Source organism: Rhinopithecus roxellana, chromosome 8 (assembly GCF_007565055.1).
Source record: "Rhinopithecus roxellana isolate Shanxi Qingling chromosome 8, ASM756505v1, whole genome shotgun sequence".
In the NCBI taxonomy this organism is placed as follows: domain Eukaryota; kingdom Metazoa; phylum Chordata; class Mammalia; order Primates; family Cercopithecidae; genus Rhinopithecus; species Rhinopithecus roxellana.
Window position 1 is genome coordinate 100,835,375 of NC_044556.1, and position 144,179 is coordinate 100,979,553.

The following is a 144,179-nucleotide window of genomic DNA, read 5'->3' on the forward strand; positions in this document are numbered from 1 at the left end:
GAAGATGAGAACTTTGAGGTCCCTAACAAAACAAACAATAAGCAGCAAGCCATTCCAAGTGGCTGACATGACTTTGTTTCAAACTTTATTTATATTTCTGGCTGGTGTGTTTACAGCCAATAGGTCAAACTATCAGTGTAGAGCCCTGAGAAGCTGGGTATTTACGGAGCATTTAATACGCACAGAATTGTGCTCCATACTGCTTAAACTGTTCCCTATGTGTCCCATTTGGAGAAAACACCCACGCGCAGGGTAACCAGCGAGTGACATGGAGTGGCTGCGAGTCCACGTTATCACTAACAGATGGGGCGCTTTGGGCTGGGCACAGTCCAGCGTACTGAACCCTTCCCCCACCGTTTCACCTATATCCAGAGGTGTGTACTGTCAAAAAGTAGCGCCTTCAGGTCTCTTCTGGCACCGTCTGGACTCTGATCCGAGGCAGATGAGGAAGCTGAGAAAACCCTGGCGTTGACCCCGTGGACCTGGGCGCCCCGGGAAGGCCAGCGCTGGGTCCAGGCAGGCGGGGCCTGTGCGGTGATCACCCTGGTCCCGGAAAGTCCCAGCCCTGAGCGCCCTCCTAGACCTGGAGGCCTGGAACAGCCAAGTGGACGTCGGCCCACTTGCTGTGGAAGAGAAAGCCTTTCTCTTCTTTCCTTCCCATTTTCCTACCACCTTCCACACCACTCAGCCTTCGGGGCAAAGGCAGCCATATCCACCCAGGACACATTCTTTGTCCTTATCCTCTGTGCTCTCCCACGGCAAGCCAGTCACGGTCCAAGGCCCCAGAGGCTGTGCAGGAGGCCGAGCTGGGTGGCGATCAGCGGCGGGTCCCTGTCCAAAATTCAGCAGAGCCGCCAGGGACGCTCCATACACAGAAGGCGCGGCGCGGGGAGGGTGGGGAGACCGCAGCGGGAGGGCGCGCGAGCCGGGAAGTGAACGAGGACTGACTCCTGTGGCTTTCCGTAGCCGCCCACGGAAGCCCGAGCCGGGAACCGGACGGCACCTGGCGGCTGACAAACAACCTGCTCCGTGGAGCGCCTGAAACACCAGTCCTTGGGTGAGTAGCGCGACCCCCGGCCACCAGGACAGTCGCTAGGGGCGTGGCTGCTCTGAGGGTCTCGCCAGTGGAGGATGGCATTCGGATGTCACGGCTCCTAAATCACAGTTTGATGGGTGGGACAGTGTCCAGTCCACCCCAACCCGCAGGTTCTCACCGCGGCAGAGCCGGGGCTGGGTGGCGGGGACGCTGCCTCTGCAAGCGAGGCTGCTCCGGGGCATAAGGGATTATCAGGAGTCGCTGCCTTTCTTGTACATCCCTGGCTGGAGTCAGGTTATTTGTCCTGGGGTGTCACCTCGCTGCAAATCCACCCCACCTGTGCTGCTTTCTACCCTGTTCCCTCCTAACCTGAGGCCTAGAGCCACTGACACGACACGCTCTTTAGGATGCCGAGTCATTTGACTGCAGTATTAAACATTACAAAGGGCAAGTCATGTGAATTCCTTTGACCGTACGTGAAACTTAAGTGATGACTTCTTGTGATGCATACGAAGTGTTCATGCTGGCGGGACCTGTCCCTGGGGATACTTCGGGGGTTGCGTGATTTAATGCAAGCCGATGGCTTAAATTGGGTCACTTGCTGGTTATCACACATGTGTATGGCAACTCGGCGTCCATTCTTTTTGCTCTTGTTCTTGCTTCCTGTATTGAGTCACGGAGCCAGAGTTTTGAGGTTTTGACTAACAAATTAAGTTAATGACATAGACTGGGGTTATATTTAGGTGGTAAACCAAGAGGGATACAGTTTTTTTCTTAATAAAGAAAAAGTAATAGATTTGATCGGTGTGTATTGTTGGTGCGTGGTATAATGACAACTGCTGGAAGTAAAATACAGGAAGCTCTAGTTTCGTTTCCCCTTTAGTTTTGCTTAAAGTCATCGAGTTTTTCCTGGAGTTATTAAATGTAGTGTCCATGGGTGCTTTTTTCTTAAAAAATGTGGCTGATGCTTTCCAACACTCCCCTGCCCTGTGATTTTTTTTTTAAAGCAGCAGAGAAAACTGTATCTTAATAGTATTAAAATTATTGGATTTCCCCACTTTGATTTGTTTAAATTAGAGGAGGAAGAGCAATTCTTTTTATTCACAATAATAAGAGCTAACATAGCACTTACTCTTTCACTATTTTATTAACTCAATCCTCAGAACAAACCAATGATGTGAATACTGTGATTATTGTCCTTTTATGGAAATGAAAAGTGAAATGAATACCTCTGATAATTGTATAGGACTGTTTGATTAGTAATTGCCATTAATTAATTAATTTGTTTTTTTGAGATGGAGTCTCGTTCTGTTGCCCAGGCTGGCGTGCAGTAGCATGATCTTGACTCACTTCAACCTCCGCCTCCTGGGTTCAAGCAATTCTCCTGTCTCAGCCTCCTGAGTAGCTGGGACTGCAGGTGCATGCCACCTCATCTGGCTAATTTTTGTATTTTTAGTAGAGATGGGATTTCACCATATTGTTCAGGCTGGTCTCGAACTCCTGACCTCAGGTGATCCACCCGCCTTGGCCTCCCAAAGTGCTGGGATTACAGGCGTGAGCCACCATGCCTGGTCTCTTTTAGTATTTTTAATAATAAATTCCATGTTAGAAATTTTCTACTGATGTATTTTTTAAGTCAGTATTTCCTACACTCACAATCCAAAATTGTTTAGTATATGAGCACACTGGTAAGAATGGGAGGCAGATCTTTGCTTGTAATAACATTCTATCATTTGGTAAATATCAGTAACATAATATATAATTTAAATTTTAAAACAGGATATGAAGAAAAATGCTACATGCTTACTTTTCTTTTCCTCTATTTTTACTTTACACAGGGCCAGTGCCTCAGTTTCAATCCAGGTAACCTTTAAATGAAACTGGCCTAAAATCTCAGGTCATACACAGAAGAGACTCCAACAAGAAGCTGGAAAAGAATGATGTTGTCATTAAACAACCTACAGAATATCATCTATAACCCGGTAACTGATTTCTAGAAAATAACGTTTTACCTATGCCAGGATTGAGAGCAGATCCAATAGAATATTAATTATCCATTGGGAGACAGGGCAAGAATAAAAGCCAGTGAACATATTTAAAGCACCTACTATGTAATAGGGATGGTGGTGGGCGCTGACTACAAAACAGCTGTTGTCCTCTAGTGGAGGAAGAAGTCACAATGACAATATGACGTGACGAAACAGTGTTATGAACAGGGAACATTTGGGTAGAGTGGAGGGAATGCCAACTTTTGGTAATGGGAGGAGGCTCAGCTAATCATAAATTGTAGTTTTTAAAGGCAAATGGATTTCTTACTCTACAAATTTTTCATTTTCTTTTTTAATTAGAGCTGTCCTTGAGAATTAAATGTCTCGATCTTTCCCTCAGCCTTTTAAATACTGCTTGGCACTTGAGCAGGGAAAATGTCAAAAGCCAATGGGGAGACGGAGAGTGAGAAGTAGTAAAGGGTCTCGTGCAGTTCAGGCTGGACCTAGAACCCCTGAATGACTGTAATTGCTGGAAATTGCCCTGTAATCCTCAGCAGTAAAGAGCTTGTTTTAGTTTTATGTGGTGGTAAGAATCTTTAGGAATGTCTAGTTTCCACTTATCTGAAGCTGAATCCTGAATTGAGGTCTGGGAAAGGACAGCCACTTTTTTAGTAAACCCCCTAGAAGATTCTTGGGCAAAAGGAAGGCTGAGAATCCTTGAAATAAGGCCCGAAACCAGTTTTGTGAGTGTGTGTGGGTTCAAGTTTTTGTCATTTACTTTATAGCTGTAATTCCTTTTTCCCTAAGTTTTAATGTCATTGTATAAGAATGAGGTAACACTGCTGTATCAAGCAAAGTCAGTTTTAGGAGAAACAGCCGTTCAGTGGTAGTAAGTTTAAAAAAGATGACTTCTTGAAGTGGAAGCTAGTGAGACATTTAAGATGACTTTGTGCATGTTAGAGTGAAAAACATCTCAAGGTTGTAAACTGATTTCCTGCAAAGATCTTAAAAAACAACAACAAACCAGGCTGCCTGCCAGGGGTATCTGAAGTTTCATTTTGGCTCAACCTGGGAGAGTGGATGAAGGTTACACTGTTCAGCTCTGCTCTTCACACAGAAAAGAAGATACTTTTATAGATACAATTTTTATAGATTTTATACAAATTTTATAGATACACTTTTATAGATACACTTTATAGATACACTTTTATAGATACAATTCCTGCGTATCTTGATTCTCTTATACTGATGATTCCTGTAGTTTCTGGGGTCAGTACTCTCAACTATTGAGGTGGAACAAAAATAAGTAGACCTCATTTCCTGAGGAAGGGGATCTGGAGATGTCGTTCTGCTCCAGAGCAGAAAATGCCTTCACTCCTGTGGCATGGCCTGGATGCTGTTCTGAGGATAATGCATTTCCAAGGGAGATCTTTTTGGCAAATAGCTTTTTTTCTTTCTTTTTAAATTTCTCTGTTATTAGTTCTCACAAAAGAGTAGGAAAGGTTAGAGGTAGAAAGACGGAACTGAATGGCAAAAACATTTTGCTCTGTCTTTAAATTTCACTACTGTAAAATATTTATAGTATTAAGGGCCCATATTGCACTGAATTTCTTTCATTTGTAGCTAGTTGCCCTTTCAGTGTTCCAAAAACAAAAGGCTGTAAATAACTTATTTTATTTATTCAATGAATTAAAAAAAATTTTTTTTGAGACATAGTTTCCCTCTGGTTGCCCAGGCTGGAGTGAAATGACGGAATCTCGGTTCACTGCAATTTCTGCTTCCCAGGTTCAAGCAATTCTAGTGCCTGAGCCTCCTGAGTAGCTGGGACTATAGGCACATGCTACCATGCCCAGATAATTTTTGTGTTTTTAGTAGATACAGGGTTTCACCATGTTGGCCAGGCTGGTCTCAAACTCCTGACCTCAGGTGATCTGCCCATCTTGGCCTCCAAAAGTGCTGGGATTATAGGCATGAGGCACCGTGCCTGGCCAACTTAGTTGTTTAAAGTTAATCAATTAGTATATTTTATAAGCTAGACTTAGGAAAACTGTTTTCGGCCAGGCATGGTGGCTCACGCCTGTAATCCCAACACTTTGGGAGGCTGAGGCAGGTGGATCACGAGGTCAGGAGTTCAAGACCAGCCTGGCCAAAATGGTGAAAATAAAAAATACAAAATTATTTTTTTGTATCTCTACTAAAAAATACAAAAATTAGCCAGGCGTGGTGGTGGCCTCCTGTAGTCCCAGCTACTCGGGAGGCTGAGGCAGGAGAATTGCTTGAACCTGGGAGGCGGAGGTTGCAGTGAGCCAAGATGGTGCCACTGCACTCCAGCCTGGGTGACAGAGCGAGACTCCATCTCAAAACAAACAAACAAACAAACAAAAACACACACACACACAAAACCTGTTTTCTTGAATCATGGTTATTTTGTTACTGATAGGTTTAATGAGTAAATATTTATTGAGTGTCAGTTGTATTCTTTATTAGGCATTATAAACACATCGCCACTTTTTAATTTTTATTTCATTAATGTTTCCAATTTTTTTTTTTTTTTTTTAAGACAGAGGCTCGCTCTGTCACCCACGCTGGAGTGGAGTGGTGCAATCTTACCCCACTGCAACCTCCACCTCCTGGGCTCAGCCTCGCAAATAGCTGGGACTACAGGCATGCACCACCATGCCTGGCTAATTTTTGTATTTTTTTTTTGGTAGAGACAGAGTTTTGCCATGTTTCTCAGTCTGGTCAAGCACTCCTCCTGCCTTGGCCTCCCAAAATGTTGGTATTACAGGCGTGAGCCACCATGCCTGGCCTATTTCTAATATTTTGGTCCACATTGGCTGTTAGACCAACTGTCCACATTAAGTTTTCTTGGAAAAGATGAAGTAAATATTATGACTGGCCTATGTATTTTTTTCCCTATTTAGTATATTTCTTTGACTAGTTCAACTGATAGAATTCCAAGACTTAGTCAGGCTCTAAGGCTGGGTCCAGAGGCTCACGCCTGTAATTCCACTACTGTGGGAGGCCAAGGCTAGTGGATCACTTGAGCCCAGGAGTTCAAGACCAGTTTGAGCAACATAGTGAGACCTTGTCTCTCTATAAAAATACAAAAATTAGCTGGGCATTGTGGTGCACGACTGTAGTCCCAGCTACGAGGAAGGCTGAGGTGGGAGGATTGCTTGAGCCCAGGAGGTTGAGGCTGTAGTGAGCAGTGAGTGTGACTCTGTGCTCCAGTCTGGGTGACAGAGCAAGAACCAAGCTCAAAAATAAAAATAAAAAGTCAGAGGCTGGGCGCGGTGACTCATGCCTGTAATCCCAGCACTTTGGGAAGCTGAGGCGGGAGGATCACTTGAGGTCAGGAGTTCGAGACCAGCCTGACTAACATAGTGAAACCCCGTCTCTACTAAAAATACAAAAATTAGCCAGGCGTGGTGGGGGCCTGTGATTCCAGCTACATGGGAGGTTGAGGCAGGAGAATTGCTTGAACCTGGGAGGTGGAGGTTGCAGTGAGCCAAGATTACACAAGTACACTGCAGCCTGGGCGACAGAGTGATACTTCATCAGAAAGAAAGAGAGAGAGAAGAGAGAGAGAGAGAAAGAAAAGAAAGAAAGAAAGGAAGAAAAGGAAGGAAGGAAGAAAGAAAGGAAGAAAGAAAGAGAAAGGAGGAGGAGGGGAGGGAGGGAAGGAAGGAGGGAGGAAGGAAGGAAGGAAAGAAGGAAGGAAGGCAGGCAGGCAGGCAGGAAGGCTTCCTTTTCTGTTTTTTTTTTTTTTTTTTTCTTTTCTTTTCTTTTCTTTTATTTACTTATCTTATTTTAGAGAGGGAGGCTTGCTCTGTTGCCCAGGCTGGAGTGCAGTGGTGCGATCTCATCTCACTGCCACCTCTGCCTCTTGGGTTCTAGCAATTCTCCTGCCTCAGCCTCCCGAGTAACTGGGACTACAGGTGCACACCGCCATGCCCAGCTAATTTGTTATTTTGTATTTTAGTAGAGACAGGATTTCATCATGTTGCCCAGGCTGGTCTCGAACTCCTGAGCTCATCTTGGCCTCCCAAAGTGCTAGGATTAGAGGCGTGAGCCACAGCACCTGGCTGCTTCCTTTTCTTTCTATTCAATTTGAATGAATAATTTGGAAGATAGTATCTTTACTTCATACCAGGAATGCTGTCAGTGAAATTTCTTGTTTGGCGGTTCATTATCTACCTATATATTTTTATTTTTCTTGTTGTTTATAGAGTTCTTAAGGTATGATTAAATGCTAGCTGGTTAAGAAATTATTTAGAAATGAAACAGAATTGGTTGTTACTCTAAGTTAATAAGCCGCTTGTCAACATGAATCCTATCTGGTACTGAAAAGCAGATCATTCCGGTTTTCTTAGGAACCTTGTTTCCATGTTTATCCTTTTGTCCTTAGTATTCTAAGTACCTCCCTTTTTACCTTATAATTTAGTCTTAAAACACAACACAGGCAAGTCTTTCTTTTGTAACCTGTGAGGTCCCGCCAGCCTTTGTGCTGGTTCTCTTCGTTTTTTGCTGCCTGCCTTCCTGAGTGGATTTCCTTGCTAAGGCTCTGCCCACTGATTTTTCACTCTCTTAATTTCTTTCTTGGTTTTACTAGTGAAATTCTGTCTTTAATGTCTCTTTCTTTTTTTTTTTATTTTTTTTTTGAGACGGAGTCTCGCTCTGTCGCCCAAGCTGGAGTGCAGTGGCCGGATCTCAGCTCACTGCAAGCTCCGCCTTTCGGGTTCACGCCATTCTCCTGCCTCAGCCTCCCGAGTAGCTGGGACTATAGGCGCCCGCCACCTCGCCCGGCTAGTTTTTTTTATTTTTTAGTAGAGACGGGGTTTCACCGGGTTAGCCAGGATGGTGTCGATCTCCTGACCTTGTGATCCGCCCGTCTCGGCCTCCCAAAGTGCTGGGATTACAGGCTTGAGCCACCGCGCCCGGCTAATGTCTCTTTCTTTTATGTCTTTACCGATCACTCATAGATTTTTTTTTCCATATGTATCCAGTTCCAGCCTTTCACCTAATGTGAACCTCCAACTCTCAGTTGCTCAGCCAGACCTTCAAGACGAGGAGTTCAAAACCAAACTTGCGTCTTCCTTCCCAAACCAGCTTTCCTCTTGCAGTTTTCTATTTCTGTCAGTATCCTTCTACTGTTTAACTTTTGCCTCCACCCTTGTTTCCTAGTACCCAATAGTTGGAAGATAGTCTGTCTTCAAAATTTGAAGCTATATTTATGTCCAAACCAGTGGCTTTTCCTTTTTTTAAAAAAATTTTCATTAAAAAAATTTAAAGATAATATGTGCATCATTTTTTAAAAATTCAAACAGTATTTAAGAGTTTCAGTGGAACATGCATTTTCCTTTTACCCTGGCATTTAGTTTTACTCCCCGAGGGCAATCACTTTTTACTGGTTTTTAAAAATATATCCTTCCTGAGATAGTTATGCATATCCAAAAGTGTGTGTGTTGTGTATGTCACTTTTTATGTATCACTGTCTCTTTACATGCATGCATTTTACTATATATACTGTTTTCTACCCTGCTTTTTCTATTTGACCTATTTTGGAAATGTCAGTTTATTTAGAACCTGCTCATTTATTTTAACAGCTGCATAATTAGTAGTAAAACTTACGTAAGCAGTCCCTTGTTAAGGTCTGTGTCTTTTTGCGATGATATCCGGTGCTATAGTGAACATCCTTGTGTATGCATCTTGGTGCACCTGTGCTAAGTATTTCTGTAGGATAAATCTGTAAAAGTGGAATCACTAGGTCAAAAGGTATGATCCATTTTATTTACTTATTTATTTTATTTATTTATTTATTTTTGAGATGGAGTCTTGCTCTGTCGCCCAGGCTGGAGTGCAGTGGCGCGATCTCGGCTCACTGCAAGCTCCACCTCCCGGGTTCACACCATTCTCCTGCCTCAGCCTCCTGAGTAGCTGGGACTACAGGTGCCCGCCACCACGACTGGCTAATTTTTTTTTGTATTTTTAGTAGAGATGGGGTTTCAGCGTGTTAGCCAGGATGGTCTTGATCTCCTGACCTCAAGATCCACCCATTTCAGCCTCCCAAAGTGCTGGGATTACAGGCATGAACCACCGTGCCCAGCCCCATTTTATTATCTTTATTTGCTTGGATCCTTCTTAGCTTTTTCCATGTTAAAGATGTTGACAGTTGTCCTCTTATTGAAATTTATGAATCCATTGACTCCCTTGATATTATCGCACTGGACTGACTGATTCTTCTCTCTCCGTTCTCTTCTCACCCCATGTTGAGGTCCCCAAGGTCACACCCAGTTTTGATGACTCACCAGCACAGAGTTGTACCTGTGGCTATGATTTATTGCAGTGAAAGAATATAGAGCCGGGCGCGGTGGCTCAAGTCTGTAATCCCAGCACTTTGGGAGGCTGAGACGGGTGGATCACGAGGTCAGGAGATCGAGACCATCCTGGCTGACATGGTGAAACCCCGTCTCTACTAAAAAATAAAAAAAAATAGCCGGGCGAGGTGGCGGGTGCCTGTAGTCCCAGCTACTCGGGAGGCTGAGGCAGGAGAATGGCCTAAACCCGGGAGGCGGAGCTTGCAGTGAGCTGAGATCCGGCAACTGCACTCCAACGTGGGCGACAGAGCGAGACTCCGTCTCAAAAAAAAAAAAAGAAAAGAAAAGAAAAGAAAGGATATAGAGCAAAATTGCAAAGGGAAAGGCACCGAGGGTGCAGTCCAGGGAAAACTCAGTGCAAGTTCCAAGGTCTCCTCCCACCGGGGCCACATAGGATGTGCTTACATCCTCCAGCAATAATTTGTGACAACACTTGTGAAATGTTGTCTGCCAGGGAAGCTCATTAGAGACTCAGTCCCTAGGGTTTTTATTGGAGGCTGGTCACATAAGCACCCTCACACATAATCAAAAAATTCTAGTCTCCCAGAAGGAAAGCAGGTGTTTAGCATAACCATATTATTTGCATAAACAATTCAGGTACAGGAAATCCCCATTATCAGGTTGGTGGGTGCCCTTCTAAAATCTCAAGTTCCTAGACACCAGCCAGGGGCCTGCCTTGTAAGGAGGCCTTTCAAGGACAGCAGTCAGGCCTGCCAGTGTTAACTCTTTCCTGCAAACCTCCTAATTTCAGAAACCACTGAGCCTTTGCTGCCTGACCTGTCCTGCTTTTCAATTTCTTTATCTGCTTTGGTATCTTTACAAAGGATCTTTACCCTGACTTTTAAATGTGTGCTCTGGCTATTCACCCAGAGTGTGGTTCTGAGTCTCCAAGTCTTCTCAGCAGATTTGCTCTTAGATGTTCTGCCAACGCTTCACACCAAGTGTCACAAACTAAACTCGTCATCTTCCTTCTGCAACCTGTCTCCCAGGCCAGGTGCGGTGGCTCATGCCTGTAATCCCAGTACTTTGGGAGGCCAAGGTGGGTGGATCACCTGAGGTCAGGAGTTCGAGACCAGCCTGGCCAACGTGGTAAAACCCATCTGTACTAAAAATACAAAAAAAATTAGCTGGATGTGGTGGCGGGCACCTGTAATCCCGGCTATTCAGGAGGCTGAGGCGGGAGAATCTCTTGAACCCAGAAGGCGGAGGTTGCAGTGAGCCGAGATGGCGCCATTGCACTCCAGCCTGGGCAACAAAAGTGAAACTCTGTCTCAAGAAAAAAAAAAAAAAGAAACCTGTTTCCCCCTTCAGCTTTGTCATTTATTTAGTGGCCCTATGTAGACAATTTCCTTTGAAACATCTCTTGGACTTCTCTGCTCTTCCAGGGCCATTGCTACCAACGTGGATTGTGTCCTTACGGCTTCACGGCAGGTTTACGGCAGCAGTCAGTCACCTAGATGACCTCCTGACCTCTGGCTTATTTCACCCCACTGGACTGTTGTTCCTAAGCACTTCTTTCGTATGCCCCTCTCAAATCTGACCCTGGCTGTACCTTTCTTTACTCCCTGACTACTCACTGAGAGCAGATGGGTCTTGTCTTTTCCTGCCTCTCTGCTTTTGTAAAATGCCATTTCTACCTGAAATGGCAACTGAAATCGTACCTTCTTCATAAACTGTCTTTGGCTACCTCAGTTAGAATTCCTTATCCCATTTTCCTGAAGCATTTCTTTGACTCTTCTTTACGGCACCCCCCCCCCCGCCTTTTTTTTTTTTTTTTTTGCAGAGTTTTTTTTCTGGGGCAGAGTTTCGCTCTTGTTGCCCAGGTTGGAGTGCAATGGCCTGATCTCAGTTCACTGCAGCCTCTGCCTCCCGGGTTCAAGTGATTCTCTTGCCTCAGTCTCCTGAGTAGCTGCGATTACAGTCATGGGCCACCACACCCAGCTAATTTTGTATTTTTAGTAGAGATGGGGTTTCTCCATGTTGGTCAGGCTGGTCTTCAACTCCCAACCTCAAGTGATCGGCCCACCTCGACCTCCCAAAATGCTGGGATTACAGGTGTGAGCCACCGTGCCTGGACCCCATTTTTTTTTTTTAAAGATGTTGAATTGGTCAGAGTTTGTAGTTACAAGCAACAGAAGCCAACTCTTTAAGCAGAAAAGGAATTTGCTAAATGATAGTGCCGCTGGGAGAATAGGTAGCCACAGATACACAAGCATGCTGTAGGACCGTTCCCATGAAGAGGCATCTGTTGTCACCACTGGACACAGATGGTACTGTGTCTCTGCTACTTTATCAATGCCACTGCTGTCTCTGACCCCAGATGTAGCTCCCTCTGACCCTGGATATAGCTCCCTCTGGCCCCAGATATAGCCCCCTCTGACCCTGGATATAGCTGCCTCTGACCCCGGATGTAGCCCCCTCTGACCCTGGATATAGCTGCCTCTGACCCCGGATGTAACTTTCTCCAACCCCAGATACCGCTGCTGCCCCCTTGCCAGAGTGAATACTGCATCATTGTGGCTGCTTCTTGTCACTGGTTCTTTCTTAAAATCTGAGCTGGAAATTCTAATTGGCAGTTTTGTCCCCTGCTTTTACCTTGTTGCAGTCTAGATGAGGTCTAATGTTCATAGGGTAGGGGATTTTCCAGATATGGAAGGGGATACCAATTTTCAACAGCCAAACAGAGTATCACATTTTCGCTCTAATTATGTTTCCTGGGTGTCTGACTCTTACGCTTCTTTCTAGCTGCAGTCTGCCTAATAGAGAGCCTTGCATTTAATAAGTAATCATCAAAAAGGCAAAGCGACATGAATCAGCAAGGGTGTTTTGGCAAATAACACCAAACCTGACTGTGGCATAAGCTTGCGGTATCGTCTCCAGTGTGATCAGATCATATTTTAATTTTTTTAATGTAAATTAATAATGATCTGTGAATCACCAAAGTAGCTTGGAGTAGCCTAGAAAACAATGAATATCCTCCATTTTCACAGGAGCCATACAGTCGTGGGTTAAATGAGTCAGCAGCAGCGCACTGTGTCTCATAGTTAAAAAAAAAAAAAATTACTGAAGTAATGCAGGATCTTTTCTGAAGTAGAAAGCATGACCCCAGAAAACTAAAGCAGCAAGTGGCCACCATTCTTAGCATAGTTGTTTCTCAAACTGGAATAACCTATTAACAGTTGTGAACAAGGTATTAAAAGTGATGGGACCGGGTATGGTGGCTCATCCAGAAGCTCATTACCTCCCAAAGCAACCGCAGCACTTTGGGAGAATCACTTTGAGCCCGGGAGTTCGAGACCAGCCCGGCCAACATGGCAAAACCCCATCTCTACTAAAAATACAAAAAATTAGCTGGGCATCCCAGCTACTTGGAAGGCTGAGGCAGGAGAATGTTGAACCCGGGAGGTGGAGGTTGCAGTGAGCTGAGATCATGCCACTGCACTCTAGCCTGGGGGATAGAGTGAGACTCTGTCTTTAAAAAAAAAAAAAAAAAAGTGATGGGAATAGATTGTTTTGTCTCAAAAAGCTCTTTCCAGCTCTAAAATTAAGCATATAATTAAAAATACTTTTGTGGTTATAAAAATATCGATGCTTATTATAGACATCTGCAAAGTAAGAAAGTAGATGAAGAAAAAAATTAAAATCCCATCATCCCCCATGAAAACTATTGTTATCATTTTTGGCTGACTTCTTTAGTGTTTTTCTTTTTTTAGTTTTGAATTTTTTTGAGTATGTAGTAGGTATATCTATTTATGGGGTATATGGGATATTTTGATGCAGGATACGATGTGATTAATTAGCATGGTTTTCTTTTTAATGCTTGTATTTATTTAGTTGAAATCATACTATATATGCCTTTATAGATTACTTTCTCACTTATATTACTAAAATTTGTGTTATTAAATATTTTGCATAAATATCATTTTATTTTATTTTATTTTATTTTATTTTATTTATTTATTTTTTTGAGACGGAGTCTTGCTCTGTCGCCCGGGCTGGAGTGCAGTGGCCGGATCTCAGCTCACTGCAAGCTCCGCCTCCCGGGTTTACGTCATTCTCCTGCCTCAGCCTCCCGAGTAGCTGGGACTACAGGCGCCCGCCACCTCGCCCGGCTAGTTTTTTGTATTTTTAGTAGAGACGGGGTTTCACCGTGTTAGCCAGGATGGTCTCGATCTCCTGACCTCGTGATCCGCCCGTCTCAGCCTCCCAAAGTGCTGGGATTACAGGCTTGAGCCACCACGCCCGGCCATAAATATCATTTCAACATGAAATTTGAAGTTATAAAAACCTCTCATTTTATTAAGAGGTTAACGCTATGAAACATGCTGCTATATATTCTTGGAACCAGCTGTGACCCAAAAGATCAAGGTAGGGATGTAGGTCCTTCCCCATTCTCTACACACAAAATCAGCTACTCTGATGTGCAGCTGTAGCCCCAGTGTACACTCTCTGTTATATTTTTTGTTCTCTGATGTCATGGGCCTTCTACCCTACTCCTAGCAATTGCTATGACAGCAAATAGATAACTGGCTTCCATAATTTCCCATCTTACTGCCTAAGGCAACAGGGAGCTTGTGGGCTCAGCTTGCAGTTCAGCAGCTGCTTTGTTGCCTCTCCTCTATAGGTATGAGGCCTGCCAGAGCCCACTTTTCAGACAGGTGAGAGTTCGTTCATTCACCATGCAATTACCGATTGTCTCTTGACCTCTCTCCTGGGGAGGTAAAGGTGATGAGCCAATCCTGTCCCCTGTAGCTCACAGTCTAGGCAAACTGACATGCAAACAAACAGAATCCAAAGTGCTATCATTGAAGCCTCTGAGAGGGGCTGACTCAGTCAGCCTAGGGAGCTTGAAGAAGGCTCCACAGAGGAGGCTGTGCCTGAAGTCGATTTCAGTTTAGGAGCCACCAATTGATAATCACTTTTCTGTGGCCCGTCTTATTTTATTTCTTATTTCTTGACAATCAGAAGTACCTTGGGTAGGTTTTACCATGCACATCGTAATTTGGGTGAGCTTGGTGTGAGGCTTAATGGTGTGTGGGCTGCACATCCTGGTCAGATGCTCCAGATGGAGGCAGATGGTTGTGATGCAGGAGAGGCAGCCACACAGCACAGGTCCCCAGCCAGTGGACTGAGAGGACAGTGTAGTCATCTCTGGGGAAGGGGAATGACAAGATCTGGTAGTGTGGCAGGTCCCAGAAAAAAGGGCTGGGTTCTGGGCAGTGAGGGTGCAGGTTGAGACCTGAATACTGGGTGGGGCCAACTGTAAGAGCCCACGCCTGCAGACTGGACTGGTCCAAGGCAGGTGGATGCCGTGTCTTGAAGGCCCACAGGCACCCACTCATCCTCATGATCATGCAGTTCTCTGGTTTCTCACAGTGCAGTCTGGGTTGCAGTCTGGGAGTCCAACAGAGAAGAGCAGGCCCTGGAATCCCAGGTGTGGGGGTCTGGCTTAACTTGGAGTTTCCTTCAGAGGCAGTGAGTGCTTGTCATCGTCTTCATCAGCATTGGCTTTTGGGCCTAGTATGGCCTTGAACTTTCTGTCGGGATCAGCAGTGGAACAGTGGGAAAAGGAATGAGTAGACATGGCATTGCAACAACTGTGTTTTTTTTTTTTTTTTTCTATTAGAATTATCATATTAAGCAGAAGTTTTGCTTCACAAACTCTCAGCCAAATACAAACTACTGTGAATAGTATTTTGTGTCTTGTGTCTCTTTCCAAAGAGACATAGTGGTTTGCAGCTATTGCAAATATCCTGGCCATGCGGTTCCTTTATTTTTTATTTTTATTTTTATTTTTTTTTGAGACGGAGTCTCGCTCTGTCGCCCAAGCTGGAGTGCAGTGGCCAGATCTCAGCTCACTGCAATCTCCGCCTCCCGGGTTCACGCCATTCTCCTGCCTCAGCCCCCCGAGTAGCTGGGACTACAGGCATCCGCCACCTCGCCTGGCTAGGTTTTTGTACTTTTTAGTAGAGACGGGGTTTCACCGTGTTAGCCAGGATGGTCTCGATCTCCTGACCTTGTGATCCGCCCGCCTCGGCCTCCCAAAGTGCTGGGATTACAGGCTTGAGCCACCGCGCCCTGGCGCGGTTCCTTTTTATAGCTGTTTGAATAGGAAAGATGACTTGGAAAATGCTGGATTCTGAGCAGATTTATGTGCAGTCTTAAAAAACATAGTTTTTCTCTATCAATAATGAGTTTGGATTGTAATTGCTTAGAAAGTAATGTTGTTTATGTAAACGTGCATTTGTTCACATTTTTTTTCTTAGGTAATCCCGTATGTTGGCACCATTCCTGATCAGTTGGATCCTGGAACTTTGATTGTAATACGTGGGCATGTTCCTAGTGACGCGGACAGGTAAGATCATTGTGCTGAAGGAAGGAGCATGAATAAGCTGTCTTTCTGTGATTGTGGAATGATAACAAAGAGTAATGTGGGAGAGACCATTTGATACTTTGAGGCCTAATTTGCTTTCATCAGCAGCCCTGGCCAAGGTGCTGAGGAGCGGGGAATGAATGACTAAATAAAGGTTATTGGGATTTATTTCATTGCTGTAAGTCTGATTTCAGTATAAAAAATTAAACTATCAGCTGGATGTGGTGACTTACACATGCTTTTCCAGCACTTTGGGAGGCCAAGGCGGGAGGACTGTTAGAGGCCAGAAGTTCGAGACCAGCCTGGGCAACATAGTGAGACCCCCCCATCTGTAAAAAAAAAAATATATAAAAATTAACTGGGCATAGTGGTGTGCGCCTGTAGTTCCAGCTACTCAGGGGGCTGAGGTAGGAGGATCACTTGAGCCCAGGAGTTTGAGGTTGCAGTGAGCTGTGATCAAGCCACTGCACTCCAGACTGGGTGACAAAAATAAAAAAAAAAGAAAAAGAGAAAAAGAATTAGGTATGTCATTAAAGAAAGGAATTGTGGTCAGATGACAGGGACAGTCTAGTTGTAGTCTGACATTCCCACAGCATCACAGATCTAGTTCAGATGGTTTTACTGAAACTTGCTTTGGATGCAAGCTGTGGTATCGTTAGTGTTGGGCTTGGCTCTGTGTACCTAACACCTGAAGAGCAGTGGTTTAAGTGAGATGTGAAAATTAAGTCTCAAGGAGACAGGCCTTTCAGTCAACTCCTTCAAGTTGTTAGAGAAGTAGACTCCTTCCAGCTCACCACTCTGCTATCTTGAGGGTGAGGTGAGGTCCCTTTTCCCGTTATCCTTGGCAGCTAGATTTCCAGCCCTCACCTCTGTGCTTTGGGTAGCTGGATGGGTGCACACGGTGTTTTCGGGGAAGCAGAGATGGACAAAAGGCAAGTGCTTGCTGACTTTGAAGGCAGTTTCCAGTAGTCTTCCCCGAGCCCTTCACTTCCATCTTATCAGCAGAGCTTTAGCTGCACAGGCAGGCCTGGCTGCAAGGAAGGCTGGGAAAGGTAGGTTTTTATTCTGGGCAGATTCAGACCCATTTCAAACTCAGGGGCTGTGTTACTGAGGAAGACAGAAAAGAAGATTAGGCAGCCAGCTCCTTCGGCCTCAGTGAATGAACGAGGAGGGATCCGTCAGCCCCGTCACTGGGCCTGGAGTGTAGTGCCTGCTGGGCCTTTCCCGGGAGCTTTCCTTTCTGAGTGCTCTTGGGGCCCCTGTGTCTTCCCTCATACAGATTCCAGGTGGATCTGCAGTACGGCAGCAGCGTCCAACCTCGAGCCGACGTGGCCTTTCATTTCAATCCTCGTTTCAAAAGGGCCGGCTGCATTGTTTGCAATACTTTGATAAAAGAAAAATGGGGACGGGAAGAGATCACCTATGACACGCCTTTCAAAAGAGAAAAGTCTTTTGAGATCGTGATTATGGTGCTGAAGGACAAATTCCAGGTAGGTTTTGGAGAGGGACAGGTTGAGTCCTCATGAGCGAGCAGGACTGCACAGGGGCGCTTTTCACGTTTGTGAGCCCGGCCTTATATTTCCTACACCTGAGACATTGTTTGGCTTTGTGGTTTTTCTCCATAAAAGGACCAGGAAGGCACCTAAATGTGAGGTGTGGCACCACTACTCTCCAGCCAGTTGTTGCCGTGCAGAACTATGGTCCATTGTGACCAGATCTTTTTATTAGATCCTATTTCTCCTAGCAGGACTGAGTTCTGAATTGACACAGTATTATGTTAGTGATGGGGGGGTAAGTTATAATATAACCGCCACCATCCAAAGAGCTAACAAGGGCAATCCTAGCATAGAAATCAGAAGGGTTTTAGAAATTCAAGTCTTGCCACAAGATACTTCTGTAGGATCGAGATTTTAGATCCAGAGGAGATCCTAGAAATCCTTGATGTCACTTCCATCTCTGGCTTCATGGAGTGTCTTATACCTAGCGCATATGTTTACGGTTGAATTTGGTCCTAGAGGCTCTTACACCTGCTGGCCCTCCGGCCTGTGGAGCTTTCCCAGAGTAGAGGTTTGTACCAATGTGAGAGCAGACCCGCATGTCTCTGGCGCAGATCCTTTCTGCTCTTCAGGATACCGCTCCCGCCCGAAAATCTTTCTGAATCTCCCAAACTCCATTCCCCTCTCCCTTCTCTGGCCTTTCCAGCCCGTGTCTGTATCATTCTTTTTAACAGTTTTTTTTTTTACCAGTTGTGCTTTGGCTTTATGTGTTTATTTTGCCCCCCACAATGGGATTTTAAGTTCCTTAAGTCAGAGACTGTATTGTATGCTGCTTGCGTGTTCTGCCTATAACCTAACCTGGTACCTGGCATTTGAGAGGGAGGGAGGAGGAGCGACGTAGAGTGCTGAGGACCTGCGGAAGCCACTTTCTTGTCATCTCGCTACTGTAGTCTGTTGAGGTAGAGATTGTTCCTACTTCAGAATATGAAAACCGAATCTTAAATATGTTGAGTAACTTGTCCATATTAGTTTTATTTAGCAAAGTCAACAGATTTTGATCTTTAACCTGGGTTCACAACCTCCAGGGCACCTGTGCCTGGGCTTCCAGGAGACCTTCGAACCCAGATGTCTCACATGTATGCAGAGGCGCACACAAGCACACGCACCTGTATTTGTGACTGCGTGTTTGTCTGGGGAGAGAGTTCCTGGTGCTTAATCAGATCAGGAACTCAAAAGAAGTTCGGAAGCACTGCTAGTGTTTTGGGTGCTTTCGGTTACAGTTTGGTCAGATGTGTGTGGAGACCTGTGGGAAAGGGTGTACAATTGGATGCAAGGAAACATTTAAATTTGGATAATAAGTTAATTTATTAACTATTTTGGGGGGGGGGTTGTCTTCTGTATCTTTCTAGGTGGCTGTAAATGGAAAACATACTCTGCTCTATGGCCACAGGATCGGCACAGAGAAAATAGACACTCTGGGCATTTATGGCAAAGTGAATATTCACTCAATCGGTTTTAGCTTCAGCTCGGTGAGTGACCTTCCACAGCTTGGGGTCTTTTATGAGGATGGTTTTTGGTGAGATGGTAGAAAAAGTCTTCAAGTAATACTTCTATTGACATAAAAAGGACGGATCTCCCTGATTGTAGCATTAATTTTTTGGAAGTGAACTATTCACACTAGCAGAAGGGTTTTTATCAGCCAGGGCTTGTCTGTAGGATCTCAAATCTAGTGTGGTTTTAGCAAAACACACATTGTTTTTAGCTGGGTAGTGGATTTCCTTTGCATGGGTGTAAAATGGACTATTTCCATAAGAGAGTTTCCTAGGCTGGGAGTGTCTGAGTCAAAGAGCACAGTCATGTGTTGCATAAGGACAGTTCAATGATGAACCGCATATACAACAGTGGTCCCATAAGCTTGTCATACTGTATTTTTACTGTACCTTTTCTATGTTTAGATAAGTTTATATGCACAAATACCATCCCGCTCTGGTTTCCTACAGAATTCAGTACAGTGCATGCTGTACAGATTCACTGTCCAGGAGCAACAGGCCATACCCTACAGCCTAGGTGTGTAGTAGGCAGTACCATCTAAGGTTGTTAAGTAATATTCTGTGATGTTTGCACAATGACAAAAATCACCTGAGGACACATTTCTCAGAACTACCCCCTTCGGCCAGGCACAGTGGCTCACACCTGTAATCCCAGCACTTTGGAAGGCCGAGGCGGGCGGATCACGAGGTCAGGAGATGGAGACCATCCTGGCTAACACGGTGAAACCCCGTCTCTATGAAAAATACTAAAATTTAGCTGGGCGCAGTGGGGGGCGCCTGTAGTCCCAGCTACTCAGGAGGCTGAGGCAGGAGAATGGCATGAGCCCGGGAGGCGGAGCTTGCAGTGAGCCAAGATCGTGCCACTGTACTCCAGCCTGGGCGACAGACTCCGTCTAAAAAAAAAAAAAAAGTACCCCCTTTGTTAAGCAACATGTGACTGTATTTGCATTGAACATTTTGACATACTAACTCACCCTTCACAAGGATAAAAACAATTTGCATCGTCAGCCGCCATCTTCCCACCTTCTTGTTGACATTACCTCTTATTCTGTGTGATGTTTGCCAATCTGATGGGGGCCGGAAAGGACCCCAGTGTTAAGTGTATTTTTGGATCATAGTTTTCAAGCGTATTTTTAGTACCGTTTATAATTTTTTGATATGTCAAACAGGTTATATATAGAAAATATTTTCTACTGGATGTTACAAATTAATCTTTATTTTCTCAGGATTTACAGAGTACCCAAGCATCTGGTCTGGAACTGACAGAGATAAGTAGAGAAAAGGTAAATACTAAATCTTTTAATGAGCCACTGGTTCAAAAATGTTTTAGCTCTCATGTAAATGAAGTGGCAAGAAGGCTGGGTTTTTGAAAATTACGCTTTAGAACGCAAGTAATCATTTGAAAATTGAGATACATACTTGTGGTGCCAGGCACTCAATAAGTTTTTGCTGATGCTTCACCTGTCAGTTTATGTAACTGCCACTCACTGTTCTTATGTAAAAAGAACTCTCTCACTCGTAACTGCTGAATAGTACTGTTCTGGGGTATTTCTGAATATTGAACATCAGCCAGTGCACTGGCAAATGAACTTCCATGTGCATCTTCAACCCCTGGGAGAATAATTGCAATGTAAAAACACGCCGTGATTAATGGAGAAAGTGAGGTCTTACTGACTGGCACGTTCACAACTCACAGAATAGAATCTCAGCATTCTGGGGGCACCCTGGAAAGGACAACTAAGACACGTTTGAAGTTCATGTAGTCCTGGGCGAACGTGGCCTGTAATCCCAGCACTTTGGGAGGCTAAGGTGGGAGGACTGCTTGAGCCTAGGAGTTTGAGATCAGCCTGGGCCACATAGGGAGAACCCCATCTCTACAAAAAATTAAATTATCCGGGCATGGTGGCGCATGGCAGTGATCCCAGCTTTGGGAGGCTGAGGTAGGAGGATGACTTGAGCCCAGGAAGTTGAGGCTGCAGTGAGCCATGATTGAGCCACTGCACCCCAGTGTGGGTGACAGAGTAAGACCCTATCTCTTAAAAATAATGTCATATAGTTCTATGAAAAATTATTAATTTATGGTGGAGGATAAAGGACTCAGGTGAACAGGGATATCAGACTGTCTTCTCAACCTGTGTAGCCCTTGACAACGCCATCCCATCCCATCCTAAAGCACCAGCTGCCTGGAGGTCACACCAGACTGGAGCAGGAACGTCCCAGGCTCCGGCCAGGCTCAGCTCAGCACAACCAAGGCTTCATATTATAAACTACATTTCTTCCCCTTCTAACGTTCTTGTGTTTTGTTTCTTTTCCAATAGGTTCCAAAGTCTGGCACGCCCCAGCTTGTGAGTATTTTTGCCTGGGTTATTTCATGTGGAACATTTTATAAAATTGCATAGAAAATGAACAGTTTAAACCTTGGAGGGCAGCTTCATTCATTCCATTCCTTACTGTAGAACTGTTTCCCTACAGCCTAGTAATAGAGGAGACATTTCTAAAATCGTACCCAGAACTGTCTACACCAAGAGCAAAGATTCGACTGTCAATCACACTTTGACTTGCACCAAAATACCACCTATGAACTATGTGTCAAAGGTTTGAAGAGCCCCCAATTTTCTTAACTCTATTATATAAAGATTAAGTTGTAATGAGCTGTTACAAGTAACCTGTATCGACAGTAGAAGCCCAAAGCAGCCCCCTCTCCATTTGTGTTCTGTCCCTGGATAGATGCGAGCGTCAACCAGGCCTGCCTCTGAGCCATTCCTGTGTATTTCCTCAGCGCCTCCCAGCTTGGCTGCTTCCCCTGCGAGCAGAACACAGTGCTGCCTCAGTCCCCAGGCACAGGGGGCCTTCCTGGGGTGTTTCACTCATACAGAGGGCATCGGGTCCCACCCTGTCACTCATTTCATCATCTAAAATAAATCAGTGAGTGTTTGCCTCCAGCCAGGGACAGTGCTGCTGCAGGGGACCCAGCTGGGACCAAGGCAGACTGTCTCCCCTCCTGGGATTTACAGGGTCATGGCTTGGAAACATTCTCTAGTGTTCTTTGGACACGAGTTTTCTCTGGAGATCACTTTCTGCAGACCTCTTGGTCCTAACTGTGGCTTCTTTTCAGAGCCTGCCATTTGCTGCAAGGTTGAACACCCCCATGGGCCCTGGACGAACTGTCGTCGTTAAAGGAGAAGTGAATACAAATGCCAAGAGGTCAGTATCCTTGGGTAGCAGTCACAGTGCAGATACTTCTGTGCCTGTTATGGCCTTCCACCCGTGAGCGGTCTTATGAGCTAGAATTAGGGCTAGTGTCAGAATCTTCATTTCCAAGGTGAGATGATTCAAGCAGGAGGAGGTTAGATTGCTAACAGCTAGTTGGCGGCAGAGCCAAGACTAAAGCCCAGTGTTCTGACGTCAGCTTTTTCTGGCCAGACAAGAGAGTAGCATTTTTGTCCACGAGGCCTACCTTTGCCTTGGAGAACTCCATGGCAGCCCCGTAAGATCAGGCAACATTGTTTTTTTCTTTTTTTTTTGAGATCGAGCCTCACTGTGTCATCCAGACTGGAGTGCAGTGTCGCAATCCCAGCACACCACAACCTCCACCCCCTGGGTGTTCAAGCGATTCTCCTACCTCAGCCTCTGGAGTAGCTGGGATTACAGGCGCACCACCACGCCCAGCTAATTTTTGAATTTTTGTATTTTTAGTAGAGACAGGGTTTCACGAACACCTGACCTCAAGTGATCCGCCCACTTTGGCCTCCCAAAGTGCTGGGATTACAGGTGTGAGCCACCGCGCCCGGTCCAGGCAACATTTTTTAGGGCCCCTCTTGTCATGTGATTTAGAAAATTTCTCCTTTAACAACTTTTTCCAGAGATGTGCAGCCTTCTGAAAGCTTGAAATTAGAGCTATTTCCTAGAAAGTGGCATACTTTCAAGAAGGAAGGAACACGGGTAGATGATGAAAAGAGAATACCTGCTTGACAGGATCCCAGGCTCCTGTGGCCTGAAGTAGTCATTTGGTTTAACTGGCGTTAAACCATCAATTTCTGTCCAACCACATCTCAGCCTCAACGCTCATTTTAAACAGTTTTTAATTTTTTTTTTTATTTTACAAGTAACAAATCAGTGGAATGCTGAGTTTAAAATTTCAACTTCATCTGCATTCCCATGTCCATGTGGATACATGTTTCAGAGTTAAGAGTCATAGTTCAGGCCTGGCCATTAACATTGCTGAAACTGCCACTACTCTGTCCTACTTGGTTAATTAAGGTGCTTTTTTTTTTTTTTCCCCTTTCTCAAAAGCTTTAATGTTGACCTACTAGCAGGAAAATCAAAGGATATCGCTCTACACTTGAACCCACGCCTGAATATTAAAGCGTTTATAAGAAATTCTTTTCTTCAGGAGTCCTGGGGAGAAGAAGAGAGAAATATTACCTCTTTCCCATTTAGTCCTGGGATGTACTTTGAGGTGAGGTTACAGTTTTTGAAAATGGGACAGCAGGAGTGGGAGCTCCTGGGAGCAGGAGTGGGATAAGTGGTCCATTTAAATCAAGTCCTAACTCAGTATGTGGAGGTCGTGTATGTTTTTTGTTTACCTGGAGATTGTAATTTGCCCCTTTTTATAATGCGGGCAATCAGTATAAATAGCAAAGCCAGTAGAGTGTCAAATTATGTGCACTGGAATTGGCATTTGTCATCATATTAAAATTCCTGTGTAGCCCCATATTGATAGGAATGTAACCAGGAAGCTTGTCTCAGGACTGGAGTCACACATTTAATCACAGAAGCGGACATGAGGGTGTGGAGACCCTAAAACTTCTTGCTTGCACTGGCCATCACCTCCCATCAGGGTAGATGGTTTCAGGTGGCAGTCCTTTCTCCTGAGGAGTTTGTCTTGTTTGTATGTATTCAAGGAAAAATACATCAGTCCTTTGGAACTAAAAGGCATGTAGTCCTGAGTCCCCAAATAGGTGAATATTGTAACACATACCTTTCCCAAAATATGTTTTTGGGATGCTGAGCAGAGAATCGTCTCCTTGTGATGCGGATGCCGGGTGGTTGGCCAGCCTCGCTCACCAGCTCAGGTGCCACTGCCTCACACAGGCACTTAGGGTCACTGGTTTAGGTTATAATTCTACAGCATTTTAAACTGCCACATCCTCTGGACCATGTGGGTTCTTGAGGACTCATCAAAACCCGTTACTAAAAGCATGAATATCAGGCGGAATAGATGGCAATGTGACATGCGTATTTATTCCTAAGTTCCAGTCTAATGCAGCGCCCTGGTATGTGGAGTGTAGACAGATGGGGGCTAATCATGGAGGATTCCCTGGAAGTTGTGGATATTGGTTTGGAATTCAGAAAGCTGGGAAGGATGTGGAAGGCTGAAGGTTGGCTTTTCTAGATTTAGGGCTTGATCTGAACAAGTCCTTAGAGGTGGGAAGGGCAGCACAGGGTTGCTGGCTTGGCAAGAGTCAAGGCATAAAGGGTGACGTGGGGTTCGCTGGAGGGAAACAGAGGTGAGCGCTCTAGAAGGAAGTTGAGCCTTGTGGTGGGTGACAGGAAACCAATGATGTAACTTGTTTTGGACCTATCTGGGCCCCAAGTTTGGATTTACTATATTAATATAAAAAAGGACAATAATGATACATTCAAGTAATGCTGAAAAATACTAAGATGAAAATATCTCCAACTTCATAATTCAGATCGTACCATTAGGATTAGATGAACCATATTCCAGGCAATTTTTTTTGCAGAGACAGTGAAAAGCATGGCTGGCTGAAGGAATGAATAGATGGATGTTGTATGCTTTTGAACAATCATCTTTTCCATTTAATTTTCTAATTCAGGAACAGTAATTATCCTCATGTTGATCACTGTTGACGATTTTCTGTACTGATAGGTCCTTTCCAGGGGCTTCCATCTCTTGCCTTTTAACGATGCTTGCACTGAGATTATCTCAGGTCTTTCCATTATGCCATTACTTTCATTTTAAATCTTCTTGCTGTTTCAAACACACTTTAGTTGTATCTAGTGTTTTAAAAACAATCTCATTCAGTATTGTAATTTCATCCGTGGGCTCTTCCTCTGGATGGAATCCATGTTCTTCCCAGCTGTTCGGCAGCATCAGATGGTTGTGAGGGATTCTGTTGTTCTGTTTTCTTCTAGGCTGAGGGTCTTGCAAAGGATGTGCCTTCTTTTCATTTGCAGTAGTCTGCTCATCCAGAGGCATGTCGTTTCTTTGCCACTTGCTTGTGATTCACTGGCTTTGCACTTGCTCTGATACAGTACAGGTGACTAATGGACTCCCTCTGCTGCCAACTTGGTTTTCCTTCTGAGCTATAGCATGAGGCTGTGTGTTTTGTGTTTCCTGAGATTTTGTGATATATATCCAGGGTCCCTTCTACCTGGTGGAACTGGGATCTCCACCATTCTTGTGGGTAGAATCTCAGGTCACACCTATTTCCCCAATCCTCTGGAGCCACAGAAGCTTCATTTTGGCCAGCTCTGTCATCAGAGTGCAGGCTTGAGCTGAAACTTCCTCCCCTTCCTGATTTCCCTTGGCAGCCCTTTCCACGGCTCCTGTCAAAAGAACGAAAACCCTCAACTTGCCGCTTTGCAGATCCAGGTTTTGTGCTTCATTCTGGCCTCTGGGGGTGGGGCCGGGTTGGCAGCAAGGCTGAGCTGCCCCTCCTTCTTCTGAAGCCTTCACGGGGGGCCAGGAGCACAGGGAGAGCTCAGTGCAGGGCCTCCCAGTGGCCTTCTCGGTGTGCGTGGAAACCCAGCCTGGCATTGGGAGTGCGGCGCCAGAAGTATAAAGTTTAGGTGTAAAGGTGATGTAAAAGGCTAGTTGTTGTTTTGGTTTTACATTGTTTGAGTTTTGTGCACAGATGACTGAAGGGCAGACACTGCTGATGAATCTGAATGAATCTGCCAGAATGCACAGCACTTCCCACTCATGGGGTACCCAGCTTTGATGGCTGTGGACAAACACACTGAGGCTAAGATGTGTTGAGCTTACGGAATCAGGATCACCAAGCAGCTGTAAAAACCCTAGCAAGTGCCTTAAGCTGCTGAAATTTCGTATTAATTGTCTGGCTTGTTGACGATGCTAGCGTTTGAGGCAGAAAAGACAGGATCCAAGTCCCTTGGTTCCAGGCTACTAGCTGGAAACAGCATCTCAGTGAACTAGAGCGACCACATTAGGAGTTTTCCTGCTTTAGGAGAGTCCCCAGTATCAGCGAGGAGGGGCAGCACTCCAGCTTTCCAGGAGCAAGGGGCAGGATGCGGCCGAGGGAGAGGGGCTGTTGAGGAAAGGAAGGCCGCAGGCCCTGGGGACGGTGTGAGGCTCCAAACACGTCCAGGTCACTTCCCTGGGTGGATGAGGCAGACAGTGCCACCACCAGGGACACTTTAGTTATATTAGGGTCTTGGAAGTCACAGAAGGAAGTCGGCAGCAGCAGGCTAGGACTTTTCTACGTATAAAGAAATCAAATGGTTTATTCTGACACCCTGTTAGTGTGTAACAAACACAAAATGTTAAACTAAGGGGAACCACTAATGGCATGTTTCCTTTCCTTTCAGATGATAATTTATTGTGATGTTAGAGAATTCAAGGTTGCAGTAAATGGCGTACACAGCCTGGAGTACAAACACAGATTTAAAGAGCTCAGCAGCATTGACACGCTGGAAATTAATGGAGACATCCACTTAGTGGAAGTAAGGAGCTGGTAGCCTACCTACACAGCTGCTACAAAAACCGAAATACAGAATGGCTTCTGTGATACTGGCCTTGCCAAATCGCATCTCACTGTCATTCTCTTGTTTATATTGTTAAAATGAGCTTGTGTGCCCTTAAGTCCTGCTGGGTGTTCTCAGTCCTTGCCATGAAGTATGGCCGTGTCCAGCACTGAATGGGGACATTGGGGGCAGCAACACAACCAGTTAAAGCCACTCTGCCCGCTCTCCTACTCTGGCTGACTCTTCAAGAATCCCATTCAACAAGTATGTAGGGAGTACCTACTATAATACAGTCGCTAACATGTATTGAGCACAGATTTTTTTTTTTTTTGGTAAAACTGTGCAAGGAGCTGGAATATATACTTAGTGGTCAAACAGACCAGTATGTTCCCTGTTCTCTTGAGCTTCGACTCTTCTGTGCTCTATCGCTGTGCACTGCTTTTCCTACAGGCATTACATCAACTCTAAGGGGTCCTCTGGGATTAGTTATGCAGCTATTAAATCAGCTGAAGACACTAATTTATTGAAGACACAACTCCTTCCCCGGTGATCACTCTCATAACCAGTGCGCTATCATATCCCATCATTGGGAGGACTGATGTTGACTTACATCATTTTCATTATCACAATAAACACGTGGCTCTATTAGCTGCAAGCTTTACCAAATAATTAGCACAACATCTGAGCACAGCACAGAAATTAAGGCAAAAAAACCAAAGCAGAAGAAGGAAATGGTGCTGAAATTAACCTGATGCCAAGCCCAAGACAGCTGATTTCTGCGTATTTGAACTTAGGGCGAATCCAAGTCTACACAGACTCCTACAGAAAGCTTAAGGAAGAGGCAAGATGCATTCAATTTGAGAGGTATTTATGGGCAACAAAGTAAGGTCAGGATTAGACTAGAGGGAGTCATAAGGCAGGCAGTATCAGAAAGTGTACACCAACCAAGAGACAACGCAGGCAGAGGTAATGCAAACATCTGTTTTGTTCCCATGCAAATCACCACTCAAGGCCTCTGTTCTTCTTAAGGTTAGTCCTCCATCATTAGCAACTGAGATCAAAGCGCTCTTCTGCTTTAAGTGATTAAAATCAAACCTGTATCAGCAAGTTAAATTGTTGCATTTCTGTAATTTTTCTACTATTTGAGGGGAGTTGGCAGAAGTTCCATGTATATGGGCTCTTTACAGGTCAGATCTTGTTACAGGAAATTTCAAAGGTTTGGGAGTCGGGAGGGAAAAAAGCTCGCTCAGTGAGGATCATTTTATCACATTAAACTGGGGCGGAACGCTGCCAGGATTTAGGAATATTTTCAGAACAGATTTCAGTTAGATATTATTTCTATCCATATATTGAAAAGAATACCATTGTCAATCTTACTTTTTAAAAAGTACTCAGTGTAGAAATTGCTAGCCCTTAATTCTTTTCCAGCTTTTCATGTTAATTTATGCAGAGTCTCACCAAGCTCAAAGACACTGGTTGGGGGTGGGGTGCCACAGGGAAAGCTGTAGAAAGCAAGAAGACTCCAGAATCCTCCAGTTATTTTTCTTCATAAAGCCCATCAGAGTGCTTAACCGAGCTGTTGGAGACTGTGAGGCATTTAGGAAAAAAACAGCCCACTCACATCCTTCCTTATAAGTCTTAAGTTCATTTTCATTTTATGTGGAGTAAAAAAATTTAAAAAGCTATGAGTATTTATTATGAATTTTATTGAGACATTTCTTAGAAATATGCAATTCTATACGAGCAAGCTGTGTCTCTAAACTGCAAGTTGACCTTTTGCTTGCCACATTTCTGCATTAAACTTCTGTATTAGTTTCAAAGGCTTTTAAACTCAATGTGAACATTCTATGGGATTGTTCTTGATGCCTTTAAAAAGGGGGCAGATTTAATTTTATTTGAGCCTTCACTTTCCAGCTTCACCATGACCCAGTACTAGAGATTAGGGCACTTGAAAGCACTGAAAAAAATCTGATACTTACTGTCTTAGACAAGTAATTCTTAGTTAACCACCAATGGAAGTGGGTTCATTCTTAATCCGGGAGGAGCTTCCTCGTGCCACCCAGTGTTTCTGGGCCCTCTGTGTGAGCAGCCAGGTGTGAGCTGCTTTAGAAGCAGCGTATTGCCTCCATCTCCCCTGTTTTCCAGAAGAATAAAGGATAAAGGTGACAGTCATGCTCCTGGGTTAAAAAAAAAGCATTCCAGAACCACTTCTCTTGATAGGCACAAGAAATGAAGGCTGAAGTTCGCCTACCCAAAATGAAAAGCAGGCTTTACGGGCAAAAGTATTTCTGTTGATTGCTAAATAACTTCATTTTCTTGAAGTAGAGAGCAACTCGGAGTGAAGTCTGCAACACAGATACCATGTATATAAGACACTGCTATATAGAAGAGTTAGGGCTTCAAGTGCAAGCGAGGCATCAGCTTTGGGTGCTAAAAGTAAACAGGTCTGATACTATTACCATCAATCAGGAAGAGAATAATAAATGTTTAAACAAACACATCAGTCTGTATAAAAATACCATGTATCATTTACTCTTTCTGTAGCTCTATACAATAGGCAGGAGAGGCTTATGCGGTAGCATAAACCAGGTGAGAATTTTGTAAAGAAGTGATAAAACATTTGTTAAGTACCACATAGGTGTATTAAGGCACCAAAAGTAACATGGCACCCAACACCCAAAAATAAAAATAAGAAAAATCAGAACGCTGAGTAAAGTATGAAACACCACAGAAAGTCTTAGAAATAGCTCTGGAGCGGCTCTCCCAGGACACTTTCCAGTTGCTGAATAGTCTTTTGGCACTGATGTTCTACTTCTTCACATTCATCTAAAAAAAATAGTAATAATCAAAATTAAAATCTGAGTCCGTCCGCCTGCCTCAGTTCTCATTAGTTGAATCTTAATATCTTGCATTCTCTGGCAATCGTTCAATCAAGAGTGAAATGAAGCACATCATTAACAAAGCAGGGGGTGCCACGGACCGCCTCCCTCCACACTGCTCCTTCCGCCTTCATTCCCTGCCCACAGGCTTGCACTGGAAGCTGAATAAGAACCCCAAAAACTCAAACTTCCTAGGGATGCCACCCTTTAGTAGCTCACACTTCCCCCCTCCAGGAGCTAAGAAACAAAGGAGAATGCACTTTTTTAGCTTAGATAAGCAGTGAATCAGTTAAGTACTGATCTACTTGCTCCACCACCTCTCCCTTAATAACATTTACTGTTATTTCCTGGGCCTAAGACTCTATGTTCCAGAACTGTCACAGCTCCCCATGTCACACTCACGAGCTTGTGATCTTTGTCAAATAATTGAAACCTTTTAAGCCTCTAGTTTCTTCCTTTGTAAAACAGAGATAAAATGTTGTGATTTTTAAGTGAAATAATCCATGTAAAGCACCTAACATGGAGTAGTGAAGGAAAGTCGCTTGCTACTAAAAGTGGACATCCTACTGCGTCCTTAATGCCACTAGGCCTTTCCATTAAATAACCTCCCATATGGGGACCAGAACTTCAATCATATAAATGTACGAGGTTAATTAAAAACACTACTGTAATCTGCTTGTATGATCCAAAACACCACAAAAGTAAAGACAGTGAAGATTACACTGTAAACGGACTCTCAAATGATCACGAGGCGGTCATTTCGCAACTCGCTCCCTCCACCCAACTCAAAACAGGAGCTCGAGCCTGCCTGGATTTGAGACTGGAGCCGCCTGTATGAGGACTGGATCAACTGCTAGTCATGTTATATCCAAATCTGCATTATCATTGGGCACATTTTCACAGAATTTTACTGAATTATTCCTTAATTGTTTAATAGTTGGGAATAGTTTGGGAATTACCTTCCATCAACTCTGCTAAGAAAGGAATGGATTCTGGTAGCAAGACAATATAATTCTCCTTTAGTTTTTCAGCCAGTGCTAACACAGTAATCAAAGCAGCAAATCGAACCTGAAAGGGATAAAAGAGCAAAGAAATAAAAAGTAGTGTTACTGTATTATCTTAAGAGCAGTACTGACTGGAGACAAACTCTAACTTTTTAAACTAAACATTAGTTCATATGCATTTATTCACCTCATTCAGCTTTCATCTTAGAATACCAGTTTAACCATTTGGGAGCTGTCTGTAATATGCATAACCTTATAAATCAGTGTTTTCCAAACTGTGTCCCACGACTGCAAATCTTTAATGTGAAATGTCTTTTTATAATCTCTTCCTTTGAAGAAAAAAACCAATAAAATAAAATACCTCACGCAAACTCAAGTGTGTTGCCAAATTTTATTTCACTGGAGCTTGCCAGCCCACCAGGCTGGCAATACAGTGCCTCTGGCCTCCTCTGGCGGGTCTCCCCACCCAGAGCCCCTGACTGTCGTCACCACCATAGTTGTATGAGGGGCCAGGACACTCGCTTGGGGAAAGTGCCCATCTCAGCACTGAATAAAAAACATTCTGTGTCACAATATCCTAGTTTTGGGGCTTTAAAAATGTCTGGGTGTTCCTCACATGCCTTGTCTATGATAAGGAAAGTAAGCAGTAGTTGGGTATTGTTAGCTTTTGAAACAAAAGCCTTACTGGTCTTCTAATTTTGGGTATTTTAAAGAATATCTGGATAGTACAAAGTGAATTATTAAAAAACCATTTGTAATTACCTAGATTCAATCAGGACTTCCTTGATTTGTGCAATCAAAGTAAAATATTACAATAAATTTGACGCTGGTACTTGTATAAAAACCTATGGTTTAAAATGTGGGGGTTCATGAAAATAGTCTCATGGTTAGCATATCCTAATAAAGAATTTGAACTAATAAATCCTCTTAATAAAATTCTGCTTTGGGCTGTTATATCCAGTAAGGTTCTAATACAGTCATTAGTTTGAGAAATGGCGACTCATTGCTAAAACAGTTTGAAATTTGTGACACTTGGGTGTGCAATTTTGACTTACACTCAACCTACCCATGTTTTATTTCCACTGCCACCACTTACTCAACAAGATCATAAGCCTAGTATCTATAAACAACAGAATGTATTGCTCTAACTCAAAAGACTATTCTGTGGACAAATTCAATGCATCTCTCTCTGGAGCACAATGACATTTCAATGGCACTTAAAAAACAAGGAATTACTTCAAGTCTTTGTTATTTAAAAGTATTTAGAAAGTATTTTAGTACTTCTGCCCAATGCACCATTGGGGTGGGGATAAGGGCATAGCTATTCTTTACAAATAGCCTATAAGTAAAAACCAAAATTTTCTTAGGCACAAATTTCTGCCTAATACAAAAGACCGGACCTCTAGTACTGGACGACAAATAGCAATGTTCTTCCCTGCCAGTTTACCAGTGGCCTGCATCTGTGACCACATGCAGGCTGTTTAGGCCATGCAGTGAAAAGATGCGGTGTCAGTACTTGTCACCCAGTTCCTAACCTTAGGCGAGGCATCTCTGGTCTTTAGCAGAATCTGGTAGTTCAGCGGTTTCCAAAGAGAGTCATCCGCCATGGCCACCGAAAACTGCGCGATGCACGGTATCAGCTGCTTTGTCACCCGTTCCTGGAATTTCTCTTCTCCCCCAAGCCTGTTTTCCAGCTATGAAGACACAAAGACTTTGAACAACAGGTCTCATTTCTTTCTTCTGTTTGAAAAAATACCCAACATATAGATATTTTACTATCTTTCATGATATAGCAGGTTCAAAAACCAGGTATTATTCTAATACTGTCTAGGGCAAATGTATTGCCTTCTGGAACTCAAATGGAATTTCATACCCTTTACCATCACCCCTTTCTCTCCAGCAGAACATCTTGGAGGAGCTCTTTCCTCCAGAGGGCAGCCATGCTGTGACGTGTTCTCAGTGAGGCCCAGTTAAAACAAATGAATACATTAACCATGACACCTTATATCATGTCTTTCTTTTGAGCAGTTAACCCAAAAAACAACTCAGGGCCAGGCACGGTGGTTCACGCCTGTAATCCCAGCACTCTGGGAGGCCAAGGTGAGCAGATCACTTGAGGTCAGGAGTTCGAGACCAGCCTGGCCAACACGGCAAAACCCCATCCCTACTAAAAATACAAAAATTAGCCAGGTATGGAGGCAGGCGCCTGTAATCTCAGCCATTCAGGAGGCTGAAGCACAAGAATTGCTTGAACCCGGGAGGTGGAGGTTGCAGTGAGGTGAGATTGCATACTGCACTCCAGCCTGGGTGACAGAGCAATACCCTGTCCTATCTCAAAAAAACAAAACAACAAAACAAAAAACTCAAATTCCACAATGAAGTTGTATCTTTGAAAAAACAATTTTCAAATAAAAAATTTCATTTAATAAGACCAAAAAAACAAAAAAATCTTACAAGGGAAAAGCCTAACAAGCTGTCATTTGAGCAGATCTAAAACCTGCCAAGCTCGAACAGTGATGGCTTCCTCAGTAACGAAAGATGATTCTGTTTGGTTACCTGATCCACCAGAGGCATCATCAAAGCTTCTGCTCTCTCTTTACTTATAAACTGCTGGGTATCAAAAAGGAAGATTTTGTATAAACAGTTCAAAATAAACTGCAACAGCAAGCAGCACTTTTCAGGGTCATTTTCAGAGTCAAAAAATGCTTCATCTGTAGATGTGGGAAGAGTAAAAATGAAAAAACACTGAACTTAACCATTTAACCTCCAATGTTTACACTGAAATCACTATTAAAATAACTATAATCAGAAGAGGCTAAAATGATCTAGAAATCATAATCAGGATGAAGGCAGAACACAAAAAGGATGGTCTCTCAAAGAATGATTCCTTCTTTTAGAGTTAAGATTCTAACACTCGGTTTGGCAAGTTAAATTCCCTCAGCTGTCAAGTGGGTCATTTATTAGCATCAGAGAATAAACGAATCTTAATTTTTATGTTTTAAAGTTACTTCCAGTAACTGACAGTAATGGCCATTTACTTGATCCTTTCTCCCAAGTGAATTGACATATAACATTTGTTCATCATGCTAAAACAACACTTCACTGTCTGACAACAATGAAGTAAAAAATGCACCCTCCTTAGCTTAGAACTTAAGAACTTTTAAAATCTTGTCTCCGAGCACTAGGTTGTATCTTACTGGTACCTTGTATAAGGCACACAGAGCGACAACTGAACTGAAGCAACTACCCACCTGTTTTGGAGATGTTCACCTGGTTCAAGGTGTCAGCCAAAGGCTTCACTAAGTGGCCGGCAAACAGCGTAAAAAGCCCTTTCAGCTTTTCAGCAATGCAATCGGCCAAGTTGTAGAATGTCAACAACCTGTCCTTTGGGGCATCTTCTGTTTTAGCCCAATCAAACAGCTAAAAGGATAAGATAGTATTAGTTTCTTCAACATCTTGTCACTTAAATCTGAGCACAAAAGAGAGGAAGAGGAAGAAAGAATCACCTTGAAGAACAGCGGTCGGAATGTGACCTCGGAAAGCTTGACAACCATGGCTACTAGACAGTCAATGATACAACTTTCTGTTTTTCCAACTTCCTCCAGATCGTTCTGAAAACAGAAGAGCCCGTTTATTGCAGTGCTGATATCTGTCAATTATGTTGGCAAGTACCACTGTTACACAGCTAGACAGACTGTCCTTGGACTCTTCAATAAGTGGGTAACAACTTTAGGATTTGGAGGAGTGAACCTGAGCTTACCTCAGAGTGCTGGGCTCGGAAGTCCAGGGCCTCCAGGAAAAAGGTGGTTAGCTGAGACTGATGGGAGGTGAGCTCTTCCTTCTTCATCACCCCAATATGCTCTTGCAAGATGCTCATAAACGGACCCATGTGATTCTACCAATAACACAGCAAAGAGATGTGCCATTTTCAAATGATTCCTAGAGTTCAGCAATGTGCATTTTTCAAAATTAAATACACATATTCTTCTTTAAGTCAAAGTTTACACATTTCAGTACCACCTTTCCCTTCTCCAAAGTCTTAATACCCAATATGATCTAACCTTCCAGTTCTTCTCAATCTGCTTGTAAGTTTTTCTGATGGCGGGCAACAGGACTCGGGGTGTGAGTGTGGTAGCCAGTGTCTTTTTCAGAGATGTGAGACGGATATTAGCCTGTGAGGAGGCCGAACCCATTTCACTAGTGATTTTCTCCAAGTGAATCACCTACAGGAATATAAAAAAAGTGATCAGGGCCATTGCAGATCCTCACTGACAAACACACACTTAGAGAAAGGCTTCATGATGATGTACTAGTGTTTGGAAAATGCTTAGCACCTTTTAACTACACTCAGTGTTCCTTTTAAAGCCAGCCCTAAACGTCAGTGGATAAAACTGGGCAGACACCTCTTGCCCAACTTGCGATCAGGGACGAAGGCCAGTGGTAGAGGCAGATGCACAGAGCACCCAGACAGATGATTTTCTTAGAGCACAGGAATGCAAGGGACCATGGCAAGAGTCAAGTTGCTAAAAAACCGAGAAAGCTCCTCAGAGCACAGGCTGAGAGGGTTACTTGTAAGCCCTGGCTGTGGTGTGTGTGAACCGGTTTAATCATTTGCCCATGGTAATGAAGGCTCCTAACCTTGTAAATGGCAAACGATCAACACAATGGAATAGCCAGGGCTCAACATTCTGAGCATTTTCAATCAGAAATACCACTGGCCCCTAGCGTGTTGACAGGAAACTGCTGACCTGCAATACAAAAATTCTGCTTTGCAAGATGTCTTTGGATTAAACCTCTCACAGTAGAAACAGGGCCCACCAATTTCCACAAATAATAAAAGGCGGCTCTATCAGCCCAACTCCAAATATCTCACAGAAGAAAAACAAAACCAGAATACATTCCGCACAATTAAAGAAGAGAAGCGCCTCACTAAAAAGTGACCCCCATATCAATTTCAAGATTAAGCGGCAAGGAGGATGGAAGAGAAAAAAATCCACATTTAATAAAAGCAAGCACATCTCTTCAGAAATAAGACTCCTTTCGGTCAAACAGAAACTAACCCTTAAAGAAAAAACAATCACGAAATTTGTGATCTTTTACTTGCTCCAGGCACCCTGCATAGCGTGTCACGGTCATCGTGGCTCACCTGGGAGAGAATGCCTTCCAGGTAGGGGCTGATGAAGTGCGGGAGAGTCTCCACAACCTTCTGCAGGGCAGCCAAGGCACTGAGCAGGTAGACCTCGCTGGAGACCAGCTCGCTGGTGTTCTTCATTGTTGTCAGCAACGATGGCATCAGGCTAGAAACGGAGTAAGAGCTTTAGAGGAACTGAAAGCAGAAACGGAGGCTAGGGAATGCAGCAGAGGCATTATGAAAAAAACAACAAACTTTGCCTATCCCCTCATATCGCTAGCTACCTCATAGCCTAAAAACCGCTGTCTACACATTTTATGTGGCTAAGCACTAGAAATCTCCCAGTGCCAACAGTACGGACACAACAGTAATTTAAAAATTAACAATGGCTTTCATTAACTGAACACTTACTATGTTTCAGGCACTATGCAAAACTTGCAAGCACTGCCCTACAGAAATCCTATGAGGTAGATACTGTCTCTGTTTTACAGACAGTAAAGCTCTAACAGGTTAAGGAACATACTGGCTGTGTACAGTAAGGAACTACCACAGCCAGCAGCTTCTAACTTCCAAATTTGGCAACAGGAGGCAGCTTTGGCCTTGCCTAACTGGGTGGGCCCCTCTGCCGAGAACCTTCACCCACTGCTTTTTGACTATGCTAGACAAAAGGAAGGAAGAATGGGGGACGATTAACATCACAAAGCAGTGCATCTGAAGATAAATGGGAAAGCTGTTGTTTCATTTGAAGATTATTTTTATTATTTTTTTAAGAGACAGGGTCTCATTCTGTTGCCCAGGCTACAGTGCAGTGGTGCAGTCATAGCTTACTATAGCATCACACTCCTGGGCTCAAACGATCTCCCTGTCTTGGCCTCCCAAAGTGCTGGGATCACAGCCGTGAGCCACCACACCCTGCAAGATCAATTCTTTAACAAATCCAATTTTATGCAACGTCTACTCAGAGGAAAAAGAAAAGTCACCAAGGTGTTATTTTTCAATGTGTGCCAGGCGGTAACAGCTCTTGTTTAAGTCTCCGGCCGCATACCTGGGAAGCTGGGGGATGGCCAGCGCCTCCAGGGTGGAGGTCACCTCTGCTACACACAGCAGCGCGCTTCCCAAGACATTCTTCTCCTCCTTTCTCTCTGGAGCAATCAGTTTCACAGCAGTGTTCAGCACTGGGACAAAAGGATCTGGATTTTCTGCACCAAAATTCTTGCATAAAAGCTTTAAGGTATACAATGCTGTCTGTCTGTTGATTGCTTGTTCTTCTTCCCCTTCCTTTTTCTTACGCTGCACAATGGCCAAAAGGTCTGGAACCAGTTTTAGGAAACGGGTAACCTGAAGGGGACAGCCAGAATCCCCAAATCATTAAAGCTGCAAAAACTGTTTGTCCATTTTTCCCGTTGTCACAGCTTGAGACTGTCTAAATGGAAATCAGACTCGGGGGTCCTGAGTCACACAATCATGCTAGGCAAAATGCATGTTCTAACCAGTTTTTCACATATACAATTTGGAGTAAAAGGGACTTAGAATTATGCTAAGGCTAAAGCCACATAAGCTGTGTAGTAAGAATTCCACTAGGCTGAAATTTCATTCTAAGAGCTCTTACAACACACATATATTCCCATTAGAATTAACATCACATTTTAAAACATGTCATGGTATTATATTCAGATAATAATATACTTCAATTTGAACTTGTACCACTAGAGAAACTGAAGGGAGTTAAATGCAGCTCCTTGATAAAGCAAAGTAAATGGGTGTGTCCTGGGTCTTCACTCACTATTGTCTTCTTCCAGGATATATTCTGCTGTAGCTTGTTATTCAAAAGGTCCAGCGCTTTCCGCCGAACAGATGGCAGGCGATTGCCCACCAGCCCTCTGATCACAGGAATGAATGTCTCTGTGGGCAGCAAGGCATTGACCTAAAGAGAAGTTTTATATTTAACATGATAAGAAAAAAAAAATTTAAAAAAAGATAAACTTCAATTAAGACACACTGCTGTCCATCGCACACCTCCAGGCACCAGGCACTTTCACACACATTTTCTTATTTAATTCTTAAAATAACCTTTCAGGTAGGCATTACTAACCACACATTATCAAACAAAACAAAAGCTTGATGTCAGGATGAAGTGTCAAAGGCATGAAGCTAAATCATCTAGCTAGATTTGAATTAGCAATCCTAATTTCAAGGCCAGTGATATGTATGTAACATACTTCATATTTTTATTGTATTCCACTTGAATAAAGTAGAACATTATGTATTACATGACTTAATTTTTAAAATATATGACATACATATTCTCATAACTGGTAGGGAAACAATTTTTTCCAGACAAATTTATTTCTAGTCATCAAGAGATTATTTTCTAAGAAAAATCTGAGCTTCGTTATATTCATAAAGGGAATTGCTAAGTTTTTTCTTAAAAACTTTAAATGATTTCACAATAATATAAAAAACAGCAACAAAACAATTAATTCCAGGGAGAAATGAAAACCTACCTTGTCTAACAGGTCGTAAGCTTTACTAAGGAGTGCACGCCAGAACTTCACAGTGAGTTTGTCTGCGTTCCTTTCCATGGACTGTGCAACAGCATTGATATAGCCGAGAACAGTCTCCAGCAACCTGAAACACGGAGCCTCGCTCAGCAAACAGCAGCTGAAGGCACTCAGAGAACTCGCTCATGTCTATCTCATGCTAAATGTTTCAAGTAGAAAGACCAATTAAATAATTCTGTACTAAATTATTTCAAAAACTACTCGGAAAGAAAGGAAATGAGGGATTACTGCCATAGATAGAGATCATCAAGAAGTAACTAGGCACTTCTGTGCAGAAGCATCGTCCTCGCTCAGACTCTGTGAGGTGAGGAATAAACAACAGATGCTGAAGATGTTTAAGGAACTCACTCATATCTAGCTCATGCTCAGTGGGTCTCACTGTGCTGTCCAAGTGGGGTGTTCAGGGAATTATGGCCCTAGGTTAATGGTAGGTGTGTGCACACACACACATGCACACACACGTACACACCATTTGTATAAAGAGAAATATCAATACAAATGAACATATAACCCACTTCTTTCACATTATTAGGAGACCAAAAAAAAAAAAAGACTATAAACTTCAAATAACCTGTAATTAGAAAAGCACACATCAAATTCCAACACAACTACCACTGGAAATCCCCCCACTGCTGCCAGCCTGAGGTGGGAGCTAGAGGGAAGAGTGGAGACAGAAGTTGACACAGCACAGCAGAGGAGAGGAGAAGGGGGCTCAGACAAAATCAGCTCCAAACACAAAAGTCCTACACATAGCGCTAAAAGTCGGCCCACAGGACTGGAGCTCAGCAGCTCACAATCCTGGCTACAGGGCAGGCACTCTCCAGTGGACAGGGCAGGACAGTGGCCCTGGGAACGCCCTGCATCTGAAAAGGAGGTATACAGCAAGGCTAGGAGGCACCCCCTCCGAGGACATGAGAGTGAAAGGAAAATTCCTGCACCCAAATATATAATGGCAACATATGGATTATAATCCATGGAATAAAGAATTCATGAGCCCACAGAAATCAGGGCCAGATGAAAAGACACTAAACAGATATGGCAACTCAATACGAGACCGAAACTTGACATGGATTGTGAAGCAGAAACACATGCGGTGTAAAGGACAGTGCTGGGATAATTCGGGAGACTGGAATAGGAACTGTAGATTACATCACTGGATTGGACCAATGTTAAATTTTCTGAATTTGATCAATGTACTGTGGTTTTATAAGAATATCTCTTATTCTTAGAGACATAATATATATGACTTACTTTCACATGGCTCAGAGAAAAAAACCCTACGTAGCGAGAACGCTAAGGTAAATGTGGCAAAAGTGAACCTGGTTGTAAAGAGTATATGAATTTTCTGTACGATTTTTCCAGGTTTTCTATAAGTTTGAAGTCATTTCCAAATAAAAAGTAAAAAAAGAAAAGTAAACATACCTCTCTTCAAGGCCTTTTAAAATCTCAGGACCACCACTCTCAACTACCTAATTTTTAAAGAAGATGTCATTGAATATAAAAGTTGATAATAAAAGTCATTTCAAGTCAGTTCAATGAAACTTGGACCATTCACTCAAACTTTCCATAGTAACTTTTTCTGACATTATAATTTAATCAGGTTCATATCATCCTCATTATACTGTAGTAACTCTATTTATCTTAATATAATTACATTCTAGTGTTAGTATCTAAAAAGTACTACAATGGTTCAGAAAAAGACAGCAATCAACACTGAATTACCGCTACCGAATTCTATGACATGCTGATCTGGTGAGCGTACATATCATCGGTTGAGAAGTTAAACATTACAGATTTCAGCTGGAATCCCCCAAGTACTGCTCCTTGGTTCTATTCTCCCATTACCCAAGTCCCACAAACACAACCATCATCCCAAATCTGCTATTAAATGTTTCAAACAGTACATATCATGGAACATGTTTTCCTGGAAACATATTTTTGAGATCTATGCATGGTGACTTATGTTCTAGTTCATTCATTTTAACTGCATATGATATTCCTCTATAAATATAACTTATCTATCCATTTGCCTCTGTTGCCAGATGTTCAGTTTATGTCCATTTTTTTCCCCTTTTATTAGTAATGCTAGAGAAGAACATTTTTATGTCCCTTTGAGCATCTAGGCAAGTTTTTACAGCATATATGCCTAAGGAAGGGAATGACCAGATCATAGGAATTACCAGAACTTTCAACCTCATGGGATCCTGCCAACTGCTTTCCAAAGTGGTTGGAACAATCACGCTGTCTGCCACTACCTACCCACTCCCTGGGATTAACAACTTCAACAGTTTTGCCAATTTGATGGGTATCACATTTAATCACATTTCCTGCTTATTGGAGAGGCTAAATGACACTGTACATTAATTGGCCATTTGTGATCCCTCTTCAGTGAATTCATATTCTTTGCCAGTTGTTCTAATGGAAACTGATGTTTTTTGATTTATGCAGAGCAATAATCTTCTCTTAGGCTGTGGCTTTCTAATGAATCAAAATTTTAAAGAAATTCTTTTCTATCCTCCAGTCACGATCACGTTCTCCTTGATTTTCTTCTAAACATTTGAACTGTTGTTTTTCACAATGAAGTTTTACTCTGACTAAAGTTGTCTTTTCTGTAAGGTGTGACATCGGACTTTTCCCCAAATGGAAAACAAATCATGCCAGGGCCAGCACTTGAACCATTCTCTCCCCTAACTGCTTTGTAAAACCACCTACTGCACTTCTTACCTACGCCTGCATGTGTTTCTGGGCCTACTCTTCAGTCGCATTGGCCCATCATCCGATGGTATGGTATGGTATCAGATGGTATAGTATGGTATCAGATGTATGGCAGGGTATCAGATGGTATAGTATGGTATCAGATGGTATAGTATGGTATCAGATGTATGGCATGGTATCAGATGTATGGCATGGTATCAGATGGTATAGTATGGTATCAGATGTATGGCATGGTATCAGATGGTATAGTATGGTATCAGATGTATGGCATGGTATCAGATGGTATAGTATGGTATCAGATGTATGGCAGGGTATCAGATGGTATAGTATGGTATCAGATGTATGGCATGGTATCAGATGGTATAGTATGGTATCAGATGGTATAGTATGGTATCAGATGTATGGCATGGTATCAGATGGTATAGTATGGTATCAGATGTATGGCATGGTATCAGATGGTATAGTATGGTATCAGATGTATGGCATGGTATCAGGTGGTATAGTATGGTATCAGATATATGGCATGGTATCAGATGGTATAGTATGGTATCAGACGTATGGCATGGTATCAGATGGTATAGTATGGTATCAGACGTATGGCATGGTATCAGATGGTATAGTATGGTATCAGATGGTATAGTATGGTATCAGATGTATGGCATGGTATCAGATGGTATAGTATGGTATCAGATGTATGGCATGGTATCAGATGGTATAGTATGGTATCAGATGTATGGCATGGTATCAGGTGGTATAGTATGGTATCAGATGGTATAGTATGGTATCAGATGTATGGCATGGTATCAGATGGTATAGTATGGTATCAGATGTATGGCATGGTATCAGATGGTATAGTATGGTATCAGACGTATGGCATGGTATCAGATGGTATAGTATGGTATCAGATGGTATAGTATGGTATCAGATGGTATGGCATGGTATCAGATGGTATAGTATGGTATCAGATGATATGATATGGTATCAGATGGTATAGTATGGTATCAGATGTATGGCATGGTATCAGACGGTATAGTATGGTATCAGATGGTATAGTATGGTATCAGATGTATGGCATGGTATCAGATGGTATAGTATGGTATCAGATGTATGGCATGGTATCAGATGGTATAGTATGGTATCAGATGGTATAGTATGGTATCAGATGGTATGGCATGGTATCAGATGGTATAGTATGGTATCAGATGATATGGTATGGTATCAGATGGCATAGTATGGTATCAGATGTATGGCAGGGTATCAGATGGTATAGTATGGTATCAGATGTATGGCATGGTATCAGATGGTATAGTATGGTATCAGACGTATGGCATGGTATCAGACGGTATAGTATGGTATCAGATGGTATAGTATGGTATCAGATGTATGGCATGGTATCAGATGGTATAGTATGGTATCAGATGTATGGCATGGTATCAGATGGTATAGTATGGTATCAGATGTATGGTATGGTATCAGATGGTATAGTATGGTATCAGATGGTATGGCATGGTATCAGATGGTATAGTATGGTATCAGATGATATGGTATGGTATCAGATGGCATAGTATGGTATCAGATGTATGGCAGGGTATCAGATGGTATAGTATGGTATCAGATGTATGGCATGGTATCAGATGGTATAGTATGGTATCAGATGTATGGCATGGTATCAGATGGTATAGTATGGTATCAGATGGTATGGCATGGTATCAGATGGTATAGTATGGTATCAGATGTATGGTATGGTATCAGATGGTATAGTATGGTATCAGATGGTATGGTATGGTATCAGATGGTATAGTATGGTATCAGATGTATGGCATGGTATCAGATGGTATAGTATGGTATCAGATGTATGGCAGGGTATCAGATGGTACTCCTGCACCATACCCCTGTCCTTGGCCCCTTACAGTTTGGTATCAATGTATCAATATAATTTCTTACAATGATATAATTGAAAAAGCACATTAAGTTTCTAGACTAATCTGGGCAGATCTGCCATCTTTAAATAGCGAGGCTTCTTATGCGTAAACAGCGTCTCTCTTTCCATTTCTTCCAAGTTTTCTTCTGTGTCCCTTCATATCTTGGACATTCCTCCATAATATTTGTGCACATATTTTTGTCAGGCTTGTTCTTGATACCTTGTAAGTTTATGTTTTTTTAAGTTTATGTTTTCATTATACAGGAAATCTTTTTTATCTACTCTGTTTTCTAATTTGAGGAATAATATTAGTAACAGTGTGTGAGACTAATTAGTTCAGCCAGCTTACTTGATACATATCATGACCTACACTTACCTCTAGATAGTGTCTACACTGATCTCTCTCAAGCAAGCTTACTGAACTCATTATTAGTTCTAATTGCTGATTCTCTTCTTTCCTGTTTCTTACACTTCATTTCTTTTCCTGAATAGAAACAATGACAGAGGGCATTCTTGTCCCTGACTGCAGCAGGCACACCATTAATATTTCATCATTAGGTATGATATAAACCACAAGCTTCAGACTGTCACCTTTATTAGGCCAAAGTAATTCCCATCTATCCTGCACTGCCGAGAGGATTTTCTTTTCTTAAGTTGTGAATGCGTACTGAATCTGCTGTATTTCACTGTAAAATGTAAAATGATCGTATGTTTTCCCTTCTTCATATGTTAATGCATTATAGAACTGAACGTACTTTACAGTACTCTAATGTCAAACTGTTTTTATATTCCTGGTCATGATATTCCTTTCTTTCCTTCCTTTTCTCTCATTGTTTAAACAAGTTTAATACACAAACAGAGATGTACACAAATCATACATGCAGAACTCACTATATCCAGGTAAAGAAAGGCTGGGCATGGTGGCTCATGCCTGTAATCCTAGCACTATGGGAGTTTGAGGTAGGAGGATCGCTTGGGGCCAGGAATTTGACATCAGCCCGGACAATATAGCGAGAACCCGTCTCTACAAAAAAAAGTTTTAAAATTAGCCAGACGTAGGTGGCACACGCCTATAGTCTCAGCTACTTGGGAGGCTGAGGCAAGAGGACTGCTTGAGCCCAGGAGTTCCAGGTTGCAGTGAGCCATGATGACTCTGCTGCACTTCAGCCTGGGACACAGAGTGAGACCTGTCTCAAAAAATAAAATAAAGCACAGGCAATTTATCTACTCTGCTGGCAGACATCTGAGTTGTTACCAGCTTTGTGCTACCACGAAGAATGTTACGAATATTATAAACATTCTTGTAGTTTTTGGTGTACATGTTCAAATACTTCTGGTGGGTAGACAACACTTAAGAATGAAACCACTGAACATAGAGTTTACATTATGTTCAATCTCAGTAGATCATGACAAATAGTTTTTCAGGGTGAAATGTACTTTTTTTCTATTATCTGTAAAGGCATGCCTCACATTTTCATAAGCCATTTACCAAGCTACTTCTACTAACTGAAAACACAGTTCCCTTGGAAACAGCAGAATGACCTTTTTATAAACACATTTAAAGAACACATTACCTTTTTCAGAAAGTTATTGGAAGACAGGAGCTGAGACATGAAGGACACTGACAAAAATTTAAAATGCCGCAGTTGCTTGCTAGTGTGAGTCTCTACATTAAAAATCTGTAGCATTTCTTCTTGTGATTCACTCTTATTAGACACTGCTTTGGAAATGGTTTCTGAAACAGCAACAAAACAAGTGACCCTACTCACTTTCACCCGAATCCTTCATACAGAATTAATAGATATGACCTTTCAAGTAAAGGATGGTTAATGGGATAACATTTTCACAGAGAAATTTGTTCATCTATTACATCCAGTTTCTCCTCTTCTAAATTAGTGAAAAACCTGAGTGTATTTGCCAAGAAAGTAACCAATGGCCCTGAGAAGCGAGTGTTTAATACAAAAACCAAAACAGGGAAAGCGGACAATCAAATGGAAGAAGACCATATCACAGAAGGAGTCTTTGAACTTCCAACTGCAGATGTAGATTTCTTTATCAAATGTATCTAATGTAAATGGGGTTGGCAGTGCAGTGTTAAAAACCACTATCCTACAGAATGACTTACTGCTAAGACACTTCCTTACCCACATCACCACATACTCTCCAGGGACCTCCCGTGTCTGTCCCTGCCAAACCTGAGCTGACTGCAGGGTGGGACAAGTCACTGCCCAGCCAAAGAGGGATGACAGGGCCAATGGCTGGCCATGCAGAAAGGAGTTTCCGCGGAGCTCTTAGAGTACCTTCTTTCTAACGTGCCTTGTTGTTCTGCTTCAAAGAGTAGAAAACTAAGAACTTTCAACATGTCAACCCTTTCTTAACGAAAAAAAATTTTTAGAGATGGGGTCTTACTATGTTGCTAAGGCTGGTCTTGAACTGGGCTAAAGTAATCCTCCTGTCTCACTCTCCTGGGTAGCTGGGACCACAGGCTGATACCATCACACCTGGCTTCATCAACCCTTTCCTAAGCCAGCCTCAGTGGTGCTGCGGTTAGTGGGATTTTCTTCAAGGCTCTGCTGTATGGTACAATTTTAATATTTTGCTGCCACTCCTGTGGTACCACTCCTGTGGTACTTACTTTTTCATGTAAATGTCTTCAGATATTTTAATGAGAAGCTGAGAGACAGCTAACGAGGTGCTGATCATTTACTGTCATTTGAACCTAACTCATCCTGGATACCAGTAACATTCCACAGCCAAGATGTCAGCACAGGGCACAGAGGTATAAAAGACAATGTGTGAGGAATGGCAAATGGAATTCCGACTACTTTCCATAAGGATTCAAGAAAGTACACAATCAAATTAAAATGATTAACTTACTTTAAAAATCCTTCTGAAGATGTACTAAGGATAACCTATATTCTCTTCTGTTTCTCCTTAGCTTTCAGATTGAACGGTAAGTGACACCCGATCTACACTTACCTTCTTTTTCCTCTGGCAGCTTTAGTAAGTACTGGAGGATATTCATCAAGCTTTGTATCTGATGCTGGACACTAAACTCACAACAGACTGAAAACCAAAATTCAGTGTCTGCTTCTAAAATAGCATCCTGTGTAGAAAGAGAAAAAAGTAATAAATCTGTACTTAGGAATTGTGAAGGCATAATTTCAGGATATTGTGCGTTAGGATTTCTAGCAGAAAAGAGTATACTACTTTATTTAGAGTAGGTCGAGATCTACTCCCAAATCCCATGTCTAAGAAGTCATTTAAAAATGGTCCTTGACTTATCCAAACAGGGCTTTTCCAAACAATCACCCATGTTTGTGTCTTACTAACTTCAGGGACACGGAGCTCCTCTATTTCCCCACAAACTGCCTTCAAAACCACTTTGAAGAGACACTGTTTCATTACTCATCAGCCATACTCTCCTGGGCTTAAAACAGAACCACCTGCATGGCACCAGATCTGTTTCTCAGAAAAGTTAATTCACCCTCAGATGTTTTGCTGCAACTGAGGATATTCAGAGTGCTATGGGCTCTGAATGAAATTTTTTCAAATGCCAAAAACCTTTTTGAAAAAGGTTCTGAGCAAAAAGGTTCTAAATAACACACATTAGGCATCACCAGCCCCATGTTTAAACTGGACAATAACATAAAATCTGTGTAAATCACCATTTTCCTTATCTTCTCACCCTAGGTTCTGACCTTTTCTCCATAGGCAGCCGCCAGCACTGTTTTTGTGACATACTGTTCAAAAAGCAAGATGAGGAGAACCCAGAGGAATTTCTCTGCACCCAGTGTATCAACAAGCTGAACAAGGATGGGCAGGCGCCTGTGCTCCGGGACGTGTGGCAGTGCATCCACAAATACACTAATGATTTTTACCACAATCTCTTCAACGTTTCTTGAAACTTCTATAGAATCTCCACTATCAGACTGCAAAACAGCAAGCAGAGACAATAAGTAGGTGCAAGTAATCTTCCACAAAACAAGCTTTAGGTGGACAAGATAAGGCTTTTAGATGGGCCCCAAGAAGTTACCAGAATAATTTTATTTATTTTTTTAGAGACAGGGTCTTTCTCCGTGGCCCAAGCTGAAGTGCAGTGGCATGACCATATCTCACCGTAGCCTAGATCTCCTAAGCTCAAAGCGATCCTCCTACCCCAGCCTCCCAAGAAGCTGGGACATCCCAGAACCCCCACCACCACTTTTTAAAAATTTTTGTAGAGACGGGCTTTTGCTATGTTGACCAGGCTGGTCTCAAACTCCTGGCCTCAAATAATCCCACCTCAGCCCCCAACGTGCTGGTGTTACAGGGGCATGTCACCACACTCAGTCAGCCACAAGAGTTTTAATAATCAAAGCCCTAATAATAAATATTCAGTAAGTACCTGTCATGTCCCAGGTGCTATTTAGCCCTGAGGGGAATACAAAGTGTATAATATGAGCCCTGCCCCAAAGGAGGTTTATTTTCTGTATGAAACAGGATATATGGCCAAGCGCAGTGGCTCACGCCTATAATCCCAACACTTTGGGAGGCCCAGGTGGGCAGATCACCTAAGGTCAGGAGTTCAAGACCAGCCAGGCCAACATGGTGAAACCCATCTCTACTAAAAATACAAAATTGCTGGGTGTGGTGGTTCGTGCCTGTAGTCCCAGCTACTCGGGAGGCTGAGGCAGGAGAATCACTTGAAACCAGGAGGCGGAGGTTGCAGTGACCTGAGATCATGCCATTGCACTCTAGCCTGGGCAACAAGAGCAAAACTCAGTCTCAAAAAACAAACAAAAGAAACAGAATACATATGTGAAAAGATAACAGGAGGCAGTAACGGCAGATGCCAAATACATGACACTGATAGCGAGTCCGCTTAGGCTGCCTGGGAACACTGCACAAATCACGCAGGATTTGGGTTGTGGCTCAAGAAGAATGAAGATAAGCAGAGCACAGAAAAGGCCAACAACTTCTTGCTGCTTTCGGAATAAAGTTTGAACCATTTTATTCCAGGTATTGGCGATCAAAATATAGTTGTTGAATAAATGACAGAAAACACTTGAATGAATGACTAAACCAACGTCTACCTGTCTCAACCTTCTGCTCTCCATTAATCGATCACCATTACATTCTTCAAACATGCTGTGAACATTCCTAGATCATGCCTTTTCCCATATTATTGGCTCTGCCATCACTGAACAAATCCTATCTTCTTTCACACCAGTTCAAATTTTCTTACAGAACTTTCTGGTCATCCTGTCCCATATGGACTATCTCCTATTCTGAACTCTTTAGCATTTACTTGACTGGCACTGACCATATGAATGCATATTATTATTTTTCTTTTTAGGTATATATCCTATACTTGCCAATTTGGTGGACACAGAATACCAATCTAATACTAAGGTTAAAAGAAGGTGCTGAATATGGTGATCCCTGGGATGGTCAATAGCATGAGAAAAGACATTAATTAACAAGTGAGGGTACATAGAAAACTCAAGCAGATGACCAAGCTCTTTTATTCTTGAGGCTACTTTTTACTTTTGAATTGTTCATTCCTTACTGGGAGAGAGAACATCTCACCTCTCTCTCTGAGTTTAATGCTTGGTAAACATCTGCTAAACTGCATGTTAACAAATTTGTCACTGTAGCTCTAAAAGTTCCTATCCTCATCAACATGTAAGAAGGTACTATCAAACTGATGCAGTGTCCTGAAACAGACGGTGGATGTAAATTTACCTCATCCAAATGATGTTAAGACACAGTTACACACACACAGCACAGCAGAACCAGGTATAACATGTTTGTTTAGATTATTGGGAAAGACATTGCCCAGACTGCTTCTTAGCTTCAGCATTCTAAACTTAAGGGCAATGTATCTGAGCATTTCAGAAAGGCTTTTATACAATTGTTGAGGATAAAAAAAAAAAACCACAAAAAAAAAAAAAAAAAAGAAAAGGCTTTTAATGTCATTTATATGCAAAATTCTTAAATTAAAAAAAGAAACCCCAGGATGGTAAAAAGAGAGCTTACCTGAATAAGTGCGGGAATAACCATTTTCACTGTCTTGTTAATAACCTGAAAACTGTAAGTATCATCCAGGCGCATGACATTGGCTCCCATAAATGTAAAAATAGACATGATATTGTGTAGAACTTTATCCTGAAAGAAAACATAACTATCAACATTTTCTATTTCTACTAATTTTTTTTTAAGAGATAGGGTCTCGCTCTGTCATTCAGGCTGGGGTGCAGTTGTGTGATCATGGTTCACTGTAACCTTGGACTCCTGAGCTGAAGCAATCCTTCCACCTCAGCCTCCTGAGTGGCTAGGACTACAGGTGCACGATACCATGCCCAGCTAATTTTTTTTCTTTTTTCTTTTTATAAGGATGGGGTCTTGCTATGTTACCCAGGCTGGTCTTGAACTCCTGGCCACAAGTGATATTCCTGCCCAGGCTAACATTTTCCATTTCGCTGATTCATTACAACTCACCAATAAAAAGAGAAATAACCTGATTAAAAAACAGGCAAAGGATTTGAAAAGACATTTCTCCAAAGAAAAAATTCATATGAAAAGAATATAAGCACAAACACTACTTCACACCCACTAGGATGGTGATAAAAAAGACAATAGCAAGTACTGGCAAGGATGTGAAGAAATTGGGATCTTTACAGGCTGGAAGCAAAATGGTGTGGCCACTATAGAAAACAGTCTCGCAAGTTACTCAAAAGTTAAACATAAAATTCCGTTTGACCCAATAATTCCACTCTTAGTTATATATACCCAGGAGATATGAAAACATGTCCACACAAAACCTGGTCTAGAATATTCATAGCAACATAATTTATAATAGCCCCAAAGTAGAAACAACCCAAATGCCCATCAACCGATGAACAGATAAACAAAATATGGCATACACATACAACAATATTATTCAGTCATAAAAGGAATACGGATTCAAGCTTCAACATGAATGAACCTCAAAAACGTTATGCTAAGCAAAAGAAACCAGACACAGAGGGCCACATATTGTATGACTCAATTTACATGACACGTCCAGCATAGGCATCGATAGAGACAGAAAATCAATTACTAGTGGCCAGGAGCAGGGTGGGGGTGGTGGTTGTGGCAGGGAGGAGGGGGAGGAAGAGTGACTGTTAATGGGTGTAAAGTTTCTTTCCTGGGGTGATGAAAATGCTCTTAAAGTAGATCGTGCTGGTGATTACACAAACTTTGTGAATAGATTAAAATCAACTGTATACTTATTAAATGGGTGAATTTTATGGCATCTGAACTATATTTCAATAAAAACAGAAAAAATATTAATGATTCTCAACTATTTCTGGATTATCAACCCCTTTGAGAAGCACAGACTCTCTTACAAGAAAAAAAAAAACCCCATAGACATAAAACCTTGCATATGATTTCAGTACATTAAGACCCCCTAAAGCTCACAGAGAACCCCAGGTTAAAAACTTCTGACCTAAATCCGCAATATGAAAATAGTTTCAATCTCTTTACAAATGTTTAAATGATGTTTTTCATAAAAGGGACATGATTTCTTTAAATCATATAGTTTGTGATCAAATTAATTTTCTTAAGTCACTGGTTAAAGGTTATTTTGGGGACTACTTGAGGATAAATGAGATATTAACTTTTCCCAAATAACACTAATGCCCACTGTTTTATTAGATAGATAGTGTGCCAGGTGTCGTGCTAAGTACTAACCATAAATTATCCAACTGAATTAATTCCCCCAACAATCCAGTGAAGAAGGTTATTATTCCCACTTGATAAAAATGGAAACCAAAGCTTCGCAAGATCAACTGGCTCAGACAGTCCCAGCTATGAAGAGGCAGGGCTGAGTCTCATCAGTGCTGGAAGATTCCAAAGCCTAATTGATTAAATTTAAAATCAATAGGTGCCAGTGCACTTCTGTGGAAGAAAAATCTCTGAAATATCTGCTAAAATCTTGTATCATTAACACTTACCGGAAATATTCCAGCCACAGTGCCCAAAAGTAAAAGGGCGTGGTGATGGGTCTGCGGCATCTCCGAAAGGCGGACGCACTGAACTATCAACTCCACATTGAACTTCTCCTCATCTAAAACATCTACAGTGGTGAGAAAGGCAAAAACTCTTAAGTGGCAGGTGCACTCACACTCAAAGCAGGTAATTTTTCTAACCTTTCCTTCCCAAAAGTACCTACCTTTGGGTATTTTGCCACCATCCGGAGAGAGTTTCTGGCAGATATTGAGCAGACAACTAAGAATTAACTGTTTGGTGTATTCCATATTTCCCTGCTCTTGTGGCAAGGGCTCTAAACACCTTCAGGACACCCAAAAGAGAAATGATGGGAAATGTAAAAGTTGTACAACTCATGGCGGCATTAATGACCGTTGTCCAGAACTCATATTCAATAAGGAATAACTAAAATACTACCATTAAGCATGAAGTCTAGAAATAAGATATAAGATTTCTAACTTTAATTTTCTCTCATATAGACAGGTGCTATGTCAAATTCCACTTCCTCTCTATTGCACTTTCTATTAACCTATTTGGAATCTTACAGGATAACCTTCAGAATTACTTTGCCTTTCATATGAAAGCACACTCTACAATTCATACTCAATTTACACACACACACACACAAAAATCTATATATAGATACACATCTATATATATGAAAACATAGATAGCAAATACTATATATACACACATATATATCTATATAAATTCAACATTATATCTTGAAATACAAATAATGATGCCCCAGGCATGTTACTGAAAAGTTCAGAGGAAAGTAGGCTGTAAAGTGAGTGGTCACTTACTACGTGACACAGGACACTAAGGTCAGTTTGGGGTACTGGCAATGGATACTTAAAACCAATCTTTTAATTTCAAGTATAGTACTTGCTTTATTTTACAGACTATCTAAACAAGAGAAGAGTATGTTGAAAAGAGAATGTTAGATAAGATGGGCAAGAATTAGAGTCCTGTTCTCTCACAGATCAAAGCCAAGTGTCACTACCTTGATAGCAAGTTAAAAAGAGTTGGCACCAATATCTGAGGACTTTTGAGCTTCTTTTTGTGCTGCAGTAATTCCAGGATGAGAGTTACTCTTTGCCAGTAGGAACCTCCAACTTCCTGGACAGATTCTAGATCTTGCGATTTTCTGGAAAATGGAGAAGACAAAAAGGTGGGAAAGCAAACCCTATGATGTGCTAAGTAAAAACCACTGTGCCTGATTATAGCAAATTGATGGGTATCAAAAAGTTCCAAGGTTTCATAACATTCCGAGTCAGGGGAACAACAGCAAGCGCTCAATGCATTTGTAGCTCTTACTTCTGCTGCATTTTTTGCCTTCTTTTTTGCTGAACTGTGCCCAAGGGTTTAGCTTTATCTGGTGGCTCCAGTTCTATTCTGACTTGTTCAGCATTAACGGAAATCTGAAATATTGAAGGAAGAACAGTTGATGATATAATCCATTGGGATAAAATTAGAGCAATAAATGTTAGATTAAGACATACAATGAAAGCATTTACGTCCATTTTTATGAATTTATGCCACTCCATACCCCAGCCCAATCACCAAAGGCAGACATCACTGACAATTTCTTAAGCATCCTTTTAAAAACTTTCCATATACCAATGGCTAAATAAAGATTCTATTAAAAAACATAAATAGAAACATACTATACACATTGCTCTGTACCTTGGTATGTTTCACTTAGTGTACCTTGCATACCTATACTCTCACCAGTATATACTTATCATATGGTATATATTTATTGTCACAGACCACGAGAGTGTTTCATATAATCGAGTGTATTTTGGTAACCAAAATAATTTTTGTAGTCAAAGTACAACTGGCCTGACATTTAAGGCCAATCTTATTTCTGGCTGATACGGCATGTCTAGTTAAGTATCTCATATGCTCTCTAGCCCACTGTCAAATAGAAGAGGGAGGAATTTGGGCTAACACTTTCCTTCTAATAATCCTTTAAATTCTTTAAGATGTTCTTCTCATTTGGACTAGATTTTAGCTCAATTCAATTAGCACTTAATTAGTACTATATTTGAAGCCTCCTAAAAATGTGTTTTTTTGTGATTCCAATTTTTCCAACATTTCCTTAAAAATATTAAGACTAAAATCAGACATTAACCCCTAGGAAGGATTTATTCAATTAAGAGAGAAGAATGACTTACTGGACATACATCTGCACCCACCCAGCATTGGATGCTACTACCTTGTTACAGACCTCTTGAAAAACCAGAATGAGAAGAAAGCAAAGTAGGGAAGGGTATAAACCAAAAGCAATAGCCAACATAAATTCATCTTCAGATTTTCATTTTAACTAAGCTCTCCTACTACCACGCACTTGCTTTCTATATAATTTGTCTTGGGAGTCTCAAGTTACAGCCCTGCACTTGCCATGATTATGATATGGTATCACTTCTCCACTCCAGAGTCACTCAATTTCACGTTCATCCCTTAGAGTGGAAAACCAGTAACGCAACATAGAATCATCCATACCAATTGTTTCCAAGTGCCGGATCAGATACGTATATTCTAATCAGCTGGGCAGGAATAAGACATATACACACACACACACAAAAACAGATTCATAGCCCCAGAGATTCTTTAGATAATGGGGTGGGATCCAGATATCTCCTTTTATAAGGTTCTAACATCACAACTAAAGCTTTGGATTCTGATGAAGAGAACAACTACAAAAAATACTTTTGAGATAACCATGGAAATATGATTATGAACTAGGTATTAGATAATATCAAGGAATTATTAATTTTTTAAAAATTCTAATGCCATTGTAGTCGTATCCACTTTTCAAAAGATGCACACTGAAGCACAGAGGGATGAAAGTGCATGAAATTTTGAGATTTTCTTTAAAATACTTCAGCAAAGAAAAAGAAGGAAAAAAGATTAAGTAAATACGATAAAATTCTGAGAACTGCTGAATCTAGATACTAGAACTTTATATTACCCTATATTCAAAAAACAGAATAACCAGGTGGCTATTCTGATAATAGCTAGGTTTCAATATACATGTAAAACCAACAAGCAGAATTTCAATTCCATAATAAGTCATTAAACAACTAAATTAAGTAGAATTAAATTAAAACATAACATTTAAACTAAAACAATTAAATTAAGTAGAATAATGTTACCCCGTTCAATATTGAGCCACTCACTCATTCCTATTCCTTGCATAAAGGAATAGGTAGTTTCCATGTAATACGAGTAAGACCACACACACACATATTCCTACACACTCTATCAACAAATATTTCATAAAATAAAATAATGGTAAAGACTTAAAATTTTTATTTTATGCCTCTCTATGACTCACTTTTCCATGATTTTTGTTAACGGTAACATCTGACCTCTTACAAGCACTATAAAATGCAGGACAAGATCTTAAACATGGTGTCCTTCGGAAGACACTAAACATTAATAAAAAAATTACAGGAAGTTTGCAGCTTACCCCTTTAAAAACACTGCTGACAGTCTGAGCACAATGTGAGTTTTTACAGTTCACCAATAAATCAAACAACATTCTTAAAAGCTTCTGCTGAACTTTTTCATCTGATATGGCTGCAAAAAATGGTTTTGTAATCTAGAGGGGGTAGAAAAAAGGCAACTGAGTTCGGTGAACAAGTTTAAACTCCAGAAATAATTTTTATATCAACCTCTCTCAAAATATAAAATTGTTTCCCATTTAATTGTGTCGGTTAAAATGCAATTCGTTTTAATGACCCATGTACAACATTCAGTTTTCAAAAATGGGTCAAATACATCATATTCCTTTAAAACATGTCTAGTCCACCTGTAACTATCTTCTCCAAATAAATTAAAGTTGTTTTTTTTTTTTTTTTTTAACGCTGTTCCTGTTGCTGTCTACCTTTAAATGCTTGAACATGCTATGCCTTAGTTTCTGAAAGAAATCACTGACCTTTTCAAGGGCTGTGATCTGAATGGTCGGCATTCCTGCGTAAAGTTCCTTTGTTGCGTGCACAGCTTTTATAAATATATCTAGACTCTTTGGATCCTTATTTAAAAGGGAAGCTGAAAATTCATTATACTTTCCCAGAGCGAGATACAAAACAATGGCCTCATCTTTCAGCACAGCTGTGGGCTCCTTCTGGATCTTTTCTAGCAGTTGTTCAGCCATAGGCAATAGCTGAGAAAGCACCATCTAAAGATCGAAAGACTTATAAGTAAATAGTTACGTATACTGATACGTTTTTGCTCACCCTATAGAGACACTCAAAGCCTGTCGGAAGATGGGAGTTTAGCCTGGAGGAAAAAACCCAATGATGACTTCTTAGACATGGAGACAGCTATTAACTCACACTGAGGCACTCAGATCCTTTATGATAGAGTTCATGTGTAATGCTCAAGTTCTAAACCCTTCAGAGATGAGCAGAAAGATAACCTGTGAGCATCCCTCAAGATTTGAGAAAAGAAAACACAAACTAAAACTTTAGAGAATAAAAATAAAGTTTAACATCCCCTAAAAACACTGTATGTAGCCTTCAATGCTTCCAACTTGGTATAATTAGTATTACTTCAAATTATGTATGTGAATCTTTAACTGCTAAACTAGGGGCCAACAAATTATGGCTTGCAGGTCAAATTCAACAGACCACCTGTTTTTGTAAATTTTATTTACTGATACACAGCCATGCTCATTTGTTTACACCCTGTCTGTGGCTGCTTTCCTGATACAACTGCAGAGATGAGTAGCTGCAACGGAGACTGTGTGGCCCCGAAAGCATAAAATATTTCCTATCTGGTCCTTTACACAAGAAATTTGTCAATTCCTAATTTAAACTATACCAGGGACAACTAGGGGCTGAATGCAACCTGTTTGTTCCTACCAAAAAATGTAATCAAATGGTCTTCAATCCATTTGACTCATTTTAGTTCTCTAAGCCCACAGTCAGTCCAGGACTGAAGCACACAGGCGTTTCTGGAACACTGGGATGACAGAATCTTTTTTTTGTTGGTCAGCACATGCCATCACATCGAGTGTTTCACAACTGCTTTCTTTTGTAACACAAGCTTCTTTGAGAACATAATGAAAGCTCTAATTATATATAACAAACGAGCAAATGATTTTGGAATTTTCACAGACTCGTGTCCAAATAGATTCCTTTGTATAGAATTTTCACTTGAAAAACAGAGATAAACCAACAGCTTCTTTTAGCAGTGCAGCCCCAGGAGACACAAGACTGTGAAGTTCATTTCAAATAAACTAAATGATTAGACGGGGACAACACATCTAATTTTAAAATTAAAAGAAACTCACCAGTACTTGTTTTTGTATCTTGTATCTTTTTTTCTCTACCTCAATTCATCCACCTCTCAAATTAATATTACATTTATCTCTTCTGAGCGCACACATGCAACTCTTACAATGGACTTTGTCACCCACAAGCAGTTACAGCTATTCTTTAGTAACATCACAGGAATGTACGATCCACTTAAACGGCACATACCTCACCGTTGACTCCCTGAAGTACTTTCATCAAATCTTTTGCTATGTAAGATGGGCAACTATATACACAACTAAGTAAGTTTTTCAAAGTTTCAGACAACTTCTGATGAGACTTCAGTTTCTTTTCTCTCTGTAGTTCCTCAAATAAAGTAGCCAAATCCTAAGATACCAAAAAGGAAATTGGATAAAAAAGGGTTAAGAAACTACAAAGGCTAAATATATTAATTATGGAAGATTCTTACTGTTCCATTTCTCCTTAAAACCTTAATAAGAAAGGTTATTGAAAACAGAGTTGGCTTACTATGAAAAGCTATACCCTAGTCCTTTATCCAATGAAAAGAGCAAAACTGAAATATGACATTGCTATCTTTTAAAAAGTAGGGGGAGACAGATGTACAGATAATGACCTATCAGTTTCTAAATTCAGTGACTTAGTCCATCAAAACCCCTACACAGTGAAATGTCAAGAATGGAGAAAATTGCTCATGAGTACACACAGGCATGAACGCACTCAATCTTCTTTGCTAACGAGCTTACCTGAATAACATAGGCAGCATCTGAAGTGATCTCCTCTGCTTTAGGAATCAAATGATCTATTATCAGATGAAAGGGGGACGCCACTCCACTGAAGGCCTGGAGACACTGAATGGCAGCCCTGCGAACTTCTTTTATGGAGCTTCCCAGGTTAATGAGTAAAGATGTCACCACTAAAACCAAAGGGGAAAAAAATTTAAGAAACAATTTTAAAAACTGAAACAGCACAAAATTCACATAGTACCAAAGGTACTTGATAAAAAGATAAAAAGAATCCCTTCGAATTCAAACCCCGTCTGAAGACTGCTCACTGTTTGAATATTTAATATTCCAGAGAAAGATTAGGCATGTTACCAGGTGCATTCTTTTGAAAATACACAAATAAGATCAAACTATAAACCCTGTTCTACACCAACTACTCTCATATCTGAGTTGGACGTTGTACAATGGTGCAATCTCGGCTCACTGCAACCTCCGCCTCCTGGATTCAAGCAATTCTCCTGCCTCAGCCTCTCGAGCAGCTGGGATTACAGGTGCACGCCACACGCCTGGCTAATTTTGGTATTGTTGGCAGAGACTGGGTTTCACCATGTTGGCCAGGCTGGTCTCCAACTACTGACCTCAAGTGATCCACCCACCTCGGCCTCCGAAAGTGCTGGGATTACAGACACATCTGAACTCTTCAGACTGTTTTCCATAAGTACATACATATCCAAATTCAATCATTCTTTTTTTTTTTTGAGATGGAGTTTTGCTCTTGTTGCCCAGGCTGGAGCTTGTAACACAACCTTCTTTGAGAACATAATGAAAGCTCCGCCTCCCAGGTTCAAGCGATTCTCCTGCCTCAGCCTCCTGAGTAGCTGGGACTACAGGCATGCGCCACCACGTCCAGCTAATTTTGTATTTTTGGTAGAGATGTGGTTTCTCCATGTTGGTCAGGCTGGTCTAGAACTCCCAACCTCAGGTGATCCGCCCACCTCGGCTTCCCAAAGTGATGGGATTATAGGCGTGAGTCACTGTGCCTGGCCAAATCATTCTTTTTAATTGTAAAGTATACTCCAATGTATTTTCCATATTTTAAAAACCGGTACCTTACTGGTAAAGTTTAAGTTGTTTCTATTCTTCTGTCATCAAAACAATGCTGCCACAAACACCCCTGTGCATACAGCCTTGTACAAGCGTGCACAGAAAATTACCCACCTGTGCATTGTTCTCTGTAAATACTTGGTCCCAGACTGCTGTGTTTTGATTTTACTTTTTGATAGAGAAATGTTAGAGTCAAATTTTTCTTCTACTTTTTTCTGTTGCTTAAAAAGGCCCTCCCCACTCTGTGTGAATTTAGAAAGTATCTATCTCTATATTTAGAGGGAGAGATCATATGTACCTCATGCTTTCGTCGAATGCCAGAGCTAAGTTTATATTAAATCTTTAGTTCACATGAAATTTTTATCTAAAGAATGAGGTTGCAGTCAAACTTTCTAATGTTTCCAAATGGATAGTCGGATGTCCCATTTAACAATCCACATAACCATCTCACAGATCTTTGATTTCAACTTTATTATATTCATACATTCCATAAGTATTTGAAACTTGTCTATTTCTGCCAGCTAGTATTTCTAGAATCACGTTCAATAAGAGTGATGATTTTAACAGGAAAGCCTTTGTTTTCCCAATTATGAAGTGAAAATGCTAGCTTTTAATTTGAGGAATTTTTTGATCATGTAAGTTACTCCTATTCTGCTGTCAATTAGGAATAATTACTATTTTTGGCTAATGCCTTTTCAAATCTTTGGACATTTTATGGGTTTTGTCCTTCACTGACATAGTCAATTATATATGAACATAGTTCCTTTTACTGAACCAATTTTATATTCTGGGCATGAACTCTAACTATGTAAATGATTTTTATAAATATGCTGCTAAAGCCTATTTGCAAATATTTTATTTACGATTTTTACATAACATTATTCAAAGCAACATGGCCTATAGTCTTTTGTCTGTAGGCTTTCTCAATTTTCAATGTTATGCCAGTTTTAAACGAAGAATCTGGAAGCCTCCCTTCTCTATGCCCTGCCCAGTTCAACAACATTGAAAAAATCTGCTTCAAAGATTTAGTAAGAATGCATCTGTGAGACCAACTGCGCTAGGGTTTTTAAAAAGATGTCTTTGGAACAAAGAGGTATCTAAGTTCCTTTTACAGTAATTAGTTATTTAAGCTTTATTTCATATCTACTGCAGCAAACTACAGTCATTTATATTTTGCTAGAAATTATCAATTATACTTTCCATTTCTGAAATAGTAAGATAAAGCTTGACAAGCTTTCAAACCTGCCTAAGAAGTCCACACAGGCTGAGCAACGTTGATCCAAAAATCCAAAATCTCAAATTTTCAGAGCACCAATGACATATGACAATATGAAAATTCCACACCTGATCTCGCGACAGGCTGCAGTGAAAATGCAGGCATACAACTGTTTATTCAGTGTCCCCACAGAAAAAAAGACAGAGCCAGCCCCCTGCAGCTGCAATATATCTTTTTCACAAAACCGAAATTCTTCCACACAAGCATGCCCACAAAGGATAGTAAAATGGGTCAATGTACCCAAACTTTGTTTCAAGCACAAATTAAAAATATTGTATAAAACTGGATGGGCAGAGGCTCATGCCTATAATCCCAGCCCTTTGGGACGCTGAGGCAGGAGGATCACTTGAGGCCAGGAGTTCAAGACTAGTTTGGGCAACATCACCAAGACTCCGTCTCTACAAAAAATTTAACAAGAAAATTAGTAAGGCATGGTGGCACAGGCCTATAGTCCTAGCTATGAGGGAGGCTGAGATGGCAGGATGACTTGAGCCGAGGAATTCAGGCTGCAATTAAAAACTGAAACAGGGCTGGGTATGGTGCCTCACACCTATAATCCCAGCACTTGGGAGGCCAAGGCAGGTGGATCACTTGAGCTCAGGAGCTCAGCCTAGACAATATAGCGAAACCCTGTCTCTACCGAAAATAAAAAACTTAGATGGGCACGGTGGCACGTGGTGGCACGTGGTGGCACGTGTACTTGCAAGGCTAAGGTAGGAGGACTGCTTGGGCCTGGATGGAGGGGGTGGGGAGAGGTTGCAATGAGCTGAGATTGCGCCACTGCACTATACCCTGGGCAACAAAGTGAGACGCTGTCTCCTAAAATAAAATTTTAAAAATTGCATAAAATTACCTTCAGGCTATGTGCAAAAGGGGTATATAAAACATAAATGTATTGTGTTCAGACCCGGGTCCCAATGCCAAGATATTACGTTATGTAGATGCAAATATTCTAAAATCTAAAAAAATCTGAAGTCCCAAACACTTTTGGTCCCAAGCACGCTGGATAAGAGACACTCAACCTGTATCATCTATGAAAGCTGGAAATCCTTTCTGGTTTTCACGTGGTTAATTTACAAAACAAAGTCAGGGACAAAGAGCTGGAACGTTTAATTCACACAAGGGGCAGGCTTGGGCCAAAATATCTATTTGGTAATATTCCCTGAAGAGTGAAGGGCAGCTTCTACAACAGCCAAATTCAAGGACAAATTCAAAGTACCAACTACCAAAGTTATCATGTTCAAGTAAGATACTAGAACCCAACAAAAATTACAGCTACTTACTTAAATGATCAGCTTATAGAATTTTTGTTCTTTCATTTAAAAGTCTATGTGATTTCATTCTTTCAACTAATTTTATCTAGATCTACACTAGCATGTTTCTATGTAAAAATAAAAAATACTTGAGTTTGCTTTTAAACATAAAAATAGATTTAATACATTGATTTGACATAAAAAATAAATGAAAGGCAGCCCCCATCTTGAGGCAGAGATTTAAAAATAAATATGCATTCATTCATTCCAACAAAAGTGACAGGCTAGGCAAGGGTTAAAAACAAAAGAAACAAATTTTCTTCTGCTTAGCAGCTCACTTCAAGGACAGTTATAAGACGATGCTGTCTGAAAGACCAAGGCCAAAGGAATGGGCTCCGGACACCCCCGCAGCCCTCTACAGCAAGGTTGAAGGGAAAAAAAAAGAAAGACAAATTCCTTTACTGTTACTCCTTTCCCTGGCCTCTGAAGCATGACTGTTGTACAAATGTCTGTGTTTAGCCAGTTCTTGTTTTTCTTTTGCTGCAGCTACAAGGCCACCAGGTATGCAAGGCCCCAAGTTATGCACTGTATGATTAACGGCCTTTGCTTTGCTTCTCTGCTTATAAAAAGCCCCACTCCGTCTTTGTTCAAGGCTCAGCTTTTTGGATGTGAAACCGCTAAGCTGGTGCGTACCCTAAAATAAATTCTTCCTGTTCTCCCATATCTCTCTCTGTTCCTCAGTTTACTGCAACAATCTCACAAATGACAGGAGGAATAGATTTGTATTGGCTGGGCGCAGAGGCTCATGCCTGTCATTCCAGAACTTTGGGAGGCCAAGGCGGGTGGATCACCTGAGGTCAGGAGTTCAAGACAAGCCTGACCACCATGGTGAAACCCCGTCTCTACTAAAAATATAAAAATTAGCCGGGTGTGGTGGTGCGTGCCTGTAATCCCAGCTACTCGGGAGGATGGGGCAAGAGAATTGCTTGAACCTGGGCGGGGGAGGTTGCAGTGAGCTGAGATCACACCACTGCACTCCAGCCTAGGCAACAAAGTGAGACTATGTCTCTTTAAAAAACAAAAAGGCGGGGAGTGGGGAGGGATTGCATTAGGAGTTATAGCTGATATAAATGATGAATTGATGGGTGCTGACGAGTTGATGGGTGCAGCACACCAACATGGCACAAGTATACGTATGTAACAAACCTGCACGTTATGCACATGTACCCTAGAACTTAAAGTATAATAATTAAAAAAAAATTAAAAAAAAAAAAAGTTCAGTTATTTGCATTCTTGCTCCAATGTACCCTGAACATAATGAATTAATATATAGAAACACTATCAATATAAAAGTGTAACATCAAAGAACAGTAATTGATTTCCTAAAATAACATTGTCTATATAATCTCCAAACCAGATTTTTAGGTAAGCAATCGTGTCATTAGTAAATAAACTTGTGATTTGAAATCTAAAAAAAAAAAAAAAAAAAAAAAGAAATAGATTGTTATTTATTCATTTAACAAAGACTTGCTATATGCAAGACTTTTTATAATACCTGCATAGAAAATAATAAATGGTGGTTAGATTACCAAGCCACTGACAAAAACTCATATAATATTGTGTTATATTACTATGTCATATTGTATAATTGTAGTATCATATAACATTGTATTGCCTTTTACTTCTGAACACAAAAATTTAATAATATAAACATATTTATGTATCATTAATGTCATATTACATGATATCATGTTTTACTTATGAACACTACATTTTTGTAAACATATTAAAACAGATGCCAACCAATAATTCCTAGACTCTTCACAGATAAGGTGGGGCTAGAAACTCACTGCAGCCCTAAAGTGGAGAGCCCTCAGGGCATGTACAAAAGCGGCCTTCCACTTGAGGCGCTCTGCGACTTGAGTGTCTGGTCTTTGAACTTCCAAGTAGAACAAGGTGCATCTCTCCTGTGTTCAGGAGTACTGCAACAGGTGTACACAGCATAAATGCAAAGTACGTCAGGCAGGCAGGAGGAGATGGATGATAGGGCAGCAGTGGGAGGCAGGGAGCCTGTCTAGCAGCAATACCAGTGGAAAAGTGAAGTTCTTCCATCTTGCTACTTATAGTCAAAATGACATATATTACTCAGAGGCCACTGTCAAAGGACAGTAAACATTTAATACCAAATTGGAAAACCGAAATAGTTATCTCTAAATAAAATATACGTACCTTTTTGAAAACCCACAAGTTTAGGAGAAAATAACTATTTTAATAAATTGCTATCTCCGTACAATGGAATACTCTGCAGGCAGTTATAAAAAGATAAATTTTTCCATTTATTAATATGGAAAGATGTCCCTAATGTATTAATTGAAAAATTAAAGTTAAAAAATGTATAGGGAGTTGTTCTTATCCAAATATAACCAGAAAAACCTTAACAGTAAACTCACCTAAAATAAAGACCGAAATTTTGTAAGTCAATAAAAAAATTATTTTTATGGAATTTTATTTTAGAAATAAAACTTGAAATTACATATCTACTTTACTTTATATGCAACAAAATTTGGTTATAAATGTAATTATGTGCTCTTTCAAAAAACTAATAAAAAATAAACACTGAGAAATTGTTCAGGGAAAAGTATACGATCATCTACCTTGCTTTCACAGAATATTTACAAAGAGTAATTTTGGAATTAAAAAAAAAAAAACAACCAAGGACATCTTCAAATTTCCTCAGGGCCACTCTTAAGCCTCTGATATTAATAACATTCAGTTTGAAGCATCAATCATGTCATTATTCTAATCAACTTTTTCATCTTCAACCATTCTTCTTTGATCTAATTTTGCCACATCCCCTCATGTCAATAGCTCTGAGTCAACCCACTTTTCAATATCACAGTCATTGTTTCATGAAATTCTGCATCTTTTGCAAAATTTGCAATTCCACGTTATAAAAAAACTTAACTTTCAGATATTTCATTAGAGAAGGCCGAACCTGAATATGACTTTTGCTTGATAAAAGAGATAAATGCAGGAGGGTTTTGTTTTTATTAGTTCATTATTAAATTGTATTATGATGATCTGACTTCCATATCTAACCCTACTGCTGCTACAGCTCAGAAAATGAATAGCTGATTATTAAGAACTCATATAATCACCTGCCATTTCTATTGTTAAACTCTTCTGTTTGGTGAGATTTTGCAAGTGACACTAATAACTTAAAAGCAACACTTAGAAGTAACCAGAAATATGTATAGATGTACAATTTATTTTGTTTTTTAGAGACAGGGTCTCGCTCTATTGCCTAGTCTGGAGTGTGGTGGTGCACTCACAGCTCACTGCAGCCTTGACCTCCCAGGCACAAGCTATCCTCCTACCTCAGGCACCTGAGTAGCTGAGACTACAGGTGCGCACCATCACGCCCACCTAATTTTTGTATTTTTTGTAGAGGCAGGATCTCATTACGTTGTCCAAGCTGGTCTTGAACTCCTGGCCTCAAGTGATCCTCCTGCCTTAGCCTCCCAAAGTGCTAAGACTATAGGCGTGAGCCACCTCGCCTGGGCTTTATAGATTTTTTTTTTCGAGATGGAGTCTCGCTCTGTCGCCAAGCTGGAGTGCAGTGGCATGATCTCAGCTCACTGCAACCTCCGACTCCCTGGTTCAAGCGATTCTCCTGCCTCAGCCTCCCGAGTAGCTGGGATTACAGGTATGTGCCACCACGCCCAGATAATTTTTGTATTTTTAGTACAGACAGGGCTTCACCACGTTGGCCAGGATGATCTCGATCTCCTGATCTCATGATGCACCTGCCTCGGCCTCCCAAAGTGCTGGGATTACAGACATGAGCCACTACGCCCACTCTCTGCTATTTTTTAAGTTACAATTTTCCAAACTACATAAACCATATAAAGAAAGCATGAACAGTTGGTCATGACAAAACACAACAATGCTACTTTTAATACCTGGAGAAGATATGGATGCCAGTTGGTGTTTACACTGTGTCTTCTGAGAAGAGAGCACTGCAGAGCCCACATAAAGAGCTTGAGTCTGCAGCACTGTTTTCACATTGCAGTTAAGTGGATTTGAAAGGCTAGAACCATAGGTCCATAAAACAGAACAGAACTTGAATAACTGAAAAACATCTTCTAGATGTACCTAATCACAAAAAAAAAGAGCGAACTTTTAATTCTTACTCAAATAAGTTGGTTCCAAATCCTCTTTTCACTAGTGTACAATTATAAAGAAACAAGTAATTTAAGGCAATGTTTTGCTTTGTCTAATAATTTCAAATTATTCTACACTCTATGTTTTAATGAACTGGGAAGATGTCAGTGAAGAGTGATATTCAGAAGCTTCACTATAACTCTGCACTTAAAAACACTGAGAACCAAGACAAGAGCAGTATCTGGGATGCCTAATTAAGAAAATACTTCAACAATGTGGTGAGCAATGCCAACTCAATGTCAAATGCTGTATAGAGAACAAGTCAGGCAAGAACAGGAACTGACCACTGGGCCTGGCAACACGGAGATCACTGGTGCTGCGGATGAAATTTCCTGAGTAACTTCACATCTGCTAAATAACCTCTCGAACATCAGTATTCACATTTCTACATGGTATTAACCAATCAAAAAGACTGGGCTGTTGTTATTTTTAAATATAGTAACAGGCCTAACATATTAGTAGGAGTGTAGCAATGTTAGTTTCTATTCAACCTACCCATTAGTATCGTGATCGTACTCTTTTACAGGGCGTGTGCTTACTATTATATACTCTTCACTGTTTACAAGTCTACTTTCATTTACATTATAAACTGACATAACCAAAATAACCCACAATATCTTTTTTTTTTTTTTTGAGACAGAGTCTCACTGTCTGTCGCCCAGGCTAGAGTGCGGTGGTGTGATCTCGGTTCACTGCAAGCTCCGCCTCCCCGGGTTCAAGCGAATTCTCCTGCTTCCGCCTTCCAAGTAGCTGGGATTATAGGCCCCGCCATCACGCCCGGCTAATTTTTGTATTTTCAGTAGAAATGAGGTTTCATAATGTTGGCCAGGCTAGTCTCGAACTCCTGACCTCAAGTGATCCACTGGCCTCGGCCTCCCAAAGTGCTGGGATTACAGGAATGAGCCACTGCACTCAGCCAGCCATATCTTCTTTAAGGGTAGAGTATGCCTGAAAAGGATGAGCCTTGTACCTTTATGAAAAGTTTCATCAGAACTCTGAAATGAACAGCATCAGCACCATTGAGCATCATCTCAAAGAGCCCAATGAGCAAGTGCAGATAGTCCCTGCTGTCTTCTTTCAGTTGTTCAGGATTCCACCATATGTCACCTACATGGACATGGAAAGAGAAATGATGCACAGCCCTGCATGAACATGCCGGGAGCTTTTTATTCAAGACAAGCAGTCATTGTGGAGTCAGTCAATCATTCAGTTTTGCAGAATAGCACATTTAAAAGATTCACAGCTTGTATCTTACCTTTACGAAAAGATTTAGGAGCTTTCAGTGCATAAATAAAATTTTTCAGGGAAAATACAAGAAAAACCGAGTCCTCCACGGCCATCCTCTGAGTGCTGTTGAGCTCTTCTACATAATGTGCCCACAGCTCCGCTGGTATCCCTCTGTCTAACATCAGTTCAATGTGCCATTCTGAGGGGATTTCCTGAAATGTTAAAGGAAACAAAAACTAGTACAAACTAAGGGTTCTGAACATGGGTCAATGAATTCCTCTGCAAAATATGCAAGTTTTGTTTATGTGTATATTTTTGTGGGGAAAGGATTAATAGACCTGTTTTCGTCAGATTTTTAAAGAGGTCTAACTATCACCATTCACAAGGAAAGACAAAGTTAAGTTAAATTTTATCTATGTCTTACCTTAAAACATTAAACAAACTTTACTCATATAAACTGTTTATCCAATAAAGGGTAGGAATAAATAGGCATATTTCTTTTTTTTTTTTTTTGAGACGGAGTCTGGCTCTGTTTGTTGCCCAGGCTGGAGTGCAGTGGCACAATCTCAGCTCACTGCAACCTCCGCTTCCCAGGTTCAAGCGATTCTCCTGCTTCAGCCTCCCGAGTAGGTAGGATTACAGGCATCCACCATCAGGCCTGGCTAATTTTTGTATCTTTAGTAGAGATGAGGTTTCACCATGTTGGCCAGGTTGGTCTCGAACTCTTGTCCTCAAGTGATCCACCCACCTCAGCCTCCCAAAGTGCTGGGATTATAGGCGTGAGCTACCGTGCCTGGCCAAAATAGGCCTATTTAAAAACAGGAAGATAAAGAGTTGGATTGCCAAGACATAGTTAAAGGGACTTCTTTCATTTCACTGTTTTACCACTCATCTGAATAAGGTAAACACAGTAAAATTTCCAAACCTGCAGATGATTTTAAACAAGTAGCAAAATGTCAGGTGTTTAGAAATTATACTATAAATGCCAAAAGAATGCAGAAGAACAGGTGTAAGAAAATGACAAATGTGACTCTGTACAACCAGAGCAGAGTAATAACTTAGAAGGAAAATAATCCAAAGCCAGATTTACAATGTAACCTCTCCAGTAAGGGATTTGATTAACTCAATGTGCTGCTACAGGCAAAAATATGCTCATGATACCGAGAAAGGGTATTAAAACTAAAGCAATATAAAATAACCTGTTATCTACATATGTATAATAAAACAATCAATTTATCCATACTTTTAACACTGAGAACCAGTACAGTTCAGCTCATCACACTTCACAAAAGACACCAAGAAATTAGAAGTTAAGAAGGGACTATCTGGGCTATTTTTCAAAATATGAAGATTTTACTCTTTTTAAAGTTTACAAATTTTAGCTAACAATGGCCATGATCAGAACTTACAAAATCCCAGGTAAATGTGAAAAAGATGTAATTCATTTAGTAAATCCTATAATGAGAAGCCCTCTAAAATTTGGAGGACAAATAAAAACAAAATACTTACATATAGCAGATATTAAAAAAAAACAGTCTTGCTACCTCAGAATGTGTCATGAAGTAAAAATATAAACAGCTAAAACATGTCCCTCAGTAACACTATCAAAGACAGTAGTAGGCTGGAGGGATACACATCTATGTAATATTAAAATTGTTTACAGCCTAAAAGATCTATTTTTAGTAAACAATGGAATGAAATAGTATTTTGTTCAAGCACTAACACGCCAAGTGAATTCTTCATCACTAGAGGTACTTAGGTGTAGCTTGGGTAATTATCCAATAAAGACAATAAAAGAGAGGAGAGTCAGGCATCAGATACAAAATATTGCAACCCTGAAATTTTATAATTCAACGAAACTTTCTGCAAAAGCAAGGGAGTGCCTCGTTGACTATCTCACTGCTACCCAAGACTGCTTCACATTTCATCCAGCCAGTATCCACAGACTCAACATCTCGCCTCTGATTTCCAGTTTTGCTGTGACTAACAGGTCAGGCTGTTGCTTTACTCAACATCCCACTTTCTGGAGATTCTGCTTTTCTTACCACTGCAGTAATGACACTTTCAAGCTTCTTTATTTTTTTCTGCAACAAACTGAAGACTCTTATCGCAAATGGAAAGTAGGTTTCTTTTAAAGATGAACAACAAGAGACGAGCACAGACATGACCACGTGAAACGTTACTTTCTGCTTCTGGTTAAGGGACTCCTCCTCACCCAGGCTTATTAAATCCTCCACCTTGAAAAATAAACACACTCTATCACTAGTTGCTCCTGACTTTCATAAAACAATTTTTCCAACTCAGGTCTATCTAGGTATTGTGTTTTACATTTAAAGTGAGAAGTGAGATGACAAATAGAAAGCCTTTATAAAGTACTAAGCACTGATTTCTAAGTAATTATAAGAATATGTCAGAAATTGTAATGAACATAATTGCACTTGCCAACTGGTTAATGTATTTAAATCACACATCTAATACCTTTACAAAGGTTTATTTACTGAGGCAAAGATAATTTTCTCCTCTTTGGGATTATATTTTGCTACTTTAACAACAACAACAAAAATACTAATATTTTAAATGGGAATGAGAGAAAATGATGGTAAAAAGGATATATTCTTATGGGTGTGATATGGATCCACATTGAACAAATATATAAAATGTTTTTAAAGATTTCAAACATTGCACAGAATTTATTAAACAACACTGTAATGTTTAAAGTAAAACCAAGTACTCAAGAATAAAAAAAAAATTTAGAAGAAAAATCTAGTAAAGCAAAAGCTGAGAATTTAATAAGCATATGAGAAAGAAATCCAGGGGTTGGACTTTCACAGCATACTTACCATCTTTAACATTAAAGAAGGATCTCCTAAATTTATATTATCAGCTAACAACTCAATCATCTTCTGATTTGCTACACCAGTTAGTTTTCCTGGCTTTGGGCTTTTAATCACATTTTCAAGAGCTGTAAAGTAAAATTGAATGCAGAGAGCTCTTATGTCACCAACACCAAAGAATCATACGAAGAATTCAGGCAAACAGTTTACTATTTTTTATGAAGGTTTGCTTTTCATTTTTCCTTATATCCAATTCTGAATTTGTCTATCTATGAATTGGCTTCCTTCTCACTGTATACTTTTTATCTTGGCAAAACTTTTAAAAGACCTTACTGGCATATAACATGACAAACAATAAATTTTAAATTTTCCTTGTTTTCTTTTGTACTGTTTACTTTTTCTAAAAAATAACTAAATTTTTTACCTTCTTCCCAGCCTCTTAATAGAGGGTGCAGAGAGCAGATTCCTGATTTTGATAAATATATAGCAATTTTCATCTCAGCAGATTCCATGTCATCATTATTGATAACCATAAATGGCAGCAAACATACAACCACCTGATTTGACAACCGATCATTTTCACTTAGTATCTCTTCTTTAATTAATATGTCAGCTGCTATCTTAAGTACCTTGTACCTAAAAGACATGCAAGCATATTTGGTTGGAAGACACATTGGAAGGCTTCAACTGGGCAAAAGTTCATCATTACATTACTCCAGCTTAACTGACAATATCCTGGTCTCCTGACCAAAACTATTATTCAGACACACTAAGACACCACTTAAAATCCATGTCAATAACAGAGTTATCTGTGACAATATTTTTATTTATTTATTTCTTGTACAAGCACTGGGATTATAGGCATGAGCCACTGTGCCTGGCCAACAATACTTTTAATCTGCTCATCCTGTCTAATCTTAAAAAAAATAATAATTTTTCTTAGAGAAATCACTAGAGGTTAACTATAACATAAGACGTATCACACTAGATGTCTCAATTCTACTGGAAATCAGATTCACTCAGGCATTCAAAGAAAATGAACCAAGCACGTCCTACATGATAGATATCTACCCATATGATAGACACAAAAACACATAAGACACACTGTCATCCTCTACGGAGCTTACTTACTTTTTCTTGCAAAAAGCTTTGGTGCCAAAAATGAAATAAACAGAGCTCATTAAAAACTTACCACAGATGGTATCGTGTCTCTGAACTTATTTTTTAATTTGTTTAATACATTGGTATTTGTTTTTAATTATAAAGTAAAAATCACATAAAGTAGAAAATTAGAAAGTCCTTCCCATCTTACTTCCCAGAATTCAGTCTCATCCATTATGTATTTCCTTTTGCATTTTATTAAGAGAAATTCCAAACACAAGAATAGTATAATGAACACACACAAACACAAATTAATTAACTGTATAATGAAAGAAAGTATTACATTAAGATCTGTTCTACTACCACAACAAAGGGGTCATGTAATCAAAGCCTTAAAGAAAAAAAAAAGAAGAAATAGAAAGAACTTGATATAAAAACTTCATCAATTCAAAATAGTGTAAGGAGAAATGAATACATACCATTCTCTATTCTTTGAAAGTTCCGCTCTTTGAAAGAGATTCAGAAGATTTGAAATCGTCACTTCTGCAGTGAAATGTTCTTCGAAAATCTAAAGGGAAAAAATATCCATGAGTAGATTTGTACTTGCTTCAAACATATATGGTGCTTTTTAAATGCAAATTTTAAAAAGAATGAATTATAAGGAATTTCTCCCAGGAATCCTAGTACAACTTAAAAGTTTTAAGATGTATTTCTCAAAAGTGGCATTCATAAGACAATGGTCCCAAGGTATTTGCTATTGATGAGAATATGTTAAAAGCAATATAAAAATTCACAAACCATTTCCTGTTTGAACAACTTCCATATATATTTAATGTATTACATTGTGAATTCCCATGAGTTTCTCCTAACCAGACTTAAGTCTGTGCTCTCCAGAGAACAAATTTCCCATGGAAAAATAATTTCCAAAAATATTCTAGTCTCAAGCAGAGAATCATGTGAGAAGGGCAAGAAAATTTACAAAATTGTATATCTCAACAAATGACAAATTCACTCACCTCAAAAGCACTTATAGCCGACAAAACAACATCCATATTATCATCATCTAATCGGGCTAAAACAGCTTCTTTTATGAAAGACTCATCAACACCCTCCTGAGCAATAAAAGAAAAAAATTAATTTAGCTGTTGCTAAAAATCTCTTAAGGCTTTGCGCTGGAAAGGAAGTAGGGTTTTGTGAAACACACTCCAGAACAACAGTCTAACACAGGTTCTGCTCAGGCTGAGGACTGAAACACACTAGAACTAGGTAATCGCTAAGGCCTTTCGAGATTAATAATTGTTTGGTAAAATCTTTTTCGAGTTTTCAGTGAAAATACAGTAAACAGAGTAAATATGGTATACTCCAAATACAGTTTTTGTAATTAAGGAGTTCATCTTATTAAAGTGAGAGCCCAGATACTGACAGGGTATAGACTAAAGAGTATGAATGTCTAATTTAAATTCGAGCTCTACCACTTACTAGCTGTGTGACTTTAGTCAAGTCACTTAACCTTTCTGGATCTCACTATTCTCACCTATAAAACAGGTTTGTTAATAATAATACCTACCTCCAAGGGTTGTTAAAAGATTAAAAAGTATATGTCAGTCTGTAGCACAGTGCTTTACACGTAAGTACTATTAAAAGTTAGCTAGTATTATCTAAATTTTTACAAGGATAAGGACATGTACTACAAGGCCAGTCTGCCAAAAATAGAGATCATTTTTTAAACATAACAAATAAAAGAAAACAATGTCTATTCATTCACAGAGAAAAAAAACTAGGTCTGCTAACCAACCTGAATACATCCTATCAGTATGTGGCAGGCAACTAAATAATATAAAAAACATAGGTCACTCTGTTGGGAGAAAAATGAAAATTCATAGAATTCACAAAGATTAAGTTAGTCAGGCACAGTGGTGCATGTCTATAATCCCAGCTACTCTGGAGGCTAAGGTGGGAGGATTGCTTAAGCCCAGGAGTTTGAGGCCAGCCTGGATAACAAAGCAAGACCCCATCACTTAAAAAAATCCTCAAGAGCTAATAAGCAGCCATATATCTGAACCTGGAGTTTAGAATAAAACCTATGTCCTGTCATGGATGGAGAAAAGCAAATGAAACATGGTATGCAAAGGAAGACATCAACTGCAATTACAATACTCAAGCCTGTAAGCTGAATGTATGCAGCTAACCAAACCCAGAGAACGGGAGAGAAAGGCAGTAAGAGTAAAAGGAAGGATGAGAACAACTTCAGAAACAGAAGATTCCAGGACTCCCCCTTTATTCCAGAAGAATTTCTCATCACTAAAATCCTCCTATCACAACAAAGACTATTATTCAATGAAATTATTTAACACATCAACAAAATAAACCTATTGGCAGTTTATAAAAGCAGAATTCACGCCAGATCAAATAAAGCAACATTTCTCAAACCTGAATATTACATCAGCCACTTTTAAATAAACTTTCTCAAAGATCTAAATGTTGTTTAAATTGTTTATTGTTTATATATCAACTTAAAATTAAGTATAACTTCTTAAAATATAGATGACATAAAACAAAAATTTTTTTTTAATCTGCAAGGGAAATACTAAAAACTATAAAACCAATGCAATTCAAATGAAGATGAATTTAGTGTGATTAACTGTAATTAGCTGAAATTAAATTTTACCGATCATATGATTTTACTTGTAATACGAATCTGGCTATAATTGCTGTGACACAAGTTCGAGAGGTCGGCATGTTTACACTGCCATGTGCTACACGGAAACTCAACTCTGTTACCGCTTTACCCTATTCCAGAAATTTCTCAAATATGCAAATCATAGTGCATAATTTTAGATATGACACAGATGGAGCATTCCTATTTTAATTATAGTAACTGTAGTAAAATGTATATACAATTAGCACCTCACACCCACAATCTGAAGGCTATGTAAAAAAATAATGAGTCCATCTGAAATAAAGAAAAATTTTGAGAAAACAATACTACTATCAGTGGCAATTTATAATTTAGCAAAAATTGTAAAAGGACTGCTTGAATGACTAAAGTTTGGAAACTACTATTCTATTTGTATCACTACCAAGTCTTCATACCAATGCCTTTTGGCATAAATGCAAATTAGACCAAATTATTTACAAATAAAGTCAGCCTCAATACATATTTGAAGCCACTTACATTTTAAAGACAAATGAAACTGCAGGTACCCAAATCACAGAACACTGTTCAAAAGTTAACACCCAAATGTCCCAAAATACGCCTTCATCTAAAATTAAGACTACCAAAACCAAATTTCTTGGCTTTTCTTTAAACAGGGTCTTGCCCTGTCACCCAGGTTGGAGAGCAGTGGCACGATCGTGGCTTACTGCAGCCTCAACCTCATGCCCCAGAGACCCTCCTACCTCAGCCTCTCAAGTAGCTGCGACCACAAGCGTGTGCCACCAAACTTGGCTAATTTTTTATTTTTTTTTATTTTCCTATAGAGAAGGGGGTATCCCTATGTTGCCCAGGTTGGTCTCAAACGTTTGGGCTCAAGTGATCCTTCTCACAGAGTGTTGGGATTATAGGCATGAGCTGCTGTGACCAGCCCAAAATCAAATTTCAAAACTAAAAACATTCTTAGATAATTAATGAACCTATGTGAATTAATCTACAAATTCCAGTTGGAAAAACACTAAAGATAAACAAATAACCATCAATGTGGAAACATAAAAGCAGTTATTAGGTTATTGTTAAAATGGGGACCACTGGCACACACAGTCCTAAATATTAGTCTAAAGTAAGTACTCTCATGAGGTTTATTCAGTTCATCTGTACAATTATCCACTATCAATTCTAGGTGGTAACTCCAATTTCTTATTCAGAATTACACTGCTCATCATTAAGAAAAAAAAAAAAATCATACACAAAAGCAATCCGAAACAAACCTTTGATGTTTGCATGATCTTTTTCAAATGATTAATGGCCAGAAGTCTCACAGGAGCAAGTGGATGATTCAGGCTGAGCATCAAAGAAGTATCAGAATCTGCTAAAAACTACAGGGTTCAACGCAATTATCAAATTATTTCACTTAATCTGAACAGTCTACGATCAAGAATAAAACCCAAAGAAAACCAACCCAAATTGCCCAACATTTTCAGTAACAACCATCTAACTACAGAAAACAAACGAAAAAACGCAAAATCTTTGTTTCTAGAACATTATTACATGAGTTGCAACCGATGAAAAAAATTTGTATTGTTGGTGGTATGATTTCACATGTATTTGTGTCTATGTGTAGGTTTAATTTGGTGAAGTAATTCTACAAAGTAATTTTGTATTTTGTATGCATATCTGATTCCAAAGGAAAGAGCACCTAAGATAAATCACTGTTTCAGCACCTCCCAGAAAACAGAATGCAACTCATCTACATGAGATAACAAATAGTGACACTCAAATTAGTGACACCTTAGTTCACTTATGCAATTAGACAAAAAAGGAAGTCTACCCATCAACCTAAGATTCGGAAATGCAACACCATCAAAGATGAAAGTCTAGAAAGTCTAATTATGGAAGAGAAATACTAAAACAATCATATTTCTCTTCATAATTATCTGTTTTTAAGGCTAATTAAAGAACTTCTGCTTAAATGTCTAACCTCTAGTAAAACGCTTTAGTCTTGAATCACCAGAAAATTTCTCGTTTTAATGTGATCATGAAATAGAACCCATCTCCCCCTTGCTAATCAGTACTATAAATAGCCATTTGTGTCTGGTACACTGCAAAGCACAGACCTAGCTAAAAGACAGAATGCCAGAAACCTACGTGAGGCCATCCTTTGATGATTCTTAATAAATATCCTGTACAAAATTCTCCAACAATACTTTTCCTGAAATAAGTATCATGTTCATGGTTATGTACAAATTATTGTACCTTTCTCCAATTAGTCTATTCCTGCCTCAGAGCCGTACTTCCGGCAACTAGGCAAACTATAAGGTCATCTCTGTAAAATTTTCCACACGATGGAAAAAACTGGCAAATTTCCTTCTGGATCTCTTCACATAACGATACAAATGTACCCCAAATTGTCATAATTCCTTTGGAGAACAACATACCTGATACTTTCCTCCACTTGTAGAAAGAGAAACGAACTGATGAAAAAGCTCTTGTTTCTTCAAATCTGCAATTTCCTTTAAGTGTTCCTCTAATACAACATCTAACGTTCTGGGGTATCTGGGAAGCAATTAAAGAGTGAATTCATTATTCTTAATAAATTTATTCATCTCATACACCATATGTATATAAAGGAAAGACATAAAATTTTAAAAATTACTGAGACTATGACTTGAATTTTAACAAATGTTGTATGCAAAACCAAATGATATTGGTCAAATTTGTTACTATAACTACTCCAGTAACCAAACAGTCTCTCTATAAAAAATTATACTCTCCATAGCCCCCCCACAGTCACTATTTCCTCTTATATTTCAAATATTTTTAATTCCGATACTCGACCCTCCTTGAAGAAAAAATTTAAAAAAGGACAGTCTCTGTACAATTCAGTATATTAAGATGTGACTTGTGAATCATATCTTTATAGAACAGGAAGTACTTTAGAAGAGCATAAACATACATGCATAACTTACTTGCTTTCTAAAAGCCTAATGAGTGGAAGAAATTGTTCATTAAGCAAAGACACTTTATTAGAATCCATTTCTTCCTGTGAACTATATGAAATATACTCTTCAAATAGAAGGCTGTAAAAAAAAAAACCACAGAAATATCAGCATACGTAAGAGTTACTATTTATTGAGTACCTACTATATTCTAAGTGCTTTAGAAATATTATCTCTAATTGTCATACTTATAAAAGGTATAATTTAACACTTATTTTACAGATAAAGAAACTAGGGGCTTGGTGTAGTGGTTCACACCACTGGCATTACAATCCCTGCACTTTCAGAGGCCAGGGCAGGAGGACTGTTTAAGTTCAGGAGTTCGAGACCTGTCTGGACAACACAGCAAGACTACATTGCTATTTAAAACTGTGGTGGCTCACGCCTGTAATCCCAGTACTTTGGGAGGCCGAGGCAGGCGGATCACCTGAGGTCAGGAGTTTGAGATCAGCCTGACCAACAAGGAGAAACCTCGTCTCTACTAAAAACACAAAATTAGTCGGGCGTGGTGGCACATGCCTGTAATCCCAGCTACTAGGGAGGCTGAGGCAGGCAAATTGCTTGAACCTGGGAGGCAAAGGTTGCAGTGAGCTGAGATCGTGCCACTGCACTCCAGCCCGGGCAATAAGAGCAAAACTCCATCTCAAAAGAAAAAAAAAAAAAAAAGGAAAAGAAACTAGGGCAAAAGTCTTCCAATTTGCTCATGAGTACAGCAACAAAAGGCAACACTCAGTGAGCCCTTCTGTGCCACAGAGTGGGGTTTCACACTTTAAGCCCCAGTCTGATTCTAGAGCCTATGCTCTCAACATTACTACATGTATATACTCTCCTTTAATTCACAAACCAACCCTCTGAGCAAAGGGGCATGAATGATGCACACCAACACATAGGCACCCTCTTGATGCCACAAAATGGCAAAGCCACATCCACTCGCACCTCCAAAACTTACTATAGTCCTGGAAGTGGTAAGGGCAGAATTACACCTATGTCTGACTGCAGCGCCTACATCTTTTCACTGCATCAAGTTGCCCATTAAGAAAAAAAAAAAAAAAAGACTGAATTATCTTTAGAGCAATGAAATAATCCTTACTCTACGCCTACCTTCAATATTGTTTCTAAATGACATTTACGGCGTTCTAATTGTGATGTGTTATTTCAGATATTATGGTCCATTTACTAATATAAAACTTCAAATGGCCAAAACCTGTGTTTAGTTATTACCCAAATTTAGCTTAACCACTAACTTTCCATTTTCATCTAGAAGCACTAAAGACATGCAAGAAAAATTGCTTTTGCTTTTAATGCTGCCAGTTACTGGATTAAGTACTTAATAGTTAACGAAATGATACAGACAAAACAAGATATACATTAAAAAGGAATACTGGGAAATTTCTAACCAATCTTGAAAATAATACTGAGTCACAAAAATGGAAATCAAAAGCATGTCAAAAATAATAGCTTACCTAGCCAACAAATGGTCTAAGTTGTTCTTCAGTGATATTTTTGTAAGTATAGCTTCTAAGTGTCTCTTGTAGATTTGACCATCCATTCCTTCAGTTTCTTCTCCTTAATACGTAAAAATTAAAATTGTGTCGGGAAAAATTTATTTTGCAAGCTAACATTATTAAATTCACTTATAGCAGAAAATCTTTCTCAGAATAAAACACACTGATATCCAGCTTTTTATCTATTTCCAGAAGTGCATTCCACTTATTTAGTCATTTATACTTTTCAAAGCTTTTCTGTATAGATCACCTTCATTTTTCTTTTATCTGAAATTCTCTATTTTTAACAAGTACTATCATGCTTATAACGATACTAAAACAAAAGTCCAAAATTAGTCTTTCCCCAGGTAACATTACAAATTAGTTGTGATGGTCCCAAACAACTATCTCTAAAAACAGGCTAGACTTTCATCTCAGTACCTACCCCCTTACTGAACCAAGAGCGGTCATCTATTTCAGATTTATAATAAACGTATGAATCTGATCTTAGCCCTTGCTTTCAAGAATGGGACATTACTCATTACCTTCAGAATAGGAAGAATACATTTTCATTTTGCTAGTCACTTTTCTAAAATGCGTGTTTAAACCAAGATTTGGTTATGAAAACCTCATTTTCCAGTAGACCAACATAAGTTTAGAGAAGTCTTTCTTAGGATTCTCCAAGTAGCAACAGAACCTAGTGTTTCTTCCTAGTCTTTTTGTATTTATTAAAAGACGTAACGCAAACAATCAATTTCTAATTATTATTATTATTATTTTTGAGATAGAGTCTCGCTCTGTCGCCCAGGCTGAACTGCAGTGGCGCAAACACAGCTCCCTGTAGCCTTGAACTCCCTGGGCTCAGGTGATCTCCCACCTCAGTCTCCCGAGCAGCTGGGACCACAGTTGCATGTCACCATGCCCGGCTAATTTTTGTACATTTTTGTAGAGACAGGGTTTTGCCATGATCTGCCCATCTCAGTTTCTCAAAGTGCTAGGATTACAGGTTTGAGCCACCTGGCCCTCTAATTATTATTTTTTGCTTTGTTTCATAATTTGGATTTTTATGTATAAAAATTTTCTTGGTCTTATATTTTTAATTACTATAGGGAAAAGACTTTTTTGGCAACTGGATGAGATATTCATTGTAAATGAATCACTATTCATTAAATATCTAAATGAGAAGGCAAAGGTTTACTCAGTAATGAATTTTAAAATTATTCTAGTCTTTTTCATGTAGAGACTATCTAAGTATTTAAGAACACAGATCTGAAAAAAAAAGTAGAATTCTAAGAAATCACTCATTTAATAAGGATCTCTCTTCAACCAACCTGCTCCCCATCCCAAATGTTTCTCACTTAAGAAATAGACAAGTTACACAAGAACAACTGGAAAACAGAAATTTTAAATATTTTAAAGCTGTTAACCAGGATATGGTTACTATTTTAAGATCAAATCTTAGAAATTTTCTGGACAACAAATACAAAACCACATACCTGTAACATGATGAATGATGGAGACAACCAGATGGGGAAGCATGTAACGTAGAAGAGGACTGACATCATAAGTTTCAGAAATCCCATGAAGTATTGTAGTAAGATCGGGAACACTACATAAGTGAGGGAATGGCCTTTAAAGAAGCAAAAGTACATATCGTGTTGACTTTACAAGTCAGACAGCGAGTGACAATATAAACAAATATACATAATCACTTATCTTACAAAAAATATTATTCAAAATAATTTTATTCACCTCTGACTACCACCATTTCTCAATTCAATGGTACATACTTTTTCCCAAGGCTCTCTGGCTTCTGTCTCTGCAGGAGCACTATCAGGCAACTTAATCCATCCTTGATCAAAGAGGGAATCTTGGTCAATGTTTTGATGATCTGTGACGCCAATGAATTCACAAAGGTATCTTCCATGGTCACTTTCACAGAAATTTGACATATTATCATGTATGTTGCAGCTCTGTAATCTGGTAAAGATGATTTCAATCCCTAAATATTTTTTAAATATAAGGAAAAATGATAAACCGTATTATTTTCTGCTACTTTAAATGTTAATCTGACAAATTAGAAATGTCGTAAGAGATTAATACAACCTAATGCATAGTCAATCACTCTTCAGACGTAAACAATAAAGGAGCTGACCCCTTTTTCAGAGTGGATACAGAGATGAGACAAGTCTGTTGGACAAGAAAAAGGATCTCAGAAAATTTCCCAACTCAAACATCTACCGTATGTCCTAACAGGAGCCGGTAAGCTCTTCTTTTATACATAAAATACTACTTATGAGAGGGAGACCTCAATCAGATCACTAATGGAAGAAACAAATCTGATGAAAGATAACAAGTTGGGACACTGTGGGAAGTGAAAGCAGTACCTCCCTCCATGAGGCACCTGGGAAGGTAGCAGGTAACAAGGCATTTGGGAAGGAGAAACGCTGAGAGGCAGGAGCCAGTGCACAAAGAATGCTGAGCGGCTGCTTACGCCCCGAAGAGACTGTCTGCTCCATCCGTCTTCCAGTGAGGTACAAAGACTGCTATGGAAATCAATCTAGGAGATAGCGGCAGGGCCAGACAGCCAATGTTTATTCTTAAGAGTCCTGATTAAGGTCCCAGTCTGGTGAGTTTCCAATAAAAAAGTGTCATATTTTCAACCTAAAGGCTAAATCTCATCAACCATCTGAAATAAACTGTCCATTTAAAAACACTTAAATCTAAAAAAACTTTCGAAAGCAAGAAAATTCCTTTAAGTACAAAATAATCTACTTAACACATCAGCAGTGCCAACCTTTTGGATATAGGGGAATAGTTTGGCGATGATATTGTCTGATACATCCTCTGCAGCGACCAGTGCCGACACTATGGTGGAAGCATAGAAAGCCAAGAGCACCCTCAACTGAGCTGAGCTGCCCGGGGACTCAGCAAAAACCTGAAACAAGGAACACAAACAAAACACATTTAACAGTGAAAGGGAGGTAGAAGGATTGCTTGAGGCCAGGAGTTCGAGGCTGAACTATGATGGCACCACTGTACTCTAGCCTGGGCGACAGAGCAAGACCATGTCTCCAGAAAAAAGTGAAAGGCCAAATAAATATTTACAGTTCTCCTGAACTACCATATGCGACAATGAATAAATACACAATGTGACAAGAATTAACTGCCTAATGATATTCCTAACATTTTAATTTAAAAAAAATTTTTTTTGAGAAGGAGTCTTGCTATGTCACCCAGGTTGCAGTACAGTGGCACAATCTTGGCTCACTGCAACCTCCACCTCCCAGGTTCAAGCAATTCTCCTGCCTCAGCCTCCTGAATAGCCGGGATTACAGGCATGCGTCACCATGCCCAGTTTATTTTCGTATTTTTAGTAGAGACGGTGTTTCACCATGTTGGTTGGCCAGGCTGGTCTCAAACTCCTGACGTCAAGGGATCTGCCTGCCTCAGCCTCCCAAAGTGCTGGGATTACAGGCGTGAGCCACCGCGCCTGGCCTTATAATTTTTTTTTTTTTTTTTTTTTTTTAAGACAGAGTCTCGCTCTGCCGCCCAGGCTGGAGTGCAGTGGCCGGATCTCAGCTCACTGCAAGCTCCGCCTCCCGGGTTTACGTCATTCTCCTGCCTCAGCCTCCGGAGTAGATGTGACTACAGGCGCCCGCCACCTCGCCCGGCTAGTTTTTTGTATTTTTTTTCAGTAGAGACGGGGTTTCACCGTGTTAGCCAGGATGGTCTCGATCTCCTGACCTCGTGATCCGCCCGTCTCGGCCTCCCAAAGTGCTGGGATTACAGGTTTGAGCCACCGCGCCCGGCCGGCCTTATAATTTTTTAAACAGCTTTCCCAGGTTGAATATTCCTGACATTTCTAGAAGTCTCTTTGAATAGTCACTGTAACTAGAATCTGGCAAGGAATAGGCATTTATTTTTGTAGAAAAACACCTTTGGTGATAAAAGATTGATTCTTAAAAAAAACAAACAAACAAAAAAACAAACCACGGACTCTCAAACTACTCCTGCTTCAAAACACCAGACCATTTAACAAAATAAATTTATCCAAAGTACCACTGTTATTAGCGTATGCTTTAGTATGTTTTCTTCATTCAAAGCAGGCAATCTTTTCATACAATTATATACTCATGAAACAAGACTGCTCACCTTCACAGATTTTGCCACCAAACTACAAATGAAATCCATGAATCCAAGATCTTTGTAGCAGTGGGTAATCAAAGTTCCTTTAGCTAAGGGCACTCCAGATTGCTGTTATTGACAGAAAGAACAAACTATTAGCGACATTCATCAACTGATCCTTATTTAAAAGTATTTACCCTAGTGATGTCTTCATACTGCTCCAATTCATAAATTAAAAATATAATCACTCCTTATAACTGGTGTTGGTGATGAAATTAACACATAAAATCATGTAAACTTAGAAATTCAAAAGAGAAGGTCAGCAAAGAGGGCAGAGGTATTTAGTGAAAAATGTTTGCTTATCATATGTCATATTTTGAAAGGTATTTACCAAAATCTGGATGCTCTAGATTCTCAGTAATTTTACTGGTTCGATATGGTTTCTGAGCCAATATGATATGCTTCTGTCATTGCTTTACAATAACGCTGAGAACAGAAATAGATGAGGAACCTGGACAACTTATACCACTATTCCCACCATCTAGCATTGTACATGGTATGTAATAGATGCTCAACAAATATTAAGTGAAAGGAGAATTTTAAGTGAACTTTAGTAGGTGAGTGGAATTTGGATACCTGGATTAAGAATGCCTAGGGAGCAGCAAGGTCCAAGGGTAGATCAGAGGAAGAATAATTTTGATGCTATGGGCAGAGTGAATGTTGGGAAGCGCAGTTTAAGAGCTTTATCAAAGGCTGGCCTTCTCCAATGTTCTTTAAAGTGCTTTACATTCAGATTCTTAAATTATCCTTCTAATTAAAGAGTCCTCATTCCTCCTGTCTTACTAATTCTGAACACTGACCCCACTACCATCATCAGCCAAATGTGCACAGCCCCATGATCTGTTAGCTTACTCTCATCCCAATGTGCCTCCTCTCCTACCCTGGATCACCATGCTCAGCACGCAGCAAAGTTCCTGCTAACATACGTCTACTTTCCTCCACCATATGCTGCAAAGTGCTAAAGGTCAGTCAGTTGGTTTGCCTACAGTATCATGCTGTCTTTTCTTACCCAGACCCTTCCTGTTACACAAGCATCCTTTTATTCGTCTGTAAATTAATTACTAGCATCTTCCTCACAACTTTAAGAAATTATTGAAGCCCCTGAAGTTATCTTTATCCTTTTCATTTTTGTAAGTATTTTCTGCCTTTGTTCGTCTTCAAGTTCTCAGTTCCAAAATTTAAAATGCCAAACAGCATGGTACAACAGAAAGGCACAGGCTCTGGAATCAGACTGGGTGTTCAAATCTCAACTCTGCCACTTTTTAGTTATGTGAACTTTGGCAAGCAGCCTGTCCTCATCTGTAAAAATGAAGTTTTGTGATAATCCAAGATAATATAATGTACATTGCCTAGCCTGACGTCAGATACTAAATATTATTATTATTATTATTATTTTTTTTTTTGAGACCGAGTCTCGCTCTGTCGCCCAGGCTGGAGTGCAGAGGCCAGATCTCAGCTCACTGCAAGCTCCGCCTCCTGGGTTTACACCATTCTCCTGCCTCAGCCTCCGGAGTAGCTGGGACTACAGGCGCCCGCCACCTCGCCTGGCTAGTTTTTTTTGTATTTTTTAGTAGAGACGGGGTTTCACCGTATTAGCCAGGATGGTCTCGATCTCCTGACCTCGTGATCCGCCCGTCTCAGCCTCCCAAAGTGCTGGGATTACAGGCTTGAGCCACCGCGCCCGGCCACTAAATATTATTAACATTAATAATAGTTTCAATTGGAAGTTAGGAAATAAAAATGATGGAGGTAATTATCTGGAGTATCCCCAGGAGCACTGACTTATTTTTTCCTAATTAAATCCCTTTATCAAGATCTGTGATGATTACAGACATGTGTCATTCAGCAATCATACCTTAACTGGCAACAACCAGAACCATTTGTGCTTTGAATTATTAATTTTTAGAAGCTGTATGACTCGCACAAATATTCTTGTCTCGTGGTATGGCAGAACACAAGCAATGAGGCTATCTTGATTATAGAGATGTATATGGAACCTGGGGAAAAAAAGCAAACAGTCCAGCTGGATACAAAACTTAATAATAAGCACCTATTTCCTCACATGCTCAAACTGTGTATTAATGAGCTAAAACAACCTAGAATGAGTAGCAGTAAAAATCACACAATTATAAGCAAGACACAGAGCATTTAAAAAGTCCTCAATTTTGCATTCACATATCCTTCAACATGGTCCAGCCAATTCCTATGCAATATCTTTGAATATTCAACATCAAAATCTACATCCCATTAACTTTCTCTCAGCTTTAAAGTTTTTATTTATTTTTTTGAAATAGAGTCTTGCTCTGCCACCCAGGTTGGAGTGCAGTGGCGCGATCATGGCTTACTGCAGCCTTGACCTCCCAGGCTCAAGTGGTCCTCCTACCTAGGTCTCTTGAGGAGCTGAGACCACAGGTGAGCACCAGCGCAGCTGGCTAATTTTTTATCGCCATATAGAGACCAAGTCTCCCTGTGTTGCCCAGACTAATCTCTCAACCACTTTTTCTTTTTTTCGAGAGGGAATCATGCTGGTGCTCAGGCTAGAGTGCAGCGCCACAATCCCAGCTCACTGCAACCTCCACCTCCCGAGTTCAAGCAATTCTCCTGCCTCAGCCTCCCAAGTAGCTGGGACTACAAGTGTACACCACCATGCCCAGCTAATTTTTTTTTTTTTTACTTTAGTAGAGATGGGGTTTCATCATGTTGCCCAGGCTGGTCTCCAACTCCTGAGCTTGGACAATCCACCCACCTCAGCCTCCCAAAGTGCTGGGATTACAGGTGTGAGCCACTGAACCCAGCATATTAGTCTGACATACAATTTTAGCACTATCCAAGCCGTTACTTTTTCCATGAAGCTTTCTTCAACTATTCCAGGCAGAACTACATCCAAAAACTGTGCTTAATCCTTTATTACGGCATTTATTTCAAAACAGTAATCAAGGGCAATGTACTTACCTGTGTACTGAACTTAGTATTTGCTGAATAAATAAATAAGTTATCTTAAGAAATAAAATGAAAAATCAAATGCAAAAAGGATAAGTATTCCTTACATTAATGATCTATTTGGGGGTAAAATTAAGTGCTAAAAAACAGAGAGAAATATTACAGACTTTTAAATATTCTTTTTTGTCTGACTGCCCTAATGTTCTGACAATCAGAAGACCCAAGTTAAAATTATATTTTCTTGATGACTCACTTGCTTCTTGAAAAAAATATTAGTTTATCCCCATGTCTCCATTTTTTGGTTTTTTTTTGATACGGACTCTCCCTCTGTTACCCAGGCTGGAGTGCAGTGGCGCAATCTCAGCTCACTGCAAAATTCGTCTCCTGAATTCAAGTTAATTCTCCTGCCTCAGCCTCCCAAGTAGCTGGAATTACAAGTGCTCACCACTGTACCCAGCTAATTTTTGTCTTTTTCATAGAGACAGGTTTTACCATGCTGGCCAGCCCATGTCTCCAATTAATGGAATAGAAATCTACTTTTAAAACATGTAAGGTGGACTGGGTGTGGTGGCTCATGCCTGTAACCTCAGCACTTTGGGAGGCCGATGAGGCAGGAGGATCGCTTGAGGCCAGAGTTCCAGACCAGCCTGGGCAACAAACTGAGATACTGTCTCTACAAAAAATGAAAAAAAAAAAAAAAAAAAAAAAAAAAACTAGCTGGGCATGGTGGCGCATGTTTGTAATCCCAGCTACTTGGGTGGCTGAGATTGGAGGATAATTTGAGCCCTGGAGGTCAAGTAGGCCATGATCACACCACTGCACTCCAGCCTGGGTGACAGAGTGAAATCCCGACACTCAAAAAAAGTAAAAATAAAAAAGACAGCCATGCGCAGTGGCTGCAGTGGCTCACACCAGCACTTTGGGAGGCTGAGGTGGGTGGATCATGAGGTCAGGAGTTTGAGACCCGCCTGGCCAACATGGTGAAACCCCACCTTTAAGACAAAAAACACAAAAAATTAGCTGGGCTTGGTGGTGGGCGCCTGTAATCCCAGCTGCTTGGGAGGCTGAGGCAGGAGAATCGCTTGAACCTGGGAGACGGAGGTTGCAGTGAGCTGAGATCATGCCACTGCAGTCCAGCCTGGGCGACAGTGCAAGACTATCTCCAAAAAAAAAAAAGACATACATAATGGGAGAATAAACAAAACAAAAATGTGTATGCTGTGATGTGATACCAATACGTGAGAACATAAACCGAGGAAACTTACTGAGACAATTCCCAAAGCAGATAAAAGATCAGACCTTGGAAATGAACTTCAGTTGTATCCTAGCTCTGCCATTTACTAGCTGTGTGACTCAAGTAACGTAACCCCTCTAAGCCTCAGTTTTCTCAACTGTAAAACAAGGATAATACAAGTAATCTCACCAGAGGAATGCTGTGAGAATTAAATGATATAATGCAGGTAAAGTGCTTGGCAGGGCCTGGTGTATAAATGCTCAAAACACATTAGCTACCACTGTTTTTCTCAAGTAATGGTATTTCAGAGGATAACATTGTCTGCTTCCCCAACCATTTTGTTATTTTGCCAAGAAAGAAGCTTAATACTCATTGCCCCAAGTGTACAGGAACAAGCTGTAATGGCAAAGTGACATGGGCTCCTCAGAACTAATGAGGTTAGGCTGGGAGAGGTGGCTCACGCCTGTAATCCCAGTACTTTGGGAGGTTGAGGCTGGTGGATCACCTGAGGTCAGGGGTTCAAGACCAGCCTGGCTGACATGGTGAAACCCCATCTCTACAAAAACACAAAACATAGACAGGCATTATGGCAGGTGAATGTAATCCCAGCTACTTGGGAGGCTGAAGTGGGAGAATTGCTTGAACCCAGAAGGCAGAGGTTTCAGTGAGCCAAGATTTCGCTATTGTACGCCAGCCCGAGTGACAGAGCAAGACTCTATCTCAAAAAAAAAAAAAAAAAAAGAACAAATGAGGTTAGACTATTTACTCAAAATCATCAGTAGTTCTACTTTTCACTATTAACAAAAAAGAATTTAAAGGCAGAAGAGCATGCTCATCTCACACAATGGACACTGTATCAATCTCTTAATATACCTAATTTTACAGCTTCCACTTGATAAGTGTTCTCAACTACTTCATTTTTTAAAAGACCAAAGTGATTAGCCCATAGTTATTTCTGTAATTCTATTAGCTACCTGTGAATCAACCACTCCAGACACTTCTGTGCCGGCTTAAGGAGGAAGTAAGGCGACAAGTGAATAAGGAATAATGAAATGTTTTCGTCCAGCTGTTTGTTTACTGCTTTGGTCTGAACGCTTCGCTCCAAGGTTTTTGCTAGCTGACTGAACAATGGTGCTTCAAACTGCTCAAAGGAAGGATCAATTCCAAGCAACTCTTCCAGGCCAGTGCATCCTAAATTTCAAAAAAAAGCCAGTTTATTTAACAATTCTTTGCAAACAAACTCATCTCACACCTCTTTTTACTTACCCCTAAGAAGTCTCTGAATTCTTTAGGTACATATAATTTATAATACAATCCCAAACACTGATTTCTAGTTTTTAACATATAGAGTAAATCCCAGCTCATCTACTAGAACAGAAAGCACTTCGTGGCAGGGAACATTGCCTTTTTTTTTTTTTGGCTATCCCCTACAATAACTAGGCCAGTCTCTGAAAGGACTTCTCCTCTCAGTCACTGCCTCCATCCCCTTTTAGCTGTTCTTCTTTCTGACATATTAGTTGACCTCTCTTAACCTCGTTTCATCTGTGAAATCCAGACACCACTACTCAGAAACATTTCAAGAACCAAGCACCTGGCTCTTATGTTCTCTTTCCCTTAAAATATACGTCAACATGTTAGAAAATGCTAAGGAAGAGGACAACGCAGAAGAGAAAACAAGAAAACAGACAAACAAAAAAGTAACATCCAGAAAACGCTTCAAAGAGCTTTTCTAAGTTAAAAGATGGCTCACCTATGGCAAAGGCGGTGTCTCTGTCGATGGTGGCCGCTTCCTTAGGGTCAAACAAGAGAGAGGCAACTTCATCTCTAGACAAGAGGCTGGCGTCACTTTGAGGGAGGGCGAGTCGTTGGAGCTGCTGGGCTAAGGACGTCATCTTTCACGCCAGCGGAGTTTTAATGACACAGGCTAAAAAAACATAACTACTTTGAGAAATTTCTATGAAACTATGAGGCGCCTCGTAAACAAACAATTTTCCTCTGCACTCAGAGTCGTCATGGACACACAACACGGCTGTCCTGAGATTTGTGGACCCCGGGAGAGGCAAAGACGATGGCAACAGCGCTAACAACTAATTACAGTACCGGCGACTGCGCCAAGATTTTCCTTCAAACCTGGTTCCGCAGATATCCGGAAAACTCTTACCCTCCTTCAGTATGCCGCCCCCATCCGCAGCCACATCAAGCGGCTCTGTGCTCCTCCTTACCCGGAACTGGGAATTTGGGTATATCTTGGAATGCAACAACTCTTCACAGCAGCTCCCACATGGTACCCAGGAACCGTACCCTCACCCGGAAACCTAGAACACGCTGTAGAGCAGCTTCCGGCTGCAGGCACTACGGCAAGTGAAGAGGTTCAAGACAGCTCCGCCTCCCGAGACGAAAGCCCGCCCCCTCAGCCCGCCCCCCGCTCAGCCCGCCCCTCAGCCAGCCTCTCTTCCCGCCGAACTCAGGCTCAAGTCTTAGCGTCGCCTCCGTAGCTCCAGTCTAGCCTTCTGCGCTGCGGCTCATGTCTGAAGCTTTCGGTCTCTGGATGGGCCTTCTGTGGGCTTTAAGGATCCGTAGCCGGAATCATTCATTCAGTATATAGTGATCCAGCCTTTACTAGATGCCAGCGGCACCGCGTAGTGCTGAAAGCCACTGGTTGTGAAGTCTCGTGGTTTGGGTTCAAATCCTGGCGCTGGCGCCTGTCGACCGGGTGAACGCCACCAAATTATTTCATCTCTCTGAGCTTGTTCCTTATTCTACAAAGTGGGAAGAGGCCGAGTTTGTCGTGAGATGAGCTTCTGCTGCTAGTACAAACCAATCTATGAATGCTGGGCTCCACCGCCCCAGAGCTTGGGGGAGATCTTGTTACTCCTCTTGGTTTCCATTCTCGAGGGGGTACTAGGCATATATTTTTTTCTTTCAAAACGAATCCTAGCCGGGCGCGGTGGCTCACGCCTGTAATCCCAGCACTTTGGGAAGCTGAGGCGGACTGATCACCTGAGGTCAGGAGTTCGAGACCAGCCTGGGCAACATAGAGAAATCCCGTCTCTACTAAAAATAAAAGAATTAACCGGACGTGGTGGCGGGCGCCTGTAATCCCAGCTATTAGGAAGGCTGAGGCAGAAGAATCGCTGGAACCCGGGAGTCCGAGGTTGCAGTGAGCCAAGATTGCACCACTGCACTCCACAGAGCGAGACTGTCTCAATAAATAAATAAATAAATAATTCGAATCCTGTTGAGGTACAATTTACAAACAATAGTTGCACCCACTTCAGTGGAAGAGTTTGATGACTTTTAGCAAATGCATGTATAGGTGTAATGTACCTCCCCAGTCAAAATCACAAAGTTTCCATCGCCTCTAAAAGTTGTCTCTTGACTGTTCGCGAAGATTCCTGCAACCACTGGTCTTCTTGGCATTACTACAAATTAGTGTTGCGGAAGAGACAGTATCCTTATGTATGAATATACCTAATCTGTTTCCAAAATACTGTGGTACGCGCTAAAACTAGGATGAACTGACGTCTTCCAGACGGAGTGAGATCGGTTGCTCTATCTTTTCTGGATGCGTTAACTTCTCTGAAGAGCTCTCCGGGGCCAGGGAGTCAAGCCTTTCTGTAACTGCCTTCCCTGGAGAATGTTGGAAACACAGCTACAAATCTGGAGGCCCTGGTTTTCTATACGTCATGCAGATTCTCTTCCATTTACAGTCTTTTGTTGTTGGTTTGCTTTAAAAGCATTTAAAACAACTAAATATTTTCTTCAATAATTAGTATTTCTACTGATCGTTAATAATCTTCTTTCCATGTGGTGTTAAGTGCCTTGCAGAGAATAACATGAAAATTCTAGTAGTACCTATTTCATTCTTACAAACAGATCTCTCAAAGGATTTTTTTTTTCCTTCTAACGTGTCACAGGAATTTTACCTTTACAGAAGCAATCAGCTTTCGGCACTTTATAAGAAATGAACACCAGGTTTGTTTTATTGATAAGATAATTTGCTTTTCTTGCTTAAAAAAAACCCTATATATTTTTTCAAAGCTTTATCAAAGTGAAACTTTAAAAAGTGCTACAAAGAGTTGACTCAGTCCTTTCTATGTCAGCTGTGATGGCATATAGTGCCATGCCGAATTTTACTTTGAAAAGTAAAAAGGAAAACAAATTAGATGTTCATAAATGTAATTTTTTAAAAAAAGCTTTGGTTTTAAAAAATGTAATAATCTTGAATTATATATTTTTATTCATTTTAAAAGAATTATTTGGATTTGTTCTGATTATTACATCCTCGAACTTTCTAATTATGTGCCTGTCTCACAGATTATTCAATTGAGGATGAGAACAAACTTCATTTCTCTTGTTTTTGAATTTAAAATACCAGTTATAGATCATAGGTAGCTCTGCAATTCTCCTACCTAATAATCCTTTTCATGGCTTTTGCTATTTACAATTATTAAATCCATAATTTTAGCCATGATTGACATGTATTTCTTGATAGAAGGAAAAGCATTGTTTTCAGAGACGACGCTTTAACCATACATTCTCTTGTTCTGACTGGCGGCGGAGTTCTCACAGTAGAGTGGTCAATTCTATTCCTCATTTCAATCACTGTTCATGGCACGGACTCTACCTTAAAAAAAGCAAATTTGTAAGAATGATTTGAATGAGTTTTTTAAAAGGATATTCTCCCTCTCCTACCCTACCACCCCTTTTAACCCAGAGTAGAGATACCTTGATTCATTCCATGTGTACTTATGACAGGCTGAGGGTATAGGGTGAACAAGAGACTGAGGTCTTTCGGTGAAACCCCGTCTCTACTAAAAACAACAAAAAATTAGCCAGGTATGGTTGCGGGGCCTGTAGTCCAAGCTACTCGGGAGGCTGAGGCAGGAGAATGGCGTGAACCCGTGAGGCGGAGCTTGCAGTGAGCCGAGATCATGCCACTGCATTCCAGCCTGGGCGACAGAGTGAGACTCAGTCTCAAAAAAAAAAAAAAAAAAAAAGACTGAGGTCTTTGCTCTTGTGTAACTTGCATTCCAGCAGAGAGGCAATACACAAACAGATACACCGAAAACAACCAGGAAATGTGATAAGTGCTTGATGACAATAATACAAAGCCATATAATAGGAGTGACTAGAAGGTGTCATTAGTTTGAGTTGTTAGCGACCTTTAAACTGAGACCTAAATTTAAGCTGAAACTTGAATTTAAACTGATATCTGAAGGAGAAGTCTTGAAAAAATTGCAGTCATCCCAGGTAGGATTGATCTTGGCATTTACTCCACTCCAATCACAAGGGATCCTTTCTGTCCGTCAGATATACCAAGCTGGTATTTTCTTCATAGCCATTATCCCTACTTGAAATGACCTGATTTGTCTGTTTGGTTACCTGTTTATTTCTTGTATTCCCTCACTATAATACTGGCTTCAGCAGGTTGGCAGGAAGCCCATCCCTAAGATTTATGGAGCCTGAGAAAGAGTACAGATGGACTCACTGCTGTAGGTATAAATATTTAAAAGTTATAAATCAACTTAACACATTATTAACTAGGATATGCTATAACTCTCAATATTGGCGAGTAAACATTTATAATGGCAAAATAAAAACGTCTTTATATAGCTGAAAATTGGCAAAATCTGATTGCATTTACTTATTATCATACCTGTCCAGGTGTCCTATTGATTGGCTGATGGTTTTGGATGAGTAATAAAGACTTCTATAGTTAATACATTTCCTATGTATTTAGCCCATGAAAATTTGCTTTCATTTCAGCAAAATTACCATGTATGCTGTTTAATCAAGATTTTTATGTAATTGTGTTCTATCAGAAATAATGATCAAAAAGGATTAAAAGCAAAATTTAATTATATTCAAAATGTAGAAAGTTTGAATGTTTTAATAAAAATATAAATTAAATTAAGAAGCAATACATTAAATCTTTTGCACTTTTTTCAAAAGATTTACCTTCTTGTAAGATGTAAAATATAATTAGTGACAACATTTTTATTTATTTATTTATTTATTTATTTATTTATTTATTTATTGAGACGGATTCTCACTCTGTCGCCTAGCCTGGAGTGTAGTGGTGCGATCTCAGCTCACTACAACCTCTGCCTCCCAGGTTCAAGCAATTCTCCTGCCTCAACCTCCCAAGTACCTGGGACTACAGGTGCGCAACGCCATGCCCAGCTAATTTTTATATTTTGAGTAGAGACAGGGTTTCACCATTTTGGCCAGGATGGTCTTGATATCCTGACATTGTGATCCGCCCGCCTCGGCCTCCCGAAGTGTTGGGATTACAGGTGTGAGCCACCGCACCCGGCCTTTTTTTCTTTTCAGACAGTCTTGCTCTGTCACCCAGGCTGGAGTGCAATGGCGCGATCTCAGCTCACTACAACCTCCGCCTCACTGGTTCAAGCAATTTTCTGTCTCAATCTCCCGAGTAGCTAGGATTACAGGTGCCCGCCACCACACCCGCTAATTTTTGTATTTTTAGTAGAGACAGAGTTTAATTAGTGACAAAATTTTAGGTAAAATCATTTAAATAAATCTAAAGTTTTATTTGTTTTTTGGTAAATATTACTTAAAGTTTTCGTAAAAGTAAATTACTCACAAGCGTATCATTCAATGTCCACCTAGTTGCCAGTGTAAAGAATTGGTATCACCCTTCATTCATGTTATGTCTATATCTACCTATTTTCAAATTTCAGAGTCATGTGAATTGTTTAATATTGTTAGATGTTCCTCAGCAACCATATCTGATTGTTGAGAATTCTACACTAATCCCTGAGTATATCCAGAACCATAGATTGGCGGTGGGGGGCAGGGGAAGGAAATAAGAAATTACATGTTTGGAACTACTTAGATAGAATACTTTATAATGCAAAAATATGTTCATGTAGTTTGAAAGGAAGAGTGTGACAAATTAACTTTTCTCTTACCTAAGCATTTCTGTATTCATCATCCTGGTCGGGTCCTGGCCAGGTGCGGTGGCTCATGCCTGTAATCCCAGCACTTTTGGAGGCCGAGGTGGGTGGATCACCTGAAGTCAGGAGTTTGAGACCAGCCTGGCCAACATGGTGAAACCCTGTCTCTACTAATAATACTAATCCCGTCTCTCCTAAAAAAAAAAATGGCCGGGAGTGGTGGCACATGCCTGTAATCCCAGCTACTAGGGAGGCTGAGGCAGGAGAATCTCTTGAACCGGGAGGTGGAGGTTGCCGTGAGCCGAGATTGCACCATTTGCACTCCAGCCTGGGCGACAAGAGCGAAAGTCCGTCTCAAAAATAAAACGAAACAAAAAACAAACAAACAAAAACCAAATTTTCCCTATGCTCTTAAGCAGCGTCCGGAAACAGTACAATCCACGGATATTCAGGGTATTCAGACAGGGCTGTCTTTTACTTTCAGGACACGGGACAAGAGACCTATTTCCCACAAGCTTAAATGCATAAATCATGAGGGTCTATGTTTAGGTTTATAGGTTATACCACAGTAGTGCTAAATGGCAGGTTTTGAAAGGCGGGTTCCCACATTTTTAAGCAAATTTATTTTGTATGATTTGTGATATGCAGAGATCAGGATCCTACCTTCATCTAAGAATGATGTTGAAGACTTTCTCACGTTTACTACTAAATCCTAACTACCAAATGAAGTACCTGGGACGTGGTTAACAATACATATTTACTGACTGAATAAGTGTATGAATGTAAAGTGCATAAGCTGTATCTGTATCTCCTTCCTGTTCAAGAAATGTGTATCAGAATGCAAGTGAATAAGTGCAGCATTATTATAGGAATAACTTAGAATTATTCTAACTATAATAAAAGTAAAATTTTCAGAAACTTCAAAGTTTTATTATTAGTGGAGTATTTACATCATATATCACAACTGATGGGATACCATCCACGTGAAATATATCTGTTGCTGGGCTCAGTGGCTCACGCTTGTAAACCCAGCACATTGAGAGGCCAAGGTTGGCAGATGGCTTGAGCCCAGGAATTCAAGACCAGTCTGAGCAACATGGGGAAACTCCACCTCTACAAAGAGCACAGAAATTAGCCGAGTATGGTAACACGCACCTACCTGGGAGGCTGAAAATGGGAGGATCAATTGAACCTGGGAGGCGGAGGTTGAAGTGAGCTGAGATCACACCACTGAACTCTAGCCTGGGCAACAGAGGGAGTCTCAAAAAGTAAAAGTCAAAAAAGAAAGAAAAATAACGAGAAAACAAATAGGATGTTTGTAACTAGCAATGTGAAGTCAGCATATTAAATCTATGTTTTGGCAAGTGCTAAACAAAATTTGACTAAATGATTGAGAAGTATGTGTTTCTTCATATTGCATCCTAAACAAATTTATTTGCATTTTTATGAGCTTGACCACTTGCGCTCTTGCTACCAAAAAAATTATAATTATTTTTTCTGGTTATTTTGAAATGTGCTGGGAGGGAGCTAGGAGTTTAAAAAAAAAAAAGAAAAGAAAAAAAAAAAAAAGATTTGGAAGTCAACAGGAGCACGTTCCTGAAACATCTTTGGAAACCGGCAGGTGGCACCAAAGCATTTTCCTGACCCCAGAGGGCATTCAGGGTTATCCCCAGTTGCCTTATGGAAGTATCAATTTTCACATTTTTTAAAATGGAAAATTATATACAGTTATATAAAAATTGGTTCATGAAAGCTTCCATGTGTCACAAAAATGCCGTAAAAATAATGCCTTCAAAGGTTAGAGAACTACATGAGTTAACAATATTTAGATATTCTTGGCTAATGAGAATCACTCAAAATCATTGTTTAATAAATACATTAAATTTAGATGTGGGTGGCCTGAATCCTTTTCTTCTCTCATCCTTACCACATTCTAAGTTAGATTCTATTGACTATTTGCACCGGGGACACTTCTTATTAATTAGGGCAATGGTGAAGTAGAGAACTGGGAAAGCCAGCAGGTGAAGTCAGCATATTTATCATATAAATATGGTTGCAAAGAATTATCCAGGACATTTTTTTGTGGGGAGAGGTAAGGGACAGAAGGACTTGGTTCTATGTGAGATGGTTTTGAAGGGAAATTTGGGACAGAAAGAGTTTTGGGAGGAAGTTGGAGAGAAGGGCAGCTCCCTGTGTGAAATAATATTGCATACTAGATTGATAGGAAATAGAGAGAAAAAGAGATTTTTGTTTTATGCTTGTATTCTTCCTTAGGTATTCTTTAAAAACTCACGTGAAAATTTCAATTTATTTTTAGTTCTATTTGAGAGTGACTAGTACTTCTTTTTTCTTTTCTTTTCTTTTCTTTTTTTTTTTGAGATGGAGTTTCACTCTTGTCCCCCAGGCTGGAGTGCAGTGGCATGATCTCGGCTCACTGTAACCTCCACCTCCTGTGTTCAAGAGATTCTCCTGCCTCAGTCTCCCAAGAAGCTGGGATTACAGGCATCCACCACCTTGCCAGACTAATTTTTGTATTTTTAGTAAAGATGGAGTTTCACCATGTTGGCCAGGCTGGTCTCAAACTCCTGACCTCAAGTGCTCTGCCCGCCTCGGCCCTCAAAGTGCTAGGATTACAGGTGTGAGCCTCCGCCCCCGGCCACTAGTATTTTTTTAGTGAAATTCTATGCTGTGGCTGGTTTCGAGACCCAGTAAGCCAGTCTAGTTTTATGTGGGTTATTGGAAGAAAGAGACAAAAATATCAGTATTTCCTAGTTACATGATTATATACCTAGAAAAGCCAAGGATTCCGTTCTATAAGCAGCTGGAATTAGTACGGAATATAGGAAACTAGGCAGCGCAAGTATACACACACAGATACATATATACATGCGCTGCCAACATTTATCTACAACTGTAGGAAAATAAGCTGGCCAGAAAAAGAGCCAATTTCCAATAGCAACACACACACACAGTACCCGAGAGCAAATCAAACTTACAAGAAGATCTTCATGAATAAAACTTTGAAACCTAACGGAAAATTAAAACAAAAGATTTTTGAGTGAGTGGAGAAGATGGATTGTTATATTAGATTGATTGTTATATTATGTTCCTGGATAGGAAAATTAACATGTAAAATGCTTATTTGCCAACCCCAAGTTAATTTACATATTTAATTCAGTCTCAAGAAAAATCCCAGAATGGTTTTTTAAATTTGACAAAATGATTCCAAAGTATATATAAAAGGATAAGTATACTAGAATACCTTTAAAAAATTCTCAGAGAAACATTTAATGGAAGAATATAATAGGGTATACTAGCATTATCAGCTATTAAAAATATGTGGCAAAGCAGCCGAAGGTAAAAGAGTATAGTTCTGTGGTAAAAACTGACAAATAGATCCCCCGGACCAAACAGCTAATCCAGAAATGGACTCCAATATATGTGAGTATTTAATGTACCACAAAGAAAGTATAAAAAAATCGTCAGGGCCAGGTGCAGTGACTCATGCCTGTAACCTCAACACTTTGGGAGGCCAAGGTGGGTAGATCACCTGAGGTCAGGAGTTCGAGACCAGCCTGGCCAATATGGCAAAACCGTGTCTCTACTAAAAATACAAAAATTAGCCAGTTATGGTGACCAGCACCTGTAATTCCAGCTACTGGGGAGGCTGAGGCAGGAGAATTGCTTGAACCTGGGAGGTGGAGGTTGCAATGAGCTGAGATAGTGCTACTGCAGTCCAGCCTGGGTGACAGAGTAAGACTCCATCCCAAAAATAAATAAATACAAAATAAAAAACCATCAGAAAAAAAAATGTTCACTAATTAATGTTGGGTTAAGTAATTTTGGTGGAATAAAAATACAACAATAGATATCCATCTCAATCTATACACAAGAATGGAATCCAGAGTACCAAAATAAATTATGGTTTTGAACAGGATGGAATAACAGAGACCGTATTTATTCTCCCACTGAAAGTAACCAAAAAATGGATGCAATATATGAAACAACAGTTTTTAAGACTATCATCAGGTAACAAAGTTACTAGTGAGCCCAGAGAGATATGAAATAAATGAGGTGAGCCTAGGAGTGCCTCAGTTTGCTGCCTTGGGAGAGTTTCCAGACAGCCCAAGGAGGTAACCCAGGCAGAGCACAATAAACCCTCTGAGCTGAAGAATATTCAGCTGAGTAGTAGTCAGGTCTTCCTCGTGGGAACACTACCAAAACCTGAGGAAAGAACCATCTGGAAGGATTAGAGGAAGCAATAACTACATTCGCAGAGCTGCAAATAGAGCCTGTTCCTACCAGTGAGATTGAAAATCTCATGATTCACAGTGTTGTGCGAAGTATATTGAAGGGTCTGGCCTCACAAGTGAGGAATAATTGGCCCTAGACTGAGCACTGCTCTGGACTCACCTAACACATCTCAAAAGCAAGACCGAAAGATATAACCATCTCCAAGAGACCTAGCCACATTCCAGAACAATGATCAAGAATATGTATAGGATATACAGAAATATCCAACACCCAACAAGGTAAATTCCACAGTGTCTGGGATCCAATAAAAAATTACAAAGCATGCACAAACCTAGGAAAATACTACCATGATGAGGAGAAACACCCACTGAAACTGACCCAGAACTGACACAGGTGTTAGAATTAGCCAACAAAGGCAATAAACAATTAGTATAACCATATTCCATATGTTCAGAAAGTTAAATAGAGATATGGAAGATTTCTTTTAAAGACCTACATTGAACTACTATAGAAGAAAACTATAATATATGAGATGAAAAATACACTGGATGAGAAGAATGGCAAAGTAGATATTACAGAGGAAAATATTAGTGAAGTTGAAAGCATAGCAATAGAAACTATCCAAAATGAAACATGCAAACACACAGAGAAAAGAGAATTTTTTTGAAATAAACTAAGCAACAATAAATTATGGGACAACTTCAATGGACTAATCTATGTGTAATTGGAGTGCCCAAAGAAGGTGGGGGGACAAAACATAATTTAAGGAGAAAATGATTGGTCATTTTCCAGACTTGAAAAAAAATGACCAATTCATATATCCAGGAAACTCAGTAAACACCCACACAAGAAACAGGAAAAAAAACTACCTCAAAGCTCATTATACTCAAAATGCTAAAGAAGTTAGATAAAAACTTAAATAGTAGAAAAAGAAGAAATAATAGAATTGCATATTTATCAATTTTAAGGAGACTATGAGAGATGACTTCCTAGAAGTTTCAGGAAAAAAAGTATTGAGGAAAAGATCAGCAGATGTAACTACACATACACTAAAAATTCAAGTATGTTCTACTTTTTAAAATAATGCATAAATCCAAACAAATTGAAGAGACAAGCAATAAAGTAGAAAACAACAAATGTAGAAGATAAAAGGATTATATTACATATGCATATTTTTGTGAATAGAATACATATCCCATAATAATAATTAGAAAAACACTAAGATTTTAATAAACTGCTGAAACAATAACCAAAAGATTCATACACAACAAATCTAACTATTAAATTTACAGGATGTTCAACTCCATTAGAAAGAATAATGTAAAGAATAATTTGTAGATTAGAATAATGCACTTTATACCAAAGAAATTAGAACATTTTTAAAGCAATAATTTTATAAAGTAATGTTATTTATTATTTCATAATGATAATTTAAGATTTAGTAATATTATTTAATGTAATATTTATTCCTGGAAATGGCATATTTTAATTCATATTTTCATGCATTACCAATGATAGTATAAAGTGGTATCACCCTTTCAGAAGCAATTTGGAACTATGCATCAGGAACTCAACATATTTTCATACCCATTAATGTACTGATTCCATTTCTGGAAATCTTACTTTTTTTTCTGAGACAGAGTCTCACTCTCTCACCCAGGCTGGAGTGCAGTGGCACAATCTAGGCTCACTGCAACTTCTGCCTCCTGGGTTCCGGCAATTCTCCTTGCCTCAGCCTCCCAAGTAGCTGGGATTACAAGTGCCCCCCACCACATTCGGCTAATTTTTGTATTTTTAGTAGAGACAGCGTTTCGTCATGCTGACCAGGCTGGGCTCGACCTCCTGACCTCAAGTGATCCACCTGCCTCAGCCTCCCAAAGCGCTGGGTTTACAGGCGTGAGCCACCGTGCCTGGCCTCATTTCTGGAAGTCTTTAACAATCCAGCATTCCATAGCAATAAACAGACTGTATGGGATGGTGAATTTTAAAAATATATGGTTATATACAGCTAAGTATAAATACAATTAATGTAAGTATATATATTTAAACATAAACTTATAAAAACAATAGTTTGACAGTTTTAAACAAAAATAATCAAGGATTCTTTTTCTAATTTATCTATTGGTACCAATGATTTTTTACATGATGTCATTTTCCCTTTTAAATCAGCCTCTAATATTTAAGCCTTGATATATATAGTTTAAATTTTTTTCCCATAAATGACTCCACATAAATAACTTGCTAGAGACTATATATTAACAATTATTTAAATACCAATGCACATTTTGGGTTATGCTATTTTAAAGACTTTTTTAAGACTGAGATCAAAGAGCTTACTTTGAAAAAGACATTCAGTTCTAAGAGTCAGGTTTCTATAACAGAAGGCATAATGGAATGAATTTACTCCTTTGAATATACTTATAAAGACATTTGGAAGTTTTTTATTACGTATCTCAGAGGACCTGTCTGTAAAAGTCCTTGTACATGTAAAAATTTTGAGTTACAAGTGAATCTCAAACTTTAAAGAATTTAAGGTCTTTATTAAAGGGTAATGTATTTATATCTAATGCCATTATTATTTTGTACTGTCAAAAAGTTAAATGGGGGGATACATCCCATCCAGAAACTCCAACATTGGACAGGTCAAAATTATTTGAACATTTTGAAGGTTGGAAGGATGATGGTATACCTTTAAGAAACTCCTTTGATGCGTACTAGCAAAATGAGTCCTATCACACTTCACACATATCATTAGCTTTCTGTTTCCATTGAATGTGTTCTCAACTGTTTTAAAAGGTCTCAGAATCTTTAGGGAACCGTGGTTATTGTACAAGCAGCATATCAAAGGAGACTATAAAAATAACGGTAAGATACCGCTCATGCCTCGTTCTTCCAATAATAAGGAGTTTGGGATCACTGTGCCCATTGACATTTTTCCCAGAGACGTGACTTGTTAGTAGTTTGCATAATTTCTAAGTGTAGCTTATTTGACAAAACAGTACTTGGTAGTAATTTGTGCCAAGATCACCAATGAAATGAGTCTTCAAGTAATTTCAGATTCATCACTATGTCATTTCAGGCAAGTCAATTCAATGAACCTTAACTACAGCTCTACAATATGTCTGGCACTTTGATAAATGATAGAAAGATGGCCAACATAAAGGGCCCGTGGTTAGCCAGAAAGAAGCCTTAGGAGAGTCTGGTACAGAAAGGAAGCAGGTCAGATAAACCAGGCCAACCATCAGGGTTATAGAGATCGAGGGCATGGAGGGGTCAGCCTTCCCTGGGGAGTTCATCTTACCAGGGAAGATGACATTTGAACTGCATCTTGAAAGGTTGACTAGAAACAAGCCAGGGGATGATACTCCAGGGGACAAATCATTCTGGGCAGTGGGTTGGCATGTAAAAGGCACAGAAACATGAAGCAGAGCATTCGAGGAACTACCAGACTGATTGCACTAGCCCATGGGGTGTGCTAGAAGGAAAAACCAAGGAATCAGTTGGAGCGAGAGATGGAGGTCAGAAATGGAAGACGTTCTAAATTGGAGGTGGTTGATTCTGGCCAAGGAGTGCTTTCACTGGAGCAGTGAAGTCTGATGACAGACAGACCGGTAACGTGGTGATTGCAATAGTTCAGTACTGGTGTTATGTTAATATTTTAGTAAGTTTCCCTACAGATATCATTTTAAAATGATTTCTTCCATTTTATAGTATAATTGATTGAAATTAAAAGTGTTAAGGGGTTTTAAAACTGCACAAGAATTTTATGAAATAAAAAGAGCTATCAGAAAGGAAGACATTGCACAAAAACTAATAGTAACTAAGAAAGCCTTTGCAGAGCTTAGGGGTAGCTCACTAGTGTCTTAAATCTAAGCCAAACTGCCACTCAAAAGACACTGTAACACTAAATGGAAGAACTGCATGCTCAAGCCAGAAGGGCACATCAATCAAACTAACTTTCCCCTGGTAGATTTTCCATTGTTCTGTCATAATCTTTTTTTCCCCCTTAGGGCTAACTGAAAGTTAGATTAGCATTAGTGCAATATCTACATGTCCAAAATGTTGACAGAAAGAAGACATTAGCTGAGATGGTTTCATCAGCACAATTATTATCATTCCTTATTGAGTCCCTGCCAAATGCTGGATCTTGCAAAGCCAGAACTTTTTAGATGAAATACTAAGCTTCTGTCCTTGCTTTATAATAAGCAGTGTTAAAGAATTAAATATTTTTAGACTTTGGGTGTTGTGTGTGTGTGTGTGTGTGTGATGTTTTCTCTCCTTTTAGCTAAACTTGCTGAAGATAGCAACATTTGTCTTCCTTCACTTCAGATCAGATTGACAGGTGGCTCTGTCTAGGTCTCTTCTACCTGGATGCCTTCTACCCTGCCTCCTCTGGAACTGTCAGTAGAAACTCTCTGCTCTGGGCATTGTAGCTTCACAAATGGATCAGGAAGGGCCCAGAAAAGTCCACTGTGACACCAGAGATTTATGTCTTTAGGTAAAGCAATTATGTTTTCCACAGTTCTGCAGCATTTTTGAAGTGAAAACATCCTTAGAGACCGTGCTATTCAGCTCTTCATTATATAGATGAAGAACGTTTCAGTAAAATTCCATTTTCACTGATTAGATTGGCAGAGTATAAAAAAGACTTACAATATTCAGTGGTGGTGAAGGTGTAAAGGGGAGCACCTTCATACCTGTTGAGGAAAACATCAAACTGTACATTTTTGGAGGGCACCTGTACAATTTTTTTTTTGAGACAGGGTCTCACTGTGTCATCCAGGCTGTGTGCAGTGGTTCAAGTCACAGCTCATTGCAGCTTTGACCTCCCAGGCTCAAGCGATCCTCCCACCTCAGCCTCCTGAGTAGTTGGGACTACAGGTGTGCACCACTATGCCCAGATAATTTTTGATTTTTTTTAGAGATGGGATCTTGCTCTGTTGCCCAGACTGGTCTAAAACTCCTGGACTCAAGCAATTCCCCTGCCTCAGCCTCCCAAAGTGCTGAGATTACAGGTGTGAGCCACTGTGCACAGCCAAAAATTTAAAATACATATAGACTTTGACTTAGCAGTTCCATTTTTAAAAATGTATTTAAGTACAAAAAATTAGCTGGGCGTGGTGGCGGGCACCTGTAGTCCCAGCTACTAGGGAGGCTGAGGCAGGAGAATGGCATGAACCCAGGAGGGGGAGCTTGCAGTGACCCAAGATTGTGCCACTGCACTCCAGCCTGGGCAACAGTACAAGACTTCACCTCAAAAAAAAAATTGTTTATTTACTTTATTTGATGTTGAGACAGGGTTTTGCTCTGTCACCCAGGCTGAAGTGCAGTGGCATGATCATGGCTCACTGCATTCTCAATCTCCCAGGCTCAGGTGATCCTTTCATCAAGTGATCCTCCCAAGGAGCTGGGAGTACAGGTGTGTGCCACAACACCCGGCTAATTTTTTAATATTTTGTGGAGATGGGGTTTTGCCATGTTGCCCAGGCTGGTCTTGAACTCCTGAGATCAAGTGATCTGCCCATCTCAACCTGCCAAAGTGCTGGGATTACAGGCATGAGCCAGCAATTCCATTTTCAGAAAGCTATCTTAAAGAATCCTAATACATATGCATGAGGATATATGTATAGATGTGCTTACTGAAAAATTTTTAGACGGTAAAAATTTAGGGTCAGTCTAAATGTCCATCAGTGATGGGAATTGTTAAATTAATGAAGGTATGCTGAGGCATGAAATATAAGACTGCAGCAGGAAAGAATGTCCATGATATACTGTTAAGTGGAAAAAGCAAGTTAGAGGACAATAAATAGAGTCTGATTCCATTTTTATAAAAAATATTTAAATGCTTATAGAGAAATATACAGAGTGATATATACCACATTTTTAACAGAGATTACATCATGAGGTAGACTCAGAGACTGAGGCAAAGTGCATTTTTACTTTATATACTTAAATATTGCTTAAAATTTTTGTAATAAGCATGTATTACTTTTGTGCTTTGTTTAAGGAAGAAAAATCTGAGCCTCAGATAAATGAAATAACTTGTTCAAATCACTCAGGTGGTTATGACAAAGATTGGACTAGCCCCCAGGTTTCGAATCCCAGTCTAGTGCTTTTTCTACCAAACCAAGATCTGAAGAGACCTTTACCTGAACCTCTGGCTTTCTATCCATCTAGTCAGATTTTGTATTTCTTAATAAAGTAAATAAAATAGATAATTTACTGCTTTTATCAAGACAAATAAATTTCTGAACCTCTAAACCAACAGTGTATTCCTCTTTCGATTTTTCCTCTTTTTGATTATTCCCAAAGAAATATTCACTTATGGTTACTAGAATGACCAATTTTGACCACTTCCCTAACCATTAACCCACAAACACAGGATTAGAATCACAGGCTGGGGTCAGGCGTGGTGGCTCATACCTGTGATCCCAGGGCTTTGGGAGGCCGAGGTGGGCAAATAACCTGAGGTCAGGAGTTCAAGACCAGACTAGCCAACATGGCCAAACCCCGTCTCTACTAAAAAATACAAAACTTAGCCAGGTGTGGTGGTGGGCACCTGTAATCCCAGCTACTCAAGAGGCTGAGGCAGGAGAATCATTTGAACCCAGGAGGTGGAGGTTCCAGTGAGCCGAGATCATTGCACTCTAGCCTGGGAGACAGAGCAAGACTCCATCTCAAAAACAAAAACAAAAGAAAAAAGAAAGAAATCACACATTGGATAATATTCTGTAGCTGAACAGAAGACCCAGACTTTCCCAACAGAGCATGGATGTCTATTTGCAAACTACAGAGGAATTTGCTATCATGTTTCCTCATCTGTTCTTAGACTATCTTCTGCAGGCTTACTCAACTACAGTCGTTATTTTTAGCTGCATTTTGGTATTCATGAGGGACAGCACCACTGCTCTCCATTAAATTAAATTAAATATATGAACTTTTGGTTTACCTTAAAATCTACAGCAATATTAGCTTTTCCCATATGTTTGCTTTTTAAGTTTAATTTTGCGGATCCCAAAATTCAAATGTAGAGTTAGATTTTTCAAATCTTAAGAATGACCATAATTATGGGGTTTATTTTTTCCCAATTAATAAATGAGGGGAAACATCTGAAAGCAATTCAAAGGCAGCCTTAAAAAATAATGTGTTTAAAAGACTATTTAATTATGTGGGGATATGTCACAACACCATGCTAAATAAAGAGAGACGCAGAAAAATGTGTATCCAAAATTATCCTTCTTCAGCAAACATATATATATTTTTATATAATCACACATCATAGATTAAGGTCTTGAAAGAAATAGATGTGGATATTAATGAGAACTCTGGGTGAGGAGACTGACTTCTATTTTCTTCTCTCTACTTCCTTGTTTTCTCAAATGTTGTCAAAAAATGTTTACTTTTGAAATCAGGAAAAAAATGTTAAAAGATGGTGTACAAACTAATATAATCTAAAATAATACTTCCCAAAGGTGTTTTTCTGGGAATGACAGTCAGCTATAGATACTCCTAAAAGAGAATGGAACAACCTGATCTTGATTTGTGTACACAGTTGCTGGTGGAGAAGGGAGCTGAAGTTTGACTTTGTGAAAGAAAAGCTGGACTGCAGTAATCAGGAGCGAAATGAAGGAGATGGAGGGCAAGTGGAGAGAGGAAGGAGGTGCAGAGACTGACTACTGATTTGCTTGGAAGGAGCTCAGATTTCAGATAAGGAATGTACCAAGCCAGGGTGGCTTCCAAGAGAGGACTTGGTCGAAAGTGAAGAAAGGGACGTGTGTTATCAAATGGAAGGGAAATTAAAACAGTCCTCTGGGCACAGGAAAGGAACAGTGTAGCTGGACTGCCTCTACTCACCCCTAACGTTCAGCCAGGGCTTGGCACAGTTTTCAGCACATGTCAGCCTCTCCATTTTTCAGGAAGGTAAATGCAGGAAGGTGTGGCATCTGAGAGACTGAGACTGAGGCCACAGTTACAGGGGAAACTAAACAAGCTGACATATACCAGTGAAGTCTTGCTGGCGTCATGACCTTGGTGGAGAGCTTTGTTACTCAGCCGAGTCCAGAAGATTCTGTAATTGAAAGCACTGTCTTGGGTCTTGACACATTTCTTGTGCAAATAGTAGGTTAAAAAAGGGATACCGATCTAATCGTCATAAAATATTAGAATCATATGAGTTAAAAAATCTACAGGAAGTAATGAAACAGGGCCAGGCACAGTGGTTCACGCCCATAATCCCAGCACTTTGGGAGGCTGAAGCGGGTGGATTGCTTGAGCCCAGGAGTTCAAGACCAGCCTGGACAACATGGCAAAACCCTGTTTCTATAAAAAATAACAAAATTCACTGGGTGTGGGGGCAGACACCTGTAGTCCCGTCTACTCAGGAGGCTGACATGGGAGAATCACTTGAGCCTAGGAGGTCGAGGCTGCAGTGAGCTGTAACTGTGCCACTGCGCTCCAGCCTGGGCAACAGAGTGAGACCCTGTCTCAAAAAAAAAAAAAAAAAAAAAATTAGAATTATAGAAAAAAGAAAACCCCACAATGCTCTAATTTAGTTATTTGTGATTTTATTTTCTTAGGGATCAAGAAACTGAGGAGTAGGAAGTAGAAGAGTCTTGGCTAAATTTACAGAGGGAGATCAATCAGAAACATTGATACATATTATCTAATGGGTCACTGACTTTCCAAATGATCTTGTAAAATTTCTTTAGCCTCTTTCTGTGCTTCAATATTCACCTCTGTAAAAGAAAATTCAAATTATACTTGCCCCCATTATCCTTAAAAATAATGTGAGCATTAAGGTGCAATGCTGAAATAACAACATAAACATACCATGACATATTCCTGCTTAGTATTCTTGGGAAAAAATCTCTTACTCACTCACCTGTGGTGAGTAACAATTTATTTTGGGTGAAGTAAAAAGCAGCGAAGATTTACATATAGTAAATCCCCGGTACTACAAGGGTCGCTTAATTGCCCCCTTATTTTTCCTCCTCCTCCAATCTATAAAACTCAAAATGAATTAAATGCTCATTACCAACTCCTATAGTGGTGGAATAAAGCAAGAAGTGTGATGATAACTCCGTTAGTTTTCATCCTTACTAGTACCCGTTTCAAAAACCATATTGGGAAAGACAGTTGAAACTATAGACTAAAAAAAAGAAATATTAAATTACCTGTGAATTTCACCAACAACTTAGCCAACAACTCTACCATTGGCCATCCTTACCTCCTGGTCCCTTGTGGTATAATAGTTAACTGCAGTATGAGGGTAGGGGAGTAGATTTGATCTCTTCAAAGAAGTAGAGGCTAGGTTTGGGGGATTTTTTTGTTGCTGTTTATAACAATGCAAATGAAGTAGTACCATCTGCATATTCCCAGAGAATATCTATATTAGTTTTAAAACTTCTGAAATGTATGTGTTTGCTCAAAAACATTTATTAAGAGCTTAATATGTCCAGAGGAGTTATGCTAGGGGCTAGAAACACAAAGATAAATAACATAGTCTGCAATCTCAAATAGTTCCCCCTATAAAATAAAAATAAGCAAAAACTTGTTTTTTAATACTACAATGATACATTTCATTATATTTTTTGATAACGCTAAGTTAAAGAAGGAAGTATAAAATCTTCCATTATCTTTATCACCTAGAAATAACCATTTTTAATATTTTTAGCATTATATATGCATATATTTAAAAGGAATGATATTTGAAATATCTACTATTTTGTAAACTGCTTTTTTTGCCCCAGGAACATTTTTCTATGCTAAAATTTCTGTGACTATCTACCAAATTGGTACTATAATTTATGGGTATCATAATTTATCAAATATGTTTATTTCCAAACATTTAGGCTGTGGAAAATGACCAAATACACACACACACACACACACACGAGGATTGTGGGATTGTGGCATCCAAGTAAGACTCATTTTTAACTTCATTTTCTGTGCTTCACCTGCTCTAGGCAGCCACAGGTTAAGCCTTTGATCTCTGTAAGTTTTGGTTGTCTCTGTGTGCCAAGGAGGAGCATGGAGGCCAATAACATCATGGTACTCTTTTTTGAGACCATAAGGCAGAGGAACCAGGGTGGAACATGCATTGCTAACATTTACGCATCCTCCTATGTAAGTTGACTTTGAATGCATGAGTGGGTCTGGTTTCCCCGACCTCAAAATGCTAAGAAGAAACTGTGACAGATGGACTGTAAGGTGGACCCCATAACCTCTGTGCTGATTTCCACTCCTCTTGAGTGTATGTGGGACCTGTGACTTGCTTCTAACCAATAGATTATGGCAAAGGTGACAGGATGTATGGGATTGTATATATGGGATTATATTACATAAGCATTTAATGTCCATCTTGCACAGAGTCTTTCTCCTTTGCTGGCTTCAAGAAAACAAGCTACTGTTTGGAAGCATTCTTCAGCCTCCAGCTAGCAAGATACTGTGACCCTCAGTCCAACAGCCCACAAAGAACTGAATGCTGCTAACAACCACAAGAGCTTGGAAACAGATCCTTTCTCAGTTGAACCTGTAGTTCTAGCTGATGCGTACTGCAGCTTTATGAGACCCTGAAGCTGACGACCCAGCTAAGCTGTGCCTGGATTCCTGACCAACAGAAACTGTTAAACAATAAATACATGTTGTGTTAAGCCATGAAACTTGTGGTAATATTGTTACACAGCAGTGAACAACTAGAACAGATTTCAGTACCAGAAGTGGGGTGCTTCCACAACAAAATCTAACAATGGAAACTGATGCTTGCACTTGTTTGCTTTGCAAACAAGCAGTGGATGGAGGCCGGAAGTATTTTGAGGAGAATGCTAAGGAAAGTCTGCCTTGTAAGTAGACGTCTAGACACAAAGGATGCTGCTAGTAAGGGCTCAAAAGGAAGTAAGGAGGTGATAAGTAAGTATAGTACTGGAAACTGGAGGAAGAGGAGATGTATGTTACAAAGTGGCAGAAAATTTTTGCCAGTAATTATGTGAAAAGCAGAGCTTGCAAGTGATGAACTTGGTTATTTAGCTGATGAGATTTCCAAGCAAAATGTTTAAGGTGTCTCCTGGCTTATTCTTGCTGCTTATAGCAAATGTGAGAGGAGAGAGACAAACTGAGGGAAGAATGATTAAACAAAATGGAATCAGGACTTCATGATTTTGGAGACTCTCAGTATTTCCAGATGGCAAAGATGTTAAGATAAATAAATGTCTTCTGAGGACAGTTAGGACTGTAAGGTATGAAGATAAAGCTGAGGATGTTAATGTATCATCTTTTGTTAAGACCTCAGAAAGATCAGAGGATCAGAGAAGCATTCGATAACACAAAGGACTTTCAAGAGATTGAGCATGTGCCTCACAGAAACTTTCCATCAAAACTGAGAGCCTCTAGGCAGCTTAAGAGTGTTGTCCTTCAGCCCTCTCATCAGGGACCTAAGGTTGAGGTCTCAACAAGGTCTGTGGATGTGACCTTTGCCTGATAGAGTGAAAACCAGGAAAATTCACAGGAAACCCACTAAGTATTTGAGAAAAGAGTATTTCAGCTAGACACTGCCAGCTTTGAAGGGACAAAAGGTACAAAATGAGAGGAGGACATCAGTCCCTCCAAATCCTACTGGCAGGAGGCAGACCAATAAAACTCTTCAGTTGCAAACATATGCTACTTTTCATGAAAAAAGGATGACTCAGAGGGCAGAACCAATAATTCGAAGGGTGAAGCCAAGAGCTACAAAGAATTATTCTTAAGTCTTGAAATCTAAAAAGGAAATTCCCAATATCTGCTTGATTGAATTTCAGAATTTCTATGGACAAGTCACTTATTTATATCTTCTATTTTTGCTGTTTTTGAATGGAAATGTTTATAGCTGTTATAATAGGTCTATACCACCATTCTATGTTGGGTGTAGGGAGTGGGGACCAGATAACTTGCCTCTCCCGGGAAACTGAACTTAATCTAATCTTCTGAGGAATGTTGATGGATATGACTAACCATATGTACTGTCAAGTAGACACAGTGCTCAAGATAACCCTAAGCAGTACTGATAGAGAATTATGAAAACAGGACATCAGGCCAAGCATGGTGACTCATGCCTATAATCCCAGCACTTTGAGAGGTTGAGGTGGGCAGATTGCTTGAGCCCAGGAGTTGAGACCAGCCTGGGCAACACAGCAAAACCCCATCTCTACCAAAATAAAAACTAAAAAACAAAAATTATCTGGGTTTGGTGATGTGTTTCTGTAGTCCCAGCTACTAGAGAGACTGAGGTGGGAGGATTGCTTGAACCCCGGAGGTTGAGGCTGCAATGAGCCATGATCATGCCACTGCACTCCAGCCTGGATGACAGAGTGAGACCCTGTCTCCAAAAAAGAAAATAGGACATTAAAGTAAGCTTCATGTAACTACTGATGCTTGTTGAATAACTGATGAGTATTTACAAAAGTAGAGATGAGGTATAACAATTGTAGCTTTAATTCTAGATAAGTAGAGCTGAAAATTCACTAGAAATTTATAGCCATTCATGACTGCCTGCATGCGTGCATTTCGGATGTTTTTTTCTGGGTGCATGTGTTTTTGCTTGATAATAAATTTAGCTAATTCTGTATTTATGAACTGGCATGCTTTTGTGGATCTTGATTTCTTTTTCCCCCAACTTCTAGTTGTATAGACTCACAAATGGAGAGGAACTAGACCCAAAGAGCCTCACCTGTGCCTGGATCTTATTTAGATTATGAAATTCTGAATTCAAGCACACATTGCAATGGGATGAGACTCTTATGAAGCTTAACAGGGGTGAATATATTTTCATGTGAGAGAGGCATGAATCACTGGGAATCAGAGGGCAGACTGTGGCAGATTGATTCTAAAAATGACCTCCATAATCCCTGCCTCCTGGATGTAATCCCTTCCCTTGAGTGTAGGTGGGACCTGTGACTTGATTCTAATCCACAGAATACAGCCAGGGTGACAGAATATGTGTGATCACATGTACATGATTACATTACATATGATTGTAACTTCAGTCTTTCCAGGAGACTCTACTTTGCTGGCTTTGAGAAAACAAATGATTCTTGAAAAGATCAATATGGCAAGGAATTAAGGAACTCCTTCAGCTAATACCCAGCAAGAAACAGAGGCCTTTAGTCCAACAGTCCACAAAGAAACAAATGCTGCTAACAACCACATGAGCTTGGAAGCAGATCCTTCCCCAGTCGAGTCTCAGAAGAGCCTGCAGCCCAGATGACATCTTGATCACAATTTTGTGAGGCCCTAAAACAGAGGACTCAGTCTAGTTGTGTCTGGAATCCTGAACCTCAGAAACTGTGAAATAGTAAGTTTATGTTGTTTTAAGCCTGCAAGTTTGTGATAATATTGTTACACAGCAAAAGAAAACTAATATAAAGCTTAACAATGCCTCGAGTGTTTACTGATCCTGTGACAAGGAAAGTATGAAGAAACAGAACAGAAAGACTTTGTCCATGATTCTTACCAGAATTGTTAACTTGCCTGCTTCTACACTGCCAACCACAGGAGTAGAGACAGCTTTAGTTTTCATTACATGAAAAGTACTACCAACTTGGGTAATTCAATATAAGACCAGAGTCTTCAGGGAGCCAACAAAGAAAAATACATCTTATTTAGGAGAACTACCAGCCAAAAAGAAGAATATAAGTCAAAACTAACAGAACATTTATCAAGCAGGATAGAGTAGCTGAAAAAGACATACAACATCTTGAATTTTAAAAAATAGTAAAAGTGAGCTAGGCTCATGCCTGTAATCAGATACTTGGGGGCTGAGGGGGGAGGATCACTAGAGGCCAGGAGTTCAAGACCAGCGTGGACAACATAGAAAGACCCAGTCTCTTCAAAAATTTTTAAAAATTAGCCAGACATGGTGGAGCATGCCTGTGGTTCCAGCTACTCAGGAGGCTAAGGCAGGAGGATCCCTGAAGCCCAAGAGTTCGAGGCTGCAATGAGCTATAATCACACTACCGCACTCTAGCCTGGGTGAGTGAGCGAGCCCTAACTCTAAAAATAACAGTCAAAGAAGCCTCACTTTTAGTAATGGTGTAATAACTTGATCGAACTTACTGTCTTGCAGATTAAAATTGTAAAATCTTCACAAAATATAAAAAACTTAAAGTACTAAAGAATGACCTAAAGCAGGCAAACAGCGGTGAGAAGTGACCCTTGCACCAGTAAAGATCTTTTAATGTATTCTCAGCTTTTTTTCTCATTTATCAATTCACTCCAAGAAGCCAACTAGTCTCTGCTAAACCTCTAGGACTGGAGTTTGTTCATTGCCTCCCATGTCCTGGCCTTTCCTTGAGTCTTCTTTTCCTTATGGACCTAGGATCTCCATGTTCCTGCTTCATTGGCCAAATCCCTGGCCCTAGTAATATGGCCCTTGCCCCAACTGTGGCTGTTTTTTTCTGTTTTTTTTTTTTTTTTTTTTTTTTTTTTTAACTTAATGGTAATTTTATTTTTCTAACACCTTTATTGAGATACGATTCACATATGAAAATAATACATATTTGAGATATACAGCTTGATGTTTTGGTATTGTACCATGTTGTTCTTAACAACTCAAATGATGGTCATCTTTCTTTTCTACACATACGGCAACTTGGCCTCTGAGTACCACTATCTCAAATTAGTACAGTTGACATATATATCTGACAAATGACTGATATGCAGAATATATAAGGAAATGCTTCAAATCAAAAAGAAAAGATAGACATTCAATAGAAAAAAATGGGCAAAAGACTTGAACAAGCACTTTTAAAAAGACAATATCTGAATGTGTGTAATAAACATGTAAGTATGTTGTCTGCATCATATTGAAGGTTGATGACCTACAAGACCTTATCTCTTTTATACTTCTTTGACCTCTTTCCCTATTGCTCTCTGCTCTTCTTACAACAGCTCTAACTATAACTCCGTCTACATCTCTGGATGCTTGCTGATTTTCTTTTTCTTTCTTTCTTTCCTTTTTTTTTTTTTTTTTTTTTTTTTTGAGATGGAGTCTCACTCTGTTGCCTAGGCTAGAGTGCAGTAGCACAGTCTCGGTTTACTGCAACCTCTGCCTCCCAGATTATTCAAGTGATTCTCATACCTCAGCCACCTGAGTAGCTGGGACTACAGGTGTGTGCCACCATATCCAGCAAATTTTTTTCATATTTTTAGTAGAGACGGAGTTTCACCATGTTGGTCAGGCTGGTCTCAAACTCCTGACCTCAAGTGATCCACCTGCCTCGGCCTCTCAAAGTTCTGGGATTACAGGCATGAGCCACGGTGCCTGATCCTGCTTGCTGTTTTTCTGAACACTAGACATGTTTTCACCTCAGGGCCTTTGAATTCACTGTTCCTTCTGCCTTTGATGCTCTTCCCCGAGATAACGTCATAGTTATCTCCTTTTTTCAAGTTTTGGCTCAAATATCACCTTTTTGGTGAACTCTTACCTGGAAGTCCCTCTAAAACTACTAACAACCCATTACCACCATCCTGACACTCCTATATCCCTTCCCTTAGCACTCATTACCTAACATGCTAACTGTGTTATTTATTTAGCTTGTTTCCTGCCTGTTTCTCCATCTAAAATATGAGTGCCATGTGTGCATAGATTGGTGTCTGGTTTTTTTCCTTTTTGTTATTTCTGCAATATTTATAACAGTTACTGACACGTATCAGGCACTTAATAATTATTTGCTGAATTTCTCAGTGTCTCAATTTGGCATAAGTGTTTCATTTTCCCATGGTATATTTTCTTCCGTGGATTGATGGGCTAGTACTCATTTGCAGGGGTGTCTTGGTGATTCACAATCATGGTTTTAATGTCCCAGTTCCCTCTGGCTGCAGGAGGTACTTGATCCTAGGTGACTAAGGCAGAAAGAAATAGAATATGTAGGACTCCCCTGGTGTACAAAGTCATGGGTTCCAAAAGTTCATTTATAAGTCAATTTTTTGCACATCCTGAACTTATTTTCAGAACGTGGTTGGGCACAGCTAGTTAACTGCAGGGAAGCCTGAGAAGACTGGAAGGTGCCAGAACCTGGAACCAGATCTGCCCACTAGGACAGGACTGGCCCTGGAAGGACAGGAGCAGGTGCACTGGATTCTGAGGGCGTTCAGTGCAGCCAGCAGGGGACATTGTCCTGAAGGCAAGATTACAGGCAGCAGTCAGCACTAGAGAGGGCCCAGAGGAAATGGGGTGACCCTGCTGGGAAGCAGAGTCTAGCAACTGGCAATCTAGGAGTAGTGATAGGTTGTTTGCCAAAAACATCATTAAGATAGTGCAATAGTAAGTTGCAAAATAGAGAAAATATTTGTAATTCATATGTATCTGATAAATGACTCATACGCAGAATATTTAAGGAACTGTTTCAAATCAAAAAGAAAAAATAGACATTTAATAGGAAAAAACTAACAAAAGACTTGAACAAGCACTTTTAAAGAGACGATATCTGAATGTGTCTAATAAACATAGAAGTATGTTCTCCACATGTGTAACCAGTCAGATGAAGCCACAGTGAGATTTCACCACACACCCACTGGAATGACTAATATTGAAAAGACAGGCAATACCAAATGTTGGTAAAGATGTGGAACAATTGAAATTTTGTATACTGCTGGTGGAAGTACAAATTGGTACAAATATTTTGTAAAATTATTGTTTTATCATTACTGAAACTCTCAAGTATACTATACTGAACAGAAATGGGTGCGTACGAACACCAAAAGGCATGTTCAAGGATGTTCATAGCAGCATATTTTGTAATAGCATAATCTTCTTCCGATGCAGAAGTTTATCAACAGAAGAATAAACATATACATTGTGAAACTGTCATACAGTGGAATATTATTCAGCAATGAGAACAAACAAACCATTGCAATGCACAGCAATGTGACGGACTCTTACAAGCCTAATATCAAGCAATAGATATCAAGTAGAGGAATACAAATAACACGATTCTATCTATATAAAGTTCAAGCCCAGTAAGAATTAATCTATAATGAAGGAAATAATTTGTGCAGCAGAGATAGGTAGTTACTGGGAGGAGACATGAGGGTTTCTGGGGTCATGGTAATGTTCTGTTTCTTGATTTGGGCAGTAAATACACAGGCATGTTCATTTTGTGAAAACCATCGGGCTATAAACTATACTTTTCTGTATATATGGTGTACTATAGTAGAATATGCATTTAATTTTTTTTAAAAGGAAAGAAGTCATGGAATCAGCAGTAGGAAGCATCTTGGTATGTAGCACGACCCAAAATTCAAGCAGGGGTCAGGAGTTAGAAGCTACTTCAGGTAAGGGAGACTGACAAGAGTTAGGCAGTACCACAGCCCAGGAAGAGTTTGGGAGTTACACAGACAGGTTTTAGCCCAGACCATTTGAGCTGATCGGGCTCAGTCTGCCACTTACTACCATGAGCCACCTACCCAACCTGTCTGGATCTCAGTTTTCTCATTTGCAAAATGAAGATAATATGAAACTCTCCAAGTTTGCTTGGTACAGAGAACAAGTTTAACAAACATTTGCTATTAATAAGAATAGTCATTTTACCTCAGCAGGTGCAAGAAGGAGATTTAATTACTGCAGCTGCAGTATAGAGTTCAAGCTTTGGGTCTTAGGAACGATGTAGAAACCCACTAATGTGAACCAGGGGTCAAAGTCAGAGCTGAACACATATTAAAAGGCACTCAAGTGAGTTCCTGAGTCCTGGGCTAGAAATGCTCAAAATTCTGTAGAAATGCTCAAAAATCTGCATCACGCGAGAAGCGATGAGGAGAGTGGGCGGGACCCAACGGAGTAGTTTGTCCCACAAATATGACTGCCGACAATTTCTCCCGTCCGTGCATAAGCCAGGAGATGGAGTCTAGTTTTCCTCTCCTTGTATCAATGTTGGCCCTGGGAGGTGCTTTGAACAATAGAGTCAAAACAGCAATGATGCTACCTATACCTGGCAGTTTTTGCTTTGCTTCCTTGGAACCTGGTGGCCATACTGTAAGGAAGTCCAGGCTATTCTGCTGCAAAGAGAGTCCACGTGGAGAGGACATGGAGGATGTAACACCACATGGAGAGAGAGTCCATGTGGAGGAGAACCAAAGCGTCCCAGCTGAAGATTGAACCAAGGCCCCAGATGTATGAGAGAGACCTTCCTTCCAGAAAAGCTCAGGTACCTGCTGAATTCAGCCACAAGGGTGAGCCTTGGCCAACAACTTGTAGAGCAGAAGAGTTGCCCACTCAATCCCACAGAACTGTGAGAAATAATAAGCGATTTTTGTTTAAAGTTCTGGATTGGTTTGTTATGCATCAATAGATAACTGATACCTGCTTTGGGAGACTGAGGCAGGAAGAATCACTTGAGCCCAGAAGTTCAAGATCAGACTGGGGAACAACAATAAATAAATTAGCAGCTAGGGCAATCAGGCAAGAGAAAGAAATCAAGGGTATCCAGTTAGGAAAAGAAGAAGTCAAATTGTCCCTGTTTGCAGATGACATGATTGTATATTTAGAAAACCTCATCATCTCAGCCCAAAATCTCCTTAAGCTGATAAGCAACTTCAGCAAAGTCTCAGGATACAAAATTAATGTGCAAAAATCATAAGCATTCTTATACACCAGTAACAGACAAACAGAGAGCCAAATCATGAATGAACTTCCATTCACAATTGCTTCAAGGAGAATAAAATACCTAGGAATCCAACTTACAAGGGATGTAAAGGACCTCTTCAAGGAGAACTACAAACCACTGCTCAGTGAAATAAAGTTCACTGAGATGCTTGTGGATAGGAAGAATTAATATCATGAAAATGGCCATACTGCCCAAGGTAATTTATAGATTCAATGCCAACCCCATCAAGCTACCAATGACTTTCTTCACAGAATTGGAAAAAACTACTTTAAAGTTCTTATGGAACCAAAAGAGAGCCCACATTGCCAAGACAATCCTAAATCAAAAGAACAAAGCTGGAGGCATCATGCTACCTGACTTCAAACTATACTACAAGGCTACAGTAACCAAAACAGCATGGTACTGGTACCAAAACAGAGATATAGACCAATGGAACAGAACAGAGTCCTCAGAAATAATACCACACATCTACAGCCATCTGATCTTTGACAAACCTGAGAAAAACAAGAAATGGGGAAAGGATTCCCTATTTAATAAATGCTGCTGGGAAAATTGGCTAGCCATAAGTAGAAAACTGAAACTGGATCCTTTCCTTACTCCTTATATGAAAATTAATTCAAGATGGATTAGAGACTTAAATGTTAGACCTAATACCATAAAAACCCTAGAAGAAAACCTGGGTAATACCATTCAGGACATAGGCATGGGCAAGGAATTCATGTGTAAAACACCAAAAGCAATGGCAACAAAAGCCAAAATTGACAAATGGGATCTAATTAAACTAAAGAGCTTCTGCACAACAAAAGAAACTACCATCAGAGTGAACAGGCAGCCTACAGAATGGGAGAAAATTTTTGCAATCTACTCATCTGACAAAGGGCTAATATCCAGAATCTACAAAGAACTCAAACAAACTTACAAGAAAAAAAGCAAACAACCCCATCAAAAAGTGGATGAAGGATATGAACAGACACTTCTCAAAAGAAGACATTTATGCAGCCAACAGACACGTGAAAAAATGCTCATCATCACTGGACATCAGAGAAATGCAAATAAAAACCACAATGAGATATCATCTCACACCAGTTAGAATGGCGATCATTAAAAAGTCAGGAAACAAAAGGTACTGGAGAGGATGTGGAGAAATAGGAACACTTTTACACCGTTGGTGGGGCTGTAAACTAGTTCAACCATTGTGGAAGACAGTGTGGTGATTCCTCAAGGATCTAGAACTAGAAATACCATTTGACCCAGCCATCCCATTACTGGGTATATACCCAAAGGATTACAAATCATGCTGCTATAAAGACACATGCACACGTATGTTTATTGTGGCACTATTCACAATCACAAAGACTTGGAATCAACCCAAATGTGCATCAGTGACAGACTGGATTAAGAAAATGTGGCACATATACACCATGGAATACTATGCAGCCATAAAAAAGGATGAGTTTGTGTCCTTTGTAGGGACATGGATGCAGCTGGAAACCATCATTCTTAGCAAACTATCACAAGAACAGCATGTTCTCACTCATACGTGGGAATTGAACAATGAGATCACTTGGACTCAGGAAGGGGAACATCACACACCGGGGCCTATTAGGCGGAGGGGGGAAGGGAGAGAGATGGCATTGGGAGTTATACCTGATGTAAATGACAAGTTAATGGGTGCTGACGAGTTGATGGGTGCAACACACCAACATGGCACAAGTACACATATGTAACAAACCTGCACGTTGTGCACATGTACCCTTGAACTTAAAGTATAATAAAAAATAAAAATAAAAAATAAATTAGCTTGGCCTGGTGGTGCACACCTGTACTTGGGAGACTGAGGTGGGAGGATCACTTGAGCCCAGGAATTTGAGGTTATAGTGAACTATGATCATGCCTCTGCACTCCAGCCTGGGTGATAGAGCGAGACACTATCTCTTAAAAGAAAGAAAAAAAAAAAGGTAGTGGGTACCAAAATGGGTACCCTAAAGTTGGGTGCTGTTATATAACAAAAACCTAATATGTGTGTCACTGGCTGTAGGATCAGGGAGTTGGAGGCCAGAGGAGTGATAGGAATACAGAAGTGGAGGCTGGAAGAACAATGAAGAAACTCCATGGGAAGCTGGAGGAAGAGCCCCAAGTGCTATAGGTGGCACTAAGTTAATATGCTAAGTTAAACTTGTGGGGTTTGCCAAGGAGATTTTCCAGCAAATTATGAAAAGTGCCAATTCACTTATCTTAACTCACTGCCTGTGATAAGGTAAGGGAAGAGAGACATGAGCTAACCAAGGAACTGTGCAATTTTCAAGCAAATGTCAGAGGATGTATTTCCAACCCAGGATTTGTTGGTTTGGAAAATAAAACCACTTTCTCATTCTCAGCATCTTCAGCTGGAAATTTTTTTTTTTTTTTTGAGACAGAGTCTTGCTCTGACATCCAGGCTGGAGTGCAGTGGCGTGATTTCGGCTCACTACAACCTCCACCTCCCGGGTTCAAGTGATTTTTGTGCCTCAGCCTCCCGAGTAGCTGGGATTACGGGCACTTGCCACCAGCCCCTGCTAATGTTTGTATTTTTAGTAGATATGGGGTTTCGCCATATTGGCCAGGCTGGTCTCGAACTCCTGACCTCATGTGATCCGCCTGCCTCGGCCTCCCAAAGTGCTGGGATTACAGGCTTGAGCCACTGCACTGGGCCCTGAAAAAAAATTCTTGAAGTAAGAAATACTCTCGGGGAAAAGATCAAATCCAGGAAGTGACTAGTATAACAGAGCCTTGGGGCAAGATTAAAACAAAGTGTCCCTATAAGGCCCTTTGTCAAGGTCACATAAAAATTTAAAGGACTTCACAGATCCTTTCTGTTTCTGAGAAACTTAGGAACATTGTTCCACAGCACCCTGACTTGTAGCCCTAAGTGGAAAGGAGCTTATCTTGAAGATAATTGTGAATGTGGCTTTTGTTTAAGGAAATGGATTGGAATTTGATAAAAGACTTTAAAGGAGTTGTACCAAGTTGGACTCAAGGGAAGCAGAAAGAGTTCAAAATGCAGAGAGACGTTGGGACTCCCGCTCCCTTTGGTCAAAAGCAGAACCAGGTGCAAGCATTGCTCAATCACTATGGAAAGGGGCAGACAACACAAGGCAGATTCAGGAAGTCAGATGGTGGAACCAAGAGCAGTGGAGAATACTGGATCAGGAAAGCAAAGCCAGAGAGCAGTAACCTGTAAACGAGGACCCTAAGCGAGGAGCTTTCTGCGTGTGCCTGCTCCTGACTCTGGAGTCAAGGGAACTCATGATACATGTTTTGTTGATTTCCTAACTGCTATGAATCAGTCACTGCTATGGACCAGAGATAGCAGCTACCCCTGTCTCACCCTTAGATACTGGGTGGAGGAGAGGTAGATACTAAAGTAATTCGCAGGTATCCAGAGCCAGAGGACTCATCTTTGAGGAAACTGTTCTGCATTTGGACCTGATGCAGAGTACAAGAAACTGGACTTCAACTCAGGCGCCATAATTGGATGAGTCTTTGAGGAGTATTGGGAGAGGAGTTTATTTTGACTAATAGTGAGTAATAGGTGTAATAGAAGTGACATTCTAGAACTTCTATTCCCAGGCATTGTGGCTTCTGTTTTCAACTTTTTGCATTCCAGTTGCCGTGAAAAAGGAGTTTGGGATAGACCATGAAATCACGAGAAACCACACAGAAGTGAAAGGCCTAGCGAGCCTCCAGCCATTGCAGCCACCTTGGCTGAGGTGCCAGGCGTGTTAGGAAAGCTGTCTTTGTTGTTCCAGCCCCAGTGAAGCTGCCAGCTGAATGTAGATGCAAGTATGACCTCAGCCAACACCGCGAGAAGCAGAGTCAAGGTATCCCCACCAAGTCCTGAGCAACGGCAAAATCATGAACAAATATGTGGGGACAGTTGTTTCAAGTCACTAATTCTGGGGGTGATTTTTATACAGCAAGGGATAACTGACACTAGCCAGCACACAGAAGATGATGAAGTTTTCATGTTCCACATTACAATTCACAGTCCTAAAAGATCTGCTCTCCTGCCTGCTGTGTTTACCTCATCTAGTGTTCCCTGTATCAGCTTGGGATTGCATAACAAAGTATCATAAGCAACAGAATTTTACTTTCTCACAGTTCTGGAGGCTGGAAAGTCCAATATTAAGTTTCCAGCAATGTTTGGTTTCTTCCTGCTGGCAGCTCCCTGATGTTCTTTCTTTTTCTTTCTTTCTTTTTTTTTGAGACAGAGTCTCACTCCGTCGCCCAGGCTGGAGTGCAGTGGTGCAATCTCAGCTCACTGCAACCTCTGCCTCCTGGGTTCAAGCTATTCTCCTCAACCTCTGCCTCCTGGGTTCAAGCTATTCAACCTCAGCCTCCTGAGTAGCTGGGATTACAGGTGCCCACCACCATATCTGGTTAATTTCTGTATTAGTAGAGACAGGGTTTCCCCATGTTGCCCAGGCTGCTCTTGAACTCCTGGCCTCAGGTGATCTGCCCACCTTGGCCTCCCAAAGTGCTGGGATTACAAGTGTGAGCCACCGTGCCCCGCCTTGATGTCTTTTCTTATAAGGGCACTAATTGCATCATGAGAGCCCTACCCTCAGGCCAGGCACAGTGGCTCACACCTGTAATCTCAGCATTTTGGGAGGCCAAGGCGGGGGGATCACAAGGTCAGGAGTTCAAGACAAGCCTGGCCAATATGGTGACACCCCGTTTCTACTAAAAATAGAAAAATTAGCCAGGTATGGTGGCGCATGCTTGTAGTCCCAGCTACTTGGGAGGCTGAGGCAGAAGAATCACTTGAACCCAGAAGGCGGAGGTTGCAGTGAGCCAAGATCTGCACTCCAGCCTGGGCAACAGAGCAAGACTCTGTCTCAAAAAACAAACAAACAAACAGGAGCCCCACCCCATGACTTCATCTAAGCCTAAGCACATCCCTGCCAAAACTCCCATCTCTAAATACCATCAAATTGGAGGTTAAGGCTTCATATGAATTTTATCCAACAGTTGGATAAAATTCTCTCCATAACATTCCCTTTCTTACTTTTGTCCAGTAACATTGACTCTTCTGTTTCTCAAACATGACAATCTTGTTCATACCTTGGGCTGTGCAATAGCTGTTCCCCCTCTAGAATATGATGCCTCCCAGATATTCACTGGCTCCTTCTGATTATCTAGCCTCAGAGTAAATGCTGCTAATATTTCCTTGGAATGGCTTTCTGTCACAACTCAATGGGAAGTATGCCACCTAAACACTCTATCACATTGCCCTGTAGTACTTCGATCACATAATTTAAGACTCCCTGAAATAATCTTATTCAGTTATTTGTTTGCTTGCTTGTTTGCCCATCCCCCACCATGCAATGTCCATGACTGTGAGTACCTTATCTGTCACTCTTACAGCTGTATCTGTGGTATCTAGAATAGTTCCCAGCACATGGTGGGTATACTCTTTTTCAAATTTAATGAATAATCTACAACATGTCTACATTGTGGAACTGATAAATGATGTCGTATACTTACCTCTATTCATCAAACACTTATTTTACCAAACACTAGTTCACTAGGAATTAAAAATGAAGCAGACATATCCTCTGACTTTCCAATAACTCCCTGTGGATGTATATTGTGCATAGAGGAGGAAAGAGCATAAACAAAAGCTTTCCTACTGTGCGATAAATGTACTGATAGGAGTGTACATGAGAAGTATGGAAACGTGGGCTTGGGTGCAGCAAATTCTACCTGGAGGGAGAAGGAGAAGCAGATCCTGGAGAGCCACAGAAAACATTTTAGCTGCTCCTTGAAGAATGAGTTGCTAGCAAATGGGTAAGGAGGTGAAGGGCAAGCATTCCACACAAAAGAAATAGTATGGTGGAAGAAACCTAAGTACCCACAGACAGGTGAATGGATGGATAAAATATGGCACAATCGTCCCTAGGTATCTGCAGAGAAATGGCTCCAAGACCCACATGGATACTGAAATCCACAGATGCTCAAGTCCTTTATACAAAGTGGTGTAGTATTTGCAGGCCACGTGCCGTGGCTCATGCCTATAATCTCAGCACTTTGGGAGGCCAAGGTGGGTGGATCACCAGAGGTCAGGGGTTCGAGACCAGCCTGGCCAACATCGTGAAACCCCGTCTCTACTGAAAATACAAAAATTAGCCGGGTGTGGTAGCACATGCCTGTAGTTCCAGCTACTCGGGAGGCTGAGGCAGGAGAATTACTTGAACCTAGGAGGTGGAGGTTCTAGCCTGGGCGACAGAGTGAGACTCCGTCTCAAAAAAAAAAAAAAAAAAAAAAAAAAAAAAAAAAAAAAAAAAGGTTACGATGGTAACTTTTATGTTATGTGTATTTTACCATAATTAAAAAGTTGAAAAATAACAGAACTAGCACGAACAAAAATAGCTTGGATGCAGGGAGGGCACAAGAAGGAGGGAGAGCAGGAGATGTGGCTGGTGGGAAGAATGGGGCCAGGTTGTATGAGCCTATGTATCATCATGAAATTTGCACTTTATTCAATAGCTATTGTGGAAATGGGAGCAAAACCCACTTTGACAGAGTCCCAACTCTGGACGTGGAAGACCTATGTCTCCACAGCTGCCGTCCTATAACTAAGATTACAAACTTCCCAGGTCTATACCACCAGTAAGGATCGTATGGCCAGGGGCAGAGGTTATTGAGCCTTGGAGGCTGGAAGAGGTGGGAAGCAAGGACTGGGGATCCTGAAGAGGAAAGGATCAGGGGAGGAGCTGTTGGAGTGGAGAGGGTATGGGAACCGATGGCGCAGGGCGAAGAGTATGTTGACCCCTTCATGTAGCTCAGAGGGTTGGGAGCAGTGAGGTCAGCTCTGGGCTTCACTCTCTTCAGATCAATCATTTTCCCATCTCCCTCCTACTCTCCTCACCATGGACATGCTGGGGGAGTGAGGTGGTAGGAACCGGAGGGAGATGCAGTGGCAGAGACCAAGACGAGTGTCTTTCCATCCTTCTCTTTCCTCCATACTCAATGCTATGGTCTAGTGTTGGGGTGAGAGGAGCAGTGGGGATGGAATGAGGAGGACGAGATGGAAAGTCTCTCTCTCTCTCTTAGTTGCTCTCTCTGTCTTAGTCTCTTTCTCCTCCCTTCTTCCACTGAAGGTCCTATTTCCATCAGATACTGATACTAGAACTGGGAGGGGTGGTGGGGGTGGTAACATGGTAGACAGCCCTGGCTAGACTCGGACACGGTATCATGCAGTGATGCTTCTGCAACAGCCAAGGAACAGGGGAGGGAGAGGGAAAACATGCGTGCACGCGCGCGTGCGTGTGTGTGTGTGCATGTGTGTACACCTCCAGTGTTATAGAGTGAGGCAAAGGGAATCCTGGAATCACCGGCTGCAGACAAGGTAAGTGCCCAGCACAAATAAACATACTGCAGTCAGTACATGGCAGAAACCTTCTCGCCCATGGAGGGAGGCATGGCACACAGCAAGGCAGGTGGCCTGGCAGATAGTATTGTTCTGTCTACCAAGGTGACTCCCTGGGCTTGGTGCCAAGTGCCGAAGAACCCCACAGGAGTGCTATTGGCCTTTGGTGGAAAGAATAGCTACCACAAGGCAAGGCCAAGAGAGTGTCAGTTGGAGAAAAGCAGGCTAGTCATTTGCTGGTAAGCTTGCCTTTTTAAATATATATTTTTTTCTTTGAGATGGGGTCTCACTCTGTCACCCAGGCTGGAGTGCAGTGGCATGATCTCAGCTCACTGCAACCTCTGCTTTCTAGGCTCACATGATCCTCCCATTTCAGCCACCCAAGTACTTGGGACTATAGGCACACACCACCATACCCAGCTAATTTTTTGTATTTTTAGTAGAGACAGGGTTTTGCCACGTTGCCCAGGCTGGCTGCGAACTCCTGAGCTCAAGGAATCTGCCTGCCTCGGCCTCCCAGAGTGCTGGGACTACAGGTGTGAGCCACAGTGCCCAGCCTTAAAAAATTTTTTTTTTTTAAATCAAGAATCTTTGAGAAAATATTTCAAATTTGTCTTTAAGCCTTTTGCTGAACTTCTAGAAAAGTTCTATTTCTATGCATGGCTTTTCTAAAACAGCACAAACCACAAAGGTTTTGAATGGCACATTTGCCTTCTTCACCAAAGCTCCATTCCATCATTATTAGAAGTAAGTGTTTAAATTCAATTTTTGGCAGGGCGCGGTGTCTCACGCTTGTAATCCCAGTAGTTTAGGAGTCCAAGGCGGATGGGTCACTTGAGGTCAGGAATTCGAGACCAGACAGACCAACATGGTGAAATCTCGTCTCTACTGAAAATACAAAAATTAGCTGGGCGTGGTGGTGGGTACCTGTAGTTCCAGCTGCTTGGGAGGCTGAGACAGGAGAATCACTTGAACCTGGGAGGTGGAGGTTGCAGTGAGCTGAGATCACACCACTGAACTCCAGCCTGGGTGACAAGAGCGAGACTCCGTTTCAAAAATAAATACATAAATAAATAAATAAAATTAATTGATTAATTAATTAAATTTTTAATTGAGTCAGTTTAATGGTCAAAACCTTAAAAATAAACAGCACTTCAAGCAAAATAGCACTTGTATATATTTTTAAAGATTCAAAATATACAAATGATTCATTGGGTTATGCAACACCAATAGTTTTTCATTGAATGAAAACGTAAGAGCACTACCTGGGAGGAAGCTTGTCCTTAGTCATGTTCTCATCACAATCCACACGTCTCACTGACAATCGATTGTCAGAGTCAATGGCAAAGTAAACTCCTCAACGACTCAATGGATTTTGTGTTTGCCCTCCCTCCCTCCCCAGACTCAAGATAAGTTGGAAGGAATGGAGTAGAACACTAATCATTTAATTACAATCACAAGTCACTAACCAGTAAGCCACAGCTTCCTGCTCTCTAGCTGCTATTTCTGTAGAATTTACTGTGAAATAGATGGAATTGTGTACTGACTTTAAAAAAGCATCTGATAAAAATACCATTCATTCAATTATATAAGGGGCTATAAGATAAGCTCGAAAATAGAGTTTATTAATTTTTGAGGCTAGGCGCAGTGGCTCATCCCTGTAATTCCACTGCTTTGGGAGGCCAAGGCAGTAGGATCACTTGAGGCCAGGAGTTTGCGACCAGCCTGGGCAACATAGTGAGACCCTGTCTCTACAAAAAAATCAAAATAAAAAGTTAGCAGGGTGTGGTGGCTTGTGCCTGAAGTCTCAGCTACTCCAGAGGCTGAGGTGGGAGGATCATTGAGCCTAGGAGTTCAAGGCTACAGTGAGCTGTGATCACACCACCACAGTCCAGCCTGGTGACAGAGTAAGACCCTGACTCTAAAGCAACAGTTTTTTTTGTTTTTTTTTTGTTTTTTGGTTTTTTTTGGACGGAGTCTTGCTCTGTCACCCAGGCTAGATTTGGGAAGCCAAGGTGGGCAGATCACCTGAGGTCAGGAGTTCAAGACCAGCCTGGCCAACATGGTGAAACCCTCTCTCTACTAAAACTACAAAATTAGCTGGGCATGGTGGTGCATGCCTGTAATCTCAGCTACTTGGGAGGCTGAGGCCAGAGAATAGCTTGAACCCGGGAGGTGGAGGTTGTAATGAGTCAAGATCACGCCACTGCTCTCCAGCCTGGGTGATAAGAGTGAAACTCTGTCTCAATAAATAAATAAGTAAAAATTAAAAAGGAAGCAAAAAAAAAAAAAAAAAAAAAAAAAAAAAAAAAAAAAAAAGAAAAAGGAAGGAAAGAAAAGAAAAAAGAAAAAGAAAGTTCTGGAATCCTGCCCCAGCTTTCAGAATTCTGGGGGAAAAATGTTCTAGAAGGGTATTCCTGTACAACCTCCATAAAAATAGCCCTGCTTACACGTATGTAGCTTGTTCATCTACGCATCACTTACGTAATGAATGGAACCATGGCAGCTACTCTGAGACAGGCAGGTGTATAAACATATATTTATATGTGTATACATAAAATGACTCATCACATATATGTCCTTGCCTACTAGTGTATAATTATTTTAGGGCAGTTTCAATGTTGGTTTTATCTTTATTTATCTGTCTGGTTGTAGCTCAGTGCCTTGATCATGGTAAGTATTAAATGGATGTTGGCTGATGTCTGGTCCGCTGGTGTCACAAATATTCAAGATGCATGCAGAGGTAATGGGGTTGGACAAGTTTTGCTAAAACGTATTCATCCGTTAAATGCATAAGCTGTATTCTCTTCCAGAGCACATTTCCAACATCAAATATTGAAGATGTCTACACACTTAATTTTATTTTTTCCATGACAAATAGGCTCATTAAATGGGACACTTCAAGCCAAGAATGACATATGACTTCATAACATTCTCTGCCCGTGATGTCGTCACAAGGACTTAGCCCCAGTTCATTTAGCTTATATAGTACTGGCCACCAACATCAACTGAGGTTACAATATCGTTCAGGCGTCTCACGTCATCACTTTCCATTCCCTCTAGCTCCGGGAGTCTCATTTTAGCCGTGGGGATCACGCGGCATGGCATGTCTATAATGTCACTTGTAGAGATACTGTTACCGGTTTGCCGCTACTGTCCAGTGACCCCACTCCAAAAGCAAGCATCATGTGCTGTGTGTGTGGTTTAGAATAGGAGGATCCAAGCAGAGGGCTTTGCCTGCAGTAAATGTTTCACACAGAAGATGTGAACAAGGCTCTGAGTTCACTGACAAATTTGGCCATAATACCCATGTCGCTATAACGCACATCACATTTTCCCAAGAGTGAGTGAAAATAGAATAAAAATCCCCACTCTGAATATCAAGAGCTTCAGTAATCCTGCAAATCCCCCTGCAATTTTATCCAGATTGCCATCCCAGCAGTGGAAATGGGGATTTTAGGAACCCCCATTTTTCTACCCGGGAACATCACTTTAAGACAATCATCTTTATTTCATTGCTGTTCAGTTCCGGACCCATAAACATAAAGAGGGAAATACAGAAATAGAATCGGAAGGGCAGGGGAAGAAAAGAGTGGAACAAAATACTTTTTAAGAGCTACAGGGACTTAATGGAATTTCCTTTCTATATAATCCTCAGGATCATTAAAAATAGGTCCTGACTGCCTTTTCTGGTTCTGCAAAAGTTCTAGGTCTTGTACCCCTTCTAACATAGACACCATGCTGATGGGTAGGAGTGCTTAGGACCAGGGTCCCTTGCAGAGCAGCTGCACATAAGCTGGCAATTTGCTAGTCCTCCGTGAGTCGGTTGCCAGGTTTCTGTAGTGTTAGAATAGTAAACAGTTGTTTCTCAGAAACAGAGATAGGGTTATCCACAACCTCACACGCTAAATTTAAATTTAATAAAGCTCTTTCCTAATCATCAAGATCAGTGATTTTCAACCAGGGTGGGGGTGAGGAGAGATCTGTCTCCAGGGAGTTTGGGGAAGGAACCAGCATGTGGAATTCAAAAAAAGTCCCCAAGTGATTCTGTATCCCACCTCCAAATTCCAATGTCTCATCAGAGAATCACTGGCACAGAGCTGGGAGGCTGATGGAGGTCCCTCCAGCTTTTTCTGTAATTTGCCCGCAGTGCTCCTGACATTTCCAAAAGGGAGCACCCGGGAAAGATCACACAGAGGAGATGTTGAAAGTCCTTGGCTACCCTCCCTGATGTTGCCCTGTGAGCTTTCTCACAACTATCAGGGGGTAGCTAAAGAGACAGAAGAATCTAATGAGGATGAGGTGGGTATAATTAAATGTTGACAACAGTTGACAGAGAGTCTTAAGTTTGATCCTTGGAGCTGCGGGAGATTTAGAGTGGGAAATTGAATGTCATCAACCATGTCTTCTACAATCCCTGAAGAGGTTGGCCATGGTAGGTCATGCCTGTAATTGCAGCAGTTTGGGAGGCCAAGGCAGGTGGATCACCTGAGTTCAGGAGTTCGAGACCAGCCTGGCCAACATGGCAAAACCTCGTCTCTCCTCAAAACACAAAAAATTAGCCGGGTGTGGTGGTAGGCGCCTGTAATCCCAGCAGTTTGGGAGGCTGAGGTAGGAGAATTGCTTGAACCTGGAAGGCGGAGGTTGCAGTAAGCCTAGATTGCGTCGTTGCACTTCAGCCTAGGCGACAGAGCAAGACTTTGTCTCAAAATCAAATCAAATCAAATCCCTGAAGAACAGGGATGGCTGCACAGACAAACAGCAATAAGTATGGCAACGAAGGCTGAAGATGGGAGTAGACACGTCCTTCCACAGAATCCCCTGCTTTCATGTTATCAGCTTGGGAGGGAGGCTTTCTTCTTGCAAAAGCGGGAAAGCACAGATGTCATTTGTTTGAGCCATGACTGAAAAGACCCTTTGACCTTTGAAACCAAAATGTGTACAAGGGCTGGGTGTGGTGGCTCATGCCTGTAATCCCAGCACTTTGGGAGGCTAAGGCAGGAGGATTTCTTGAGCCCAGGATCTCAAGACCAGCTTGGGCAACATAGTGAGACCCCATCTCCACAAAAAATGAAATAAAATAAAATTAGCTGGGTGTGGTGGTGCACACCTGTAGTCCCAGATATTCAGGAGGTTGAGGTAGGAGCTTAGCTTGAGCCAGGGAAGTCAAGGCTGCAGTGAGCCGTGATCATGCCACTGCACTCCAGCCTGGACAAAAGAGCACGACTCTGTCTCAAAAAAAAAAAAAAAAAAAAAAAATGTGCATAAGGAAACCGAAAACAAGCCAGTGTTTTAAAAATTGCTGGTAATTTTCTGTTTGGTAAGCCATAAAGAATTGCACATGCATAACTGTGGGGAAGACAGTTTCCTAGTTCTGAAACTAACTCTTGAATTGAACATTTGGTTATGAAATTAAAAGGGAAATCCCAAAATGGGAAACGGGGACCTGTGTGGCAGACATTCTTGGATGGCTTCCCAACACATGGTCTGATTATACTCCAGGAGGTCTCAAAGTGGTCCTGAGGCCTTTTAGGTGGTCTCCAAGGTCAGAACCACTTTTCTAATAATACTAAGACACTATTTGCCTTTAACCCTCTCAGCCTTCCCTGAGTTGACAGTGAAGTGTTCCTCACGCTACCTAATATTCAGTAATAAAACAGATTGCAGGAGCAGATGGGAAAATCCAGGTGTCTTCCATTAAGACAGACAATAAACAGATGTGCAAAAATGTAAAACAATGCTATGGTACCGCTAATGTCTTTGGAAAATAGAGTTATGTTTCATAAAAACGCATTCTTTATATGAAATGTATGTTCACATGTCATGGGTTTGCTGTTCATTTCAAATTAGTATACTAGCTTTTAAATGCTCCAGTTTTAATTTCTAATATGGTAAATATTGATAGATATAATGCACATTAAAAAAAAAAGCTTTTTATATCTGAGCGTGGTGACTCATGCCTGTAATCCCAGCACTTTGGGAGGCTGAGATGGGTGGAAAACCTGAGGTCAGGGGTTCAAGACCAGCTTAGCCAACATGGTGAAACCCTGTCTCTGCTAAAAATACAAAAATTAGGCCACGTATGGTGGCTCATGCCTGTAATCCCAGCACTTTGGGAGGCTAAGGCGGGCAGATCACCTGAGATCAAGAGTTTGAGACCAGCCTGGCCAATATGGTGAAACCCCATGTCTGCTAGGTTAACTGGGCTTGGTGGTGGGCGCCTGTAGTCCCAGCTGCTTGGGAGGCTGAGGCAGAAGAATCGCTTGAACACAGGAGGTGGTGGTTGCAGTGAGCTGAGATCGCGCCACTGCATTCCAGACAGAGTGGGACTCCATTGCAAAACAAAACAAAACAAAAAAACAAAAATTAGCTGGGCATGGTGGTGGGCCCCTGTAATCCCAGCTACTCAGGAGGTTGAGGCACGAGAATCACTTGAACCCGGGAGGTGGAGGTTACGGTGAACCAAGATCACGCCACTGCACTCCAGCCTGGGCAACAAGAGTAAAAGTCTGTCTCAAAAAAAAAAAAAAAAAAAAAAAAAAAATTAAGAAAAAAGGAAAGCTCTTTATGGTTCTGCAACTTTTAAGAGTATAAAGGGGTCCCAAGAACAAATTTTGAGCATAGCTGCTGTGGTGAATGTCTGAGGCAGATTGTAGTAAACAGAAGGTAGGCTCGAGGCCAGGAGCTACCAGCCAGAGGCTCCATTCAGTGGCCCAGAGGGGTCACTATTTCTGTGCAGTAACTTGTGCCTTGGCACCCCAGAGGGAAGCCATAGAACCCAGCAGCCATTCCCAATCACCTTTTTCTTTGCCTGACTCCCACCAAAGAACCTGGGGAAAACAATATAAATTAACAAAATTGTTTTCCTGGCCTACTTTGCAGTCTGCAGTGGCCAAGTGTCTCCATCCTCACCGAGGAGACATAAAGAGAAGTAGATGAGGATTGTTTCCTTCTTTCTTTCCTTTTTTTTTGTTTGAGATGGAGTCTCACTCTGTCACCCAGCCTGGAGTGCAGTGGTGCTATCTCAGCTCACTGCAACCTCTGCCTCCTGGGTTCAAGTGATTGTCCTGCCTCAGCCTCCCATGTAGCTAGAATGGCTAGGTGTGCCTGGCTAATTTTTGTATTTTTGGTAGAGATGGAGCTTTGCCATGTTGGCCAGGCTGGTCTTGAACTCCTGACCTCAGGTGATCCACCCGCCTCAGCCTCCCGAAGGGCTGGGATTATAGGTGTGAGCCACTGTGCCTGGCAGTTTCTGAGAAAGATTGTGCTTTCTCACAAAAGCTACAGGTGAGAGAAAAGAACATGCCGGCACTTCCCCTCTCTCTTGCCTTAAATGCCTGGAGCTGAGGCAGCCATGCTGCAACTGTGAGGGGCCAAGCACACGGCCTTTGGGACGGTGGAATGGGAAAACTGACTTAGACAGCACCAGGGTGCAGCCTCCATGCTCTTTTTGTCACATCGGAAAAGTAAACCCCATTCGCGTAAGCTACTGTAGTTCAATTTTCTGTGTTTAGCATCTAAAAACATGGCTCAGGGATACAGTTATCTACGGAGTTGTGGTCCCAGGATGCTAACCTGCTCTGTGCAGCGCAGTGAAGAATTGTCTCTGTAGCTGGTGGAGTGCAGTGCAGATTTAGGTTGCCTTGAGAAAAAATGTTTTATTGTGCATTTTGTCTTAAGTGTACTGAGAGACTGCTCTGTGCTTAAAAAAACAAACAACGTGGCCTAGCACAGTGGCTCATGCCTGTAATCCCAGCCCTCAGAGGAGTTACATTGGTTGCCTTGAGCTGTGATTGTGCCACTGCACTCCAGTCTGAGTGACAGAGACTCCATCTCAAACAACAGCAACAAAAAACAACATATCCCCTAAAATGTGTGCTTACGGAATGTGTTTTGCCTGAAAGTTGCTGAAAGCTGTTGCTGGGCTGAAAGTGGAAGGAGGTGTCCCAGGCTCTGGCAAGAGCAGCACTGTTTGGGCACCAGAGGCAGACTGTGGGACGGAGGAGGGAAAGGGGCTACACCCTTCCCCACACACCCAGCCAAATTTCACACCTAGCTCCTGGGAATGTGACCGTCCCATGCAGTGCCACCCATATAGCCAAACCTCCAAGACAAGCAAGTGGAGGTGGTCATGCAAATCAGCCTCTCCTCTGTTTGAGCCCCAGTTGCTTCTGCTGGAACTCATGACTCTGACTCTGGTCTCTGATCTCTGATTCTGGTCTCTATAGTTTGATGTTTGCCTCAGTGTGTGGCATTCAAAAGTCCTTTGCCCTCTCCGTTCACTGCACCTCCCACCAACTTAGATGAAACTCTTGTGCTTGCTCCTGGTCCTTTTATCTGTCAATATTTGCCATATTACAAATAAAAACTAAGACACTTAAAATATTATGTTACTTGTTGCTTATTTTGCTTATTAAGTGAGGACATGCGGTATTTGGTTTTCTGTTCCTGTGTTGGTTTGCTAAGGATAATGGCCTCTAGCTCCATTCATGTCCCGGCAAAGCACATGATCTCATTCTTTCTTATGGCCGCACAGTATTCCATGGTGTATATGTGCCACATTTTCTTTATCCAGTATGCCACTGATGGGCATTTGGGTTGATTCCATGTCTTTGCTATTGTGAACAGTGCTGCAATGATCATGCACGTGTGTAGGTCTTTAGAGTAGAATGATTTCTATTCCTTCAGGGACATACCCAGTAATGGGATTGTGGGCCAGATGGTATTTCTGTCTTGAGGTCTTTCAGGAATCGTCACACTATCTTTCTCAATGGTTGAACTAATTCACACTCCCACCAACAGTGTATATGAGAACACATGGACACATGGAGGGAAACAACACACACTGGGGCCTGTTGGAGAATGAAGGGTGGGAGGAGGGAAAGGATCAGGAAAAATAACTAATGAGTTAATTCATACTAGGCTTAATACCTGGGTGATGAACTAATCTGTACAACAACCCCCACATGACACAAGTTTACCTGTGTAAACCAAAACCACAATTACTTTTGCATCAACTTAATAACAAACCTAATAATGTACCCCTGAACTTAAACTAAATGTTAAAAAAATTATATTAATTCATTGAAAAACAACAAGTTATTACAGATGAACATAAATGTAACATACCATCCCCAAGGTTGTTGTCTGATCAAGCCAGCCCTGGCTTACCTGGCAACGGGAAGAGGAGGGACTATGGCCTCTTTTGAAGTGAGGCAATCATTCTGATGAAATGATGTGTGTAAAGATAATATTCAAGAGCAGGCCAGGTGCAGTGGTTCATGCCTGTAATCCTAGTGCTTTGAAAGGTCAAGACAGGAGGATTACTTGAGGCCCACAGTTTGAGACCAGCCTGGGCAACATAGTGAGACCTCCCGTCTCTATAACATTTTTTAAATTTAGCTGGGTATAGTGGCGTGCACCTGTAGTCCCAGCTACTAGGGAGGCTGAGGCAGAAGGATTGCTTGAGTCCAGGCATTCAAGGAGGCAGTGAACTATGATCTCACCATCGCGCTCCAGCCTGGGTGATACAGTGACACGCTGTCTCACAAAAACAAAACAAAACAAAACCCCCAAACCCAGAGGCATCCCATCCAGTCATCAGTCATTATTACTGAAGTTGCAAGTTCTGACCTTCAGTGTGTGTCTTAGGGTGCAGCAGGTGGCTGGTGATTCTTCATGCCTTCATGCCCCACCCCCTTTCTTTTTTTTTTTTTTTTTTTTTTTTTGAGACAGAGTCTCACTCTGTTGCCAGGCTGGAGTGCAGTGGCGTGATCTTGGCTCACTGCAAGCTCCGCCTCCGGGGTTCACGCCATTCTCCTGCCTCAGCCTCCTGAGTAGCCGGGACTACAGGCGCCCGCCACCTCGCCTGGCTAATTTTGTGTATTTTTAGTAGAGCCTGGGTTTCACCGTGTTAGCCAGGATGGTCTCAAATCTCCTGAGCTCGTGATTTGCCCGCCTTGGGCTCCCAAAGTGCTGGGATTACAGGCGGAAGCCACTGTGCCCAGCCACCGCCCCACCTATCCCCTTTCACATCCCACTCACATTCCTCACACCGCACACTTCCCTGGTGCCTTATTTTTTCCTTATGACTACCCTTGTTTCACCAGTGTAAAGTGTGTGTGTGTGAATGTGAAGGAGAAGGTGGGTATATGCATGCGGGATGGGGTGGGCATCTGGCACGCAGTGTGACTTTCCCCACACCCCATTCTCCTGGTGGTTAGAGACCTCCTTTAAGACCCAGGACAGAAACACTGCATGGGGAAGAGGGGGTGACAGATTGTAAAGGATCTTTCTGAATCTTCCTTCAAACAACTTTTAATTAGCTGGTCCTTTCCTTCATATGTAATCTATGTAACAGCCAATCATGATCTTCCATTTATTTTCTAAAAACCTTAGTTCTGGCTTTTATTCCTAAACATATCTGCATGGTGAGCAGCCAGGCTGGGCAGCCACACCTAGGATTCCCTTCCCAGACCAGGGGAATTTAGATAATGAAGTCACAAACACACTGTAATTAAGACCTCCTGCCCCCCACCCCCCACCCTCTCTCTTTCTTTGCTTCTCAGGAGCTTTTCTTGTACTGCAGCAGCATAGCCAAGGAGGGGCATAGGGGTCTACAGAGCCCGCCTAGGTACCTGGTCTCAAAGACCTTATCATTGCCAACTCCAGCGAAGCATCTGAGTGAAGAGAGCTGTGCTCCGCTGCCTCTACCCTGCTGCAGGAAGAGAAAAATTGGCCATACTAACTCCGTTTTAAAATACACCTCCATCTGGCCGGGCGTGGTGGCTCACACCTGTAATTCCAGCACTTTGGGTGGTCGAGGCAGGCAGATCACCTGAGGTCAGGAGTTCGAGACCAACTTGGCCAACATGGTGAAACTCTGTCTCTACTAAAAATACAGAAATTAGCCCGGCGTGGCGGTGCGCACCTGTAATCACACCTACTTGGGAGGTTGAGGCAGGAGAATCGCTTGAACTGAGGAGGCAGAGGTTGCAGTGAGCTGAGACCGCACCACCGCACTCCAGCCTGGGCAACAAGAGTGAAACTCTGTCTAAAAATAATAATAATAAACAAAATAAAATATGCCTCCATCAGTAGGGGAGGCAAAGACACCTGAGGTGAAAAGGTAAACACCTTGTGTAAAATTTGGTGAAAAGCCCAGAAATTAACTCAAGTCCTGGAACGCGTCCTGGGACGCTGCTCCCAGAACCATTGCTTCAGTGTTGTTAGCTCGGGAAGGGCCCTCCCCAGCAAACAACAGAGGATGTCCAAAGTAACAACTGGACTTAATAAAAGGAGCTTACACGAAGGAGGATTGAAGGTTGCTGCTGTCGTATGCTGGGGGACGCCCCGACTCCGACTGCAGGATCCAGGGCGTCTGTCTTCTGACTCCAGTGATGACTCTTCTGTGGTCTGGTGAGCTTTGGTTACATTTTGTCTTCTTTTGTGGGTTCTTTTATACCTACTTAAGGCTGATTTGTTGTGATATTTGCTTACACTAATAAAGTTTTAGTTTTCCCCTCCTGGCTACTACAGTGCTCGGCTTGTCCTTCCGACACCGTCTTGAAACACCTGCCTTCATTTAGTGGGCTGATCCCCTCAGCTCTCGCTCTTGCTTTCCTCTATATGCGTGCTGGGGAGAAGGTGGGTCAGGATTAGGGCACAGGAGTTAATGAAGCCGATTGACTTACATGGGAATCTAAGGTAGGATACCGGTCTTATCACCTCCATGGCCCAACCCATAAAGCAATTGGTGATGAGGCCAGGCGTAGTAGCTCACGTCTGTAATCCCAGGGCTTTGGGAGGCCAACGCAGACAGATTGCCTGAGCCCAGGAATTCAAGACCAGTCTGGGCAACATGGTAAAACCCCGCTTCTGCAAAAAATTAGCTGGGCGTGGTGATGTGCATCTGTAGTCCCAGCTACCCGGAAGGCTGAGGTGGGGGGGAACCTCTGAGCCCTGGAGGTCAGGGATGCAGTGAACCATGATTACACCACTGTACTCCAGCCTGGGGAACCAAGTGAGACCCCTGACTCAAAAAAAAAAAAAAAAAAAAAAAAAAAAAAAAGACATTGGTAATGTGGGAGGATTGGTGGGAATCTACTGAATTTCAGGCCACTACAGAAGCAGCTTTCAATGTCCTTCAGTGCCCTCCCAAATTCAAGTCTGAGATTTAGCTGGACACTGGGTAGAACCGTGTTTTACATGTGACTTGGTGTTGGTAAAAGGCAACATTATAGAGAGAGAAAAAAATCACTCGACAAAGAATGAATTAAAGGGTTTCTTTTAGGTTAATGTAAAAGAGACAGACTAAAAATGAATTTCCAAACCAAGAAAGTATTCTTTTATCTACAAGGACTACCATAAGTAATGGGAATCGTGGAACTTGAATAATTAATTTATTTTTGTTAAAGAAAGCAATGCACAACAGAAAGACAAAGTGGGAGGAGAAGAAGGGAGGAGACAAAAATAAGAAGAATAAGAGCAAAAAGAACAAGAACAAGAAGAAAAAGAGTAAGATGAAGCAAGAGCAACACCAGAAATGATGCATCCAATGTGCAGTAAAGTTATATTTTAAATGTAATTAGTAATATATGGTGATGTGTTATAAATATGCATTCACAATTAGTATGTAATAAATGTAATTTACTAGATTATTAGGCATCTTTGTTTAGCAAATAAATTATTATAGACATATAATTACATGTATTAAATTAGCAACAGTTTTCCTGTATTTATGGAATCAGTAAAATGCAATTATGCAGCGATATCCTTTTAGTGTACTATTAGAATGAGTCAGTAAGCATGTTGAATATTTTCTCTTTCCAACCTGCTTTCCATTATTTGATTAAATGAAGTCATGTAAGCAGAGCACTCTGCACTGTGCCAGCACATAGCATTTGCTCATAAACAATGCTCATTATTCCTGGAATTAATCAATCAATATATATTTCCTGAATGGCTCAACTACTATGTACAGTTCAGACTGGAGAAAAAAAAAACAATTTTTTTTTTTTTTTTTTTTGAGACAGAGTCTCGCTCTGTTACCAGGCTGGAGTGCAGTGGCGCGATCTCAGCTCACTGCAACCTCTGCCTCCCGGGTTCAAGCAATTCTCCTGCCTTAGCCTCCCAAGTAGTTGGGACTACAGATGCGCGCCACCATGCCCAGCTAATTTTTGTATTTTTAGTAGAGACAGGGTTTCCCCATGTTGGCTAGGATGGTCTCGATCTCTTGACCTCATGATCCACCCGCCTCGGCCTCCCAAAGTGCTGGGTTGTTTACAATCTACTTATTGCATTTGGAATTGATTCCTTCATCCTTTAGCATTTTGTATATATCTCTAGTGTAGGTTTTTATCTTTATTTTTTCTGTTTTGTTGTATGTGTATTTCCTCTTGATTCTAAATTCCTTGAGGTCAAGCCCGCGGCACCATTACCTGAGATTTGGACATAGAAATTATGTTCTTTGAGTGGAACATTTTGATTTACTGAGTCAAACTCTGTAAATGTCTAATGATATGCTGTTTTCATGCCAAATGTACTGTAACCTAGAAGAATATAATTACCAGATTACATGGTTTCCTCTGAAATTTATGTAAAAGCCAAGCGTGCATAAGTACAAGATTTTTATTTATAATTTTTGTGTGTTTGTTTTTTGAGACAGAGTCTCACCCTGTCGCCCAGGCTGGAGTGCAACGGCACAATCTTGGCTCACTGCAACCTCTGTCTCCTGGGTTCAAGTGATTCTCCTGCCTCAGCCTCCTGAGTAGCTGGGATTACAAGCATCCACCATCATGCCTGGCTAATTTTTGTATTTTTTGTAGAGATGGGGTTTCACCTGTTGACCAGGTTGGTCTTGAACTCCTAACCTCAGGTGATCCACCCCCCTCAGCCTCCCAAAGTGCTGGGATTATAGGCTTGAGCCACTGTACCCAGCCAGATTTTTATTTAATTATTTATTTGTTTATTTATTTATTTTTTGACATGGAGTTTCACTCTTGTTGTCCTGGCTGGAGTGCAATGGCACGATCTCGGCTCACTGCAACCTCTGCCTCCTGGGTTCAAGCAGTTCTCCTGCCTCAGCCTCCAAGTAGCTGGGATTATAGGCATGCAGCACCACGCCCGGCTAATTTTGTATTTTTTTAGTAGAGATGGGGTTTCACCATATTGGTCAGGCTGGTCTCAAACTCCTGACCTGAAGTGATGAGCCTGCCTCAGCCTCCCAAAGTGCTGGGATTACAGGTGCGAGCCACCTTGCTGGGCACCAGATATTTTCATTTGTAATTGAAAGTGTAAAGATTGACAAAAAGGTAAGTGAGATCAAGATTGAATTAAGTTAAATAAACTTTGGTACAACTATACTATGGAACTACACAGCAATTAAAATACTGTACATATACAGGGTATGTCTATATTCTGTGGTAGAAAGACCTGTAAGACACGCTGTTAAGCAACTCCCCTTCTAAGCTTGCCTAGTTTTGTTAATATAGTTTCATTCTTCTAGTAACACAGGCCCATCCTCATCTCTTCTCAAGTTGAAGGAGTCATAAAGTCCTTTTCATATCAGGGCCGGGCGCAGTGGCTCACGACTGTAATCCCAGCACTTTGGGATACCAAGATGGGTGGATCACTTGAGGTCAGTAGTTTGAAACCAGCCTGGCCAACGTGGTAAAACACCGTCTTTACTAAAAATTAAAAAAAAATTGGGCTGGCCTGGTGGCACGCACCTGTAATCCCAGCCACTAGGGAGGCTGAGGCAGGAGAATCACTTGAACCTAGGAGGCAGAGGTTGTAGTGAGCAGAGATTGTGCCACTGCACTCCAGCCTGGGAGACAAAGTAAAGCTCCATCTCAAAATCTAAAAAATAATATAAAGTACTTTTCACTTCAAGATCTGCTATCTTAATTTCAACCTACAGTGCCATGTGTGGAAGTTCTGCAACTTTGTCTGTGTCTAGTTTTTTCCAGCTCTACTGCTCCATGGTAAGTCATTCTAAGATGTGAGTTTACATACATCATGCCTTTGGCCCACATTTGGCAGGAGCCTGCATTCAGTAGTTCTAGCCTAGCATTAAGAGGTTTCACAATTCCACCCTTACCTAAACTAGAGTTTTAATATTATCTCCTATTATCTACGTGAATTATGCCTTCACCAAACTTGTAGGTTTTCTTCCCATCACTCTGATCTTGCTCCTAGAGTTCTGATGATCCCCATCCGCTCTTCCATGTTGAGTGCTGTAGTGGAAGGTATTAGACCCAAAATTGGGGCATCTGGCTTCTGTTCTCCACTCCTCATTTCACTGGCAGAGTTGTTGGCCGATGAATCCATCTCCTCGTCCTCTGCTGCTTCACCTGTGAGATACACATAATGCTGTCCACCTTCTCAACCTCTCCAGGTTGCTATGAGGAGCAAATGCACTATGTCTCAATAGAGGAGTGTATATAACAATACAACTCTAAGATTTAATAACTTACAGAAGTGTAATAACAATACAACTATAAGATTTAATAACTAATAAAAATGCAGACTAGATTGGACCTCTTCAACAAGACCTTTCTCAGCCTTTAATAATCACCTTGTTATTGTCCATGTACCTCATTTAGTAATATATGTAATTAGTAATATATGGTGGTATGTTATAAATATGCATTCACAATTAGTATGTAATTAGAAATGTAATTGACTAGATTATTAGGTATCTATGTGTAACTAGCAAATACTTAAATTATTATAGGCATATAATTACATGGTTTTGTTTTGTTTTTTGTTTTTTGTGTTTTGTTTCTTTTTTGAGATGAAGCCTTGCTCTGTTGCCCAGGCTGGAGTGCAGTGGCATGATCTCGGCTCACTGCAACTTCCACCTCCCGGTTCAAGCGATTCTTCTGCCTCACCCTCCTAAGTAGCTAGGATTACAGTCACCTGCCATCATGCCTGGCTAATTTTTGTAATTTTAGTAGAGATGGGGTTTTGCCATCTTGGCCAGGCTGTCTTAAACTCCTGACCTCAGGTGATCCACCTGCTTTGGCCTCCCAAAGTGCTGGGATTACAAGCGTGAGCCACCACGCCCAGCCAATTACACGTATTAAATCAGTAAGAGTTTTCCTGTATTTATGGAATTAGTAAAAATGCAATTATACAGGAATACCTTCGTGACATATCCCTTCTTTCTGAATATCTTCTCTCCCCAACTAAACTTTAGCATTGTATGGAGGAAATGATGTTTCTGACCTCTTTGTATTTTCAGTCCGTAACACAGTCCCTGGATGTAAGTAGCACGTGATCAATAGGGAAGTCGTCCTCAACGTCACCATTAACAGCTTCCCTTTTTACTTACAGATGATGTATCCCAATTAGGACAATAAGTTCTCTGGTCACCCTATTAATAAATGACTGTGTCCTAGCTACTCGGGAGGCTGAGGCTGGAGGATCACCTGAGATCAAAAGTTCAAGGTTACAGTGAGCCATGATCCCGCCATGAAACTCCAGCCTGGGCCACAGAAGAAGACTCTGTCTCTAAAAAATAATAATACTGAATAAATAAATAAACGACTGTGGATAAGAATGATGGTAAAGGAGCATGCTTCATGCTATGTTTTCTCCGCCTTCTTTTTTTTCACTCTCTTCCTTTCTTGATGCTACAGCCAGATTTTGGATGTTTGTTTTTGAAAACAAAATCATTCATTAGCCGTTCTTTCACATGGAAATATAGAATTGTAATTTTCATTTCAAGTACGGCCATATGTTAGGATGAAATAATCATCTCCTGAAAAGCTGTATGCAAAATATTGCTCTTCTGTTTTTGGCTTAGCTGATAGAGACAAGGGCAGAAGCTGGCTGGTACAGAGATGACACGGTGGAATGGACTTGACATTCTCCAAGTAGCCTGGACTAACCCTTTGGGTCTGTAAGAGCAGCATAAAATCAGCAGGTGAGACATGAGATTACAATTTGGTTCCCTGGTATTTTAAAACATCATTATAATAAGCTACATAGGAAGAAAGGTGTTATCAGATATCAATTATCATTATTATCAAAGAGATTAAAAAATTAAATTTTTATTTAACCCCCAAGCAGCCAATGAAGACGTGACCCACCAAAGCAATGTGATTTCAGGGTTTAGATTCTTCTTTCAATTATTTTGAAAATAGCAGTTATCGCCTTTATTTGAATCTGGCATGGACATCGTGGCCATAGGTAGAGTTTGTGAGAATTCTCATGGTGGCAGCGACACAGGACATCTCGTCCTCTGGGTGCAGAGGCCTGACCTTGAGTTTGGCACCTTTGAGCATGAGCACCTTTGGGGAAGACACTGTGGCTCTCCTCTCACACAGAACACTTTTGTGACCAAATGTGGTGGAGGGGGCTTCCCCTACACCAAGCAATTTTCCTGTTCTCTGCACACATCAACTGGGTGTCCTACAATTTAGTTCTGTTCAGACACTGACCGAAGTTAGGAGGGATCCCATAGATTAAGAGTTCAGTCCCACAAGAATCCCTGACTCTCCACTTCAGATGCCAATCACCAGTCTCAAATCATGACACGCGTTTCTAACCTATTGACTATAAATTAAGGGTTTCCATGATCCCTTCCTGGGTTTGATCACTTGCTAGCGTGGCTCACAGAACTCAGGAAAACAGTTTACTTAACTAAAGTACCAGTTTATTACAAAGGATACGGATCAGGTACAGTCAGATGAAAAAGATGCACAGGCAAGGTACAAGGTCCATGGCCTCTCTAGGTGTGCCAACCCGCAGCTCCTCTGTGTTCACCCAACCCCATAGTTCAGAGATTTTCACAGAGGCTTCATCACATAGGTGTGATTGGGGCTGAAAGTTCAAATCTTCTAATGAATCATGGCTTGTCTTTCTGGTGACCAGTCCCCAACCAGGAACCCACCAAGAGTCACTTAATTAAAGCAAAAGATGCTTCTGTTACCCGGAACATTCCAAGGGATTAGGAGCTCTATGTCATGAAACAGAGTCAAAGATCAAATATTAAAACAAAAGATTCTCCTAGCACCCCTATTGCTCAGGAAATTAGAAGAGTTTTTGCAGCTCTGTGACAGGAACCAGGGAAAAAATATTAAAATATATATCCTTTCCTCCCTCCCTTTCTCCCTCCCTCCCTCCCTCCCTCCCTCCTTCCTTTTCTCCCTCCCTCCCTCCCTCCCTTCCTGCCTTCCTGCCTTCCTTCTTTCCTGTCTTCCTGCCTTCCTTTTCTTTCTTCTTTTTGCTGTTTGAGACAGGGTCTTGCTGTGTTGCCCGGGCTGGAGTGCAGAGATGTGATCATAGCTCACTGCAGCCTAGAACTCCTGGGCTCAAGTGATCCTTCCACCCCAGCCTCCCGAGTAGCTGGGACTACAACTGCATGCCACCATGCTTGGCTATATTTTCTATTTTTTATAGAGATGGCGTTTTGCCATGTTGCCCAGCTGGTCTTACATTTCTTGTTATAAATCACAATATCCCAGCACCCTTAGTGTGAGACATGCAGTAAATTCTAAGTTGGAGGAGACAAAACATACAGGACAGGAATGTTCAAAAGTGACGCTTATGGCTGGATTTCCCCACCTAGAGGACAGACAACTTTGGTACAAGTGATGCTGCGTTAGGGTTCAGTATGCTGAGGGACGTTGCGGAAGGCAAAAAGTTTCAGAGATGAGTGAAGTGTTCAATTATCCCTGTGCTGTAGGATAAATGTCAACATCCTGGTGGAACCTAAGTAATACCTTGTTGGTTTGGATGCTAAATATCACCCTAAGTGCAGGCATACATATCAGCATATTTAAAATATATATTTTAACATATCCTATATTTTAATCCTCTTGTGATTTGACTGAATCTTGATTCTGCTTTCTATTTTTGGTCACCTTCTTCTGGAAAGTGTCTCATATGCACCACAAATATCAGGCAGGATCCACATTCTGAAGTGGTTTCCATGCTATGCTTTTACATAAACTCTGTAGCTCCGCGTGGTTAACTATAGGTGTTCTGCTCATAAATTCAAAGAAAAAAGATTGTTTCTTAATAGTCAGGAAAAAATCATTTAATGGGTGGGGTTTACTCAACTTTTAACTACTTTTTCCATAATTTTCTTTATACCTTTGCAAACCTGAGTTGGCCTTAGACAAAATGAGTAAAAGTTTAGCAAATCAATAAAAACAAGAGGCCTGGCGTGGTAGCTCATGCCTGTAATCTCATCACTTTGGGAGGCTGAGGCAGGATGATTACTTGGGGCCAGGAGTTCAAGACCACCCTGGCCAACACAGTGAGACCCATCTCTTCAAAATAAGTAAATAATAAAAACAAGAAACTCGGCTGGGAACGGTGGCTCACGCCTGTAATCCCAGTACTTTGGGAGGCCCAGGCGTTGAATCACCTGAGATCAGGAGTTCAAGACCAGCCTGGCCAACATGGTGAAACCCTGTCTCTACTAAAAATACAAAAATGAGCCAGGTAGTGGTGGTGGATGCCTGTAATCCCAGCTACTTGGGAGGCTGAGGCAGGAGAATCACTTGAACCTGGGAGGTGGAAGTTGCAGAGAGCTGAGGTTGTGCCATTGCACTCTACCCTGGGCAACAAGAGCGAAACTCCGTCTAAAACACAAAAAACAAAACCCAAGAAACTCATGTTTTGACAGGTTTTCTGTTTGCTTTTTTTGTTTCTATTTATAGTTGTCATTTTATATAGCATCTGTTAAATAGAGTTATCCTTTTAGTCAAACTGTCTTGGTTTTCATGAGGGAATTGAATGCAAATGATGTGGCTGGAGCTGCTCCTTGGGAAAGTACAGTCTGTACGGGATGAATTCGATCCCCATTGGAAGCAGGTAGAATCCCACAACCATCCAGAGATGCAGTGATTAGCAGCAATTCTTCACTCTTTTGAGTCCTTACTCCACAGCCACACCACGGTAAACAAGCAGTCAGTATTAGTTCTTGACACTGATTTGTAGCTGCTACCCCCGAAAGAGGTAGTAGCCAATAGACAGATGTGCCTAACATCTCTCTTACCTTGGACCCAACAGGCAGGGTAAATTGTGCTGGCATGACTCCAGGGAACACCACTCACTTCAGGGGCATCAGAAATGTATATGGAGGCTGGGGATGGTGGTTCATGCTTGTAATCCCAGCACTTCGGGAGGCTGAGGCAGGAGGATCTCTTGAGCCCAGGAGCTTGAGACCAGCCAGGGTGACATAGTGAGACTTCTTCTCTGTTAAAAAAAAAAAAAGCCAAGAACAAAAAGAAATTTATATGGAGATGATGACAATTTTCTGGTTTATGACTTCAAAGTGTCCTGAGGAAGGGGATCTTTGTAATTTGCACAAAGTCTTCTTTTATGCAAACAGTGAGGCTGGGGGGATGTGATCCTTGAGAGGAAAGAGGGTTACATTTCTTGGTGTTTTTAGGGTGGTATTAGCTAACTAGTTCCCTCCATCTGCAGTCTGCTAACGTTGCATCATTCCACGCAATCCTTACAAGACTGGCATCCTAAACACTAGTGGAATCATGCCATCCTTATTAAGTACGTCCTTGTGAGCCCTAGCTACCATTTCCAGACCAAGAGAATCTTTCTTCGTCAATACGATAAAATCTTAATTTTGGCAATGGCTCTTTCAGTCTCTCATTCCTCATGTCCTCTTGGCAGAGCTTGTCAATCCCAGGGAAGCAAAAGAAATGGGTTTTAGCTTTGTAATTCCCCATGCTGTTGACACTGACAACTACAGGGCTATATAAAACCCAAGTGCTATTATCAGCTCTGACCAAAAGGAAAACAAGTCCAAGAGGTGTGCCAGGGTAGGAATTCCCATCCTAAAAAAAGATATAGGTGTCTTCATTTTGCTGGTGAGTAGCCTTAGCCTTGACTGTGTGCAGTCAGCTTGGCCGTGTAGTTGGAGTCTTGCTTGGGTGTGCTTTCAGGTTAGGCACCTAAAAGATCTCTCCTAATTTTTTTTTTTTTTTTTTTGATGGAGCCTTCCTTGGTTGCCCAGGCTGGAGTGTAGTGGTGCGATCTTGGCACACTGCAACCTCTGCCTTTAGGGTTCAAGCAATTCTCCTGCCTTAGCCTCCCAAGTAGCTGGGATTACAGGTGCCTGCCACCACACCCAGGTGATTTTTGTATTTTCAGTAGAGACAGGGTTTCACCATGTTGACCAGGCTGGTCTCAAACTCATGACCTTCAGTGATCTGCCCGTCTCAGCCTCCAAAAGTACTGGGATTACAGGCGTGAGCCACCGTGCCCAGCCTCTCCTCTTTAAGGGTAAGATTATGTAGCAGCCCAGTCTGAGAGACAGGCCAGGCAGACAATTCTGTGCACACTATAATTCAAACAGTGAAGTCCTCCATCCTCAAAAAATCATGTATATTTATACAACAAGATTGCGTTCTCCCTGGAGGTATTCTTCTTTTGAAATGCAGATGTTCCTGCTAGCCATCCTGGAGAGGCTCATGCCTGTGATCCCAGCACTTTGGGAAGCCAGGATGGGAGGATCGCTTGAGGGTAGGAGTTCAAGACCAGGCTGGGCAATGTAGCAAGATCCTGTCTCAACAAAACAATTTAAAAATTAGCCAGGCATAGTGGTGCACACTTTACAGCCCTGCCTACTAGAGAGGCTGAGGTGGGAGGATTGGTTGAGCCCAGGAGTTC

General features: G+C 40.9%; 2 protein-coding genes across 3 annotated transcripts; one reads left to right on the top strand and one right to left on the bottom strand.

The window, feature by feature from the left end:
* Nucleotides 1-391: 391 nt before the first annotated feature.
* Nucleotides 392-30,808, top strand: LGALS8 (galectin 8). 2 transcript variants are annotated; one of them, XM_010384676.2, is made up of 11 exons: nucleotides 392-1,057; nucleotides 2,875-3,018; nucleotides 15,671-15,759; nucleotides 17,057-17,267; nucleotides 18,683-18,802; nucleotides 20,050-20,106; nucleotides 21,142-21,168; nucleotides 21,296-21,418; nucleotides 21,939-22,027; nucleotides 23,117-23,282; nucleotides 26,399-30,808. In XM_010384676.2, exons 2-11 carry the CDS (start codon nucleotides 2,974-2,976, stop codon nucleotides 26,546-26,548), a joined length of 1,077 nt encoding a protein of 358 aa, XP_010382978.1. In that variant the 5' UTR covers nucleotides 392-1,057; nucleotides 2,875-2,973; the 3' UTR covers nucleotides 26,549-30,808. The 2 variants fall into 2 exon arrangements, with proteins under 2 accessions (XP_010382978.1, XP_010382977.1); XM_010384675.2 differs by lacking the exon at nucleotides 21,296-21,418.
* On the bottom strand, nucleotides 28,180-87,628 carry HEATR1 (HEAT repeat containing 1). The gene is made up of 45 exons (XM_010384673.2): nucleotides 87,534-87,628; nucleotides 87,062-87,235; nucleotides 86,286-86,502; nucleotides 82,993-83,134; nucleotides 81,105-81,206; nucleotides 79,747-79,887; nucleotides 78,740-78,951; nucleotides 78,446-78,579; nucleotides 76,929-77,031; nucleotides 75,436-75,546; nucleotides 74,905-75,022; nucleotides 73,738-73,845; nucleotides 70,830-70,925; nucleotides 70,293-70,381; nucleotides 69,137-69,348; nucleotides 68,719-68,840; nucleotides 67,924-68,115; nucleotides 65,907-66,090; nucleotides 65,622-65,758; nucleotides 64,390-64,582; nucleotides 56,816-56,985; nucleotides 56,280-56,438; nucleotides 54,731-54,973; nucleotides 54,263-54,394; nucleotides 52,102-52,205; nucleotides 51,788-51,931; nucleotides 50,966-51,084; nucleotides 50,748-50,869; nucleotides 48,787-48,915; nucleotides 46,467-46,697; nucleotides 45,745-45,871; nucleotides 44,340-44,500; nucleotides 39,552-39,598; nucleotides 38,073-38,196; nucleotides 37,352-37,492; nucleotides 36,614-36,906; nucleotides 35,584-35,734; nucleotides 34,499-34,660; nucleotides 34,198-34,332; nucleotides 33,944-34,048; nucleotides 33,689-33,857; nucleotides 32,994-33,148; nucleotides 31,973-32,131; nucleotides 30,393-30,501; nucleotides 28,180-29,380 (listed from the first exon to the last, which is right to left on the bottom strand). The coding sequence occupies exons 2-45, from the start codon at nucleotides 87,201-87,203 to the stop codon at nucleotides 29,292-29,294; spliced, it is 6,435 nt and encodes a 2,144-aa protein (XP_010382975.2). The 5' UTR covers nucleotides 87,204-87,235; nucleotides 87,534-87,628; the 3' UTR covers nucleotides 28,180-29,291.
* Between the last annotated feature and the right edge of the window lie 56,551 nt (nucleotides 87,629-144,179).

Bases quoted from the DNA above. Each gene is read 5' to 3' on its own strand.
- HEATR1 (XM_010384673.2), bottom strand. From the start codon at position 87,203: ATGACGTCCTTAGCCCAGCAGCTCCAACGACTCGCCCTCCCTCAAAGT. The intron at 83,135-86,285 runs GTAGCTAATAGA...TTTTTTCCCCAG, and splicing joins CTGGAGTGGTTGATTCACAG to GTTCCATATACATCTCTATA. The intron at 56,986-64,389 runs GTATTAAAAGTA...CTTTGGTTTTAG, and splicing joins GGCATCCATATCTTCTCCAG to TGGTGACATCTTTACTCATT.
- LGALS8 (XM_010384676.2), top strand. From the start codon at position 2,974: ATGATGTTGTCATTAAACAACCTACAGAATATCATCTATAACCCG. The intron at 21,169-21,295 runs GTGAGTATTTTT...GTTTCCCTACAG, and splicing joins AGTCTGGCACGCCCCAGCTT to CCTAGTAATAGAGGAGACAT. The intron at 22,028-23,116 runs GTCAGTATCCTT...CTTTCTCAAAAG, and splicing joins GTGAATACAAATGCCAAGAG to CTTTAATGTTGACCTACTAG.